The sequence below is a fragment of the Petromyzon marinus genome, unplaced genomic scaffold (assembly GCF_048934315.1).
Source record: "Petromyzon marinus isolate PM22_M1 ecotype Great Lakes invasive population unplaced genomic scaffold, UKy_Petmar_22M1.pri1.0 PM_G_Scaffold_13, whole genome shotgun sequence".
Taxonomy (NCBI): domain Eukaryota; kingdom Metazoa; phylum Chordata; class Hyperoartia; order Petromyzontiformes; family Petromyzontidae; genus Petromyzon; species Petromyzon marinus.
In genome coordinates this window covers 1188388-1332566 of record NW_027422684.1, presented here as the reverse complement: position 1 = coordinate 1332566, position 144179 = coordinate 1188388, and positions in this window count along the sequence as shown.

Here is a 144179-nt window from a genome sequence, read left to right as displayed (position 1 = left end):
ATGGCTGACTTGGAAGTCACCTATACAATACAACCAGCACAATGTCCCAAATGCAATATGGCTGACTTGGAAGTCACCTATAGAACATGGCCACCAGCACAATGTCCCCCATGCAATATGGCTGACTTGGAAGTCACCTATACAACATGGCAACCAGCACAATGTCCCCCATGCAATATGGCTGACTTGGAAGTCACCTATACAATACAACCAGCACAATGTCCCCCAAGCAATATGGCTGACTTGGAAGTCACCTATACAATACAACCAGCACAATGTCCCCCATGCAATATGGCTGATTTGGAAGTCACCTATACAATACAACCAGCACAATGTCCCCCATGCAATATGGCTGATTTGGAAGTCACCTATACAACACAACCAACACAATGTCCCCCATGCAATATGGCTGACTTGGAAGTCACCTATACAAGACAACCAGCACAATGTCCCAAATGCAATATGGCTGACTTGGAAGTCACCTATAGAACAATGCCACCAGCACAATGTCCCCCATGCAATATGGCTGACTTGGAAGTCACCTATACAACATGGCAACCAGCACAATGTCCTCCATGCAATATGGCTGACTTGGAAGTCACCTATACAATACAACCAGCACAATGTCCCCCAAGCAATATGGCTGACTTGGAAGTCACCTATACAAGACAACCAGCACAATGTCCCCCATGCAATATGGCTGACTTGGAAGTCACCTATAGGACATGGCCACCAGCACAATGTCCCCCATGCAATATGGCTGACTTGGAAGTCACCTATACAATACAACCAGCACAATGTCCCACATGCAATATGGCTGACTTGGAAGTCACCTATAGAACATGGTCACCAGCACAATGTCCCCCAAGCAATATGGCTGACTTGGAAGTCACCTATAGAACATGGCAACCAGCACAATGTCCCCCAAGCAATATGGCTGACTTGGAAGTCACCTATAGAACATGGCCACCAGCACAATGTCCCCCATGCAATATGGCTGACTTGGAAGTCACCTATACAACATGGCAACCAGCACAATGTCCCCCATGCAATATGGCTGACTTGGAAGTCACCTATACAATACAACCAGCACAATGTCCCCCAAGCAATATGGCTGACTTGGAAGTCACCTATACAATACAACCAGCACAATGTCCCCCATGCAATATGGCTGATTTGGAAGTCACCTATACAATACAACCAGCACAATGTCCCCCATGCAATATGGCTGATTTGGAAGTCACCTATACAACACAACCAGCACAATGTCCCCCATGCAATATGGCTGACTTGGAAGTCACCTATACAAGACAACCAGCACAATGTCCCAAATGCAATATGGCTGACTTGGAAGTCACCTATAGAACATGGCCACCAGCACAATGTCCCCCATGCAATATGGCTGACTTGGAAGTCACCTATACAACATGGCAACCAGCACAATGTCCTCCATGCATTATGGCTGACTTGGAAGTCACCTATACAATACAACCAGCACAATGTCCCCCAAGCAATATGGCTGACTTGGAAGTCACCTATACAAGACAACCAGCACAATGTCCCCCATGCAATATGGCTGACTTGGAAGTCACCTATAGGACATGGCCACCAGCACAATGTCCCCCATGCAATATGGCTGACTTGGAAGTCACCTATACAATACAACCAGCACAATGTCCCCCATGCAATATGGCTGACTTGGAAGTCACCTATACAATACAACCAGCACAATGTCCCCCAAGCAATATGGCTGACTTGGAAGTCACCTATAGAACATGGTCACCAGCACAATGTCCCCCAAGCAATATGGCTGACTTGGAAGTCACCTATAGAACATGGCAACCAGCACAATGTCCCCCAAGCAATATGGCTGACTTGGAAGTCACCTATATAAGACAACCAGCACAATGTCCCCCATGCAATATGGCTGACTTGGAAGTCACCTATAGGACATGGCAACCAGCACAATGTCCCCATGCAATATGGCTGACTTGGAAGTCACCTATAGAACATGGCCACCAGCACAATGTCCCCCAAGCAATATGGCTCACTTGGAAGTCACCTATACAATACAACCAGCACAATGTCCCCCATGTAATATGGCTGACTTGGAAGTCACCTATACAATACAACCAGCACAATGTCCCAAATGCAATATGGCTGACTTGGAAGTCACCTATAGAACATGGCCACCAGCACAATGTCCCCCATGCAATATGGCTGACTTGGACGTCACCTATACAACATGGCAACCAGCACAATGTCCCCCATGCAATATGGCTGACTTGGAAGTCACCTATACAATACAACCAGCACAATGTCCCCCAAGCAATATGGCTGACTTGGAAGTCACCTATACAAGACAACCAGCACAATGTCCCCCATGCAATATGGCTGACTTGGAAGTCACCTATAGGACATGGCCACCAGCACAATGTCCCCCATGCAATATGGCTGACTTGGAAGTCACCTATGCAATACAACCAGCACAATGTCCCCCATGCAATATGGCTGACTTGGAAGTCACCTATACAACACAACCAGCACAATGTCCCCCATGCAATATGGCTGACTTGGAAGTCACCTATACAACACAACCAGCACAATGTCCCCCATGCAATATGGCTGACTTGGAAGTCACCTATAGAACATGGCAACCAGCACAATGTCCCCCAAGCAATATGGTTGACTTGGAAGTCACCTATACAACATGGCCACCAGCACAATGTCCCCCAAGCAATATGGCTCACTTGGAAGTCACCTATACAATACAACCAGCACAATGTCCCCCATGTAATATGGCTGACTTGGAAGTCACCTATACAATACAACCAGCACAATGTCCCAAATGCAATATGGCTGACTTGGAAGTCACCTATAGAACATGGCCACCAGCACAATGTCCCCCATGCAATATGGCTGACTTGGACGTCACCTATACAACATGGCAACCAGCACAATGTCCCCCATGCAATATGGCTGACTTGGAAGTCACCTATACAATACAACCAGCACAATGTCCCCCAAGCAATATGGCTGACTTGGAAGTCACCTATACAAGACAACCAGCACAATGTCCCCCATGCAATATGGCTGACTTGGAAGTCACCTATAGGACATGGCCACCAGCACAATGTCCCCCATGCAATATGGCTGACTTGGAAGTCACCTATGCAATACAACCAGCACAATGTCCCCCATGCAATATGGCTGACTTGGAAGTCACCTATACAACACAACCAGCACAATGTCCCCCATGCAATATGGCTGACTTGGAAGTCACCTATACAACACAACCAGCACAATGTCCCCCATGCAATATGGCTGACTTGGAAGTCACCTATAGAACATGGCAACCAGCACAATGTCCCCCAAGCAATATGGCTGACTTGGAAGTCACCTATACAACATGGCCACCAGCACAATGTCCCCCAAGCAATATGGCTCACTTGGAAGTCACCTATACAATACAACCAGCACAATGTCCCCCATGCAATATGGCTGACTTGGAAGTCACCTATACAATACAACCAGCACAATGTCCCCCATGCAATATGGCTGACTTGGAAGTCACCTATACAACACAACCAGCACAATGTCCCCCATGCAATATGGCTGACTTGGAAGTCACCTATACAACATGGCAACCAGCACAATGTCCCCCATGCAATATGGCTGACTTGGAAGTCACCTATACAACATGGCAACCAGCACAATGTCCCCCATGCAATATGGCTGACTTGGAAGTCACCTATACAAGACAACCAGCACAATGTCCCCATGCAATATGGCTGACTTGGAAGTCACCTATAGAACATGGCCACCAGCACAATGTCCCCCATGCAATATGGCTGACTTGGAAGTCACCTATACAACATGGCAACCAGCACAATGTCCCCCAAGCAATATGGCTCACTTGGAAGTCACCTATACAACATGGCAACAAGCACAATGTCCCCCATGCAATATGGCTGACTTGGAAGTCACCTATAGAACATGGCCACCAGCACAATGTCCCCCATGCAACACGGCTGACTTGGAAGTCACCTATACAAGACAACCAGCACAATGTCCCCCATGCAATATGGCTGACTTGGAAGTCACCTATACAACACAACCAGCACAATGTCCCCCAAGCAATATGGCTGACTTGGAAGTCACCTATACAACATGGCAACCAGCACAATGTCCCCCAGGCAATATGGCTGACTTGGAAGTCACCTATACAACATGGCAACCAGCACAATGTCCCCCAAGCAATATGGCTGACTTGGAAGTCACCTATACAACATGGCAACCAGCACAATGTCCCAAATGCAATATGGCTGACTTGGAAGTCACCTATAGAACATGGCCACCAGCACAATGTCCCCCATGCAATATGGCTGACTTGGAAGTCACCTATACAACATGGCAACCAGCACAATGTCCCCCATGCAATATGGCTGACTTGGAAGTCACCTATACAATACAACCAGCACAATGTCCCCCAAGCAATATGGCTGACTTGGAAGTCACCTATACAAGACAACCAGCACAATGTCCCCCATGCAATATGGCTGACTTGGAAGTCACCTATACAATACAACCAGCACAATGTCCCCCATGCAATATGGTTGACTTGGAAGTCACCTATACAATACAACCAGCACAATGTCCCCCATGCAATATGGCTGATTTGGAAGTCACCTGTACAACACAACCAGCACAATGTCCCCCATGCAATATGGCTGACTTGGAAGTCACCTATACAAGACAACCAGCACAATGTCCGAAATGCAATATGGCTGACTTGGAAGTCACCTATAGAACATGGCCACCAGCACAATGTCCCCCATGCAATATGGCTGACTTTTAAGTCACCTATACAACATGGCAACCAGCACAATGTCCCCCATGCAATATGGCTGACTTGGAAGTCACCTATGCAATACAACCAGCACAATGTCCCCCATGCAATATGGCTGACTTGGAAGTCACCTATACAACACAACCAGCACAATGTCCCCCATGCAATATGGCTGACTTGGAAGTCCCCTATACAACACAACCAGCACAATGTCCCCCATGCAATATGGCTGACTTGGAAGTCACCTATAGAACATGGCAACCAGCACAATGTCCCCCAAGCAATATGGCTGACTTGGAAGTCACCTATACAACATGGCCACCAGCACAATGTCCCCCAAGCAATATGGCTCACTTGGAAGTCACCTATACAATACAACCAGCACAATGTCCCCCATGCAATATGGCTGACTTGGAAGTCACCTATACAATACAACCAGCACAATGTCCCCCATGCAATATGGCTGACTTGGAAGTCACCTATACAACACAACCAGCACAATGTCCCCCATGCAATATGGCTGACTTGGACGTCACCTATACAACATGGCAACCAGCACAATGTCCCCCATGCAATATGGCTGACTTGGAAGTCACCTATACAAGACAACCAGCACAATGTCCCCATGCAATATGGCTGACTTGGAAGTCACCTATACAACACAACCAGCACAATGTCCCCCATGCAATATGGCTGACTTGGAAGTCACCTATAGAACATGGCAACCAGCACAATGTCCCCCAAGCAATATGGCTGACTTGGAAGTCACCTATACAACATGGCAACAAGCACAATGTCCCCCATGCAATATGGCTGACTTGGAAGTCACCTATAGAACATGGCCACCAGCACAATGTCCCCCATGCAACACGGCTGACTTGGAAGTCACCTATACAAGACAACCAGCACAATGTCCCCCATGCAATATGGCTGACTTGGAAGTCACCTATACAACACAACCAGCACAATGTCCCCCAAGCAATATGGCTCACTTGGAAGTCACCTATACAACATGGCAACCAGCACAATGTCCCCCATGCAATATGGCTGACTTGGAAGTCACCTATACAATACAACCAGCACAATGTCCCCCAAGCAATATGGCTGACTTGGAAGTCACCTATACAAGACAACCAGCACAATGTCCCCCATGCAATATGGCTGACTTGGAAGTCACCTATAGGACATGGCCACCAGCACAATGTCCCCCATGCAATATGGCTGACTTGGAAGTCACCTATACAATACAACCAGCACAATGTCCCCCATGCAATATGGCTGACTTGGAAGTCACCTATACAATACAACCAGCACAATGTCCCCCAAGCAATATGGCTGACTTGGAAGTCACCTATAGAACATGGTCACCAGCACAATGTCCCCCAAGCAATATGGCTGACTTGGAAGTCACCTATAGAACATGGCAACCAGCACAATGTCCCCCAAGCAATATGGCTGACTTGGAAGTCACCTATACAAGACAACCAGCACAATGTCCCCCATGCAATATGGCTGACTTGGAAGTCACCTATAGGACATGGCAACCAGCACAATGTCCCCCATGCAATATGGCTGACTTGGAAGTCACCTATAGAACATGGCCACCAGCACAATGTCCCCCAAGCAATATGGCTCAATTGGAAGTCACCTATACAATACAACCAGCACAATGTCCCCCATGTAATATGGCTGACTTGGAAGTCACCTATACAATACAACCAGCACAATGTCCCAAATGCAATATGGCTGACTTGGAAGTCACCTATAGAACATGGCCACCAGCACAATGTCCCCCATGCAATATGGCTGACTTGGACGTCACCTATACAACATGGCAACCAGCACAATGTCCCCCATGCAATATGGCTGACTTGGAAGTCACATATACAATACAACCAGCACAATGTCCCCCAAGCAATATGGCTGACTTGGAAGTCACCTATACAAGACAACCAGCACAATGTCCCCCATGCAATTTGGCTGACTTGGAAGTCACCTATAGGACATGGCCACCAGCACAATGTCCCCCATGCAATATGGCTGACTTGGAAGTCACCTATACAATACAACCAGCACAATGTCCCCCATGCAATATGGCTGACTTGGAAGTCACCTATACAATACAACCAGCACAATGTCCCCCATGCAATATGGCTGATTTGGAAGTCACCTATACAACACAACCAGCACAATGTCCCCCATGCAATATGGCTGACTTGGAAGTCACCTATACAAGACAACCAGCACAATGTCCCAAATGCAATATGGCTGACTTGGAAGTCACCTATAGAACATGGCCACCAGCACAATGTCCCCCATGCAATATGGCTGACTTTTAAGTCACCTATACAACATGGCAACCAGCACAATGTCCCCCATGCAATATGGCTGACTTGGAAGTCACCTATGCAATACAACCAGCACAATGTCCCCCATGCAATATGGCTGACTTGGAAGTCACCTATACAACACAACCAGCACAATGTCCCCCATGCAATATGGCTGACTTGGAAGTCACCTATACAACACAACCAGCACAATGTCCCCCATGCAATATGGCTGACTTGGAAGTCACCTATAGAACATGGCAACCAGCACAATGTCCCCCAAGCAATATGGCTGACTTGGAAGTCACCTATACAACATGGCCACCAGCACAATGTCCCCCAAGCAATATGGCTCACTTGGAAGTCACCTATACAATACAACCAGCACAATGTCCCCCATGCAATATGGCTGACTTGGAAGTCACCTATACAATACAACCAGCACAATGTCCCCCATGCAATATGGCTGACTTGGAAGTCACCTATACAACACAACCAGCACAATGTCCCCCATGCAATATGGCTGACTTGGAAGTCACCTATACAACATGGCAACCAGCACAATGTCCCCCATGCAATATGGCTGACTTGGAAGTCACCTATACAACATGGCAACCAGCACAATGTCCCCCATGCAATATGGCTGACTTGGAAGTCACCTATACAAGACAACCAGCACAATGTCCCCATGCAATATGGCTGACTTGGAAGTCACCTATAGAACATGGCCACCAGCACAATGTCCCCCATGCAATATGGCTGACTTGGAAGTCACCTATACAACATGGCAACCAGCACAATGTCCCCCAAGCAATATGGCTCACTTGGAAGTCACCTATACAACATGGCAACAAGCACAATGTCCCCCATGCAATATGGCTGACTTGGAAGTCACCTATAGAACATGGACACCAGCACAATGTCCCCAATGCAACACGGCTGACTTGGAAGTCACCTATACAAGACAACCAGCACAATGTCCCCCATGCAATATGGCTGACTTGGAAGTCACCTATACAACACAACCAGCACAATGTCCCCCAAGCAATATGGCTGACTTGGAAGTCACCTATACAACATGGCAACCAGCACAATGTCCCCCAGGCAATATGGCTGACTTGGAAGTCACCTATACAACATGGCAACCAGCACAATGTCCCCCAAGCAATATGGCTGACTTGGAAGTCACCTATACAACATGGCAACCAGCACAATGTCCCAAATGCAATATGGCTGACTTGGAAGTCACCTATAGAACATGGCCACCAGCACAATGTCCCCCATGCAATATGGCTGACTTGGAAGTCACCTATACAACATGGCAACCAGCACAATGTCCCCCATGCAATATGGCTGACTTGGAAGTCACCTATACAATACCACCAGCACAATGTCCCCCAAGCAATATGGCTGACTTGGAAGTCACCTATACAAGACAACCAGCACAATGTCCCCCATGCAATATGGCTGACTTGGAAGTCACCTATAGGACATGGCCACCAGCACAATGTCCCCCATGCAATATGGCTGACTTGGAAGTCACCTATACAATACAACCAGCACAATGTCCCCCATGCAATATGGTTGACTTGGAAGTCACCAATACAATACAACCAGCACAATGTCCCCCATGCAATATGGCTGACTTGGAAGTCACCTATACAATACAACCAGCACAATGTCCCCCAAGCAATATGGCTGACTTGGAAGTCACCTATACAAGACAACCAGCACAATGTCCCCCATGCAATATGGCTGACTTGGAAGTCACCTATAGGACATGGCCACCAGCACAATGTCCCCCATGCAATATGGCTGACTTGGAAGTCACCTATACAATACAACCAGCACAATGTCCCCCATGCAATATGGCTGACTTGGAAGTCACCTATACAATACAACCAGCACAATGTCCCCCAAGCAATATGGCTGACTTGGAAGTCACCTATAGAACATGGTCACCAGCACAATGTCCCCCAAGCAATATGGCTGACTTGGAAGTCACCTATAGAACATGGCAACCAGCACAATGTCCCCCAAGCAATATGGCTGACTTGGAAGTCACCTATACCAGACAACCAGCACAATGTCCCCCATGCAATATGGCTGACTTGGAAGTCACCTATAGGACATGGCAACCAGCACAATGTCCCCCATGCAATATGGCTGACTTGGAAGTCACCTATACAAGACAACCAGCACAATGTCCCCATGCAATATGGCTGACTTGGAAGTCACCTATAGAACATGGCCACCAGCACAATGTCCCCCATGCAATATGGCTGACTTGGAAGTCACCTATACAACATGGCAACCAGCACAATGTCCACCAAGCAATATGGCTCACTTGGAAGTCACCTATACAACATGGCAACAAGCACAATGTCCCCCATGCAATATGGCTGACTTGGAAGTCACCTATAGAACATGGACACCAGCACAATGTCCCCCATGCAACACGGCTGACTTGGAAGTCACCTATACAAGACAACCAGCACAATGTCCCCCATGCAATATGGCTGACTTGGAAGTCACCTATACAACACAACCAGCACAATGTCCCCCAAGCAATATGGCTGACTTGGAAGTCACCTATACAACATGGCAACCAGCACAATGTCCCCCAGGCAATATGGCTGACTTGGAAGTCACCTATACAACATGGCAACCAGCACAATGTCCCCCAAGCAATATGGCTGACTTGGAAGTCACCTATACAACATGGCAACCAGCACAATGTCCCAAATGCAATATGGCTGACTTGGAAGTCACCTATAGAACATGGCCACCAGCACAATGTCCCCCATGCAATATGGCTGACTTGGAAGTCACCTATACAACATGGCAACCAGCACAATGTCCCCCATGCAATATGGCTGACTTGGAAGTCACCTATACAATACCACCAGCACAATGTCCCCCAAGCAATATGGCTGACTTGGAAGTCACCTATACAAGACAACCAGCACAATGTCCCCCATGCAATATGGCTGACTTGGAAGTCACCTATAGGACATGGCCACCAGCACAATGTCCCCCATGCAATATGGCTGACTTGGAAGTCACCTATACAATACAACCAGCACAATGTCCCCCATGCAATATGGTTGACTTGGAAGTCACCTATACAATACAACCAGCACAATGTCCCCCATGCAATATGGCTGACTTGGAAGTCACCTATACAATACAACCAGCACAATGTCCCCCAAGCAATATGGCTGACTTGGAAGTCACCTATACAAGACAACCAGCACAATGTCCCCCATGCAATATGGCTGACTTGGAAGTCACCTATAGGACATGGCCACCAGCACAATGTCCCCCATGCAATATGGCTGACTTGGAAGTCACCTATACAATACAACCAGCACAATGTCCCCCATGCAATATGGCTGACTTGGAAGTCACCTATACAATACAACCAGCACAATGTCCCCCAAGCAATATGGCTGACTTGGAAGTCACCTATAGAACATGGTCACCAGCACAATGTCCCCCAAGCAATATGGCTGACTTGGAAGTCACCTATAGAACATGGCAACCAGCACAATGTCCCCCAAGCAATATGGCTGACTTGGAAGTCACCTATACCAGACAACCAGCACAATGTCCCCCATGCAATATGGCTGACTTGGAAGTCACCTATAGGACATGGCAACCAGCACAATGTCCCCCATGCAATATGGCTGACTTGGAAGTCACCTATAGAACATGGCCACCAGCACAATGTCCCCCAAGCAATATGGCTGACTTGGAAGTCACCTATACAACATGGCCACCAGCACAATGTCCCCCAAGCAATATGGCTCACTTGGAAGTCACCTATACAATACAACCAGCACAATGTCCCCCATGCAATATGGCTGACTTGGAAGTCACCTATACAATACAACCAGCACAATGTCCCCCATGCAATATGGCTGACTTGGAAGTCACCTATACAACACAACCAGCACAATGTCCCCCATGCAATATGGCTGACTTGGACGTCACCTATACAACATGGCAACCAGCACAATGTCCCCCATGCAATATGGCTGACTTGGAAGTCACCTATACAAGACAACCAGCACAATGTCCCCATGCAATATGGCTGACTTGGAAGTCACCTATAGAACATGGCCACCAGCACAATGTCCCTCATGCAATATGGCTGACTTGGAAGTCACCTATACAACATGGCAACCAGCACAATGTCCCCCAAGCAATATGGCTCACTTGGAAGTCCCCTATACAACATGGCAACAAGCACAATGTCCCCCATGCAATATGGCTGACTTGGAAGTCACCTATAGAACATGGCCACCAGCACAATGTCCCCCATGCAACACGGCTGACTTGGAAGTCACCTATACAACATGGCAACCAGCACAATGTCCCCCATGCAATATGGCTGACTTGGAAGTCACCTATACAATACAACCAGCACAATGTCCCCCAAGCAATATGGCTGACTTGGAAGTCACCTATACAAGACAACCAGCACAATGTCCCCCATGCAATATGGCTGACTTGGAAGTCACCTATAGGACATGGCCACCAGCACAATGTCCCCCATGCAATATGGCTGACTTGGAAGTCACCTATACAATACAACCAGCACAATGTCCCCCATGCAATATGGCTGACTTGGAAGTCACCTATACAATACAACCAGCACAATGTCCCCCAAGCAATATGGCTGACTTGGAAGTCACCTATAGAACATGGTCACCAGCACAATGTCCCCCAAGCAATATGGCTGACTTGGAAGTCACCTATAGAACATGGCAACCAGCACAATGTCCCCCAAGCAATATGGCTGACTTGGAAGTCACCTATACAAGACAACCAGCACAATGTCCCCCTGGGGGACATTGTGCTGGATGCCATGTTGTATAGGTGACTTCCAAGTGAGCCATATTGCATGGGGGACATTGTGCTGGTTGTGTTGTATAGGTGACTTCCAAGTCAACCATATTGCATGGGGGACATTGTGCTGGTTGTCTTGTATAGGTGACTTCTAAGTCAGCCATATTGCTTGGGGGACATTGTGCTGGTTGTATTGTATAGGTGACTTCCAAGTCAGCCATATTGCATGGGGGACATTGTGCTGGTTGCCATTTTGTATAGGTGACTTCCAAGTCAGCCATATTGCATGGGGGACATTGTGCTGGTGGCCATGTTCTATAGGTGACTTCCAAGTCAGCCATATTGCATTTGGGACATTGTGCTGGTTGTCTTGTATAGGTGACTTCCAAGTCAGCCATATTGCATGGGGGACATTGTGCTGGTTGTGTTGTATAGGTGACTTCCAAATCAGCCATATTGCATGGGGGACATTGTGCTGGTTGTATTGTATAGGTGACTTCCAAGTCAGCCATATTGCATGGGGGACATTGTGCTGGTTGTATTGTATAGGTGACTTCCAAGTCAGCCATATTGCATGGGGGACATTGTGCTGGTGGCCATGTCGTATAGGTGACTTCCAAGTCAGCCATATTGCATGGGGGACATTGTGCTGGTTGTCTTGTATAGGTGACTTCCAAGTCAGCCATATTGCTTGGGGGACATTGTGCTGGTTGTATTTTATAGGTGACTTCCAAGTCAGCCATATTGCATGGGGGACATTGTGCTGGTTGCCATGTTGTATAGGTGACTTCCAAGTCAGCCATATTGCATGGGGGACATTGTGCTGGTGGCCATGTTCTATAGGTGACTTCCAAGTCAGCCATATTGCATTTGGGACATTGTGCTGGTTGTATTGTATAGGTGACTTCCAAGTCAGCCATATTGCATGGGGGACATTGTGCTGGTTGTATTGTATAGGTGACTTCCAAGTGAGCCATATTGCTTGGGGGACATTGTGCTGGTGGCCATGTTCTATAGGTGACTTCCAAGTCAGCCATATTGCATGGGGGACATTGTGCTGGTTGCATTGTCCTATAGGTGACTGCCAAGTCAGCCATATTGCATGGGGGACATTGTGCTGGTGGCCATGTTCTATAGGTGACTTCCAAGTCAGCCATATTGCATTGGGGACATGGTGCTGGTTGTCTTGTGTAGGTGACTTCCAAGTCAGCCATATTGCATGGGAGACATTGTGCTGGTGGCCATGTTCTATAGGTGACTTCCAAGTCAGCCATATTGCTTGGGGGACATTGTGCTGGTTGTATTGTATAGGTGACTTCCAAGTCAGCCATATTGCATGGGGGACATTGTGCTGGTTGCCATGTTGTATAGGTGACTTCCAAGTCAGCCATATTGCATGGGGGACATTGTGCTGGTTGTCTTGTATAGGTGACTTCCAACTCAGCCATATTGCATGGGGGACATTGTGCTGGTTGCCATGTTGTATAGGTGACTTCCAAGTCAGGCATATTGCATGGGGGACATTGTGCTGGTTGCCATGTTGTATAGGTGACTTCCAAGTGAGCCATATTGCTTGTGGGACATTGTGCTGGTTGTGTTGTATAGGTGACTTCCAAGTCAGCCATATTGCATGGGGGACATTGTGCTGGTTGCCATGTCCTATAGGTGACTTCCAAGTCAGCCATATTGCATGGGGGACATTGTGCTGGTTGCCATGTTGTATAGGTGACTTCCAAGTAAGCCATATTGCATGGGGGACATTGTGCTGGTTGCCATGTTGTATAGGTGACTTCCAAGTGAGCCATATTGCTTGGGGGACATTGTGCTGGTTGTGTTGTATAGGTGACTTCCAAGTCAGCCATATTGCATGGGGGACATTGTGCTGGTTGTCTTGTATAGGTGACTTCCAAGTCAGCCGTGTTGCATGGGGGACATTGTGCTGGTGGCCATGTTCTATAGGTGACTTCCAAGTCAGCCATATTGCATGGGGGACATTGTGCTGGTTGCCATGTTGTATAGGTGACTTCCAAGTCAGCCATATTGCTTGGGGGACATTGTGCCGGTTGCCACGTTCTATAGGTGACTTCCAAGTGAGCCATATTGCTTGGGGGACATTGTACTGGTTGCCATGTTGTATAGGTGACTTCCAGGTCAGCCATATTGCATGGGGGACATTGTGCTGGTGGCCATGTTCTATAGGTGACTTCCAAGTCAGCCACATTGCATGGGGGACGTTGTGCTGGTTTCTTGTATAGGTGACTTCCAAGTCAGCCATATTGCATGGGGGACATTGTGCTGGTTGCCATGTTGTATAGGTGACTTCCAAGTCAGCCATATTGCATGGGGGACATTGTGCTGGTTGCCATGTTGTATAGGTGACTTCAAAGTCAGCCATATTGCATGGGGGACATTGTGCTGGATGCCATGTTGTATAGGTGACTTCCAAGTGAGCCATATTGCATGGGGGACATTGTGCTGGTTGTGTTGTATAGGTGACTTCCAAGTCAACCATATTGCATGGGGGACATTGTGCTGGTTGTCTTGTATAGGTGACTTCTAAGTCAGCCATATTGCTTGGGGGACATTGTGCTGGTTGTATTGTATAGGTGACTTCCAAGTCAGCCATATTGCATGGGGGACATTGTGCTGGTTGTATTGTATAGGTGACTTCCAAGTCAGCCATATTGCATGGGGGACATTGTGCTGGTTGTATTGTATAGGTGACTTCCAAGTCAGCCATATTGCATGGGGGACATTGTGCTGGTTGCCATGTTGTATAGGTGACTTCCAAGTCAGCCATATTGCATGGGGGACATTGTGCTGGTTGTCTTGTATAGGTGACTTCCAAGTCAGCCATATTGCATGGGGGACATTGTGCTGGTTGCCATGTTGTATAGGTGACTTCCAAGTCAGGCATATTGAATGGGGGACATTGTCCTGGTTGCCATGTTGTATAGGTGACTTCCAAGTGAGCCATATTGCTTTGGGGACATTGTGCTGGTTGTGTTGTATAGGTGACTTTCAAGTCAGCCATATTGCATGGGGGACATTGTGCTGGTTGTCTTGTATAGGTGACTTCCAAGTCAGCCGTGTTGCATGGGGGACATTGTGCTGGTTGTCTTGTATAGGTGACTTCCAAGTCAGGCATATTGAATGGGGGACATTGTCCTGGTTGCCATGTTGTATAGGTGACTTCCAAGTGAGCCATATTGCTTTGGGGACATTGTGCTGGTTGTGTTGTATAGGTGACTTTCAAGTCAGCCATATTGCATGGGGGACATTGTGCTGGTTGTCTTGTATAGGTGACTTCCAAGTCAGCCGTGTTGCATGGGGGACATTGTGCTGGTTGTCTTGTATAGGTGACTTCCAAGTCAGCCATATTGCTTGGAGGACATTGTGCTGGTTGTCTTGTATAGGTGACTTCCAAGTCAGCCATATTGCATGGGGGACATTGTGCTGGTTGTCTTGTATAGGTGACTTCCAAGTCAGCCATATTGCTTGGAGGACATTGTGCTGGTTGTCTTGTATAGGTGACTTCCAAGTCAGCCATATTACATGGGGGAAATTGTGCTGGTTGCCATGTTGTATAGGTGACTTCCAAATCAGCCATATTTCATGGGGGACATTGTGCTGGTTGCCATGTTGTATAGGTGACTTCCAAGTCAGCCATATTGCATGGGGGACATTGTGCTGGTTGCCATGTTGTATAGGTGACTTTCAAGTGAGCCATATTGCATAGGGGACATTGTGCTGGTTGTGTTGTATAGGTGACTTCCAATTCAGCCATATTGCATGGGGGACATTGTGCTGGTTGTGTTGTATAGGTGACTTCCAAGTCAGCCATATTGCATGGGGGACATTGTGCTGGTTGTATTGTATAGGTGACTTCCAAGTCAGCCATATTGCATGGGGGACATTGTGCTGGTTGTCTTGTATAGGTGACTTCCAAGTGAGCCATAATGCATGGGGGACATTGTGCTGGTGGCCATGTTCTATAGGTGACTTCCAAGTCAGCCATATTGCATGGGGGACATTGTGCTGGTTGTGTTGTTTAGGTGACTTCCAAGTCAGCCATATTGCATGGGGGACATTGTGCTGGTTGTGTTGTATAGGTGACTTCCAAGTCAGCCATATTGCATGGGGGACATTGTGCTGGTTGTATTGTATAGGTGACTTCCAAGTCAGCCATATTGCATGGGGGACATTGTGCTGGTTGTATTGTATAGGTGACTTCCAAGTCAGCCATATTGCATGGGGGACATTGTGCTGGTTGTCTTGTATAGGTGACTTCCAAGTCAGCCATATTGCTTGGGGGACATTGTGCTGGTTGCCATTTTATTTAGGTGACTTCCAAGTCAGCCATATTGCATGGGGGACATTGTGCTGGTTGTATTGTATAGGTGACTTCCAAGTCAGCCATATTGCATGGGGGACATTGTGCTGGTTGTATGTATAGGTGACTTCCAAGTCAGCCATATTGCATGGGGGACATTGTGATGGTTGCCATGTCCTATAGGTGACTTCCAAGTCAGCCATATTGCATGGGGGACATTGTGCTGGTTGTCTTGTATAGGTGACGTCCAAGTCAGCCATATTGCTTGGGGGACATTGTGCTGGTTGCCATGTTCTATAGGTGACTTCCAAGTCAGCCATATTGCTTGGGGGACATTGTGCTGGTGGCCATGTTCTATAGGTGACTTCCAAGTCAGCCATATTGCTTGGGGGACATTGTGCTGGTTGCCATGTTGTATAGGTGACTTCCAAGTCAGCCATATTGCTTGGGGGACATTGTGCTGGTGGCCATGTTCTATAGGTGACTTCCAAGTCAGCCATTTTGCATGGGGGACATTGTGCTGGTTGCATTGTATAGGTGACTTCCAAGTCAGCCATATTGCATGGGGGACATTGTGCTGGTGGCCATGTCCTATAGGTGACTTCCAAGTCAGCCATATTGCATGGGGGACATTGTGCTGCTTGTCTTGTATAGGTGACTTCCAAGTCAGCCATATTGCTTGGGGGACATTGTGCTGGTTGTATTGTATAGGTGACTTCCAAGTCAGCCATATTGCATGGGGGAAATTGTGCTGGTTGCCATGTTGTATAGGTGACTTCCAAGTCAGCCATATTGCATGGTGGACATTGTGCTGGTGGCCATGTTCTATAGGTGACTTCCAAGTCAGCCATATTGCATTTGGGACATTGTGCTGGTTGTCTTATATAGGTGACTTCCAAGTCAGCCATATTGCATGGGGGACATTGTGCTGGTTGTGTTGTATAGGTGACTTCCAAATCAGCCATATTGCTTGGGGGACATTGTGCTGGTTGCCATGTTGTATAGGTGACTTCCAAGTCTGCCATGTTGCATGGGGGACATTGTGCTGGAGGCCATGTTCTATAGGTGACTTCCAAGTCAGCCATATTGCATTTGGGACATTGTGCTGGTTGTATTGTATAGGTGACTTCCAAGTCAGCCATATTGCATGGGGGACATTGTGCTGGTTGTATTGTATAGGTGACTTCCAAGTCAGCCATATTGCATGGGGGACATTGTGCTGGTTGCCATGTTGTATAGGTGACTTCCAAGTCAGCCATATTGCTTGGGGGACATTGTGCTGGTGGCCATGTTCTATAGGTGACTTCCAAGTCAGCCATATTGCATGGGGGACATTGTGCTGGTTGCCATGTCCTATAGGTGACTTCCAAGTCAGCCATATTGCATGGGGGACATTGTGCTGGTTGTCTTGTATAGGTGACTTCCAAGTCAGCCATATTGCTTGGGGGACATTGTGCTGGTTGCCATGTTCTATAGGTGACTTCCAAGTCAGCCATATTGCTTGGGGGACATTGTGCTGGTGGCCATGTTCTATAGGTGACTTCCAAGTCAGCCATATTGCTTGGGGGACATTGTGCTGGTTGCCATGTTGTATAGGTGACTTTCAAGTCAGCCATATTGCATGGGGGACATTGTGCTGGTGGCCATGTTCTATAGGTGACTTCCAAGTCAGCCATATTGCATGGGGGACATTGTGCTGGTTGCCATGTTGTATAGGTGACTTCCAAGTCAGCCATATTGCATGGGGGACATTGTGCTGCTTGTGTTGTATAGGTGACTTCCAAGTCAGCCATATTGCATGGAGGACATTGTGCTGGTTGCCATGTCCTATAGGTGACTTTCAAGTCAGCCATATTGCATGGGGGAAATTGTGCTGGTTGTCTTGTATAGGTGACTTCCAAGTCAGCCATATTGCTTGGCGGACATTGTGCTGGTTGCCATGTTCTATAGGTGACTTCCAAGTCAGCCATATTGCATGGGGGACATTGTGCTGGTGGCCATGTTCTATAGGTGACTTCCAAGTCAGCCATATTGCATTTGGGACATTGTGCTGGTTGTATTGTATAGGTGACTTCCAAGTCAGCCATATTGCTTGGGGGACATTGTGCTGGTTGTATTGTATAGGTGACTTCCAAGTCAGCCATATTGCATGGGGGACATTGTGCTGGTTGCCATGTTGTATAGGTGACTTCCAAGTCAGCCATATTGCATGGGGGACATTGTGCTGGTGGCCATGTTCTATAGGTGACTTCCAAGTCAGCCATATTGTATTTGGGACATTGTGCTGGTTGTATTGTATAGGTGACTTCCAAGTCAGCCATATTGCATGGGGGACATTGTGCTGGTTGTATTGTATAGGTGACTTCCAAGTGAGCGATATTGCTTGGGGGACATTGTGCTGGTGGCCATGTTCTATAGGTGACTTCCAAGTCAGCCATATTGCATGGGGGACATTGTGCTGGTTGCCATGTCGTATAGGTGACTTCCAAGTCAGCCATATTGCATGGGGGACATTGTGCTGGTTGCCATGTTCTATAGGTGACTTCCAAGTCAGCCATATTGCTTGGGGGACATTGTGCTGGTTGCCATGTTCTATAGGTGACTTCCAAGTCAGCCATATTGCTTGGGGGACATTGTGCTGGTGGCCAAGTTCTATAGGTGACTTCCAAGTCAGCCATATTGCTTGGGGGACATTGTGCTGGTTGTATTGTATAGGTGACTTCCAAGTCAGCCATATTGCATGGGGGACATTGTGCTGGTTGTATTGTATAGTTGACTTCCAAGTCAATCATATTGCATGGGGGACATTGTGCTGGTGGCCATGTCCTATAGGTGACTTCCAAGTCAGCCATATTGCATGGGGGACATTGTGCTGGTTGTCTTGTATAGGTGACTTCCAAGTCAGCCATATTGCTTGGGGGACATTGTGCTGGTTGTATTGTATAGGTGACTTCCAAGTCAGCCATATTGCATGGGGGAAATTGTGCTGGTTGCCATGTTGTATAGGTGACTTCCAAGTCAGCCATATTGCATGGTGGACATTGTGCTGGTGGCCATGTTCTATAGGTGACTTCCAAGTCAGCCATATTGCATTTGGGACATTGTGCTGGTTGTCTTGTATAGGTGACTTCCAAGTCAGCCATATTGCATGGGGGACATTGTGCTGGTTGTGTTGTATAGGTGACTTCCAAATCAGCCATATTGCATGGGGGACATTGTGCTGGTTGTATTGTATAGGTGACTTCCAAGTCAGCCATATTGCATGGGGGACATTTTGCTGGTTGTCTTGTATAGGTGACTTCCAAGTCAGCCATATTGCTTGGGGGACATTGTGCTGGTTGTATTGTATAGGTGACTTCCAAGTCAGCCATATTGCATGGGGGACATTGTGCTGGTTGCCATGTTGTATAGGTGACTTCCAAGTCAGCCATATTGCATGGGGGACATTGTGCTGGTGGCCATGTTCTATAGGTGACTTCCAAGTCAGCCATATTGCATTTGGGACATTGTGCTGGTTGTATTGTATAGGTGACTTCCAAGTCAGCCATATTGCATGGGGGACATTGTGCTAGTTGTATGGTATAGGTGACTTCCAAGTCAGCCATATTGCATGGGGGGCATTGTGCTGGTTGCCATGTTGTATAGGTGACTTCCAAGTCAGCCATATTGCTTGGGGGACATTGTGCTGGTGGCCATGTTCTATAGGTGACTTCCAAGTCAGCCATATTGCATGGGGGACATTGTGCTGGTTGCCATGTCCTATAGGTGACTTCCAAGTCAGCCATATTGCATGGGGGACATTGTGCTGGTTGTCTTGTATAGGTGACTTCCAAGTCAGCCATATTGCTTGGGGGACATTGTGCTGGTTGCCATGTTCTATAGGTAACTTCCAAGTCAGCCATATTGCTTGGGGGACATTGTGCTGGTTGCCATGTTGTATAGGTGACTTCCAAGTCAGCCATATTGCATTTGGGACATTGTGCTGGTTGTGTTGTATAGGTGACTTCCAAATCAGCCATATTGCATGGGGGACATTGTGCTGGTTGTATTGTATAGGTGACTTCCAAGTCAGCCATATTGCATGGGGGACATTGTGCTGGTTGTCTTGTATAGGTGACTTCCAAGTCAGCCATATTGCTTGGGGGACATTGTGCTGGTTGTATTGTATAGGCGACTTCCAAGTCAGCCATATTGCATGGGGGACATTGTGCTGGTTGCCATGTTGTATAGGTGACTTCCAAGTCAGCCATATTGCATGGGGGACATTGTGCTGTTGGCCATGTTCTATAGGTGACTTCCAAGTCAGCCATATTGCATTTGGGACATTGTGCTGGTTGTATTGTATAGGTGACTTCCAAGTCAGCCATATTGCATGGGGGACATTGTGCTGGTTGTCTTGTATAGGTGACTTCCAAGTCAGCCATATTGCTTGGGGGACATTGTGCTGGTTGCCATGTTCTATAGGTGACTTCCAAGTCAGCCATATTGCTTGGGGGACATTGTGCTGGTGGCCATGTTCTATAGGTGACTTCCAAGTCAGCCATATTGCTTGGGGGACATTGTGCTGGTTGCCATGTTGTATAGGTGACTTCCAAGTCAGCCATATTGCATGGGGGACATTGTGCTAGTGGCCATGTTCTATAGGTGACTTCCAAGTCAGCCATATTGCATGGGGGACATTGTGCTGGTTGCCATGTTGTATAGGTGACTTACAAGTCAGCCATATTGCATGGGGGACATTGTGCTGGTTGTATTGTATAGGTGACTTCCAAGTCAGCCATATTGCATGGGGGACATTGTGCTGGTTGCCATGTCCTATAGGTGACTTCCAAGTCAGCCATATTGCATTTGGGACATTGTGCTGGTTGTATTGTATAGGTGACTTCCAAGTCAGCCATATTGCATGGGGGACATTGTGTTGGTTGTATTGTATAGGTGACTTCCAAGTAAGCCATATTACATGGGGGACATTGTGCTGGTTGCCATGTTGTATAGGTGACTTCCAAGTCAGCCATATTGCTTGGGGGACATTGTGCTGGTGGCCATGTTCTATAGGTTACTTCCAAGTCAGCCATATTGCTTGGGGGACATTGTGCTAGTTGCCATGTTGTATAGGTGACTTCCAAGTCAGCCATATTGCATTTGGGACATTGTGCTGGTTGTCTTGTATAGGTGACTTCCAAGTCAGCCATATTGCATGGGGGACATTGTGCGGGTTGTGTTGTATAGGTGACTTCCAAATCAGCCATATTGCATGGGGGACATTGTGCTGGTTGTATTGTATAGGTGACTTCCAAGTCAGCCATATTGCATGGGGGACATTGTGCTGGTTGTCTTGTATAGGTGACTTCCAAGTCAGCCATATTGCTTGGGGGACATTGTGCTGGTTGTATTGTATAGGTGACTTCCAAGTCAGCCATATTGCATGGGGGACATTGTGCTGGTTGCCATGTTGTATAGGTGACTTCCAAGTCAGCCATATTGCATGGGGGACATTGTGCTGGTGGCCATGTTCTATAGGTGACTTCCAAGTCAGCCATATTGCATTTGGGACATTGTGCTGGTTGTATTGTATAGGTGACTTCCAAGTCAGCCATATTGCATGGGGGACATTGTGCTGGTTGTATGGTATAGGTGACTTCCAAGTCAGCCATATTGCATGGGGGGCATTGTGCTGGTTGCCATGTTGTATAGGTGACTTCCAAGTCAGCCATATTGCTTGGGGGACATTGTGCTGGTGGCCATGTTCTATAGGTGACTTCCAAGTCAGCCATATTGCATGGGGGACATTGTGCTGGTTGCCATGTCCTATAGGTGACTTCCAAGTCAGCCATATTGCATGGGGGACATTGTGCTGGTTGTCTTGTATAGGTGACTTCCAAGTCAGCCATATTGCTTGGGGGACATTGTGCTGGTTGCCATGTTCTATAGGTAACTTCCAAGTCAGCCATATTGCTTGGGGGACATTGTGCTGGTTGCCATGTTGTATAGGTGACTTCCAAGTCAGCCATATTGCATTTGGGACATTGTGCTGGTTGTGTTGTATAGGTGACTTCCAAATCAGCCATATTGCATGGGGGACATTGTGCTGGTTGTATTGTATAGGTGACTTCCAAGTCAGCCATATTGCATGGGGGACATTGTGCTGGTTGTCTTGTATAGGTGACTTCCAAGTCAGCCATATTGCTTGGGGGACATTGTGCTGGTTGTATTGTATAGGCGACTTCCAAGTCAGCCATATTGCATGGGGGACATTGTGCTGGTTGCCATGTTGTATAGGTGACTTCCAAGTCAGCCATATTGCATGGGGGACATTGTGCTGGTGGCCATGTTCTATAGGTGACTTCCAAGTCAGCCATATTGCATTTGGGACATTGTGCTGGTTGTATTGTATAGGTGACTTCCAAGTCAGCCATATTGCATGGGGGACATTGTGCTGGTTGTCTTGTATAGGTGACTTCCAAGTCAGCCATATTGCTTGGGGGACATTGTGCTGGTTGCCATGTTCTATAGGTGACTTCCAAGTCAGCCATATTGCTTGGGGGACATTGTGCTGGTGGCCATGTTCTATAGGTGACTTCCAAGTCAGCCATATTGCTTGGGGGACATTGTGCTGGTTGCCATGTTGTATAGGTGACTTCCAAGTCAGCCATATTGCATGGGGGACATTGTGCTGGTGGCCATGTTCTATAGGTGACTTCCAAGTCAGCCATATTGCATGGGGGACATTGTGCTGGTTGCCATGTTGTATAGGTGACTTACAAGTCAGCCATATTGCATGGGGGACATTGTGCTGGTTGTATTGTATAGGTGACTTCCAAGTCAGCCATATTGCATGGGGGACATTGTGCTGGTTGCCATGTCCTATAGGTGACTTCCAAGTCAGCCATATTGCATTTGGGACATTGTGCTGGTTGTATTGTATAGGTGACTTCCAAGTCAGCCATATTGCATGGGGGACATTGTGTTGGTTGTATTGTATAGGTGACTTCCAAGTCAGCCATATTACATGGGGGACATTGTGCTGGTTGCCATGTTGTATAGGTGACTTCCAAGTCAGCCATATTGCTTGGGGGACATTGTGCTGGTGGCCATGTTCTATAGGTTACTTCCAAGTCAGCCATATTGCTTGGGGGACATTGTGCTAGTTGCCATGTTGTATAGGTGACTTCCAAGTCAGCCATATTGCATGGGGGACATTGTGCTGGTGGCCATGTTCTATAGGTGACTTCCAAGTCAGCCATATTGCATGGGGGACATTGTGCTGGTTGCCATGTTGTAGAGGTGACTTCCAAGTCAGCCATATTGCATGGGGGACATTGTGCTGGTTGTATTGTATAGGTGACTTCCAAGTCAGCCATATTGCATGGGGGACATTGTGCTGGTTGCCATGTCCTATAGGTGACTTCAATGTCAGCCATATTGCATGGGGGAAATTGTGCTGGTTGTCTTGTATAGGTGACTTCCAAGTCAGCCATATTGCATGGGGGACATTGTGCTGGTTGCCATGTTGTAGAGGTGACTTCCAAGTCAGCCATATTGCATGGGGGACATTGTGCTGGTTGTATTGTATAGGTGACTTCCAAGTCAGCCATATTGCTTGGGGGACATTGTGCTGGTTGCCATGTTCTATAGGTGACTTCCAAGTCAGCCATATTGCATGGGGGACATTGTGCTGGTGGCCATGTTCTATAGGTGACTTCCAAGTCAGCCATATTGCATTTGGGACATTGTGCTGGTTGTATTGTATAGGTGACTTCCAAGTCAGCCATATTGCATGGGGGACATTGTGCTGGTTGTATTGTATAGGTGACTTCCAAGTGAGCCATATTGCTTGGGGGACATTGTGCTGGTGGCCATGTTCTATAGGTGACTTCCAAGTCAGCCATATTGCATGGGGGACATTGTGCTGGTTGCCATGTCCTATAGGTGACTTCCAAGTCAGCCATATTGCATGGGGGACATTGTGCTGGTTGCCATGTTGTATAGGTGACTTCCAAGTGAGCCATATTGCTTGGGGGATATTGTTCTGGTTGTGTTGTATAGGTGACTTCCAAGTCAGCCATATTGCATGGGGGACATTGTGCTGGTTGTCTTGTATAGGTGACTTCCAAGTCAGCCGTGTTGCATGGGGGACATTGTGCTGGTGGCCATGTTCTATAGGTGACTTCCAAGTCAGCCATATTGCATGGGGGACATTGTGCTGGTTGCCATGTTGTATAGGTGACTTCCAAGTCAGCCATATTGCTTGGGGGACATTGTGCCGGTTGCCACGTTCTATAGGTGACTTCCAAGTGAGCCATATTGCTTGGGGGACATTGTGCTGGTTGCCATGTTGTATAGGTGACTTCCAAGTCAGCCATATTGCATGGGGGACATTGTGCTGGTGGCCATGTTCTATAGGTGACTTCCAAGTCAGCCACATTGCATGGGGGACATTGTGCTGGTTTCTTGTATAGATGACTTCCAAGTCAGCCATATTGCATGGGGGACATTGTGCTGGTTGCCATGTTGTATAGGTGACTTCCAAGTCAGCCATATTGCATGGGGGACATTGTGCTGGTTGCCATGTTGTATAGGTGACTTCAAAGTCAGCCATATTGCATGGGGGACATTGTGCTGGATGCCATGTTGTATAGGTGACTTCCAAGTGAGCCATATTGCATGGGGGACATTGTGCTGGTTGTGTTGTATAGGTGACTTCCAAGTCAGCCATATTGCATGGGGGACATTGTGCTGGTTGTGTTGTATAGGTGACTTCCAAGTCAGCCATATTTCATGGGGGACATTGTGCTGGTTGTATTGTATAGGTGACTTCCAAGTCAGCCATATTGCATGGGGGACATTGTGCTGGTTGTCTTGTATAGGTGACTTCCAAGTCAGCCATATTGCATGGGGGACATTGTGCTGGTTGCCATGTTGTATAGGTGACTTCCAAGTCAGCCATATTGCATGGGGGACATTGTGCTGGTTGCCATGTTGTATAGGTGACTTCAAAGTCAGCCATATTGCATGGGGGACATTGTGCTGGTTGTGTTGTATAGGTGACTTCCAAGTCAGCCATATTGCATGGGGGACATTGTGCTGGTTGTATTGTATAGGTGACTTCCAAGTCAGCCAATTGCTTGGGGGACATTGTGCTGGTTGTATTGTATAGGTGACTTCCAAGTCAGCCATATTGCATGGGGGAAATTGTGCTGGTTGCCATGTTGTATAGGTGACTTCCAAGTCAGCCATATTGCATGGTGGACATTGTGCTGGTGGCCATGTTCTATAGGTGACTTCCAAGTCAGCCATATTGCATTTGGGACATTGTGCTGGTTGTCTTGTATATGTGTCTTCCAAGTCAGCCATATTGCATGGGGGACATTGTGCTGGTTGTGTTGTATAGGTGACTTCCAAATCAGCCATATTGCATGGGGGGCATTGTGCTGGTTGTATTGTATAGGTGACTTCTAAGTCAGCCATATTGCATGGGGGACACTGTGCTGGTTGTCTTGTATAGGTGACTTCCAAGTCAGCCATATTGCTTGGGGGACATTGTGCTGGTTGTATTGTATAGGTGACTTCCAAGTCAGCCATATTGCATGGGGGACATTGTGCTGGTTGCCATGTTGTATAGGTGACTTCCAAGTCAGCCATATTGCATGGGGGACATTGTGCTGGTGGCCATGTTCTATAGGTGACTTCCAAGTCAGCCATATTGCATTTGGGACATTGTGCTGGTTGCCGTGTTGTATAGGTGACTTCCAAGTCAGCCATATTGCTTGGGGGACATTGTGCTGGTGGCCATGTTCTATAGGTGACTTCCAAGTCAGCCATATTGCATGGGGGACATTGTGCTGGTTGTCATGTCCTATAGGTGACTTCCAAGTCAGCCATATTGCATGGGGGACATTGTGCTGGTTGTCTTGTATAGGTGACTTCCAAGTCAGCCATATTGCTTGGGGGACATTGTGCTGGTTGCCATGTTCTATAGGTGACTTCCAAGTCAGCCATATTGCTTGGGGGACATTGTGCTGGTGGCCATGTTCTATAGGTGACTTCCAAGTCAGCCATATTGCTTGGGGGACATTGTGCTGGTTGCCATGTTGTATAGGTAACTTCCAAGTCAGCCATATTGCATGGGGGACATTGTGCTGGTGGCCATGTTCTATAGGTGACTTCCAAGTCAGCCATATTGCATGGGGGACATTGTGCTGGTTGCCATGTTATATAGGTGACTTCCAAGTCAGCCATATTGCATGGGGGACATTGTGCTGGTTGTATTGTATAGGTGACTTCCAAGTCAGCCATATTGCATGGGGGACATTGTGCTGGTTGCCATGTCCTATAGGTGACTTTCAAGTCAGCCATATTGCATGGGGGAAATTGTGCTGGTTGTCTTGTATAGGTGACTTCCAAGTCAGCCATATTGCTTGGCGGACATTGTGCTGGTTGCCATGTTCTATAGGTGACTTCCAAGTCAGCCATATTGCATGGGGGACATTGTGCTGGTGGCCATGTTCTATAGGTGACTTCCAAGTCAGCCATATTGCATTTGGGACATTGTGCTGGTTGTATTGTATAGGTGACTTCCAAGTCAGCCATATTGCTTGGGGGACATTGTGCTGGTTGTATTGTATAGGTGACTTCCAAGTCAGCCATTTTGCATGGGGGACATTGTGCTGGTTGCCATGTTGTATAGGTGTCTTCCAAGTCAGCCATATTGCATGGGGGACATTGTGCTGGTGGCCATGTTCTATAGGTGACTTCCAAGTCAGCCATATTGCATTTGGGACATTGTGCTGGTTGTATTGTATAGGTGACTTCCAAGTCAGCCATATTGCATGGGGGACATTGTGCTGGTTCTATTGTATAGGTGACTTCCAAGTGAGCCATATTGCTTGGGGGACATTGTGCTGGTGGCCATGTTCTATAGGTGACTTCCAAGTCAGCCATATTGCATGGGGGACATTGTGCTGGTTGCCATGTCCTATAGGTGACTTCCAAGTCAGCCATATTGCATGGGGGACATTGTGCTGGTTGTCTTGTATAGGTGACTTCCAAGTCAGCCATGTTGCTTGGGGGACATTGTGCTGGTTGCCATGTTCTATAGGTGACTTCCAAGTCAGCCATATTGCTTGGGGGACATTGTGCTGGTGGCCATGTTCTATAGGTGACTTCCAAGTCAGCCATATTGCTTGGGGGACATTGTGCAGGTTGTGTTGTATAAGTGACATCCAAATCAGCCATATTGCATGGGGGACATTGTGCTGGTTGTATTGTATAGGTGACTTCCAAGTCAGCCATATTGCATGGGGGACATTGTGCTGGTTGTCTTGTATAGGTGACTTCCAAGTCAGCCATATTGCTTGGGGGACATTGTGCTGGTTGTATTGTATAGGTGACTTCCAAGTCAGCCATATTGCATGGGGGACATTGTGCTGGTTGCCATGTTGTATAGGTGACTTCCAAGTCAGCCATATTGCATGGGGGACATTGTGCTGGTGGCCATGTTCTATAGGTGACTTCCAAGTCAGCCATATTGCATTTGGGACATTGTGCTGGTTGTATTGTATAGGTGACTTCCAAGTCAGCCATATTGCATGGGGGACATTGTGCTGGTTGTATTGTATAGGTGACTTCCAAGTCAGCCATATTGCATGGGGGACATTGTGCTGGTTGCCATGTTGTATAGGTGACTTCAAAGTCAGCCATATTGCTTGGGGGACATTGTGCTGGTGGCCATGTTCTATAGGTGACTTCCAAGTCAGCCATATTGCATGGGGGACATTGTGCTGGTTGTCATGTCCTATAGGTGACTTCCAAGTCAGCCATATTGCATGGGGGACATTGTGCTGGTTGTCTTGTATAGGTGACTTCCAAGTCAGCCATATTGCTTGGGGGACATTGTGCTGGTTGCCATGTTCTATAGGTGACTTCCAAGTCAGCCATATTGCTTGGGGGACATTGTGCTGGTGGCCATGTTCTATAGGTGACTTCCAAGTCAGCCATATTGCTTGGGGGACATTGTGCTGGTTGCCATGTTGTATAGGTGACTTCCAAGTCAGCCATATTGCATGGGGGACATTGTGCTGGTGGCCATGTTCTATAGGTGACTTCCAAGTCAGCCATATTGCATGGGGGACGTTGTGCTGGTTGCCATGTTATATAGGTGACTTCCAAGTCAGCCATATTACATGGGGGACATTGTGCTGGTTGTATTGTATAGGTGACTTCCAAGTCAGCCATATTGCATGGGGGACATTGTGCTGGTTGCCATGTCCTATAAGTGACTTTCAAGTCAGCCATATTGCATGGGGGAAATTGTGCTGGTTGTCTTGTATAGGTGACTTCCAAGTCAGCCATATTGCATTGGGGACATTGTGCTGGTGGCCATGTTCTATAGGTGACTTCCAAGTCAGCCATATTGCATTTGGGACATTGTGCTGGTTGTATTGTATAGGTGACTTCCAAGTCAGCCATATTGCTTGGGGGACATTGTGCTGGTTGTATTGTATAGGTGACTTCCAAGTCAGCCATATTGCATGGGGGACATTGTGCTGGTTGCCATGTTGTATAGGTGATTTTCAAGTCAGCCATATTGCATGGGGGACATTGTGCTGGTGGCCATGTTCTATAGGTGACTTCCAAGTCAGCCATATTGCATGGGGGACATTGTGCTGGTTGCCATGTCCTATAGGTGACTTCTAAGTCAGCCATATTGCATGGGGGACATTGTGCTGGTTGTCTTGTATAGGTGACTTCCAAGTCAGCCATGTTGCTTGGGGGACATTGTGCTGGTTGCCATGTTCTATAGGTGACTTCCAAGTCAGCCATATTGCTTGGGGGACATTGTGCTGGTGGCCATGTTCTATAGGTGACTTCCAAGTCAGCCATATTGCTTGGGGGACATTGTGCTGGTTGTGTTGTATAGGTGACATCCAAATCAGCCATATTGCATGGGGGACATTGTGCTGGTTGTATTGTATAGGTGACTTCCAAGTCAGCCATATTGCATGGGGGACATTGTGCTGGTTGTCTTGTATAGGTGACTTCCAAGTCAGCCATATTGCTTGGGGGACATTGTGCTGGTTGCCATGTTCTATAGGTGACTTCCAAGTCAGCCATATTGCTTGGGGGACATTGTGCTGGTGGCCATGTTCTATAGGTGACTTCCAAGTCAGCCATATTGCTTGGGGGACATTGTGCTGGTTGCCATGTTGTATAGGTGACTTCCAAGTCAGCCATATTGCATGGGGGACATTGTGCTGGTGGCCATGTTCTATAGGTGACTTCCAAGTCAGCCATATTGCATGGGGGACGTTGTGCTGGTTGCCATGTTATATAGGTGACTTCCAAGTCAGCCATATTACATGGGGGACATTGTGCTGGTTGTATTGTATAGGTGACTTCCAAGTCAGCCATATTGCATGGGGGACATTGTGCTGGTTGCCATGTCCTATAAGTGACTTTCAAGTCAGCCATATTGCATGGGGGAAATTGTGCTGGTTGTCTTGTATAGGTGACTTCCAAGTCAGCCATATTGCATTGGGGACATTGTGCTGGTGGCCATGTTCTATAGGTGACTTCCAAGTCAGCCATATTGCATTTGGGACATTGTGCTGGTTGTATTGTATAGGTGACTTCCAAGTCAGCCATATTGCTTGGGGGACATTGTGCTGGTTGTATTGTATAGGTGACTTCCAAGTCAGCCATATTGCATGGGGGACATTGTGCTGGTTGCCATGTTGTATAGGTGATTTCCAAGTCAGCCATATTGCATGGGGGACATTGTGCTGGTGGCCATGTTCTATAGGTGACTTCCAAGTCAGCCATATTGCATGGGGGACATTGTGCTGGTTGCCATGTCCTATAGGTGACTTCTAAGTCAGCCATATTGCATGGGGGACATTGTGCTGGTTGTCTTGTATAGGTGACTTCCAAGTCAGCCATGTTGCTTGGGGGACATTGTGCTGGTTGCCATGTTCTATAGGTGACTTCCAAGTCAGCCATATTGCTTGGGGGACATTGTGCTGGTGGCCATGTTCTATAGGTGACTTCCAAGTCAGCCATATTGCTTGGGGGACATTGTGCTGGTTGTGTTGTATAGGTGACATCCAAATCAGCCATATTGCATGGGGGACATTGTGCTGGTTGTATTGTATAGGTGACTTCCAAGTCAGCCATATTGCATGGGGGACATTGTGCTGGTTGTCTTGTATAGGTGACTTCCAAGTCAGCCATATTGCTTGGGGGACATTGTGCTGGTTGTATTGTATAGGTGACTTCCAAGTCAGCCATATTGCATGGGGGACATTGTGCTGGTTGCCATGTTGTATAGGTGACTTCCAAGTCAGCCATATTGCATGGGGGACATTGTGCTGGTGGCCATGTTCTATAGGTGACTTCCAAGTCAGCCATATTGCATTTGGGACATTGTGCTGGTTGTATTGTATAGGTGACTTCCAAGTCAGCCATATTGCATGGGGGACATTGTGCTGGTTGTATTGTATAGGTGACTTCCAAGTCAGCCATATTGCATGGGGGACATTGTGCTGGTTGCCATGTTGTATAGGTGACTTCAAAGTCAGCCATATTGCTTGGGGGACATTGTGCTGGTGGCCATGTTCTATAGGTGACTTCCAAGTCAGCCATATTGCATGGGGGACATTGTGCTGGTTGTCATGTCCTATAGGTGACTTCCAAGTCAGCCATATTGCATGGGGGACATTGTGCTGGTTGTCTTGTATAGGTGACTTCCAAGTCAGCCATATTGCTTGGGGGACATTGTGCTGGTTGCCATGTTCTATAGGTGACTTCCAAGTCAGCCATATTGCTTGGGGGACATTGTGCTGGTGGCCATGTTCTATAGGTGACTTCCAAGTCAGCCATATTGCTTGGGGGACATTGTGCTGGTTGCCATGTTGTATAGGTGACTTCCAAGTCAGCCATATTGCATGGGGGACATTGTGCTGGTGGCCATGTTCTATAGGTGACTTCCAAGTCAGCCATATTGCATGGGGGACGTTGTGCTGGTTGCCATGTTATATAGGTGACTTCCAAGTCAGCCATATTACATGGGGGACATTGTGCTGGTGGCCATGTTCTATAGGTGACTTCCAAGTCAGCCATATTGCATTTGGGACATTGTGCTGGTTGTATTGTATAGGTGACTTCCAAGTCAGCCATATTGCATGGGGGACATTGTGCTGGTTGTATTGTATAGGTGACTTCCAAGTCAGCCATATTGCATGGGGGACATTGTGCTGGTTGCCATGTTGTATAGGTGACTTCCAAGTCAGCCATATTGCTTGGGGGACATTGTGCTGGTGGCCATGTTCTATAGGTGACTTCCAAGTCAGCCATATTGCATGGGGGACATTGTGCTGGTTGTCATGTCCTATAGGTGACTTCCAAGTCAGCCATATTGCATGGGGGACATTGTGCTGGTTGTCTTGTATAGGTGACTTCCAAGTCAGCCATATTGCTTGGGGGACATTGTGCTGGTTGCCATGTTCTATAGGTGACTTCCAAGTCAGCCATATTGCTTGGGGGACATTGTGCTGGTGGCCATGTTCTATAGGTGACTTCCAAGTCAGCCATATTGCTTGGGGGACATTGTGCTGGTTGCCATGTTCTATAGGTGACTTCCAAGTCAGCCATATTGCATTTGGGACATTGTGCTGGTTGTATTGTATAGGTGACTTCCAAGTCAGCCATATTGCATGGGGGACATTGTGCTGGTTGTATTGTATAGGTGACTTCCAAGTCAGCCATATTGCATGGGGGACATTGTGCTGGTTGCCATGTTGTATAGGTGACTTCCAAGTCAGCCATATTGCTTGGGGGACATTGTGCTGGTGGCCATGTTCTATAGGTGACTTCCAAGTCAGCCATATTGCATGGGGGACATTGTGCTGGTTGTCATGTCCTATAGGTGACTTCCAAGTCAGCCATATTGCATGGGGGACATTGTGCTGGTTGTCTTGTATAGGTGACTTCCAAGTCAGCCATATTGCTTGGGGGACATTGTGCTGGTTGCCATGTTCTATAGGTGACTTCCAAGTCAGCCATATTGCTTGGGGGACATTGTGCTGGTGGCCATGTTCTATAGGTGACTTCCAAGTCAGCCATATTGCTTGGGGGACATTGTGCTGGTTGCCATGTTGTATAGGTGACTTCCAAGTCAGCCATATTGCATGGGGGACATTGTGCTGGTGGCCATGTTCTATAGGTGACTTCCAAGTCAGCCATATTGCATGGGGACGTTGTGCTGGTTGCCATGTTATATAGGTGACTTCCAAGTCAGCCATATTGCATGGGGGACATTGTGCTGGTTGTCTTGTATAGGTGACTTCCAAGTCAGCCATGTTGCTTGGGGGACATTGTGCTGGTTGCCATGTTCTATAGGTGACTTCCAAGTCAGCCATATTGCTTGGGGGACATTGTGCTGCTGGCCATGTTCTATAGGTGACTTCCAAGTCAGCCATATTGCTTGGGGGACATTGTGCTGGTTGTATTGTATAGGTGACTTCCAAGTCAGCCATATTGCTTGGGGGACATTGTGCTGGTGGCCATGTTCTATAGGTGACTTCCAAGTCAGCCATATTGCTTGGGGGACATTGTGCTGGTTGTGTTGTATAGGTGACATTCAAATCAGCCATATTGCATGGGGGACATTGTGCTGGTTGTATTGTATAGGTGACTTCCAAGTCAGCCATATTGCATGGGGGACATTGTGCTGGTTGTCTTGTATAGGTGACTTCCAAGTCAGCCATATTGCTTGGGGGACATTGTGCTGGTTGTATTGTATAGGTGACTTCCAAGTCAGCCATATTGCATGGGGGACATTGTGCTGGATGCCATGTTGTATAGGTGACTTCCAAGTCAGCCATATTGCATGGGGGACATTGTGCTGGTGGCCATGTTCTATAGGTGACTTCCAAGTCAGCCATATTGCATTTGGGACATTGTGCTGGTTGTATTGTATAGGTGACTTCCAAGTCAGCCATATTGCATGGGGGACATTGTGCTGGTTGTATTGTATAGGTGACTTCCAAGTCAGCCATATTGCATGGGGGACATTGTGCTGGTTGCCATGTTGTATAGGTGACTTCCAAGTCAGCCATATTGCTTGGGGGACATTGTGCTGGTGGCCATGTTCTATAGGTGACTTCCAAGTCAGCCATATTGCATGGGGGACATTGTGCTGGTTGTCATGTCCTATAGGTGACTTCCAAGTCAGCCATATTGCATGGGGGACATTGTGCTGGTTGTCTTGTATAGGTGACTTCCAAGTCAGCCATATTGCTTGGGGGACATTGTGCTGGTTGCCATGTTCTATAGGTGACTTCCAAGTCAGCCATATTGCTTGGGGGACATTGTGCTGGTGGCCATGTTCTATAGGTGACTTCCAAGTCAGCCATATTGCTTGGGGGACATTGTGCTGGTTGCCATGTTGTATAGGTGACTTCCAAGTCAGCCATATTGCATGGGGGACATTGTGCTGGTGGCCATGTTCTATAGGTGACTTCCAAGTCAGCCATATTGCATGGGGACGTTGTGCTGGTTGCCATGTTATATAGGTGACTTCCAAGTCAGCCATATTACATGGGGGACATTGTGCTGGTTGTATTGTATAGGTGACTTCCAAGTCAGCCATATTGCATGGGGGACATTGTGCTGGTTGCCATGTCCTATAAGTGACTTTCAAGTCAGCCATATTGCATGGGGGACATTGTGCTGGTGGCCATGTTCTATAGGTGACTTCCAAGTCAGCCATATTGCATTTGGGACATTGTGCTGGTTGTATTGTATAGGTGACTTCCAAGTCAGCCATATTGCATGGGGGACATTGTGCTGGTTCTATTGTATAGGTGACTTCCAAGTGAGCCATATTGCTTGGGGGACATTGTGCTGGTGGCCATGTTCTATAGGTGACTTCCAAGTCAGCCATATTGCATGGGGGACATTGTGCTGGTTGCCATGTCCTATAGGTGACTTCCAAGTCAGCCATATTGCATGGGGGACATTGTGCTGGTTGTCTTGTATAGGTGACTTCCAAGTCAGCCATGTTGCTTGGGGGACATTGTGCTGGTTGTATTGTATAGGTGACTTCCAAGTCAGCCATATTGCATGGGGGACATTGTGCTCGTTGTGTTGTATAGGTGACTTCCAAGTCAGCCATATTGCATGGGGGACATTGTGCTGGTTGTCTTGTATAGGTGACTTCCAAGTCAGCCATATTGCTTGGGGGACATTGTGCTGGTTGTATTGTATAGGTGACTTCCAAGTCAGCCATATTGCATGGGGGACATTGTGCTGGATGCCATGTTGTATAGGTGACTTCCAAGTCAGCCATATTGCATGGGGGACATTGTGCTGGTGGCCATGTTCTATAGGTGACTTCCAAGTCAGCCATATTGCATTTGGGACATTGTGCTGGTTGTATTGTATAGGTGACTTCCAAGTCAGCCATATTGCATGGGGGACATTGTGCTGGTTGTATTGTATAGGTGACTTCCAAGTCAGCCATATTGCATGGGGGACATTGTGCTGGTTGCCATGTTGTATAGGTGACTTCCAAGTCAGCCATATTGCTTGGGGGACATTGTGCTGGTGGCCATGTTCTATAGGTGACTTCCAAGTCAGCCATATTGCATGGGGGACATTGTGCTGGTTGTCATGTCCTATAGGTGACTTCCAAGTCAGCCATATTGCATGGGGGACATTGTGCTGGTTGTCTTGTATAGGTGACTTCCAAGTCAGCCATATTGCTTGGGGGACATTGTGCTGGTTGCCATGTTCTATAGGTGACTTCCAAGTCAGCCATATTGTTTGGGGGACATTGTGCTGGTGGCCATGTTCTATAGGTGACTTCCAAGTCAGCCATATTGCTTGGGGGACATTGTGCTGGTTGCCATGTTGTATAGGTGACTTCCAAGTCAGCCATATTGCATGGGGGACATTGTGCTGGTGGCCATGTTCTATAGGTGACTTCCAAGTCAGCCATATTGCATGGGGGACGTTGTGCTGGTTGCCATGTTATATAGGTGACTTCCAAGTCAGCCATATTACATGGGGGACATTGTGCTGGTTGTATTGTATAGGTGACTTCCAAGTCAGCCATATTGCATGGGGGACATTGTGCTGGTTGCCATGTCCTATAAGTGACTTTCAAGTCAGCCATATTGCATGGGGGAAATTGTGCTGGTTGTCTTGTATAGGTGACTTCCAAGTCAGCCATATTGCATTGGGGACATTGTGCTGGTGGCCATGTTCTATAGGTGACTTCCAAGTCAGCCATATTGCATTTGGGACATTGTGCTGGTTGTATTGTATAGGTGACTTCCAAGTCAGCCATATTGCTTGGGGGACATTGTGCTGGTTGTATTGTATAGGTGACTTCCAAGTCAGCCATATTGCATGGGGGACATTGTGCTGGTTGCCATGTTGTATAGGTGATTTCCAAGTCAGCCATATTGCATGGGGGACATTGTGCTGGTGGCCATGTTCTATAGGTGACTTCCAAGTCAGCCATATTGCATTTGGGACATTGTGCTGGTTGTATTGTATAGGTGACTTCCAAGTCAGCCATATTGCATGGGGGACATTGTGCTGGTTCTATTGTATAGGTGACTTCCAAGTGAGCCATATTGCTTGGGGGACATTGTGCTGGTGGCCATGTTCTATAGGTGACTTCCAAGTCAGCCATATTGCATGGGGGACATTGTGCTGGTTGCCATGTCCTATAGGTGACTTCCAAGTCAGCCATATTGCATGGGGGACATTGTGCTGGTTGTCTTGTATAGGTGACTTCCAAGTCAGCCATGTTGCTTGGGGGACATTGTGCTGGTTGCCATGTTCTATAGGTGACTTCCAAGTCAGCCATATTGCTTGGGGGACATTGTGCTGGTGGCCATGTTCTATAGGTGACTTCCAAGTCAGCCATATTGCTTGGGGGACATTGTGCTGGTTGTATTGTATAGGTGACTTCCAAGTCAGCCATATTGCATGGGGGACATTGTGCTGGTTGTATTGTATAGGTGACTTCCAAGTAAGCCATATTGCTTGGGGGACATTGTGCTGGTTGCCATGTTCTATAGGTGACTTCCAAGTCAGCCATATTGCTTGGGGGACATTGTGCTGGTGGCCATGTTCTATAGGTGACTTCCAAGTCAGCCATATTGCTTGGGGGACATTGTGCTGGTTGCCATGTTGTATAGGTGACTTCCAAGTCAGCCATATTGCATGGGGGACATTGTGCTGGTGGCCATGTTCTATAGGTGACTTCCAAGTCAGCCATATTGCATGGGGGACGTTGTGCTGGTTGCCATGTTATATAGGTGACTTCCAATTCAGCCATATTACATGGGGGACATTGTGCTGGTTGTATTGTATAGGTGACTTCCAAGTCAGCCATATTGCATGGGGGACATTGTGCTGGTTGCCATGTCCTATAAGTGACTTTCAAGTCAGCCATATTGCATGGGGGAAATTGTGATGGTTGTCTTGTATAGGTGACTTCCAAGTCAGCCATATTGCATTGGGGACATTGTGCTGGTGGCCATGTTCTATAGGTGACTTCCAAGTCAGCCATATTGCATTTGGGACATTGTGCTGGTTGTATTGTATAGGTGACTTCCAAGTCAGCCATATTGCTTGGGGGACATTGTGCTGGTTGTATTGTATAGGTGACTTCCAAGTCAGCCATATTGCATGGGGGACATTGTGCTGGTTGCCATGTTGTATAGGTGATTTCCAAGTCAGCCATATTGCATGGGGGACATTGTGCTGGTGGCCATGTTCTATAGGTGACTTCCAAGTCAGCCATATTGCATTTGGGACATTGTGCTGGTTGTATTGTATAGGTGACTTCCAAGTCAGCCATATTGCATGGGGGACATTGTGCTGGTTCTATTGTATAGGTGACTTCCAAGTGAGCCATATTGCTTGGGGGACATTGTGCTGGTTGTATTGTATAGGTGACTTCCAAGTCAGCCATATTGCATGGGGGACATTGTGCTGGTTGCCATGTTGTATAGGTGATTTCCAAGTCAGCCATATTGCATTGGGGACATTGTGCTGGTGGCCATGTTCTATAGGTGACTTCCAAGTCAGCCATATTGCATTTGGGACATTGTGCTGGTTGTATTGTATAGGTGACTTCCAAGTCAGCCATATTGCTTGGGGGACATTGTGCTGGTTGTATTGTATAGGTGACTTCCAAGTCAGCCATATTGCATGGGGGACATTGTGCTGGTTGCCATGTTGTATAGGTGATTTCCAAGTCAGCCATATTGCATGGGGGACATTGTGCTGGTGGCCATGTTCTATAGGTGACTTCCAAGTCAGCCATATTGCATTTGGGACATTGTGCTGGTTGTATTGTATAGGTGACTTCCAAGTCAGCCATATTGCTTGGGGGACATTGTGCTGGTGGCCATGTTCTATAGGTGACTTCCAAGTCAGCCATATTGCTTGGGGGACATTGTGCTGGTTGTATTGTATAGGTGACTTCCAAGTCAGCCATATTGCATGGGGGACATTGTGCTGGTTGTATTGTATAGGTGACTTCCAAGTAAGCCATATTGCTTGGGGGACATTGTGCTGGTTGCCATGTTCTATAGGTGACTTCCAAGTCAGCCATATTGCTTGGGGGACATTGTGCTGGTGGCCATGTTCTATAGGTGACTTCCAAGTCAGCCATATTGCTTGGGGGACATTGTGCTGGTTGCCATGTTGTATAGGTGACTTCCAAGTCAGCCATATTGCATGGGGGACATTGTGCTGGTGGCCATGTTCTATAGGTGACTTCCAAGTCAGCCATATTGCATGGGGGACGTTGTGCTGGTTGCCATGTTATATAGGTGACTTCCAAGTCAGCCATATTACATGGGGGACATTGTGCTGGTTGTATTGTATAGGTGACTTCCAAGTCAGCCATATTGCATGGGGGACATTGTGCTGGTTGCCATGTCCTATAAGTGACTTTCAAGTCAGCCATATTGCATGGGGGAAATTGTGCTGGTTGTCTTGTATAGGTGACTTCCAAGTCAGCCATATTGCATTGGGGACATTGTGCTGGTGGCCATGTTCTATAGGTGACTTCCAAGTCAGCCATATTGCATTTGGGACATTGTGCTGGTTGTATTGTATAGGTGACTTCCAAGTCAGCCATATTGCTTGGGGGACATTGTGCTGGTTGTATTGTATAGGTGACTTCCAAGTCAGCCATATTGCATGGGGGACATTGTGCTGGTTGCCATGTTGTATAGGTGATTTCCAAGTCAGCCATATTGCATGGGGGACATTGTGCTGGTGGCCATGTTCTATAGGTGACTTCCAAGTCAGCCATATTGCATTTGGGACATTGTGCTGGTTGTATTGTATAGGTGACTTCCAAGTCAGCCATATTGCATGGGGGACATTGTGCTGGTTCTATTGTATATGTGACTTCCAAGTGAGCCATATTGCTTGGGGGACATTGTGCTGGTGGCCATGTTCTATAGGTGACTTCCAAGTCAGCCATATTGCATGGGGGACATTGTGCTGGTTGCCATGTCCTATAGGTGACTTCCAAGTCAGCCATATTGCATGGGGGACATTGTGCTGGTTGTCTTGTATAGGTGACTTCCAAGTCAGCCATGTTGCTTGGGGGACATTGTGCTGGTTGCCATGTTCTATAGGTGACTTCCAAGTCAGCCATATTGCTTGGGGGACATTGTGCTGGTGGCCATGTTCTATAGGTGACTTCCAAGTCAGCCATATTGCTTGGGGGACATTGTGCTGGTTGTATTGTATAGGTGACTTCCAAGTCAGCCATATTGCATGGGGGACATTGTGCTGGTTGTATTGTATAGGTGACTTCCAAGTAAGCCATATTGCTTGGGGGACATTGTGCTGGTTGCCATGTTCTATAGGTGACTTCCAAGTCAGCCATATTGCTTGGGGGACATTGTGCTGGTGGCCATGTTCTATAGGTGACTTCCAAGTCAGCCATATTGCTTGGGGGACATTGTGCTGGTTGCCATGTTGTATAGGTGACTTCCAAGTCAGCCATATTGCATGGGGGACATTGTGCTGGTGGCCATGTTCTATAGGTGACTTCCAAGTCAGCCATATTGCATGGGGGACGTTGTGCTGGTTGCCATGTTATATAGGTGACTTCCAAGTCAGCCATATTACATGGGGTACATTGTGCTGGTTGTATTGTATAGGTGACTTCCAAGTCAGCCATATTGCATGGGGGACATTGTGCTGGTTGCCATGTCCTATAAGTGACTTTCAAGTCAGCCATATTGCATGGGGGAAATTGTGCTGGTTGTCTTGTATAGGTGACTTCCAAGTCAGCCATATTGCATTGGGGACATTGTGCTGGTGGCCATGTTCTATAGGTGACTTCCAAGTCAGCCATATTGCATTTGGGACATTGTGCTGGTTGTATTGTATAGGTGACTTCCAAGTCAGCCATATTGCTTGGGGGACATTGTGCTGGTTGTATTGTATAGGTGACTTCCAAGTCAGCCATATTGCATGGGGGACATTGTGCTGGTTGCCATGTTGTATAGGTGATTTCCAAGTCAGCCATATTGCATGGGGGACATTGTGCTGGTGGCCATGTTCTATAGGTGACTTCCAAGTCAGCCATATTGCATTTGGGACATTGTGCTGGTTGTATTGTATAGGTGACTTCCAAGTCAGCCATATTGCATGGGGGACATTGTGCTGGTTCTATTGTATAGGTGACTTCCAAGTGAGCCATATTGCTTGGGGGACATTGTGCTGGTGGCCATGTTCTATAGGTGACTTCCAAGTCAGCCATATTGCATGGGGGACATTGTGCTGGTTGCCATGTCCTATAGGTGACTTCCAAGTCAGCCATATTGCATGGGGGACATTGTGCTGGTTGTCTTGTATAGGTGACTTCCAAGTCAGCCATGTTGCTTGGGGGACATTGTGCTGGTTGCCATGTTCTATAGGTGACTTCCAAGTCAGCCATATTGCTTGGGGGACATTGTGCTGGTGGCCATGTTCTATAGGTGACTTCCAAGTCAGCCATATTGCTTGGGGGACATTGTGCTGGTTGTATTGTATAGGTGACTTCCAAGTCAGCCATATTGCATGGGGGACATTGTGCTGGTTGTATTGTATAGGTGACTTCCAAGTAAGCCATATTGCATGGGGGACATTGTGCTGGTGGCCATGTCCTATAGGTGACTTCCAAGTCAGCCATATTGCATGGGGGACATTGTGCTGGTTGTCTTGTATAGGTGACTTCCAAGTCAGCCATATTGCTTGGGGGACATTGTGCTGGTTGTATTGTATAGGTGACTTCCAAGTCAGCCATATTTCATGGGGGAAATTGTGCTGGTTGCCATGTTGTATAGGTGACTTCCAAGTCAGCCATATTGCATGGTGGACATTGTGCTGGTGGCCATGTTCTATAGGTGACTTCCAAGTCAGCCATATTGCATTTGGGACATTGTGCTGGTTGTCTTGTATAGGTGACTTCCAAATCAGCCATATTGCATGGGGGACATTGTGCTGGTTGTCTTGTATAGGTGACTTCCAAGTCAGCCATATTGCTTGGGGGACATTGTGCTGGTTGTATTGTATAGGTGACTTCCAAGTCAGCCATATTGCATGGGGGACATTGTGCTGGTTGCCATGTTGTATAGGTGACTTCCAAGTCAGCCATATTGCATGGGGGACATTGTGCTGGTTGTATTGTATATGTGACTTCCAAGTCAGCCATATTGCATGGGGGACATTGTGCTGGTTGTATTGTATAGGTGACTTCCAAGTCAGCCATATTGCATGGGGGACATTGTGCTGGTTGTATTGTATAGGTGACTTCCAAGTCAGCCATATTGCATGGGGGACATTGTGCTGGTTGCCATGTTGTATAGGTGACTTCCAAGTCAGCCATATTGCTTGGGGGACATTGTGCTGGTGGCCATGTTCTATAGGTGACTTCCAAGTCAGCCATATTGCATGGGGAACATTGTGCTGGTTGCCATGTCCTATAGGTGACTTCCAAGTCAGCCATATTGCATGGGGGACATTGTGCTGGTTGTCTTGTATAGGTGACTTCCAAGTCAGCCATATTGCTTGGGGGACATTGTGCTGGTTGCCATGTTCTATAGGTGACTTCCAAGTCAGCCATATTGCTTGGGGGACATTGTGCTAGTGGCCATGTTCTATAGGTGACTTCCAAGTCAGCCATATTGCTTGGGGGACATTGTGCTGGTTGCCATGTTGTATAGGTGACTTCCAAGTCATCCATATTGCATGGGGGACATTGTGCTGGTGGCCATGTTCTATAGGTGACTTCCAAGTCAGCCATATTGCATGGGGGACATTGTGCTGGTTGCCATGTTGTATAGGTGACTTCCAAGTCAGCCATATTGCATGGGGGACATTGTGCTGGTTGCCATGTCCTATAGGTGACTTCCAAGTCAGCCATATTGCATGGGGGAAATTGTGCTGGTTGTCTTGTATAGGTGACTTCCAAGTCAGCCATATTGCTTGGGGGACATTGTGCTGGTTGCCATGTTCTATAGGTGACTTCCAAGTCAGCCATATTGCATTTGGGACATTGTGCTGGTTGTATTGTATAGGTGACTTCCAAGTCAGCCATATTGCATGGGGGACATTGTGCTGGTTGTATTGTATAGGTGACTTCCAAGTGAGCCATATTGCTTGGGGGACATTGTGCTGGTGGCCATGTTCTATAGGTGACTTCCAAGTCAGCCATATTGCATGGGGGACATTGTGCTGGTTGCCATGTCCTATAGGTGACTTCCAAGTCAGCCATATTGCATGGGGGACATTGTGCTGGTTGCCATGTTGTATAGGTGACTTCCAAGTGAGCCATATTGCATGGGGGACATTGTGCTGGTTGCCATGCTGTATAGGTGACTTCCAAGTGAGCCATATTGCTTGGGGGACATTGTGCTGGTTGTGTTGTATAGGTGACTTCCAAGTCAGCCATATTGCATGGGGGACATTGTGCTGGTTGTCTTGTATAGGTGACTTCCAAGTCAGCCATATTGCTTGGGGGACATTGTGCTGGTTGTATTGTATAGGTGACTTCCAAGTCAGCCATATTGCATGGGGGAAATTGTGCTGGTTGCCATGTTGTATAGGTGACTTCCAAGTCAGCCATATTGCATGGTGGACATTGTGCTGGTGGCCATGTTCTATAGGTGACTTCCAAGTCAGCCATATTGCATTTGGGACATTGTGCTGGTTGTCTTGTATAGGTGACTTCCAAATCAGCCATATTGCATGGGGGACATTGTGCTGGTTGTCTTGTATAGGTGACTTCCAAGTCAGCCATATTGCTTGGGGGACATTGTGCTGGTTGTATTGTATAGGTGACTTCCAAGTCAGCCATATTGCATGGGGGACATTGTGCTGGTTGCCATGTTGTATAGGTGACTTCCAAGTCAGCCATATTGCATGGGGGACATTGTGCTGGTTGTATTGTATATGTGACTTCCAAGTCAGCCATATTGCATGGGGGACATTGTGCTGGTTGTATTGTATAGGTGACTTCCAAGTCAGCCATATTGCATGGGGGACATTGTGCTGGTTGTATTGTATAGGTGACTTCCAAGTCAGCCATATTGCATGGGGGACATTGTGCTGGTTGCCATGTTGTATAGGTGACTTCCAAGTCAGCCATATTGCTTGGGGGACATTGTGCTGGTGGCCATGTTCTATAGGTGACTTCCAAGTCAGCCATATTGCATGGGGGACATTGTGCTGGTTGCCATGTCCTATAGGTGACTTCCAAGCCAGCCATATTGCATGGGGGACATTGTGCTGGTTGTCTTGTATAGGTGACTTCCAAGTCAGCCATATTGCTTGGGGGACATTGTGCTGGTTGCCATGTTCTATAGGTGACTTCCAAGTCAGCCATATTGCTTGGGGGACATTGTGCTAGTGGCCATGTTCTATAGGTGACTTCCAAGTCAGCCATATTGCTTGGGGGACATTGTGCTGGTTGCCATGTTGTATAGGTGACTTCCAAGTCATCCATATTGCATGGGGGACATTGTGCTGGTGGCCATGTTCTATAGGTGACTTCCAAGTCAGCCATATTGCATGGGGGACATTGTGTTGGTTGCCATGTTGTATAGGTGACTTCCAAGTCAGCCATATTGCATGGGGGACATTGTGCTGGTTGCCATGTCCTATAGGTGACTTCCAAGTCAGCCATATTGCATGGGGGAAATTGTGCTGGTTGTCTTGTATAGGTGACTTCCAAGTCAGCCATATTGCTTGGGGGACATTGTGCTGGTTGCCCTGTTCTATAGGTGACTTCCAAGTCAGCCATATTGCATTTGGGACATTGTGCTGGTTGTATTGTATAGGTGACTTCAAAGTCAGCCATATTGCATGGGGGACATTGTGCTGGTTGTATTGTATAGGTGACTTCCAAGTGAGCCATATTGCTTGGGGGACATTGTGCTGGTGGCCATGTTCTATAGGTGACTTCCAAGTCAGCCATATTGCATGGGGGACATTGTGCTGGTTGTATTGTATAGGTGACTTCCAAGTCAGCCATATTGCATGGGGGACATTGTGCTGGTTGCCATGTTGTATAGGTGACTTCCAAGTCAGCCATATTGCTTGGGGGACATTGTGCTGGTGGCCATGTTCTATAGGTGACTTCCAAGTCAGCCATATTGCATGGGGAACATTGTGCTGGTTGCCATGTCCTATAGGTGACTTCCAAGTCAGCCATATTGCATGGGGGACATTGTGCTGGTTGTCTTGTATAGGTGACTTCCAAGTCAGCCATATTGCTTGGGGGACATTGTGCTGGTTGCCATGTTCTATAGGTGACTTCCAAGTCAGCCATATTGCTTGGGGGACATTGTGCTAGTGGCCATGTTCTATAGGTGACTTCCAAGTCAGCCATATTGCTTGGGGGACATTGTGCTGGTTGCCATGTTGTATAGGTGACTTCCAAGTCATCCATATTGCATGGGGGACATTGTGCTGGTGGCCATGTTCTATAGGTGACTTCCAAGTCAGCCATATTGCATGGGGGACATTGTGCTGGTTGCCATGTGTGTATAGGTGACTTCCAAGTCAGCCATATTGCATGGGGGACATTGTGCTGGTTGCCATGTCCTATAGGTGACTTCCAAGTCAGCCATATTGCATGGGGGAAATTGTGCTGGTTGTCTTGTATAGGTGACTTCCAAGTCAGCCATATTGCTTGGGGGACATTGAGCTGGTTGCCATGTTCTATAGGTGACTTCCAAGTCAGCCATATTGCATTTGGGACATTGTGCTGGTTGTATTGTATAGGTGACTTCCAAGTCAGCCATATTGCTTGGGGGACATTGTGCTGGTTGCCATGTTCTATAGGTGACTTCCAAGTCAGCCATATTGCTTGGGGGACATTGTGCTAGTGGCCATGTTCTATAGGTGACTTCCAAGTCAGCCATATTGCTTGGGGGACATTGTGCTGGTTGCCATGTTGTATAGGTGACTTCCAAGTCATCCATATTGCATGAGGGGACATTGTGCTGGTGGCCATGTTCTATAGGTGACTTCCAAGTCAGCCATATTGCATGGGGGACATTGTGCTGGTTGCCATGTGTGTATAGGTGACTTCCAAGTCAGCCATATTGCATGGGGGACATTGTGCTGGTTGCCATGTCCTATAGGTGATTTCCAAGTCAGCCATATTGCATGGGGGAAATTGTGCTGGTTGTCTTGTATAGGTGACTTCCAAGTCAGCCATATTGCTTGGGGGACATTGAGCTGGTTGCCATGTTCTATAGGTGACTTCCAAGTCAGCCATATTGCATTTGGGACATTGTGCTGGTTGTATTGTATAGGTGACTTCCAAGTCAGCCATATTGCATGGGGGACATTGTGCTGGTTGTATTGTATAGGTGACTTCCAAGTGAGCCATATTGCTTGGGGGACATTGTGCTGGTGGCCATGTTCTATAGGTGACTTCCAAGTCAGCCATATTGCATGGGGGACATTGTGCTGGTTGCCATGTCCTATAGGTGACTTCCAAGTCAGCCATATTGCATGGGGGACATTGTGCTGGTTGCCATGTTGTATAGGTGACTTCCAAGTGAGCCATATTGCATGGGGGACATTGTGCTGGTTGCCATGCTGTATAGGTGACTTCCAAGTGAGCCATATTGCTTGGGGGACATTGTGCTGGTTGTGTTGTATAGGTGACTTCCAAGTCAGCCATATTGCATGGGGGACATTGTGCTGGTTGTCTTGTATAGGTGACTTCCAAGTCAGCCATATTGCTTGGGGGACATTGTGCTGGTTGTATTGTATAGGTGACTTCCAAGTCAGCCATATTGCATGGGGAAAATTGTGCTGGTTGCCATGTTGTATAGGTGACTTCCAAGTCAGCCATATTGCATGGTGGACATTGTGCTGGTGGCCATGTTCTATAGGTGACTTCCAAGTCAGCCATATTGCATTTGGGACATTGTGCTGGTTGTCTTGTATAGGTGACTTCCAAATCAGCCATATTGCATGGGGGACATTGTGCTGGTTGTCTTGTATAGGTGACTTCCAAGTCAGCCATATTGCTTGGGGGACATTGTGCTGGTTGTATTGTATAGGTGACTTCCAAGTCAGCCATATTGCATGGGGGACATTGTGCTGGTTGCCATGTTGTATAGGTGACTTCCAAGTCAGCCATATTGCATGGGGGACATTGTGCTGGTTGTATTGTATATGTGACTTCCAAGTCAGCCATATTGCATGGGGGACATTGTGCTGGTTGTATTGTATAGGTGACTTCCAAGTCAGCCATATTGCATGGGGGACATTGTGCTGGTTGTATTGTATAGGTGACTTCCAAGTCAGCCATATTGCATGGGGGACATTGTGCTGGTTGCCATGTTGTATAGGTGACTTCCAAGTCAGCCATATTGCTTGGGGGACATTGTGCTGGTGGCCATGTTCTATAGGTGACTTCCAAGTCAGCCATATTGCATGGGGGACATTGTGCTGGTTGCCATGTCCTATAGGTGACTTCCAAGTCAGCCATATTGCATGGGGGACATTGTGCTGGTTGTCTTGTATAGGTGACTTCCAAGTCAGCCATATTGCTTGGGGGACATTGTGCTGGTTGCCATGTTCTATAGGTGACTTCCAAGTCAGCCATATTGCTTGGGGGACATTGTGCTAGTGGCCATGTTCTATAGGTGACTTCCAAGTCAGCCATATTGCTTGGGGGACATTGTGCTGGTTGCCATGTTGTATAGGTGACTTCCAAGTCATCCATATTGCATGGGGGACATTGTGCTGGTGGCCATGTTCTATAGGTGACTTCCAAGTCAGCCATATTGCATGGGGGACATTGTGCTGGTTGCCATGTCCTATAGGTGACTTCCAAGTCAGCCATATTGCATGGGGGACATTGTGCTGGTTGCCATGTTGTATAGGTGACTTCCAAGTGAGCCATATTGCATGGGGGACATTGTGCTGGTTGCCATGCTGTATAGGTGACTTCCAAGTGAGCCATATTGCTTGGGGGACATTGTGCTGGTTGTGTTGTATAGGTGACTTCCAAGTCAGCCATATTGCATGGGGGACATTGTGCTGGTTGTCTTGTATAGGTGACTTCCAAGTCAGCCATATTGCATGGTGGACATTGTGCTGGTGGCCATGTTCTATAGGTGACTTCCAAGTCAGCCATATTGCATTTGGGACATTGTGCTGGTTGTCTTGTATAGGTGACTTCCAAATCAGCCATATTGCATGGGGGACATTGTGCTGGTTGTCTTGTATAGGTGACTTCCAAGTCAGCCATATTGCTTGGGGGACATTGTGCTGGTTGTATTGTATAGGTGACTTCCAAGTCAGCCATATTGCATGGGGGACATTGTGCTGGTTGTCTTGTATAGGTGACTTCCAAGTCAGCCATATTGCTTGGGGGACATTGTGCTGGTTGCCATGTTCTATAGGTGACTTCCAAGTCAGCCATATTGCTTGGGGGACATTGTGCTAGTGGCCATGTTCTATAGGTGACTTCCAAGTCAGCCATATTGCTTGGGGGACATTGTGCTGGTTGCCATGTTGTATAGGTGACTTCCAAGTCATCCATATTGCATGGGGGACATTGTGCTGGTGGCCATGTTCTATAGGTGACTTCCAAGTCAGCCATATTGCATGGGGGACATTGTGCTGGTTGCCATGTGTGTATAGGTGACTTCCAAGTCAGCCATATTGCATGGGGGACATTGTGCTGGTTGCCATGTCCTATAGGTGACTTCCAAGTCAGCCATATTGCATGGGGGAAATTGTGCTGGTTGTCTTGTATAGGTGACTTCCAAGTCAGCCATATTGCTTGGGGGACATTGAGCTGGTTGCCATGTTCTATAGGTGACTTCCAAGTCAGCCATATTGCATTTGGGACATTGTGCTGGTTGTATTGTATAGGTGACTTCCAAGTCAGCCATATTGCTTGGGGGACATTGTGCTGGTTGCCATGTTCTATAGGTGACTTCCAAGTCAGCCATATTGCTTGGGGGACATTGTGCTAGTGGCCATGTTCTATAGGTGACTTCCAAGTCAGCCATATTGCTTGGGGGACATTGTGCTGGTTGCCATGTTGTATAGGTGACTTCCAAGTCATCCATATTGCATGGGGGACATTGTGCTGGTGGCCATGTTCTATAGGTGACTTCCAAGTCAGCCATATTGCATGGGGGACATTGTGCTGGTTGCCATGTGTGTATAGGTGACTTCCAAGTCAGCCATATTGCATGGGGACATTGTGCTGGTTGCCATGTCCTATAGGTGATTTCCAAGTCAGCCATATTGCATGGGGGAAATTGTGCTGGTTGTCTTGTATAGGTGACTTCCAAGTCAGCCATATTGCTTGGGGGACATTGAGCTGGTTGCCATGTTCTATAGGTGACTTCCAAGTCAGCCATATTGCATTTGGGACATTGTGCTGGTTGTATTGTATAGGTGACTTCCAAGTCAGCCATATTGCATGGGGGACATTGTGCTGGTTGTATTGTATAGGTGACTTCCAAGTGAGCCATATTGCTTGGGGGACATTGTGCTGGTGGCCATGTTCTATAGGTGACTTCCAAGTCAGCCATATTGCATGGGGGACATTGTGCTGGTTGCCATGTCCTATAGGTGACTTCCAAGTCAGCCATATTGCATGGGGGACATTGTGCTGGTTGCCATGTTGTATAGGTGACTTCCAAGTGAGCCATATTGCATGGGGGACATTGTGCTGGTTGCCATGCTGTATAGGTGACTTCCAAGTGAGCCATATTGCTTGGGGGACATTGTGCTGGTTGTGTTGTATAGGTGACTTCCAAGTCAGCCATATTGCATGGGGGACATTGTGCTGGTTGTCTTGTATAGGTGACTTCCAAGTCAGCCATATTGCTTGGGGGACATTGTGCTGGTTGTATTGTATAGGTGACTTCCAAGTCAGCCATATTGCATGGGGAAAATTGTGCTGGTTGCCATGTTGTATAGGTGACTTCCAAGTCAGCCATATTGCATGGTGGACATTGTGCTGGTGGCCATGTTCTATAGGTGACTTCCAAGTCAGCCATATTGCATTTGGGACATTGTGCTGGTTGTCTTGTATAGGTGACTTCCAAATCAGCCATATTGCATGGGGGACATTGTGCTGGTTGTCTTGTATAGGTGACTTCCAAGTCAGCCATATTGCTTGGGGGACATTGTGCTGGTTGTATTGTATAGGTGACTTCCAAGTCAGCCATATTGCATGGGGGACATTGTGCTGGTTGCCATGTTGTATAGGTGACTTCCAAGTCAGCCATATTGCATGGGGGACATTGTGCTGGTTGTATTGTATATGTGACTTCCAAGTCAGCCATATTGCATGGGGGACATTGTGCTGGTTGTATTGTATAGGTGACTTCCAAGTCAGCCATATTGCATGGGGGACATTGTGCTGGTTGTATTGTATAGGTGACTTCCAAGTCAGCCATATTGCATGGGGGACATTGTGCTGGTTGCCATGTTGTATAGGTGACTTCCAAGTCAGCCATATTGCTTGGGGGACATTGTGCTGGTGGCCATGTTCTATAGGTGACTTCCAAGTCAGCCATATTGCATGGGGGACATTGTGCTGGTTGCCATGTCCTATAGGTGACTTCCAAGTCAGCCATATTGCATGGGGGACATTGTGCTGGTTGTCTTGTATAGGTGACTTCCAAGTCAGCCATATTGCTTGGGGGACATTGTGCTGGTTGCCATGTTCTATAGGTGACTTCCAAGTCAGCCATATTGCTTGGGGGACATTGTGCTAGTGGCCATGTTCTATAGGTGACTTCCAAGTCAGCCATATTGCTTGGGGGACATTGTGCTGGTTGCCATGTTGTATAGGTGACTTCCAAGTCATCCATATTGCATGGGGGACATTGTGCTGGTGGCCATGTTCTATAGGTGACTTCCAAGTCAGCCATATTGCATGGGGGACATTGTGCTGGTTGCCATGTCCTATAGGTGACTTCCAAGTCAGCCATATTGCATGGGGGACATTGTGCTGGTTGCCATGTTGTATAGGTGACTTCCAAGTGAGCCATATTGCATGGGGGACATTGTGCTGGTTGCCATGCTGTATAGGTGACTTCCAAGTGAGCCATATTGCTTGGGGGACATTGTGCTGGTTGTGTTGTATAGGTGACTTCCAAGTCAGCCATATTGCATGGGGGACATTGTGCTGGTTGTCTTGTATAGGTGACTTCCAAGTCAGCCATATTGCATGGTGGACATTGTGCTGGTGGCCATGTTCTATAGGTGACTTCCAAGTCAGCCATATTGCATTTGGGACATTGTGCTGGTTGTCTTGTATAGGTGACTTCCAAATCAGCCATATTGCATGGGGGACATTGTGCTGGTTGTCTTGTATAGGTGACTTCCAAGTCAGCCATATTGCTTGGGGGACATTGTGCTGGTTGTATTGTATAGGTGACTTCCAAGTCAGCCATATTGCATGGGGGACATTGTGCTGGTTGCCATGTTGTATAGGTGACTTCCAAGTCAGCCATATTGCATGGGGGACATTGTGCTGGTTGTATTGTATATGTGACTTCCAAGTCAGCCATATTGCATGGGGGACATTGTGCTGGTTGTATTGTATAGGTGACTTCCAAGTCAGCCATATTGCATGGGGGACATTGTGCTGGTTGTATTGTATAGGTGACTTCCAAGTCAGCCATATTGCATGGGGGACATTGTGCTGGTTGCCATGTTGTATAGGTGACTTCCAAGTCAGCCATATTGCTTGGGGGACATTGTGCTGGTGGCCATGTTCTATAGGTGACTTCCAAGTCAGCCATATTGCATGGGGGACATTGTGCTGGTTGCCATGTCCTATAGGTGACTTCCAAGTCAGCCATATTGCATGGGGGACATTGTGCTGGTTGTCTTGTATAGGTGACTTCCAAGTCAGCCATATTGCTTGGGGGACATTGTGCTGGTTGCCATGTTCTATAGGTGACTTCCAAGTCAGCCATATTGCTTGGGGGACATTGTGCTAGTGGCCATGTTCTATAGGTGACTTCCAAGTCAGCCATATTGCATGGGGGACATTGGGCTTGTTGTCTTGTATAGGTGACTTCCAAGTCAGCCGTGTTGCATGGGGGACATTGTGCTGGTGGCCATGTTCTATAGGTGACTTCCAAGTCAGCCATATTGCATGGGGGACATTGTGCTGGTTGCCATGTTGTATAGGTGACTTCCAAGTCAGCCATATTGCTTGGGGGACATTGTGCCGGTTGCCACGTTCTATAGGTGACTTCCAAGTGAGCCATATTGCTTGGGGGACATTGTACTGGTTGCCATGTTGTATAGGTGACTTCCAAGTCAGCCATATTGCATGGGGGACATTTTGCTGGTGGCCATGTTCTATAGGTGACTTCCAAGTCAGCCACATTGCATGGGGGACATTGTGCTGGTTTCTTGTATAGGTGACTTCCAAGTCAGCCATATTGCATGGGGGACATTGTGCTGGTTGCCATGTTGTATAGGTGACTTCCAAGTCAGCCATATTGCATGGGGGACATTGTGCTGGTTGCCATGTTGTATAGGTGACTTCAAAGTCAGCCATATTGCATGGGGGACATTGTGCTGGATGCCATGTTGTATAGGTGACTTCCAAGTGAGCCAAATTGCATGGGGGACATTGTGCTGGTTGTGTTGTATAGGTGACTTCCAAGTCAGCCATATTGCATGGGGGACATTGTGCTGGTTGTCTTGTATAGGTGACTTCCAAGTCAGCCATATTGCTTGGGGGACATTGTGCTGGTTGTATTGTATAGGTGACTTCCAAGTCAGCCATATTGCATGGGGGACATTGTGCTGGTTGCCATTTTGTATAGGTGACTTCCAAGTCAGCCATATTGCATGGGGGACATTGTGCTGGTGGCCATGTTCTATAGGTGACTTCCAAGTCAGCCATATTGCATTTCGGACATTGTGCTGGTTGTCTTGTATAGGTGACTTCCAAGTCAGCCATATTGCATGGGGGACATTGTGCTGGTTGTATTGTATAGGTGACTTCCAAGTCAGCCATATTGCATGGGGGACATTGTGCTGGTTGTATTGTATAGGTGACTTCCAAGTCAGCCATATTGCATGGGGGACATTGTGCTGGTGGCCATGTCGCATAGGTGACTTCCAAGTCAGCCATATTGCATGGGGGACATTGTGCTGGTTGTATTTTATAGGTGACTTCCAAGTCAGCCATATTGCATGGGGGACATTGTGCTGGTTGCCATGTTGTATAGGTGACTTCCAAGTCAGCCATATTGCATTTGGGACATTGTGCTGGTTGTATTGTATAGGTGACTTCCAAGTCAGCCATATTGCATGGGGGACATTGTGCTGGTTGTATTGTATAGGTGACTTCCAAGTGAGCCATATTGCTTGGGGGACATTGTGCTGGTGGCCATGTTCTATAGGTGACTTCCAAGTCAGCCATATTGCATGGAGGACATTGTGCTGGTTGCATTGTCCTATAGGTCACTTCCAAGTCAGCCATATTGCATGGCGGACATTGTGCTGGTGGCCATGTTCTATAGGTGACTTCCAAGTCAGCCATATTGCATTGGGGACATTGTGCTGGTTGTCTTGTATAGGTGACTTCCAAGTCAGCCATATTGCATGGGAGACATTGTGCTGGTGGCCATGTTCTATAGGTGACTTCCAAGTCAGCCATATTGCTTGGGGGACATTGTGCTGGTTGTATTGTATAGGTGACTTCCAAGTCAGCCATTTTGCATGGGGGACATTGTGCTGGTTGCCATGTTGTATAGGTGACTTCCAAGTCAGCCATATTGCATGGGGGACATTGTGCTGGTTGTCTTGTATAGGTGACTTCCAAGTCAGCCATATTGCATGGGGGACATTGTGCTGGTTGCCATGTTGTATAGGTGACTTCCAAGTCAGGCATATTGCATGGGGGACATTGTGCTGGTTGCCATGTTGTATAGGTGACTTCCAAGTGAGCCATATTGCTTGGGGGACATTGTGCTGGTTGTGTTGTATAGGTGACTTCCAAGTCAGCCATATTGCATGGGGGACATTGTGCTGGTTGCCATGTCCTATAGGTGCCTTCCAAGTCAGCCATATTGCATGGGGGACATTGTGCTGGTTGCCATGTTGTATAGGTGACTTCCAAGTCAGCCATATTGCATGGGGGACATTGTGCTGGTTGCCATGTTGTATAGGTGACTTCCAAGTGAGCCATATTGCTTGGGGGACATTGTGCTGGTTGTGTTGTATAGGTGACTTCCAAGTCAGCCATATTGCATGGGGGACATTGTGCTGGTTGTCTTGTATAGGTGACTTCCAAGTCAGCCGTGTTGCATGGGGGACATTGTGCTGGTGGCCATGTTCTATAGGTGACTTCCAAGTCAGCCATATTGCATGGGGGACATTGTACTGGTTGCCATGTTGTATAGGTGACTTCCAAGTCAGCCATATTGCATGGGGGACATTGTGCTGGTGGCCATGTTCTATAGGTGACTTCCAAGTCAGCCACATTGCATGGGGGACATTGTGCTGGTTTCTTGTATAGGTGACTTCCAAGTCAGCCATATTGCATGGGGGACATTGTGCTGGTTGCCATGTTGTATAGGTGACTTCCAAGTCAGCCATATTGCATTGGGGACATTGTGCTGGTTGCCATGTTGTATAGGTGACTTCAAAGTCAGCCATATTGCATGGCGGACATTGTGCTGGATGCCATGTTGTATAGGTGACTTCCAAGTGAGCCATATTGCATGGGGGACATTGTGCTGGTGGCCATGTTCTATAGGTGACTTCCAAGTCAGCCATATTGCATTTGGGACATTGTGCTGGTTGTCTTGTATAGGTGACTTCCAAGTCAGCCATATTGCATGGGGGACATTGTGCTGGTTGTGTTGTATAGGTGACTTCCAAATCAGCCATATTGCATGGGGGACATTGTGCTGGTTGTATTGTATAGGTGACTTCCAAGTCAGCCATATTGCATGGGGGACATTGTGCTGGTTGTATTGTATAGGTGACTTCCAAGTCAGCCATATTGCATGGGGGACATTGTGCTGGTGGCCATGTCGTATAGGTGACTTCCAAGTCAGCCATATTGCATGGGGGACATTGTGCTGGTTGTCTTGTATAGGTGACTTCCAAGTCAGCCATATTGCTTGGGGGACATTGTGCTGGTTGTATTTTATAGGTGACTTCCAAGTCAGCCATATTGCATGGGGGACATTGTGCTGGTTGCCATGTTGTATAGGTGACTTCCAAGTCAGCCATATTGCATGGGGGACATTGTGCTGGTGGCCATGTTCTATAGGTGACTTCCAAGTCAGCCATATTGCATTTGGGACATTGTGCTGGTTGTATTGTATAGGTGACTTCCAAGTCAGCCATATTGCTTGGGGGACATTGTGCCGGTTGCCACGTTCTATAGGTGACTTCCAAGTGAGCCATATTGCTTGGGGGACATTGTACTGGTTGCCATGTTGTATAGGTGACTTCCAAGTCAGCCATATTGCATGGGGGACATTGTGCTGGTGGCCATGTTCTATAGGTGACTTCCAAGTCAGCCACATTGCATGGGGGACATTGTGCTGGTTTCTTGTATAGGTGAATTCCAAGTCAGCCATATTGCATGGGGGACATTGTGCTGGTTGGCATGTTGTATAGGTGACTTCCAAGTCAGCCATATTGCATGGGGGACATTGTGCTGGTTGCCATGTTGTATAGGTGACTTCAAAGTCAGCCATATTGCATGGGGGACATTGTGCTGGATGCCATGTTGTATAGGTGACTTCCAAGTGAGCCATATTGCATGGGGGACATTGTGCTCGTTGTGTTGTATAGGTGACTTCCAAGTCAGCCATATTGCATGGGGGACATTGTGCTGGTTGTCTTGTATAGGTGACTTCCAAGTCAGCCATATTGCTTGGGGGACATTGTGCTGGTTGTATTGTATAGGTGACTTCCAAGTCAGCCATATTGCATGGGGGACATTGTGCTGGTTGCAATTTTGTATAGGTGACTTCCAAGTCAGCCATATTGCATGGGGGACATTGTGCTGGTGGCCATGTTCTATAGGTGACTTCCAAGTCAGCCATATTGCTTGGGGGACATTGTGCTGGTGGCCATGTTCTATAGGTGACTTCCAAGTCAGCCATATTGCATTTGGGACATTGTGCTGGTTGTATTGTATAGGTGACTTCCAAGTCAGCCATATTGCTTGGGGGACATTGTGCCGGTTGCCACGTTCTATAGGTGACTTCCAAGTGAGCCATATTGCTTGGGGGACATTGTACTGGTTGCCATGTTGTATAGGTGACTTCCAAGTCAGCCATATTGCATGGGGGACATTGTGCTGGTGGCCATGTTCTATAGGTGACTTCCAAGTCAGCCACATTGCATGGGGGACATTGTGCTGGTTTCTTGTATAGGTGACTTCCAAGTCAGCCATATTGCATGGGGGACATTGTGCTGGTTGCCATGTTGTATAGGTGACTTCCAAGTCAGCCATATTGCATGGGGGACATTGTGCTGGTTGCCATGTTGTATAGGTGACTTCAAAGTCAGCCATATTGCATGGGGGACATTGTGCTGGATGCCATGTTGTATAGGTGACTTCCAAGTGAGCCATATTGCATGGGGGACATTGTGCTCGTTGTGTTGTATAGGTGACTTCCAAGTCAGCCATATTGCATGGGGGACATTGTGCTGGTTGTCTTGTATAGGTGACTTCCAAGTCAGCCATATTGCTTGGGGGACATTGTGCTGGTTGTATTGTATAGGTGACTTCCAAGTCAGCCATATTGCATGGGGGACATTGTGCTGGTTGCCATTTTGTATAGGTGACTTCCAAGTCAGCCATATTGCATGGGGGACATTGTGCTGGTTGCCATGTTGTATAGGTGACTTCCAAGTCAGCCATATTGCATTTGGGACATTGTGCTGGTTGTCTTGTATAGGTGACTTCCAAGTCAGCCATATTGCATGGGGGACATTGTGCTGGTTGTGTTGTATAGGTGACTTCCAAATCAGCCATATTGCATGGGGGACATTGTGCTGGTTGTATTGTATAGGTGACTTCCAAGTCAGCCATATTGCTTGGGGGACATTGTGCTGGTTGTATTTTATAGGTGACTTCCAAGTCAGCCATATTGCATGGGGGACATTGTGCTGGTTGCCATGTTGTATAGGTGACTTCCAAGTCAGCCATATTGCATGGGGGACATTGTGCTGGTGGCCATGTTCTATAGGTGACTTCCAAGTCAGCCATATTGCATTTGGGACATTGTGCTGGTTGTCTTGTATAGGTGACTTCCAAGTCAGCCATATTGCATGGGGGACATTGTGCTGGTTGTGTTGTATAGGTGACTTCCAAATCAGCCATATTGCATGGGGGACATTGTGCTGGTTGTATTGTATAGGTGACTTCCAAGTCAGCCATATTGCATGGGGGACATTGTGCTGGTTGTATTGTATAGGTGACTTCCAAGTCAGCCATATTGCATGGGGGACATTGTGCTGGTGGCCATGTCGTATAGGTGACTTCCAAGTCAGCCATATTGCATGGGGGACATTGTGCTGGTTGTCTTGTATAGGTGACTTCCAAGTCAGCCATATTGCTTGGGGGACATTGTGCTGGTTGTATTTTATAGGTGACTTCCAAGTCAGCCATATTGCATGGGGGACATTGTGCTGGTTGCCATGTTGTATAGGTGACTTCCAAGTCAGCCATATTGCATGGGGGACATTGTGCTGGTGGCCATGTTCTATAGGTGACTTCCAAGTCAGCCATATTGCATTTGGGACATTGTGCTGGTTGTATTGTATAGGTGACTTCCAAGTCAGCCATATTGCTTGGGGGACATTGTGCCGGTTGCCACGTTCTATAGGTGACTTCCAAGTGAGCCATATTGCTTGGGGGACATTGTACTGGTTGCCATGTTGTATAGGTGACTTCCAAGTCAGCCATATTGCATGGGGGACATTGTGCTGGTGGCCATGTTCTATAGGTGACTTCCAAGTCAGCCACATTGCATGGGGGACATTGTGCTGGTTTCTTGTATAGGTGACTTCCAAGGCAGCCATATTGCATGGGGGACATTGTGCTGGTTGGCATGTTGTATAGGTGACTTCCAAGTCAGCCATATTGCATGGGGGACATTGTGCTGGTTGCCATGTTGTATAGGTGACTTCAAAGTCAGCCATATTGCATGGGGGACATTGTGCTGGATGCCATGTTGTATAGGTGACTTCCAAGTGAGCCATATTGCATGGGGGACATTGTGCTCGTTGTGTTGTATAGGTGACTTCCAAGTCAGCCATATTGCATGGGGGACATTGTGCTGGTTGTCTTGTATAGGTGACTTCCAAGTCAGCCATATTGCTTGGGGGACATTGTGCTGGTTGTATTGTATAGGTGACTTCCAAGTCAGCCATATTGCATGGGGGACATTGTGCTGGTTGCCATTTTGTATAGGTGACTTCCAAGTCAGCCATATTGCATGGGGGACATTGTGCTGGTGGCCATGTTCTATAGGTGACTTCCAAGTCAGCCATATTGCATTTGGGACATTGTGCTGGTTGTCTTGTATAGGTGACTTCCAAGTCAGCCATATTGCATGGGGGACATTGTGCTGGTTGTGTTGTATAGGTGACTTCCAAATCAGCCATATTGCATGGGGGACATTGTGCTGGTTGTATTGTATAGGTGACTTCCAAGTCAGCCATATTGCTTGGGGGACATTGTGCTGGTTGTATTTTATAGGTGACTTCCAAGTCAGCCATATTGCATGGGGGACATTGTGCTGGTTGCCATGTTGTATAGGTGACTTCCAAGTCAGCCATATTGCATGGGGGACATTGTGCTGGTGGCCATGTTCTATAGGTGACTTCCAAGTCAGCCATATTGCATTTGGGACATTGTGCTGGTTGTATTGTATAGGTGACTTCCAAGTCAGCCATATTGCTTGGGGGACATTGTGCCGGTTGCCACGTTCTATAGGTGACTTCCAAGTGAGCCATATTGCTTGGGGGACATTGTACTGGTTGCCATGTTGTATAGGTGACTTCCAAGTCAGCCATATTGCATGGGGGACATTGTGCTGGTGGCCATGTTCTATAGGTGACTTCCAAGTCAGCCACATTGCATGGGGGACATTGTGCTGGTTTCTTGTATAGGTGACTTCCAAGTCAGCCATATTGCATGGGGGACATTGTGCTGGTTGTCTTGTATAGGTGACTTCCAAGTCAGCCATATTGCTTGGGGGACATTGTGCTGGTTGTATTTTATAGGTGACTTCCAAGTCAGCCATATTGCATGGGGGACATTGTGCTGGTTGCCATGTTGTATAGGTGACTTCCAAGTCAGCCATATTGCATGGGGGACATTGTGCTGGTGGCCATGTTCTATAGGTGACTTCCAAGTCAGCCATATTGCATTTGGGACATTGTGCTGGTTGTATTGTATAGGTGACTTCCAAGTCAGCCATATTGCTTGGGGGACATTGTGCTGGTGGCCATGTTCTATAGGTGACTTCCAAGTCAGCCACATTGCATGGGGGACATTGTGCTGGTTTCTTGTATAGGTGACTTCCAAGGCAGCCATATTGCATGGGGGACATTGTGCTGGTTGGCATGTTGTATAGGTGACTTCCAAGTCAGCCATATTGCATGGGGGACATTGTGCTGGTTGCCATGTTGTATAGGTGACTTCAAAGTCAGCCATATTGCATGGGGGACATTGTGCTGGATGCCATGTTGTATAGGTGACTTCCAAGTGAGCCATATTGCATGGGGGACATTGTGCTCGTTGTGTTGTATAGGTGACTTCCAAGTCAGCCATATTGCATGGGGGACATTGTGCTGGTTGTCTTGTATAGGTGACTTCCAAGTCAGCCATATTGCTTGGGGGACATTGTGCTGGTTGTATTGTATAGGTGACTTCCAAGTCAGCCATATTGCATGGGGGACATTGTGCTGGTTGCCATTTTGTATAGGTGACTTCCAAGTCAGCCATATTGCATGGGGGACATTGTGCTGGTGGCCATGTTCTATAGGTGACTTCCAAGTCAGCCATATTGCATTTGGGACATTGTGCTGGTTGTCTTGTATAGGTGACTTCCAAGTCAGCCATATTGCATGGGGGACATTGTGCTGGTTGTGTTGTATAGGTGACTTCCAAATCAGCCATATTGCATGGGGGACATTGTGCTGGTTGTATTGTATAGGTGACTTCCAAGTCAGCCATATTGCTTGGGGGACATTGTGCTGGTTGTATTTTATAGGTGACTTCCAAGTCAGCCATATTGCATGGGGGACATTGTGCTGGTTGCCATGTTGTATAGGTGACTTCCAAGTCAGCCATATTGCATGGGGGACATTGTGCTGGTGGCCATGTTCTATAGGTGACTTCCAAGTCAGCCTTATTGCATTTGGGACATTGTGCTGGTTGTATTGTATAGGTGACTTCCAAGTCAGCCATATTGCTTGGGGGACATTGTGCCGGTTGCCACGTTCTATAGGTGACTTCCAAGTGAGCCATATTGCTTGGGGGACATTGTACTGGTTGCCATGTTGTATAGGTGACTTCCAAGTCAGCCATATTGCATGGGGGACATTGTGCTGGTGGCCATGTTCTATAGGTGACTTCCAAGTCAGCCACATTGCATGGGGGACATTGTGCTGGTTTCTTGTATAGGTGACTTCCAAGTCAGCCATATTGCATGGGGGACATTGTGCTGGTTGTCTTGTATAGGTGACTTCCAAGTCAGCCATATTGCTTGGGGGACATTGTGCTGGTTGTATTTTATAGGTGACTTCCAAGTCAGCCATATTGCATGGGGGACATTGTGCTGGTTGCCATGTTGTATAGGTGACTTCCAAGTCAGCCATATTGCATGGGGGACATTGTGCTGGTGGCCATGTTCTATAGGTGACTTCCAAGTCAGCCATATTGCATTTGGGACATTGTGCTGGTTGTATTGTATAGGTGACTTCCAAGTCAGCCATATTGCTTGGGGGACATTGTGCCGGTTGCCACGTTCTATAGGTGACTTCCAAGTGAGCCAAATTGCTTGGGGGACATTGTACTGGTTGCCATGTTGTATAGGTGACTTCCAAGTCAGCCATATTGCATGGGGGACATTGTGCTGGTGGCCATGTTCTATAGGTGACTTCCAAGTCAGCCACATTGCATGGGGGACATTGTGCTGGTTTCTTGTATAGGTGACTTCCAAGTCAGCCATATTGCATGGGGGACATTGTGCTGGTTGGCATGTTGTATAGGTGACTTCCAAGTCAGCCATATTGCATGGGGGACATTGTGCTGGTTGCCATGTTGTATAGGTGACTTCAAAGTCAGCCATATTGCATGGGGGACATTGTGCTGGATGCCATGTTGTATAGGTGACTTCCAAGTGAGCCATATTGCATGGGGGACATTGTGCTCGTTGTGTTGTATAGGTGACTTCCAAGTCAGCCATATTGCATGGGGGACATTGTGCTGGTTGTCTTGTATAGGTGACTTCCAAGTCAGCCATATTGCTTGGGGGACATTGTGCTGGTTGTATTGTATAGGTGACTTCCAAGTCAGCCATATTGCATGGGGGACATTGTGCTGGTTGCCATTTTGTATAGGTGACTTCCAAGTCAGCCATATTGCATGGGGGACATTGTGCTGGTGGCCATGTTCTATAGGTGACTTCCAAGTCAGCCATATTGCATTTGGGACATTGTGCTGGTTGTCTTGTATAGGTGACTTCCAAGTCAGCCATATTGCATGGGGGACATTGTGCTGGTTGTGTTGTATAGGTGACTTCCAAATCAGCCATATTGCATGGGGGACATTGTGCTGGTTGTATTGTATAGGTGACTTCCAAGTCAGCCATATTGCTTGGGGGACATTGTGCTGGTTGTATTTTATAGGTGACTTCCAAGTCAGCCATATTGCATGGGGGACATTGTGCTGGTTGCCATGTTGTATAGGTGACTTCCAAGTCAGCCATATTGCATGGGGGACATTGTGCTGGTGGCCATGTTCTATAGGTGACTTCCAAGTCAGCCATATTGCATTTGGGACATTGTGCTGGTTGTATTGTATAGGTGACTTCCAAGTCAGCCATATTGCTTGGGGGACATTGTGCCGGTTGCCACGTTCTATAGGTGACTTCCAAGTGAGCCATATTGCTTGGGGGACATTGTACTGGTTGCCATGTTGTATAGGTGACTTCCAAGTCAGCCATATTGCATGGGGGACATTGTGCTGGTGGCCATGTTCTATAGGTGACTTCCAAGTCAGCCACATTGCATGGGGGACATTGTGCTGGTTTCTTGTATAGGTGACTTCCAAGTCAGCCATATTGCATGGGGGACATTGTGCTGGTTGCCATGTTGTATAGGTGACTTCCAAGTCAGCCATATTGCATGGGGGACATTGTGCTGGTTGCCATGTTGTATAGGTGACTTCAAAGTCAGCCATATTGCATGGGGGACATTGTGCTGGATGCCATGTTGTATAGGTGACTTCCAAGTGAGCCATATTGCATGGGGAACATTGTGCTCGTTGTGTTGTATAGGTGACTTCCAAGTCAGCCATATTGCATGGGGGACATTGTGCTGGTTGTCTTGTATAGGTGACTTCCAAGTCAGCCATATTGCTTGGGGGACATTGTGCTGGTTGTATTGTATAGGTGACTTCCAAGTCAGCCATATTGCATGGGGGACATTGTGCTGGTTGCCATTTTGTATAGGTGACTTCCAAGTCAGCCATATTGCATGGGGGACATTGTGCTGGTTGCCATGTTGTATAGGTGACTTCCAAGTCAGCCATATTGCATTTGGGACATTGTGCTGGTTGTCTTGTATAGGTGACTTCCAAGTCAGCCATATTGCATGGGGGACATTGTGCTGGTTGTGTTGTATAGGTGACTTCCAAATCAGCCATATTGCATGGGGGACATTGTGCTGGTTGTATTGTATAGGTGACTTCCAAGTCAGCCATATTGCATGGGGGACATTGTGCTGGTTGTATTGTATAGGTGACTTCCAAGTCAGCCATATTGCATGGGGGACATTGTGCTGGTGGCCATGTCGTATAGGTGACTTCCAAGTCAGCCATTTTGCATGGGGGACATTGTGCTGGTTGTCTTGTATAGGTGACTTCCAAGTCAGCCATATTGCTTGGGGGACATTGTGCTGGTTGTATTTTATAGGTGACTTCCAAGTCAGCCATATTGCATGGGGGACATTGTGCTGGTTGCCATGTTGTATAGGTGACTTCCAAGTCAGCCATATTGCATTTGGGACATTGTGCTGGTTGTATTGTATAGGTGACTTCCAAGTCAGCCATATTGCATGGGGGACATTGTGCTGGTTGTATTGTATAGGTGACTTCCAAGTGAGCCATATTGCTTGGGGGACATTGTGCTGGTGGCCATGTTCTATAGGTGACTTCCAAGTCAGCCATATTGCATGGGGGACATTGTGCTGGTTGCATTGTCCTATAGGTGACTTCCAAGTCAGCCATATTGCATGGGGGACATTGTGCTTGTGGCCATGTTCTATAGGTGACTTCCAAGTCAGCCATATTGCATGGGGGACATTGTGCTGGTTGTCTTGTATAGGTGACTTCCAAGTCAGCCATATTGCATGGGAGACATTGTGCTGGTGGCCATGTTCTATAGGTGACTTCCAAGTCAGCCATATTGCTTGGGGGACATTGTGCTGGTTGTATTGTATAGGTGACTTCCAAGTCAGCCATATTGCATGGGGGACATTGTGCTGGTTGCCATGTTGTATAGGTGACTTCCAAGTCAGCCATATTGCATGGGGACATTGTGCTGGTTGTCTTGTATAGGTGACTTCCAAGTCAGCCATATTGCATGGGGGACATTGTGCTGGTTGCCATGTTGTATAGGTGACTTCCAAGTCAGGCATATTGCATGGGGGACATTGTGCTGGTTGCCATGTTGTATAGGTGACTTCCAAGTGAGCCATATTGCTTGGGGGACATTGTGCTGGTTGTGTTGTATAGGTGACTTCCAAGTCAGCCATATTGCATGGGGGACATTGTGCTGGTTGCCATGTCCTATAGGTGCCTTCCAAGTCAGCCATATTGCATGGGGGACATTATGCTGGTTGCCATGTTGTATAGGTGACTTCCAAGTCAGCCATATTGCATGGGGGACATTGTGCTGGTTGCCAAGTTGTATAGGTGACTTCCAAGTGAGCCATATTGCTTGGGGGACATTGTGCTGGTTGTGTTGTATAGGTGACTTCCAAGTCAGCCATATTGCATGGGGGACATTGTGCTGGTTGTCTTGTATAGGTGACTTCCAAGTCAGCCGTGTTGCATGGGGGACATTGTGCTGGTGGCCATGTTCTATAGGTGACTTCCAAGTCAGCCATATTGCATGGGGGACATTGTGCTGGTTGCCATGTTGTATAGGTGACTTCCAAGTCAGCCATATTGCTTGGGGGACATTGTGCCGGTTGCCACGTTCTATAGGTGACTTCCAAGTGAGCCATATTGCTTGGGGGACATTGTACTGGTTGCCATGTTGTATAGGTGACTTCCAAGTCAGCCATATTGCATGGGGGACATTGTGCTGGTGGCCATGTTCTATAGGTGACTTCCAAGTCACCCACATTGCATGGGGGACATTGTGCTGGTTTCTTGTATAGGTGACTTCCAAGTCAGCCATATTGCATGGGGGACATTGTGCTGGTTGCCATGTTGTATAGGTGACTTCCAAGTCAGCCATATTGCATGGGGGACATTGTGCTGGTTGCCATGTTGTATAGGTGACTTCCAAGTGAGCCATATTGCATGGGGGACATTGTGCTCGTTGTGTTGTATAGGTGACTTCCAAGTCAGCCATATTGCATGGGGGACATTGTGCTGGTTGTCTTGTATAGGTGACTTCCAAGTCAGCCATATTGCTTGGGGGACATTGTGCTGGTTGTATTGTATAGGTGACTTCCAAGTCAGCCATATTGCATGGGGGACATTGTGCTGGTTGCAATTTTGTATAGGTGACTTCCAAGTCAGCCATATTGCATGGGGGACATTGTGCTGGTGGCCATGTTCTATAGGTGACTTCCAAGTCAGCCATATTGCTTGGGGGACATTGTGCTGGTGGCCATGTTCTATAGGTGACTTCCAAGTCAGCCATATTGCATTTGGGACATTGTGCTGGTTGTATTGTATAGGTGACTTCCAAGTCAGCCATATTGCTTGGGGGACATTGTGCCGGTTGCCACGTTCTATAGGTGACTTCCAAGTGAGCCATATTGCTTGGGGGACATTGTACTGGTTGCCATGTTGTATAGGTGACTTCCAAGTCAGCCATATTGCATGGGGGACATTGTGCTGGTGGCCATGTTCTATAGGTGACTTCCAAGTCAGCCACATTGCATGGGGGACATTGTGCTGGTTTCTTGTATAGGTGACTTCCAAGTCAGCCATATTGCATGGGGGACATTGTGCTGGTTGCCATGTTGTATAGGTGACTTCCAAGTCAGCCATATTGCATGGGGGACATTGTGCTGGTTGCCATGTTGTATAGGTGACTTCAAAGTCAGCCATATTGCATGGGGGACATTGTGCTGGATGCCATGTTGTATAGGTGACTTCCAAGTGAGCCATATTGCATGGGGGACATTGTGCTCGTTGTGTTGTATAGGTGACTTCCAAGTCAGCCATATTGCATGGGGGACATTGTGCTGGTTGTCTTGTATAGGTGACTTCCAAGTCAGCCATATTGCTTGGGGGACATTGTGCTGGTTGTATTGTATAGGTGACTTCCAAGTCAGCCATATTGCATGGGGGACATTGTGCTGGTTGCCATTTTGTATAGGTGACTTCCAATTCAGCCATATTGCATGGGGGACATTGTGCTGGTTGCCATGTTGTATAGGTGACTTCCAAGTCAGCCATATTGCATTTGGGACATTGTGCTGGTTGTCTTGTATAGGTGACTTCCAAGTCAGCCATATTGCATGGGGGACATTGTGCTGGTTGTGTTGTATAGGTGACTTCCAAATCAGCCATATTGCATGGGGGACATTGTGCTGGTTGTATTGTATAGGTGACTTCCAAGTCAGCCATATTGCTTGGGGGACATTGTGCTGGTTGTATTTTATAGGTGACTTCCAAGTCAGCCATATTGCATGGGGGACATTGTGCTGGTTGCCATGTTGTATAGGTGACTTCCAAGTCAGCCATATTGCATGGGGGACATTGTGCTGGTGGCCATGTTCTATAGGTGACTTCCAAGTCAGCCATATTGCATTTGGGACATTGTGCTGGTTGTCTTGTATAGGTGACTTCCAAGTCAGCCATATTGCATGGGGGACATTGTGCTGGTTGTGTTGTATAGGTGACTTCCAAATCAGCCATATTGCATGGGGGACATTGTGCTGGTTGTATTGTATAGGTGACTTCCAAGTCAGCCATATTGCATGGGGGACATTGTGCTGGTTGTATTGTATAGGTGACTTCCAAGTCAGCCATATTGCATGGGGGACATTGTGCTGGTGGCCATGTCGTATAGGTGACTTCCAAGTCAGCCATATTGCATGGGGGACATTGTGCTGGTTGTCTTGTATAGGTGACTTCCAAGTCAGCCATATTGCTTGGGGGACATTGTGCTGGTTGTATTTTATAGGTGACTTCCAAGTCAGCCATATTGCATGGGGGACATTGTGCTGGTTGCCATGTTGTATAGGTGACTTCCAAGTCAGCCATATTGCATGGGGGACATTGTGCTGGTGGCCATGTTCTATAGGTGACTTCCAAGTCAGCCATATTGCATTTGGGACATTGTGCTGGTTGTATTGTATAGGTGACTTCCAAGTCAGCCATATTGCTTGGGGGACATTGTGCCGGTTGCCACGTTCTATAGGTGACTTCCAAGTGAGCCATATTGCTTGGGGGACATTGTACTGGTTGCCATGTTGTATAGGTGACTTCCAAGTCAGCCATATTGCATGGGGGACATTGTGCTGGTGGCCATGTTCTATAGGTGACTTCCAAGTCAGCCACATTGCATGGGGGACATTGTGCTGGTTTCTTGTATAGGTGACTTCCAAGGCAGCCATATTGCATGGGGGACATTGTGCTGGTTGGCATGTTGTATAGGTGACTTCCAAGTCAGCCATATTGCATGGGGGACATTGTGCTGGTTGCCATGTTGTATAGGTGACTTCAAAGTCAGCCATATTGCATGGGGGACATTGTGCTGGATGCCATGTTGTATAGGTGACTTCCAAGTGAGCCATATTGCATGGGGGACATTGTGCTCGTTGTGTTGTATAGGTGACTTCCAAGTCAGCCATATTGCATGGGGGACATTGTGCTGGTTGTCTTGTATAGGTGACTTCCAAGTCAGCCATATTGCTTGGGGGACATTGTGCTGGTTGTATTGTATAGGTGACTTCCAAGTCAGCCATATTGCATGGGGGACATTGTGCTGGTTGCCATTTTGTATAGGTGACTTCCAAGTCAGCCATATTGCATGTGGGACATTGTACATGTGGCCATGTTCTATAGGTGACTTCCAAGTCAGCCATATTGCATTTGGGACATTGTGCTGGTTGTCTTGTATAGGTGACTTCCAAGTCAGCCATATTGCATGGGGGACATTGTGCTGGTTGTGTTGTATAGGTGACTTCCAAATCAGCCATATTGCATGGGGGACATTGTGCTGGTTGTATTGTATAGGTGACTTCCAAGTCAGCCATATTGCTTGGGGGACATTGTGCTGGTTGTATTTTATAGGTGACTTCCAAGTCAGCCATATTGCATGGGGGACATTGTGCTGGTTGCCATGTTGTATAGGTGACTTCCAAGTCAGCCATATTGCATGGGGGACATTGTGCTGGTGGCCATGTTCTATAGGTGACTTCCAAGTCAGCCATATTGCATTTGGGACATTGTGCTGGTTGTATTGTATAGGTGACTTCCAAGTCAGCCATATTGCTTGGGGGACATTGTGCCGGTTGCCACGTTCTATAGGTGACTTCCAAGTGAGCCATATTGCTTGGGGGACATTGTACTGGTTGCCATGTTGTATAGGTGACTTCCAAGTCAGCCATATTGCATGGGGGACATTGTGCTGGTGGCCATGTTCTATAGGTGACTTCCAAGTCAGCCACATTGCATGGGGGACATTGTGCTGGTTTCTTGTATAGGTGACTTCCAAGTCAGCCATATTGCATGGGGGACATTGTGCTGGTTGTCTTGTATAGGTGACTTCCAAGTCAGCCATATTGCTTGGGGGACATTGTGCTGGTTGTATTTTATAGGTGACTTCCAAGTCAGCCATATTGCATGGGGGACATTGTGCTGGTTGCCATGTTGTATAGGTGACTTCCAAGTCAGCCATATTGCATGGGGGACATTGTGCTGGTGGCCATGTTCTATAGGTGACTTCCAAGTCAGCCATATTGCATTTGGGACATTGTGCTGGTTGTATTGTATAGGTGACTTCCAAGTCAGCCATATTGCTTGGGGGACATTGTGCCGGTTGCCACGTTCTATAGGTGACTTCCAAGTGAGCCAAATTGCTTGGGGGACATTGTACTGGTTGCCATGTTGTATAGGTGACTTCCAAGTCAGCCATATTGCATGGGGGACATTGTGCTGGTGGCCATGTTCTATAGGTGACTTCCAAGTCAGCCACATTGCATGGGGGACATTGTGCTGGTTTCTTGTATAGGTGACTTCCAAGTCAGCCATATTGCATGGGGGACATTGTGCTGGTTGGCATGTTGTATAGGTGACTTCCAAGTCAGCCATATTGCATGGGGGACATTGTGCTGGTTGCCATGTTGTATAGGTGACTTCAAAGTCAGCCATATTGCATGGGGGACATTGTGCTGGATGCCATGTTGTATAGGTGACTTCCAAGTGAGCCATATTGCATGGGGGACATTGTGCTCGTTGTGTTGTATAGGTGACTTCCAAGTCAGCCATATTGCATGGGGGACATTGTGCTGGTTGTCTTGTATAGGTGACTTCCAAGTCAGCCATATTGCTTGGGGGACATTGTGCTGGTTGTATTGTATAGGTGACTTCCAAGTCAGCCATATTGCATGGGGGACATTGTGCTGGTTGCCATTTTGTATAGGTGACTTCCAAGTCAGCCATATTGCATGGGGGACATTGTGCTGGTGGCCATGTTCTATAGGTGACTTCCAAGTCAGCCATATTGCATTTGGGACATTGTGCTGGTTGTCTTGTATAGGTGACTTCCAAGTCAGCCATATTGCATGGGGGACATTGTGCTGGTTGTGTTGTATAGGTGACTTCCAAATCAGCCATATTGCATGGGGGACATTGTGCTGGTTGTATTGTATAGGTGACTTCCAAGTCAGCCATATTGCTTGGGGGACATTGTGCTGGTTGTATTTTATAGGTGACTTCCAAGTCAGCCATATTGCATGGGGGACATTGTGCTGGTTGCCATGTTGTATAGGTGACTTCCAAGTCAGCCATATTGCATGGGGGACATTGTGCTGGTGGCCATGTTCTATAGGTGACTTCCAAGTCAGCCATATTGCATTTGGGACATTGTGCTGGTTGTATTGTATAGGTGACTTCCAAGTCAGCCATATTGCTTGGGGGACATTGTGCCGGTTGCCACGTTCTATAGGTGACTTCCAAGTGAGCCATATTGCTTGGGGGACATTGTACTGGTTGCCATGTTGTATAGGTGACTTCCAAGTCAGCCATATTGCATGGGGGACATTGTGCTGGTGGCCATGTTCTATAGGTGACTTCCAAGTCAGCCACATTGCATGGGGGACATTGTGCTGGTTTCTTGTATAGGTGACTTCCAAGTCAGCCATATTGCATGGGGGACATTGTGCTGGTTGCCATGTTGTATAGGTGACTTCCAAGTCAGCCATATTGCATGGGGGACATTGTGCTGGTTGCCATGTTGTATAGGTGACTTCAAAGTCAGCCATATTGCATGGGGGACATTGTGCTGGATGCCATGTTGTATAGGTGACTTCCAAGTGAGCCATATTGCATGGGGAACATTGTGCTCGTTGTGTTGTATAGGTGACTTCCAAGTCAGCCATATTGCATGGGGGACATTGTGCTGGTTGTCTTGTATAGGTGACTTCCAAGTCAGCCATATTGCTTGGGGGACATTGTGCTGGTTGTATTGTATAGGTGACTTCCAAGTCAGCCATATTGCATGGGGGACATTGTGCTGGTTGCCATTTTGTATAGGTGACTTCCAAGTCAGCCATATTGCATGGGGGACATTGTGCTGGTTGCCATGTTGTATAGGTGACTTCCAAGTCAGCCATATTGCATTTGGGACATTGTGCTGGTTGTCTTGTATAGGTGACTTCCAAGTCAGCCATATTGCATGGGGGACATTGTGCTGGTTGTGTTGTATAGGTGACTTCCAAATCAGCCATATTGCATGGGGGACATTGTGCTGGTTGTATTGTATAGGTGACTTCCAAGTCAGCCATATTGCATGGGGGACATTGTGCTGGTTGTATTGTATAGGTGACTTCCAAGTCAGCCATATTGCATGGGGGACATTGTGCTGGTGGCCATGTCGTATAGGTGACTTCCAAGTCAGCCATTTTGCATGGGGGACATTGTGCTGGTTGTCTTGTATAGGTGACTTCCAAGTCAGCCATATTGCTTGGGGGACATTGTGCTGGTTGTATTTTATAGGTGACTTCCAAGTCAGCCATATTGCATGGGGGACATTGTGCTGGTTGCCATGTTGTATAGGTGACTTCCAAGTCAGCCATATTGCATTTGGGACATTGTGCTGGTTGTATTGTATAGGTGACTTCCAAGTCAGCCATATTGCATGGGGGACATTGTGCTGGTTGTATTGTATAGGTGACTTCCAAGTGAGCCATATTGCTTGGGGGACATTGTGCTGGTGGCCATGTTCTATAGGTGACTTCCAAGTCAGCCATATTGCATGGGGGACATTGTGCTGGTTGCATTGTCCTATAGGTGACTTCCAAGTCAGCCATATTGCATGGGGGACATTGTGCTTGTGGCCATGTTCTATAGGTGACTTCCAAGTCAGCCATATTGCATGGGGGACATTGTGCTGGTTGTCTTGTATAGGTGACTTCCAAGTCAGCCATATTGCATGGGAGACATTGTGCTGGTGGCCATGTTCTATAGGTGACTTCCAAGTCAGCCATATTGCTTGGGGGACATTGTGCTGGTTGTATTGTATAGGTGATTTCCAAGTCAGCCATATTGCATGGGGGACATTGTGCTGGTTGCCATGTTGTATAGGTGACTTCCAAGTCAGCCATATTGCATGGGGACATTGTGCTGGTTGTCTTGTATAGGTGACTTCCAAGTCAGCCATATTGCATGGGGGACATTGTGCTGGTTGCCATGTTGTATAGGTGACTTCCAAGTCAGGCATATTGCATGGGGGACATTGTGCTGGTTGCCATGTTGTATAGGTGACTTCCAAGTGAGCCATATTGCTTGGGGGACATTGTGCTGGTTGTGTTGTATAGGTGACTTCCAAGTCAGCCATATTGCATGGGGGACATTGTGCTGGTTGCCATGTCCTATAGGTGCCTTCCAAGTCAGCCATATTGCATGGGGGACATTATGCTGGTTGCCATGTTGTATAGGTGACTTCCAAGTCAGCCATATTGCATGGGGGACATTGTGCTGGTTGCCAAGTTGTATAGGTGACTTCCAAGTGAGCCATATTGCTTGGGGGACATTGTGCTGGTTGTGTTGTATAGGTGACTTCCAAGTCAGCCATATTGCATGGGGGACATTGTGCTGGTTGTCTTGTATAGGTGACTTCCAAGTCAGCCGTGTTGCATGGGGGACATTGTGCTGGTGGCCATGTTCTATAGGTGACTTCCAAGTCAGCCATATTGCATGGGGGACATTGTGCTGGTTGCCATGTTGTATAGGTGACTTCCAAGTCAGCCATATTGCTTGGGGGACATTGTGCCGGTTGCCACGTTCTATAGGTGACTTCCAAGTGAGCCATATTGCTTGGGGGACATTGTACTGGTTGCCATGTTGTATAGGTGACTTCCAAGTCAGCCATATTGCATGGGGGACATTGTGCTGGTGGCCATGTTCTATAGGTGACTTCCAAGTCACCCACATTGCATGGGGGACATTGTGCTGGTTTCTTGTATAGGTGACTTCCAAGTCAGCCATATTGCATGGGGGACATTGTGCTGGTTGCCATGTTGTATAGGTGACTTCCAAGTCAGCCATATTGCATGGGGGACATTGTGCTGGTTGCCATGTTGTATAGGTGACTTCCAAGTCAGCCATATTGCATGGGGGACATTGTGCTGGTTGTCTTGTATAGGTGACTTCTAAGTCAGCCATATTGCTTGGGGGACATTGTGCTGGTTGTATTGTATAGGTGACTTCCAAGTCAGCCATATTGCATGGGGGACATTGTGCTGGTTGCCATTTTGTATAGGTGACTTCCAAGTCAGCCATATTGCATGGGGGACATTGTGTTGGTGGCCATGTTCTATAGGTGACTTCCAAGTCAGCCATATTGCATTTGGGACATTGTGCTGGTTGTCTTGTATAGGTGACTTCCAAGTCAGCCATATTGAATGGGGGACATTGTGCTGGTTGTGTTGTATAGGTGACTTCCAAATCAGCCATATTGCATGGGGGACATTGTGCTGGTTGTATTGTATAGGTGTCTTCCAAGTCAGCCATATTGCATGGGGGACATTGTGTTGGTTGTATTGTATAGGTGACTTCCAAGTCAGCCATATTGCATGGGGGACATTTGCTGGTGGCCATGTCGTATAGGTGACTTCCAAGTCAGCCATATTGCATGGGGGACATTGTGCTGGTTGTCTTGTATAGGTGACTTCCAAGTCAGCCATATTGAATGGGGGACATTGTGCTGGTTGTGTTGTATAGGTGACTTCCAAATCAGCCATATTGCATGGGGGACATTGTGCTGGTTGTATTGTATAGGTGACTTCCAAGTCAGCCATATTGCATGGGGGACATTGTGCTGGTTGTATTGTATAGGTGACTTCCAAGTCAGCCATATTGCATGGGGGACATTGTGCTGGTGGCCATGTCGTATAGGTGACTTCCAAGTCAGCCATATTGCATGGGGGACATTGTGCTGGTTGTCTTGTATAGGTGACTTCCAAGTCAGCCATATTGCTTGGGGGACATTGTGCTGGTTGTATTTTATAGGTGACTTCCAAGTCAGCCATATTGCATGGGGGACATTGTGCTGGTTGCCATGTTGTATAGGTGACTTCCAAGTCAGCCATATTGCATGGGGGACATTGTGCTGGTGGCCATGTTCTATAGGTGACTTCCAAGTCAGCCATATTGCATTTGGGACATTGTGCTGGTTGTATTGTATAGGTGACTTCCAAGTCAGCCATATTGCATGGGGGACATTGTGCTGGTTGTATTGTATAGGTGACTTCCAAGTGAGCCATATTGCTTGGGGGACATTGTGCTGGTGGCCATGTTCTATAGGTGACTTCCAAGTCAGCCATATTGCATGGGGGACATTGTGCTGGTTGCATTGTCCTATAGGTGACTTCCAAGTCAGCCATATTGCATGGGGGACATTGTGCTGGTGGCCATGTTCTATAGGTGACTTCCAAGTCAGCCATATTGCATGGGGGACATTGTGCTGGTTGTCTTGTATAGGTGACTTCCAAGTCAGCCATATTGCATGGGAGACATTGTGCTGGTGGCCATGTTCTATAGGTGACTTCCAAGTCAGCCATATTGCTTGGGGGACATTGTGCTGGTTGTATTGTATAGGTGACTTCCAAGTCAGCCATATTGCATGGGGGACATTGTGCTGGTTGCCATGTTGTATAGGTGACTTCCAAGTCAGCCATATTGCATGGGGGACATTGTGCTGGTTGTCTTGTATAGGTGACTTCCAAGTCAGCCATATTGCATGGGGGACATTGTGCTGGTTGCCATGTTGTATAGGTGACTTCCAAGTCAGGCATATTGCATGGGGGACATTGTGCTGGTTGCCATGTTGTATAGGTGACTTCCAAGTGAGCCATATTGCTTGGGGGACATTGTGCTGGTTGTGTTGTATAGGTGACTTCCAAGTCAGCCGTGTTGCATGGGGGACATTGTGCTGGTGGCCATGTTCTATAGGTGACTTCCAAGTCAGCCATATTGCATTTGGGACATTGTGCTGGTTGTCTTGTATAGGTGACTTCCAAGTCAGCCATATTGCATGGGGGACATTGTGCTGGTTGTGTTGTATAGGTGACTTCCAAATCAGCCATATTGCATGGGGGACATTGTGCTGGTTGTATTGTATAGGTGACTTCCAAGTCAGCCATATTGCATGGGGGACATTGTGCTGGTTGTATTGTATAGGTGACTTCCAAGTCAGCCATATTGCATGGGGGACATTGTGCTGGTGGCCATGTCGTATAGGTGACTTCCAAGTCAGCCATATTGCATGGGGGACATTGTGCTGGTTGTCTTGTATAGGTGACATCCAAGTCAGCCATATTGCTTGGGGGACATTGTGCTGGTTGTATGGTATAGGTGACTTCCAAGTCAGCCATATTGCATGCATGGGGGACATTGTGCTGGTTGCCATGTTGTATAGGTGACGTCCAAGTCAGCCATATTGCATGGGGGACATTGTGCTGGTGGCCATGTTCTATAGGTGACTTCCAAGTCAGCCATATTGCATGGGGGACATTGTGCTGGTTGCATTGTCCTATAGGTGACTTCCAAGTCAGCCATATTGCATGTGGGACATTGTGCTGGTGGCCATGTTCTATAGGTGACTTCCAAGTCAGCCATATTGCATGGGGGACATTGTGCTGGTGGCCATGTTCTATAGGTGACTTCCAAGTCAGCCATATTGCTTGGGGGACATTGTGCTGGTTGTATTGTATAGGTGACTTCCAAGTCAGCCATATTGCATGGGGGACATTGTGCTGGTTGCCATGTTGTATAGGTGACTTCTAAGTCAGCCATATTGCTTGGGGGACATTGTGCTGGTTGTATTGTATAGGTGACTTCCAAGTCAGCCATATTGCATGGGGGACATTGTGCTGGTTGCCATTTTGTATAGGTGACTTCCAAGTCAGCCATATTGCATGGGGGACATTGTGCTGGTGGCCATGTTCTATAGGTGACTTCCAAGTCAGCCATATTGCATTTGGGACATTGTGCTGGTTGTCTTGTATAGGTGACTTCCAAGTCAGCCATATTGAATGGGGGACATTGTGCTGGTTGTGTTGTATAGGTGACTTCCAAATCAGCCATATTGCATGGGGGACATTGTGCTGGTTGTATTGTATAGGTGACTTCCAAGTCAGCCATATTGCATGGGGGACATTGTGCTGGTTGTATTGTATAGGTGACTTCCAAGTCAGCCATATTGCATGGGGGACATTGTGCTGGTTGCCATGTTGTATAGGTGACTTCCAAGTGAGCCATATTGCTTGGGGGACATTGTGCTGGTTGTGTTGTATAGGTGACTTCCAAGTCAGCCATATTGCATGGGGGACATTGTGCTGGTTGCCATGTCCTATAGGTGCCTTCCAAGTCAGCCATATTGCATGGGGGACATTATGCTGGTTGCCATGTTGTATAGGTGACTTCCAAGTCAGCCATATTGCATGGGGGACATTGTGCTGGTTGCCAAGTTGTATAGGTGACTTCCAAGTGAGCCATATTGCTTGGGGGACATTGTGCTGGTTGTGTTGTATAGGTGACTTCCAAGTCAGCCATATTGCATGGGGGACATTGTGCTGGTTGTCTTGTATAGGTGACTTCCAAGTCAGCCGTGTTGCATGGGGGACATTGTGCTGGTGGCCATGTTCTATAGGTGACTTCCAAGTCAGCCATATTGCATGGGGGACATTGTGCTGGTTGCCATGTTGTATAGGTGACTTCCAAGTCAGCCATATTGCTTGGGGGACATTGTGCCGGTTGCCACGTTCTATAGGTGACTTCCAAGTGAGCCATATTGCTTGGGGGACATTGTACTGGTTGCCATGTTGTATAGGTGACTTCCAAGTCAGCCATATTGCATGGGGGACATTGTGCTGGTGGCCATGTTCTATAGGTGACTTCCAAGTCACCCACATTGCATGGGGGACATTGTGCTGGTTTCTTGTATAGGTGACTTCCAAGTCAGCCATATTGCATGGGGGACATTGTGCTGGTTGCCATGTTGTATAGGTGACTTCCAAGTCAGCCATATTGCATGGGGGACATTGTGCTGGTTGCCATGTTGTATAGGTGACTTCAAAGTCAGCCATATTGCATGGGGGACATTGTGCTGGATGCCATGTTGTATAGGTGACTTCCAAGTGAGCCATATTGCATGGGGGACATTGTGCTGGTTGTGTTGTATAGGTGACTTCCAAGTCAGCCATATTGCATGGGGGACATTGTGCTGGTTGTCTTGTATAGGTGACTTCTAAGTCAGCCATATTGCTTGGGGGACATTGTGCTGGTTGTATTGTATAGGTGACTTCCAAGTCAGCCATATTGCATGGGGGACATTGTGCTGGTTGCCATTTTGTATAGGTGACTTCCAAGTCAGCCATATTGCATGGGGGACATTGTGCTGGTGGCCATGTTCTATAGGTGACTTCCAAGTCAGCCATATTGCATTTGGGACATTGTGCTGGTTGTCTTGTATAGGTGACTTCCAAGTCAGCCATATTGAATGGGGGACATTGTGCTGGTTGTGTTGTATAGGTGACTTCCAAATCAGCCATATTGCATGGGGGACATTGTGCTGGTTGTATTGTATAGGTGACTTCCAAGTCAGCCATATTGCATGGGGGACATTGTGCTGGTTGTATTGTATAGGTGACTTCCAAGTCAGCCATATTGCATGGGGGACATTTGCTGGTGGCCATGTCGTATAGGTGACTTCCAAGTCAGCCATATTGCATGGGGGACATTGTGCTGGTTGTCTTGTATAGGTGACTTCCAAGTCAGCCATATTGAATGGGGGACATTGTGCTGGTTGTGTTGTATAGGTGACTTCCAAATCAGCCATATTGCATGGGGGACATTGTGCTGGTTGTATTGTATAGGTGACTTCCAAGTCAGCCATATTGCATGGGGGACATTGTGCTGGTTGTATTGTATAGGTGACTTCCAAGTCAGCCATATTGCATGGGGGACATTGTGCTGGTGGCCATGTCGTATAGGTGACTTCCAAGTCAGCCATATTGCATGGGGGACATTGTGCTGGTTGTCTTGTATAGGTGACTTCCAAGTCAGCCATATTGCTTGGGGGACATTGTGCTGGTTGTATTTTATAGGTGACTTCCAAGTCAGCCATATTGCATGGGGGACATTGTGCTGGTTGCCATGTTGTATAGGTGACTTCCAAGTCAGCCATATTGCATGGGGGACATTGTGCTGGTGGCCATGTTCTATAGGTGACTTCCAAGTCAGCCATATTGCATTTGGGACATTGTGCTGGTTGTATTGTATAGGTGACTTCCAAGTCAGCCATATTGCATGGGGGACATTGTGCTGGTTGTATTGTATAGGTGACTTCCAAGTGAGCCATATTGCTTGGGGGACATTGTGCTGGTGGCCATGTTCTATAGGTGACTTCCAAGTCAGCCATATTGCATGGGGGACATTGTGCTGGTTGCATTGTCCTATAGGTGACTTCCAAGTCAGCCATATTGCATGGGGGACATTGTGCTGGTGGCCATGTTCTATAGGTGACTTCCAAGTCAGCCATATTGCATGGGGGACATTGTGCTGGTTGTCTTGTATAGGTGACTTCCAAGTCAGCCATATTGCATGGGAGACATTGTGCTGGTGGCCATGTTCTATAGGTGACTTCCAAGTCAGCCATATTGCTTGGGGGACATTGTGTGGTTGTATTGTATAGGTGACTTCCAAGTCAGCCATATTGCATGGGGGACATTGTGCTGGTTGCCATGTTGTATAGGTGACTTCCAAGTCAGCCATATTGCATGGGGGACATTGTGCTGGTTGCCATGTTGTATAGGTGACTTCCAAGTGAGCCATATTGCTTGGGGGACATTGTGCTGGTTGCCATGTTGTATAGGTGACTTCCAAGTGAGCCATATTGCTTGGGGGACATTGTGCTGGTTGTGTTGTATAGGTGACTTCCAAGTCAGCCATATTGCATGGGGGACATTGTGCTGGTTGTCTTGTATAGGTGACTTCCAAGTCAGCCGTGTTGCATGGGGGACATTGTGCTGGTGGCCATGTTCTATAGGTGACTTCCAAGTCAGCCATATTGCATTTGGGACATTGTGCTGGTTGTCTTGTATAGGTGACTTCCAAGTCAGCCATATTGCATGGGGGACATTGTGCTGGTTGTGTTGTATAGGTGACTTCCAAATCAGCCATATTGCATGGGGGACATTGTGCTGGTTGTATTGTATAGGTGACTTCCAAGTCAGCCATATTGCATGGGGGACATTGTGCTGGTTGTATTGTATAGGTGACTTCCAAGTCAGCCATATTGCATGGGGGACATTGTGCTGGTGGCCATGTCGTATAGGTGACTTCCAAGTCAGCCATATTGCATGGGGGACATTGTGCTGGTTGTCTTGTATAGGTGACATCCAAGTCAGCCATATTGCTTGGGGGACATTGTGCTGGTTGTATGGCATAGGTGACTTCCAAGTCAGCCATATTGCATGCATGGGGGACATTGTGCTGGTTGCCATGTTGTATAGGTGACGTCCAAGTCAGCCATATTGCATGGGGGACATTGTGCTGGTGGCCATGTTCTATAGGTGACTTCCAAGTCAGCCATATTGCATGGGGGACATTGTGCTGGTTGCATTGTCCTATAGGTGACTTCCAATTCAGCCATATTGCATGTGGGACATTGTGCTGGTGGCCATGTTCTATAGGTGACTTCCAAGTCAGCCATATTGCATGGGGGACATTGTGCTGGTGGCCATGTTCTATAGGTGACTTCCAAGTCAGCCATATTGCTTGGGGGACATTGTGCTGGTTGTATTGTATAGGTGACTTCCAAGTCAGCCATATTGCATGGGGGACATTGTGCTGGTTGCCATGTTGTATAGGTGACTTCTAAGTCAGCCATATTGCTTGGGGGACATTGTGCTGGTTGTATTGTATAGGTGACTTCCAAGTCAGCCATATTGCATGGGGGACATTGTGCTGGTTGCCATTTTGTATAGGTGACTTCCAAGTCAGCCATATTGCATGGGGGACATTGTGCTGGTGGCCATGTTCTATAGGTGACTTCCAAGTCAGCCATATTGCATTTGGGACATTGTGCTGGTTGTCTTGTATAGGTGACTTCCAAGTCAGCCATATTGAATGGGGGACATTGTGCTGGTTGTGTTGTATAGGTGACTTCCAAATCAGCCATATTGCATGGGGGACATTGTGCTGGTTGTATTGTATAGGTGACTTCCAAGTCAGCCATATTGCATGGGGGACATTGTGCTGGTTGTATTGTATAGGTGACTTCCAAGTCAGCCATATTGCATGGGGGACATTGTGCTGGTGGCCATGTCGTATAGGTGACTTCCAAGTCAGCCATATTGCATGGGGGACATTGTGCTGGTTGTCTTGTATAGGTGACTTCCAAGTCAGCCATATTGCTTGGGGGACATTGTGCTGGTTGTATTTTATAGGTGACTTCCAAGTCAGCCATATTGCATGGGGGACATTGTGCTGGTTGCCATGTTGTATAGGTGACTTCCAAGTCAGCCATATTGCATGGCAGACATTGTGCTGGTGGCCATGTTCTATAGGTGACTTCCAAGTCAGCCATATTGCATTTGGGACATTGTGCTGGTTGTATTGTATAGGTGACTTCCAAGTCAGCCATATTGCATGGGGGACATTGTGCTGGTTGTATTGTATAGGTGACTTCCAAGTGAGCCATATTGCTTGGGGGACATTGTGCTGGTGGCCATGTTCTATAGGTGACTTCCAAGTCAGCCATATTGCATGGGGGACATTGTGCTGGTTGCATTGTCCTATAGGTGACTTCCAAGTCAGCCATATTGCATGGGGGACATTGTGCTGGTGGCCATGTTCTATAGGTGACTTCCAAGTCAGCCATATTGCATGGGGGACATTGTGCTGGTTGTCTTGTATAGGTGACTTCCAAGTCAGCCATATTGCATGGGAGACATTGTGCTGGTGGCCATGTTCTATAGGTGACTTCCAAGTCAGCCATATTGCTTGGGGGACATTGTGCTGGTTGTATTGTATAGGTGACTTCCAAGTCAGCCATATTGCATGGGGGACATTGTGCTGGTTGCCATGTTGTATAGGTGACTTCCAAGTCAGCCATATTGCATGGGGGACATTGTGCTGGTTGTCTTGTATAGGTGACTTCCAAGTCAGCCATATTGCATGGGGGACATTGTGCTGGTTGCCATGTTGTATAGGTGACTTCCAAGTCAGGCATATTGCATGGGGGACATTGTGCTGGTTGCCATGTTGTATAGGTGACTTCCAAGTGAGCCATATTGCTTGGGGGACATTGTGCTGGTTGTGTTGTATAGGTGACTTCCAAGTCAGCCATATTGCATGGGGGACATTGTGCTGGTTGTCTTGTATAGGTGACTTCCAAGTCAGCCGTGTTGCATGGGGGACATTGTGCTGGTGGCCATGTTCTATAGGTGACTTCCAAGTCAGCCATATTGCATTTGGGACATTGTGCTGGTTGTCTTGTATAGGTGACTTCCAAGTCAGCCATATTGCATGGGGGACATTGTGCTGGTTGTGTTGTATAGGTGACTTCCAAATCAGCCATATTGCATTTGGGACATTATGCTGGTTGTCTTGTATAGGTGACTTCCAAGTCAGCCATATTGCATGGGGGACATTGTGCTGGTTGTATTGTATAGGTGACTTCCAAGTCAGCCATATTGCATGGGGGACATTGTGCTGGTGGCCATGTCGTATAGGTGACTTCCAAGTCAGCCATATTGCATGGGGGACATTGTGCTGGTTGTCTTGTATAGGTGACTTCCAAGTCAGCCATATTGCTTGGGGGACATTGTGCTGGTTGTATGGTATAGGTGACTTCCAAGTCAGCCATATTGCATGCATGGGGGACATTGTGCTGGTTGCCATGTTGTATAGGTGACGTCCAAGTCAGCCATATTGCATGGGGGACATTGTGCTGGTGGCCATGTTCTATAGGTGACTTCCAAGTCAGCCATATTGCATGGGGGACATTGTGCTGGTTGCATTGTCCTATAGGTGACTTCCAAGTCAGCCATATTGCATGTGGGACATTGTGCTGGTGGCCATGTTCTATAGGTGACTTCCAAGTCAGCCATATTGCATGGGGGACATTGTGCTGATTGTATTGTATAGGTGACTTCCAAGTCAGCCATATTGCATGGGGGACATTGTGCTGGTGGCCATGTCGTATAGGTGACTTCCAAGTCAGCCATATTGCATGGGGGACATTGTGCTGGTTGTATTTTATAGGTGACTTCCAAGTCAGCCATATTGCATGGGGGACATTGTGCTGGTTGCCATGTTGTATAGGTGACTTCCAAGTCAGCCATATTGCATGGGGGACATTGTGCTGGTGGCCATGTTCTATAGGTGACTTCCAAGTCAGCCATATTGCATTTGGGACATTGTGCTGGTTGTATTGTATAGGTGACTTCCAAGTCAGCCATATTGCATGGGGGACATTGTGCTGGTTGTATTGTATAGGTGACTTCCAAGTGAGCCATATTGCTTGGGGGACATTGTGCTGGTGGCCATGTTCTATAGGTGACTTCCAAGTCAGCCATATTGCATGGGGGACATTGTGCTGGTTGCATTGTCCTATAGGTGACTTCCAAGTCAGCCATATTGCATGGGGGGCATTGTGCTGGTGGCCATGTTCTATAGGTGACTTCCAAGTCAGCCATATTGCATGGGGGACATTGTGCTGGTTGTCTTGTATAGGTGACTTCCAAGTCAGCCATATTGCATGGGAGACATTGTGCTGGTGGCCATGTTCTATAGGTGACTTCCAAGTCAGCCATATTGCTTGGGGGACATTGTGCTGGTTGTATTGTATAGGTGACTTCCAAGTCAGCCATATTGCATGGGGGACATTGTGCTGGTTGCCATGTTGTATAGGTGACTTCCAAGTCAGCCATATTGCATGGGGGACATTGTGCTGGTTGTCTTGTATAGGTGACTTCCAAGTCAGCCATATTGCATGGGGGACATTGTGCTGGTTGCCATGTTGTATAGGTGACTTCCAAGTCAGGCATATTGCATGGGGGACATTGTGCTGGTTGCCATGTTGTATAGGTGACTTCCAAGTGAGCCATATTGCTTGGGGGACATTGTGCTGGTTGTGTTATATAGGTGACTTCCAAGTCAGCCATATTGCATGGGGGACATTGTGCTGGTTGTCTTGTATAGGTGACTTCCAAGTCAGCCGTGTTGCATGGGGGACATTGTGCTGGTGGCCATGTTCTATAGGTGACTTCCAAGTCAGCCATATTGCATTTGGGACATTGTGCTGGTTGTCTTGTATAGGTGACTTCCAAGTCAGCCATATTGCATGGGGGACATTGTGCTGGTTGCCATTTTGTATAGGTGACTTCCAAGTCAGCCATATTGCATGGGGGACATTGTGCTGGTGGCCATGTTCTATAGGTGACTTCCAAGTCAGCCATATTGCATTTGGGACATTGTGCTGGTTGTCTTGTATAGGTGACTTCCAAGTCAGCCATATTGAATGGGGGACATTGTGCTGGTTGTGTTGTATAGGTGACTTCCAAATCAGCCATATTGCATGGGGGACATTGTGCTGGTTGTATTGTATAGGTGACTTCCAAGTCAGCCATATTGCATGGGGGACATTGTGCTGGTTGTATTGTATAGGTGACTTCCAAGTCAGCCATATTGCATGGGGGACATTGTGCTGGTGGCCATGTCGTATAGGTGACTTCCAAGTCAGCCATATTGCATGGGGGACATTGTGCTGGTTGTCTTGTATAGGTGACTTCCAAGTCAGCCATATTGCTTGGGGGACATTGTGCTGGTTGTATTTTATAGGTGACTTCCAAGTCAGCCATATTGCATGGGGGACATTGTGCTGGTTGCCATGTTGTATAGGTGACTTCCAAGTCAGCCATATTGCATGGCGGACATTGTGCTGGTGGCCATGTTCTATAGGTGACTTCCAAGTCAGCCATATTGCATTTGGGACATTGTGCTGGTTGTATTGTATAGGTGACTTCCAAGTCAGCCATATTGCATGGGGGACATTGTGCTGGTTGTATTGTATAGGTGACTTCCAAGTGAGCCATATTGCTTGGGGGACATTCTGCTGGTGGCCATGTTCTATAGGTGACTTCCAAGTCAGCCATATTGCATGGGGGACATTGTGCTGGTTGCATTGTCCTATAGGTGACTTCCAAGTCAGCCATATTGCATGGGGGACATTGTGCTGGTGGCCATGTTCTATAGGTGACTTCCAAGTCAGCCATATTGCATGGGGGACATTGTGCTGGTTGTCTTGTATAGGTGACTTCCAAGTCAGCCATATTGCATGGGAGACATTGTGCTGGTGGCCATGTTCTATAGGTGACTTCCAAGTCAGCCATATTGCTTGGGGGACATTGTGCTGGTTGTATTGTATAGGTGACTTCCAAGTCAGCCATATTGCATGGGGGACATTGTGCTGGTTGCCATGTTGTATAGGTGACTTCCAAGTCAGCCATATTGCATGGGGGACATTGTGCTGGTTGTCTTGTATAGGTGACTTCCAAGTCAGCCATATTGCATGGGGGACATTGTGCTGGTTGCCATGTTGTATAGGTGACTTCCAAGTCAGGCATATTGCATGGGGGACATTGTGCTGGTTGCCATGTTGTATAGGTGACTTCCAAGTGAGCCATATTGCTTTGGGGACATTGTGCTGGTTGTGTTGTATAGGTGACTTCCAAGTCAGCCATATTGCATGGGGGACATTGTGCTGGTTGTCTTGTATAGGTGACTTCCAAGTCAGCCGTGTTGCATGGGGGACATTGTGCTGGTGGCCATGTTCTATAGGTGACTTCCAAGTCAGCCATATTGCATTTGGGACATTGTGCTGGTTGTCTTGTATAGGTGACTTCCAAGTCAGCCATATTGCATGGGGGACATTGTGCTGGTTGTGTTGTATAGGTGACTTCCAAATCAGCCATATTGCATTTGGGACATTGTGCTGGTTGTCTTGTATAGGTGACTTCCAAGTCAGCCATATTGCATGGGGGACATTGTGCTGGTTGTATTGTATAGGTGACTTCCAAGTCAGCCATATTGCATGGGGGACATTGTGCTGGTGGCCATGTCGTATAGGTGACTTCCAAGTCAGCCATATTGCATGGGGGACATTGTGCTGGTTGTCTTGTATAGGTGACTTCCAAGTCAGCCATATTGCTTGGGGGACATTGTGCTGGTTGTATGGTATAGGTGACTTCCAAGTCAGCCATATTGCATGCATGGGGGACATTGTGCTGGTTGCCATGTTGTATAGGTGACGTCCAAGTCAGCCATATTGCATGGGGGACATTGTGCTGGTGGCCATGTTCTATAGGTGACTTCCAAGTCAGCCATATTGCATGGGGGACATTGTGCTGGTTGCATTGTCCTATAGGTGACTTCCAAGTCAGCCATATTGCATGTGGGACATTGTGCTGGTGGCCATGTTCTATAGGTGACTTCCAAGTCAGCCATATTGCATGGGGGACATTGTGCTGGTTGTATTGTATAGGTGACTTCCAAGTCAGCCATATTGCATGGGGGACATTGTGCTGGTGGCCATGTCGTATAGGTGACTTCCAAGTCAGCCATATTGCATGGGGGACATTGTGCTGGTTGTATTTTATAGGTGACTTCCAAGTCAGCCATATTGCATGGGGGACATTGTGCTGGTTGCCATGTTGTATAGGTGACTTCCAAGTCAGCCATATTGCATGGGGGACATTGTGCTGGTGGCCATGTTCTATAGGTGACTTCCAAGTCAGCCATATTGCATTTGGGACATTGTGCTGGTTGTATTGTATAGGTGACTTCCAAGTCAGCCATATTGCATGGGGGACATTGTGCTGGTTGTATTGTATAGGTGACTTCCAAGTGAGCCATATTGCTTGGGGGACATTGTGCTGGTGGCCATGTTCTATAGGTGACTTCCAAGTCAGCCATATTGCATGGGGGACATTGTGCTGGTTGTCTTGTATAGGTGACTTCCAAGTCAGCCATATTGCATGGGAGACATTGTGCTGGTGGCCATGTTCTATAGGTGACTTCCAAGTCAGCCATATTGCTTGGGGGACATTGTGCTGGTTGTATTGTATAGGTGACTTCCAAGTCAGCCATATTGCATGGGGGACATTGTGCTGGTTGCCATGTTGTATAGGTGACTTCCAAGTCAGCCATATTGCATGGGGGACATTGTGCTGGTTGTCTTGTATAGGTGACTTCCAAGTCAGCCATATTGCATGGGGGACATTGTGCTGGTTGCCATGTTGTATAGGTGACTTCCAAGTCAGGCATATTGCATGGGGGACATTGTGCTGGTTGCCATGTTGTATAGGTGACTTCCAAGTGAGCCATATTGCTTGGGGGACATTGTGCTGGTTGTGTTAAATAGGTGACTTCCAAGTCAGCCATATTGCATGGGGGACATTGTGCTGGTTGTCTTGTATAGGTGACTTCCAAGTCAGCCGTGTTGCATGGGGGACATTGTGCTGGTGGCCATGTTCTATAGGTGACTTCCAAGTCAGCCATATTGCATTTGGGACATTGTGCTGGTTGTCTTGTATAGGTGACTTCCAAGTCAGCCATATTGCATGGGGGACATTGTGCTGGTTGTGTTGCATAGGTGACTTCCAAATCAGCCATATTGTATGGGGGACATTGTGCTGGTTGTATTGTATAGGTGACTTCCAAGTCAGCCATATTGCATGGGGGACATTGTGCTGGTTGTATTGTATAGGTGACTTCCAAGTCAGCCATATTGCATGGGGGACATTGTGCTGGTGGCCATGTCGTATAGGTGACTTCCAAGTCAGCCATATTGCATGGGGGACATTGTGCTGGTTGTCTTGTATAGGTGACTTCCAAGTCAGCCATATTGCTTGGGGGACATTGTGCTGGTTGTATGGTATAGGTGACTTCCAAGTCAGCCATTATGCATGCATGGGGGACATTGTGCTGGTTGCCATGTTGTATAGGTGACGTCCAAGTCAGCCATATTGCATGGGGGACATTGTGCTGGTGGCCATGTTCTATAGGTGACTTCCAAGTCAGCCATATTGCATGGGGGACATTGTGCTGGTTGCATTGTCCTATAGGTGACTTCCAAGTCAGCCATATTGCATGTGGGACATTGTGCTGGTGGCCATGTTCTATAGGTGACTTCCAAGTCAGCCATATTGCATGGGGGACATTGTGCTGGTTGTATTTTATAGGTGACTTCCAAGTCAGCCATATTGCATGGGGGACATTGTGCTGGTTGCCATGTTGTATAGGTGACTTCCAAGTCAGCCATATTGCATGGGGGACATTGTGCTGGTGGCCATGTTCTATAGGTGACTTCCAAGTCAGCCATATTGCATTTGGGACATTGTGCTGGTTGTATTGTATAGGTGACTTCCAAGTCAGCCATATTGCATGGGGGACATTGTGCTGGTTGTATTGTATAGGTGACTTCCAAGTGAGCCATATTGCTTGGGGGACATTGTGCTGGTGGCCATGTTCTATAGGTGACTTCCAAGTCAGCCATATTGCATGGGGGACATTGTGCTGGTTGCATTGTCCTATAGGTGACTTCCAAGTCAGCCATATTGCATGGGGGACATTGTGCTGGTGGCCATGTTCTATAGGTGACTTCCAAGTCAGCCATATTGCATGGGGGACATTGTGCTGGTTGTCTTGTATAGGTGACTTCCAAGTCAGCCATATTGCATGGGAGACATTGTGCTGGTGGCCATGTTCTATAGGTGACTTCCAAGTCAGCCATATTGCTTGGGGGACATTGTGCTGGTTGTATTGTATAGGTGACTTCCAAGTCAGCCATATTGCATGGGGGACATTGTGCTGGTTGCCATGTTGTATAGGTGACTTCCAAGTCAGCCATATTGCATGGGGGACATTGTGCTGGTTGTCTTGTATAGGTGACTTCCAAGTCAGCCATATTGCATGGGGGACATTGTGCTGGTTGCCATGTTGTATAGGTGACTTCCAAGTCAGGCATATTGCATGGGGGACATTGTGCTGGTTGCCATGTTGTATAGGTGACTTCCAAGTGAGCCATATTGCTTGGGGGACATTGTGCTGGTTGTGTTATATAGGTGACTTCCAAGTCAGCCATATTGCATGGGGGACATTGTGCTGGTTGTCTTGTATAGGTGACTTCCAAGTCAGCCATATTGCATGGGGGACATTGTGCTGGTTGTGTTGTATAGGTGACTTCCAAATCAGCCATATTGTATGGGGGACATTGTGCTGGTTGTATGGTATAGGTGACTTCCAAGTCAGCCATATTGCATGGGGGACATTGTGCTGGTTGTATTGTATAGGTGACTTCCAAGTCAGCCATATTGCATGGGGGACATTGTGCTGGTGGCCATGTCGTATAGGTGACTTCCAAGTCAGCCATATTGCATGGGGGACATTGTGCTGGTTGTCTTGTATAGGTGACTTCCAAGTCAGCCATATTGCTTGGGGGACATTGTGCTGGTTGTATGGTATAGGTGACTTCCAAGTCAGCCATTATGCATGCATGGGGGACATTGTGCTGGTTGCCATGTTCTATAGGTGACTTCCAAGTCAGCCATATTGCATGGGGGACATTGTGCTGGTTGCATTGTCCTATAGGTGACTTCCAAGTCAGCCATATTGCATGTGGGACATTGTGCTGGTGGCCATGTTCTATAGGTGACTTCCAAGTCAGCCATATTGCATGGGGGACATTGTGCTGGTGGCCATGTTCTATAGGTGACTTCCAAGTCAGCCATATTGCTTGGGGGACATTGTGCTGGTTGTATTGTATAGGTGACTTCCAAGTCAGCCATATTGCATGGGGGACATTGTGCTGGTTGCCATGTTGTATAGGTGACTTCCAAGTCAGCCATATTGCATGGGGGACATTGTGCTGGTTGTCTTGTATAGGTGACTTCCAAGTCAGCCATATTGCATGGGGGACATTGTGCTGGTTGTGTTGTATAGGTGACTTCCAAATCAGCCATATTGTATGGGGGACATTGTGCTGGTTGTATTGTATAGGTGACTTCCAAGTCAGCCATATTGCATGGGGGACATTGTGCTGGTTGTATTGTATAGGTGACTTCCAAGTCAGCCATATTGCATGGGGGACATTGTGCTGGTGGCCATGTCGTATAGGTGACTTCCAAGTCAGCCATATTGCATGGGGGACATTGTGCTGGTTGTCTTGTATAGGTGACTTCCAAGTCAGCCATATTGCTTGGGGGACATTGTGCTGGTTGTATGGTATAGGTGACTTCCAAGTCAGCCATATTGCATGCATGGGGGACATTGTGCTGGTTGCCATGTTGTATAGGTGACGTCCAAGTCAGCCATATTGCATGGGGGATATTGTGCTGGTGGACATGTTCTATAGGTGACTTCCAAGTCAGCCATATTGCATGGGGGACATTGTGCTGGTTGCATTGTCCTATAGGTGACTTCCAAGTCAGCCATATTGCATGTGGGACATTGTGCTGGTGGCCATGTTCTATAGGTGACTTCCAAGTCAGCCATATTGCATGGGGGACATTGTGCTGGTGGCCATGTTCTATAGGTGACTTCCAAGTCAGCCATATTGCTTGGGGGACATTGTGCTGGTTGTATTGTATAGGTGAATTCCAAGTCAGCCATATTGCATGGGGGACATTGTGCTGGTTGCCATGTTGTATAGGTGACTTCCAAGTCAGCCATATTGCATGGGGGACATTGTGCTGGTTGTCTTGTATAGGTGACTTCCAAGTCAGCCATATTGCATGGGGGACATTGTGCTGGTTGCCATGTTGTATAGGTGACTTCCAAGTCAGGCATATTGAATGGGGGACATTGTGCTGGTTTCCATGTTGTATAGGTGACTTCCAAGTGAGCCATATTGCTTGGGGGACATTGTGCTGGTTGTGTTGTATAGGTGACTTTCAAGTCAGCCATATTGCATGGGGGACATTGTGCTGGTTGTCTTGTATTGGTGACTTCCAAGTCAGCCGTGTTGCATGGGGGACATTGTGCTGGTTGTCTTGTATAGGTGACTTCCAAGTCAGTCTTATTGCTTGGAGGACATTGTGCTGGTTGTCTTCTATAGGTGACTTCCAAGTCAGCCATATTGCATGGGGGACATTGTGCTGGTTGTCTTGTATAGGTGACTTCCAAGTCAGCCATATTGCTTGGAGGACATTGTGCTGGTTGTCTTGTATAGGTGACTTCCAAGTCAGCCATATTACATGGGGGAAATTGTGCTGGTTGCCATGTTGTATAGGTGACTTCCAAGTCAGCCATATTTCATGGGGGACATTGTGCTGGTTGCCATGTTGTATAGGTGACTTCCAAGTCAGCCATATTGCATGGGGGACATTGTGCTGGTTGTATTGTATAGGTGACTTCCAAGTCAGCCATATTGCATGGGGGACATTGTGCTGGTTGTATTGTATAGGTGACTTCCAAGTCAACCATATTGCATGGGGGACATTGTGCTGGTGGCCATGTTGTATAGGTGACTTTCAAGTGAGCCATATTGCATGGGGGACATTGTGCTGGTTGTGTTGTATAGGTGACTTCCAAGTCAGCCATATTGCATGGGGGACATTGTGCTGGTTGTGTTGTATAGGTGACTTCCAAGTCAGCCATATTGCATGGGGGAAATTGTGCTGGTTGTATTGTAAAGGTGACTTCCAAGTCAGCCATATTGCATAGGGGACATTGTGCTGGTTGTATTGTATAGGTGACTTCCAAGTGAGCCATATTGCATGGGGGACATTGTGCTGGTGGCCATGTTCTATAGGTGACTTCCAAGTCAGCCATATTGCATGGGGGACATTGTGCTGGTTGTGTTGTTTAGGTGACTTCCAAGTCAGCCATATTGCATGGGGGACATTGTGCTGGTTGTGTTGTATAGGTGACTTCCAAGTCAGCCATATTGCATGGGGGACATTGTGCTGGTTGTATTGTATAGGTGACTTCCAAGTCAGCCATATTGCATGGGGGACATTGTGCTGGTTGTATTGTATAGGTGACTTCCAAGTCAGCCATATTGCATGGGGGACATTGTGCTGGTTGTCTTGTATAGGTGACTTCCAAGTCAGCCATATTGCTTGGGGGACATTGTGCTGGTTGCCATTTTATTTAGGTGACTTCCAAGTCAGCCATATTGCATGGGGGACATTGTGCTGGTTGTATTGTATAGGTGACTTCCAAGTCAGCCATATTGCATGGGGGACATTGTGCTGGTTGTATGTATAGGTGACTTCCAAGTCAGCCATATTGCATGGGGGACATTGTGCTGGTTGCCATGTACTATAGGTGACTTCCAAGTCAGCCATATTGCATGGGGGACATTGTGCTGGTTGTCTTGTATAGGTGACTTCCAAGTCAGCCATATTGCTTGGGGGACATTGTGCTGGTTGCCATGTTCTATAGGTGACTTCCAAGTCAGCCATATTGCTTGGGGGACATTGTGCTGGTGGCCATGTTCTATAGGTGACTTCCAAGTCAGCCATATTGCTTGGGGGACATTGTGCTGGTTGCCATGTTGTATAGGTGACTTCCAAGTCAGCCATATTGCTTGGGGGACATTGTGCTGGTGGCCATGTTCTATAGGTGACTTCCAAGTCAGCCATATTGCATGGGGGACATTGTGCTGGTTGTCTTGTATAGGTGACTTCCAAGTCAGCCATATTGCATGGGGGACATTGTGCTGGTGGCCATGTTCTATAGGTGACTTCCAAGTCAGCCATATTGCTTGGGGGACATTGTGCTGGTTGCCATGTTGTATAGGTGACTTCCAAGTCAGCCATATTGCATGGGGGACATTGTGCTGGTTGCCATGTTGTATAGGTGACTTCCAAGTGAGCCATATTGCTTGGAGGACATTGTGCTGGTTGTGTTGTATAGGTGACTTCCAAGTCAGCCATATTGCATGGGGGACATTGTGCTGGTGGCCATGTTCTATAGGTGACTTCCAAGTCAGCCATATTGCTTGGGGGACATTGTGCTGGTTGCCATGTTGTATAGGTGACTTCCAAGTCAGCCATATTGCTTGGGGGACATTGTGCTGGTGGCCATGTTCTATAGGTGACTTCCAAGTCAGCCATATTGCATGGGGGACATTGTGCTGGTTGTCTTGTATAGGTGACTTCCAAGTCAGCCATATTGCATGGGGGACATTGTGCTGGTGGCCATGTTCTATAGGTGACTTCCAAGTCAGCCATATTGCTTGGGGGACATTGTGCTGGTTGCCATGTTGTATAGGTGACTTCCAAGTCAGCCATATTGCATGGGGGACATTGTGCTGGTTGCCATGTTGTATAGGTGACTTCCAAGTGAGCCATATTGCTTGGGGGACATTGTGCTGGTTGTGTTGTATAGGTGACTTCCAAGTCAGCCATATTGCATGGGGGACATTGTGCTGGTTGTCTTGTATAGGTGACTTCCAAGTCAGCCATGTTGCATGGGGGACATTGTGCTGGTGGCCATGTTGTATAGGTGACTTCCAAGTCAGCCATATTGCTTGGGGGACATTGTGCTGGTGGCCATGTTCTATAGGTGACTTCCAAGTCAGCCATATTGCATGGGGGACATTGTGCTGGTTGCCATGTTGTATAGGTGACTTACAAGTCAGCCATATTGCATGGGGGACGTTGTGCTGGTTGCCATGTCCTATAGGTGACTTCCAAGTCAGCCATATTGCATGGGGGAAATTGTGCTGGTTGTCTTGTATAGGTGACTTTTAAGTCAGCCATATTGCTTGGGGGACATTGTGCTGGTTGCCATGTTCTATAGGTGACTTCCAAGTCAGCCATATTGCTTGGGGGACATTGTGCTGGTTGCCATGTTGTATAGGTGACTTCCAAGTCAGCCATATTGCTTGGGGGACATTGTGCTGGTTGCCATGTTGTATAGGTGACTTCCAAGTCAGCCATATTGCATGGGGGACATTGTGCTGGTTGTATTGTATAGGTGACTTCCAAGTCAGCCATATTGCATGGGGGACATTGTGCTGGTTGTGTTGTATAGGTGACTTCCAAATCAGCCATATTGCATGGGGGACATTGTGCTGGTTGTATTGTATAGGTGACTTCCAAGTCAGCCATATTGCATGGGGGACATTGTGCTGGTGGCCATGTCCTATAGGTGACTTCCAAGTGAGCCATATTGCATGGGGGACATTGTGCTGGTTGTCTTGTATAGGTGACTTCCAAGTCAGCCATATTGCTTGGGGGACATTGTGCTGTTTGTATTGTATAGGTGACTTCCAAGTCAGCCATATTGCATGGGGGACATTGTGCTGGTTGCCATGTTGTATAGGTGACTTCCAAGTCAGCCATATTGCATGGGGGACATTGTGCTGGTGGCCATGTTCTATAGGTGACTTCCAAGTCAGCCATATTGCATGGGGGACATTGTGCTGGTTGTGTTGTATAGGTGACTTCCAAATCAGCCATATTGCATGGGGGACATTGTGCTGGTTGTATTGTATAGGTAACTTCCAAGTCAGCCATATTGCATGGGGGACATTGTGCTGGTTGTATTGTATAGGTGACTTCCAAGTCAGCCATATTGCATGGGGACATTGTGCTGGTGGCCATGTCCTATAGGTGACTTCCAAGTCAGCCATATTGCATGGGGGACATTGTGCTGGTTGTCTTGTATAGGTGACTTCCAAGTCAGCCATATTGCTTGGGGGACATTGTGCTGGTTGTATTGTATAGGTGACTTCCAAGTCAGCCATATTGCATGGGGGACATTGTGCTGGTTGCCATGTTGTATAGGTGACTTCCAAGTCAGCCATATTGCATGGGGGACATTGTGCTGGTGGCCATGTTCTATAGGTGACTTCCAAGTCAGCCATATTGCATTTGGGACATTGTGCTGGTTGTCTTGTATAGGTGACTTCCAAGTCAACCATATTGCATGGGGGACATTGTGCTTGTTGTGTTGTATAGGTGACTTCCAAATCAGCCATATTGCATGGGGGACATTGTGCTGGTTGTATTGTATAGGTGACTTCCAAGTCAGCCATATTGCATGGGGGACATTGTGCTGGTTGTATTGTATAGGTGACTTCCAAGTCAGCCATATTGCATGGGGACATTGTGCTGGTGGCCATGTCCTATAGGTGACTTCCAAGTCAGCCATATTGCATGGGGGACATTGTGCTGGTTGTCTTGTATAGGTGACTTCCAAGTCAGCCATATTGCTTGGGGGACATTGTGCTGGTTGTATTGTATAGGTGACTTCCAAGTCAGCCATATTGCATGGGGGACATTGTGCTGGTTGCCATGTTGTATAGGTGACTTCCAAGTCAGCCATATTGCATGGGGGACATTGTGCTGGTGGCCATGTTCTATAGGTGACTTCCAAGTCAGCCATATTGCTTGGGGGACATTGTGCTGGTTGTATTGTATAGGTGACTTCCAAGTCAGCCATATTGCATGGGGGACATTGTGCTGGTTGCCATGTTGTATAGGTGACTTCCAAGTCAGCCATATTGCATGGGGGACGTTGTGCTGGTTGTCTTGTATAGGTGACTTCCAAGTCAGCCATATTGCATGGGGGACATTGTGCTGGTTGCCATGTTGTATAGGTGACTTCCAAGTCAGGCATATTGCATGGGGGACATTGTGCTGGTTGCCATGTTGTATAGGTGACTTCCAAGTGAGCCATATTGCTTGGGGGACATTGTGCTGGTTGTGTTATATAGGTGACTTCCAAGTCAGCCATATTGCATGGGGGACATTGTGCTGGTTGTCTTGTATAGGTGACTTCCAAGTCAGCCGTGTTGCATGGGGGACATTGTGCTGGTGGCCATGTTCTATAGGTGACTTCCAAGTCAGCCATATTGCATTTGGGACATTGTGCTGGTTGTCTTGTATAGGTGACTTCCAAGTCAGCCATATTGCATGGGGGACATTGTGCTGGTTGTGTTGTATAGGTGACTTCCAAATCAGCCATATTGTATGGGGGACATTGTGCTGGTTGTATTGTATAGGTGACTTCCAAGTCAGCCATATTGCATGGGGGACATTGTGCTGGTTGTATTGTATAGGTGACTTCCAAGTCAACCATATTGCATGGGGGACATTGTGCTGGTGGCCATGTCGTATAGGTGACTTCCAAGTCAGCCATATTGCATGGGGAACATTGTGCTGGTTGTGTTGCATAGGTGACTTCCAAATCAGCCATATTGTATGGGGGACATTGTGCTGGTTGTATTGTATAGGTGACTTCCAAGTCAGCCATATTGCATGGGGGACATTGTGCTGGTTGTATTGTATAGGTGACTTCCAAGTGAGCCATATTGCTTGGGGGACATTGTGCTGGTGGCCATGTTCTATAGGTGACTTCCAAGTCAGCCATATTGCATGGGGGACATTGTGCTGGTTGCATTGTCCTATAGGTGACTTCCAAGTCAGCCATATTGCATGGGGGACATTGTGCTGGTGGCCATGTTCTATAGGTGACTTCCAAGTCAGCCATATTGCATGGGGGACATTGTGCTGGTTGTCTTGTATAGGTGACTTCCAAGTCAGCCATATTGCATGGGAGACATTGTGCTGGTGGCCATGTTCTATAGGTGACTTCCAAGTCAGCCATATTGCTTGGGGGACATTGTGCTGGTTGTATTGTATAGGTGACTTCCAAGTCAGCCATATTGCATGGGGGACATTGTGCTGGTTGCCATGTTGTATAGGTGACTTCCAAGTCAGCCATATTGCATGGGGGACATTGTGCTGGTTGTCTTGTATAGGTGACTTCCAAGTCAGCCATATTGCATGGGGGACATTGTGCTGGTTGCCATGTTGTATAGGTGACTTCCAAGTCAGGCATATTGCATGGGGGACATTGTGCTGGTTGCCATGTTGTATAGGTGACTTCCAAGTGAGCCATATTGCTTGGGGGACATTGTGCTGGTTGTGTTAAATAGGTGACTTCCAAGTCAGCCATATTGCATGGGGGACATTGTGCTGGTTGTCTTGTATAGGTGACTTCCAAGTCAGCCGTGTTGCATGGGGGACATTGTGCTGGTGGCCATGTTCTATAGGTGACTTCCAAGTCAGCCATATTGCATTTGGGACATTGTGCTGGTTGTCTTGTATAGGTGACTTCCAAGTCAGCCATATTGCATGGGGGACATTGTGCTGGTTGTGTTGCATAGGTGACTTCCAAATCAGCCATATTGTATGGGGGACATTGTGCTGGTTGTATTGTATAGGTGACTTCCAAGTCAGCCATATTGCATGGGGGACATTGTGCTGGTTGTATTGTATAGGTGACTTCCAAGTCAGCCATATTGCATGGGGGACATTGTGCTGGTGGCCATGTCGTATAGGTGACTTCCAAGTCAGCCATATTGCATGGGGGACATTGTGCTGGTTGTCTTGTATAGGTGACTTCCAAGTCAGCCATATTGCTTGGGGGACATTGTGCTGGTTGTATGGTATAGGTGACTTCCAAGTCAGCCATTATGCATGCATGGGGGACATTGTGCTGGTTGCCATGTTGTATAGGTGACGTCCAAGTCAGCCATATTGCATGGGGGACATTGTGCTGGTGGCCATGTTCTATAGGTGACTTCCAAGTCAGCCATATTGCATGGGGGACATTGTGCTGGTTGCATTGTCCTATAGGTGACTTCCAAGTCAGCCATATTGCATGTGGGACATTGTGCTGGTGGCCATGTTCTATAGGTGACTTCCAAGTCAGCCATATTGCATGGGGGACATTGTGCTGGTTGTATTTTATAGGTGACTTCCAAGTCAGCCATATTGCATGGGGGACATTGTGCTGGTTGCCATGTTGTATAGGTGACTTCCAAGTCAGCCATATTGCATGGGGGACATTGTGCTGGTGGCCATGTTCTATAGGTGACTTCCAAGTCAGCCATATTGCATTTGGGACATTGTGCTGGTTGTATTGTATAGGTGACTTCCAAGTCAGCCATATTGCATGGGGGACATTGTGCTGGTTGTATTGTATAGGTGACTTCCAAGTGAGCCATATTGCTTGGGGGACATTGTGCTGGTGGCCATGTTCTATAGGTGACTTCCAAGTCAGCCATATTGCATGGGGGACATTGTGCTGGTTGCATTGTCCTATAGGTGACTTCCAAGTCAGCCATATTGCATGGGGGACATTGTGCTGGTGGCCATGTTCTATAGGTGACTTCCAAGTCAGCCATATTGCATGGGGGACATTGTGCTGGTTGTCTTGTATAGGTGACTTCCAAGTCAGCCATATTGCATGGGAGACATTGTGCTGGTGGCCATGTTCTATAGGTGACTTCCAAGTCAGCCATATTGCTTGGGGGACATTGTGCTGGTTGTATTGTATAGGTGACTTCCAAGTCAGCCATATTGCATGGGGGACATTGTGCTGGTTGCCATGTTGTATAGGTGACTTCCAAGTCAGCCATATTGCATGGGGGACATTGTGCTGGTTGTCTTGTATAGGTGACTTCCAAGTCAGCCATATTGCATGGGGGACATTGTGCTGGTTGCCATGTTGTATAGGTGACTTCCAAGTCAGGCATATTGCATGGGGGACATTGTGCTGGTTGCCATGTTGTATAGGTGACTTCCAAGTGAGCCATATTGCTTGGGGGACATTGTGCTGGTTGTGTTATATAGGTGACTTCCAAGTCAGCCATATTGCATGGGGGACATTGTGCTGGTTGTCTTGTATAGGTGACTTCCAAGTCAGCCATATTGCATGGGGGACATTGTGCTGGTTGTGTTGTATAGGTGACTTCCAAATCAGCCATATTGTATGGGGGACATTGTGCTGGTTGTATTGTATAGGTGACTTCCAAGTCAGCCATATTGCATGGGGGACATTGTGCTGGTTGTATTGTATAGGTGACTTCCAAGTCAGCCATATTGCATGGGGGACATTGTGCTGGTGGCCATGTCGTATAGGTGACTTCCAAGTCAGCCATATTGCATGGGGGACATTGTGCTGGTTGTCTTGTATAGGTGACTTCCAAGTCAGCCATATTGCTTGGGGGACATTGTGCTGGTTGTATGGTATAGGTGACTTCCAAGTCAGCCATTATGCATGCATGGGGGACATTGTGCTGGTTGCCATGTTCTATAGGTGACTTCCAAGTCAGCCATATTGCATGGGGGACATTGTGCTGGTTGCATTGTCCTATAGGTGACTTCCAAGTCAGCCATATTGCATGTGGGACATTGTGCTGGTGGCCATGTTCTATAGGTGACTTCCAAGTCAGCCATATTGCATGGGGGACATTGTGCTGGTGGCCATGTTCTATAGGTGACTTCCAAGTCAGCCATATTGCTTGGGGGACATTGTGCTGGTTGTATTGTATAGGTGACTTCCAAGTCAGCCATATTGCATGGGGGACATTGTGCTGGTTGCCATGTTGTATAGGTGACTTCCAAGTCAGCCATATTGCATGGGGGACATTGTGCTGGTTGTCTTGTATAGGTGACTTCCAAGTCAGCCATATTGCATGGGGGACATTGTGCTGGTTGTGTTGTATAGGTGACTTCCAAATCAGCCATATTGTATGGGGGACATTGTGCTGGTTGTATTGTATAGGTGACTTCCAAGTCAGCCATATTGCATGGGGGACATTGTGCTGGTTGTATTGTATAGGTGACTTCCAAGTCAGCCATATTGCATGGGGGACATTGTGCTGGTGGCCATGTCGTATAGGTGACTTCCAAGTCAGCCATATTGCATGGGGGACATTGTGCTGGTTGTCTTGTATAGGTGACTTCCAAGTCAGCCATATTGCTTGGGGGACATTGTGCTGGTTGTATGGTATAGGTGACTTCCAAGTCAGCCATATTGCATGCATGGGGGACATTGTGCTGGTTGCCATGTTGTATAGGTGACGTCCAAGTCAGCCATATTGCATGGGGGATATTGTGCTGGTGGACATGTTCTATAGGTGACTTCCAAGTCAGCCATATTGCATGGGGGACATTGTGCTGGTTGCATTGTCCTATAGGTGACTTCCAAGTCAGCCATATTGCATGTGGGACATTGTGCTGGTGGCCATGTTCTATAGGTGACTTCCAAGTCAGCCATATTGCATGGGGGACATTGTGCTGGTGGCCATGTTCTATAGGTGACTTCCAAGTCAGCCATATTGCTTGGGGGACATTGTGCTGGTTGTATTGTATAGGTGAATTCCAAGTCAGCCATATTGCATGGGGGACATTGTGCTGGTTGCCATGTTGTATAGGTGACTTCCAAGTCAGCCATATTGCATGGGGGACATTGTGCTGGTTGTCTTGTATAGGTGACTTCCAAGTCAGCCATATTGCATGGGGGACATTGTGCTGGTTGCCATGTTGTATAGGTGACTTCCAAGTCAGGCATATTGAATGGGGGACATTGTGCTGGTTTCCATGTTGTATAGGTGACTTCCAAGTGAGCCATATTGCTTGGGGGACATTGTGCTGGTTGTGTTGTATAGGTGACTTTCAAGTCAGCCATATTGCATGGGGGACATTGTGCTGGTTGTCTTGTATAGGTGACTTCCAAGTCAGCCGTGTTGCATGGGGGACATTGTGCTGGTTGTCTTGTATAGGTGACTTCCAAGTCAGTCTTATTGCTTGGAGGACATTGTGCTGGTTGTCTTCTATAGGTGACTTCCAAGTCAGCCATATTGCATGGGGGACATTGTGCTGGTTGTCTTGTATAGGTGACTTCCAAGTCAGCCATATTGCTTGGAGGACATTGTGCTGGTTGTCTTGTATAGGTGACTTCCAAGTCAGCCATATTACATGGGGGAAATTGTGCTGGTTGCCATGTTGTATAGGTGACTTCCAAGTCAGCCATATTTCATGGGGGACATTGTGCTGGTTGCCATGTTGTATAGGTGACTTCCAAGTCAGCCATATTGCATGGGGGACATTGTGCTGGTTGCCATGTTGTATAGGTGACTTTCAAGTGAGCCATATTGCATGGGGGACATTGTGCTGGTTGTGTTGTATAGGTGACTTCCAAGTCAGCCATATTGCATGGGGGACATTGTGCTGGTTGTGTTGTATAGGTGACTTCCAAGTCAGCCATATTGCATGGGGGAAATTGTGCTGGTTGTATTGTAAAGGTGACTTCCAAGTCAGCCATATTGCATAGGGGACATTGTGCTGGTTGTATTGTATAGGTGACTTCCAAGTGAGCCATATTGCATGGGGGACATTGTGCTGGTGGCCATGTTCTATAGGTGACTTCCAAGTCAGCCATATTGCATGGGGGACATTGTGCTGGTTGTGTTGTTTAGGTGACTTCCAAGTCAGCCATATTGCATGGGGGACATTGTGCTGGTTGTGTTGTATAGGTGACTTCCAAGTCAGCCATATTGCATGGGGGACATTGTGCTGGTTGTATTGTATAGGTGACTTCCAAGTCAGCCATATTGCATGGGGGACATTGTGCTGGTTGTATTGTATAGGTGACTTCCAAGTCAGCCATATTGCATGGGGGACATTGTGCTGGTTGTCTTGTATAGGTGACTTCCAAGTCAGCCATATTGCTTGGGGGACATTGTGCTGGTTGCCATTTTATTTAGGTGACTTCCAAGTCAGCCATATTGCATGGGGGACATTGTGCTGGTTGTATTGTATAGGTGACTTCCAAGTCAGCCATATTGCATGGGGGACATTGTGCTGGTTGTATGTATAGGTGACTTCCAAGTCAGCCATATTGCATGGGGGACATTGTGCTGGTTGCCATGTACTATAGGTGACTTCCAAGTCAGCCATATTGCATGGGGGACATTGTGCTGGTTGTCTTGTATAGGTGACATCCAAGTCAGCCATATTGCTTGGGGGACATTGTGCTGGTTGCCATGTTCTATAGGTGACTTCCAAGTCAGCCATATTGCTTGGGGGACATTGTGCTGGTGGCCATGTTCTATAGGTGACTTCCAAGTCAGCCATATTGCTTGGGGGACATTGTGCTGGTTGCCATGTTGTATAGGTGACTTCCAAGTCAGCCATATTGCTTGGGGGACATTGTGCTGGTGGCCATGTTCTATAGGTGACTTCCAAGTCAGCCATATTGCATGGGGGACATTGTGCTGGTTGTCTTGTATAGGTGACTTCCAAGTCAGCCATATTGCATGGGGGACATTGTGCTGGTGGCCATGTTCTATAGGTGACTTCCAAGTCAGCCATATTGCTTGGGGGACATTGTGCTGGTTGCCATGTTGTATAGGTGACTTCCAAGTCAGCCATATTGCATGGGGGACATTGTGCTGGTTGCCATGTTGTATAGGTGACTTCCAAGTGAGCCATATTGCTTGGGGGACATTGTGCTGGTTGTGTTGTATAGGTGACTTCCAAATCAGCCATATTGCATGGGGGACATTGTGCTGGTGGCCATGTTCTATAGGTGACTTCCAAGTCAGCCATATTGCTTGGGGGACATTGTGCTGGTTGCCATGTTGTATAGGTGACTTCCAAGTCAGCCATATTGCTTGGGGGACATTGTGCTGGTGGCCATGTTCTATAGGTGACTTCCAAGTCAGCCATATTGCATGGGGGACATTGTGCTGGTTGTCTTGTATAGGTGACTTCCAAGTCAGCCATATTGCATGGGGGACATTGTGCTGGTGGCCATGTTCTATAGGTGACTTCCAAGTCAGCCATATTGCTTGGGGGACATTGTGCTGGTTGCCATGTTGTATAGGTGACTTCCAAGTCAGCCATATTGCATGGGGGACATTGTGCTGGTTGCCATGTTGTATAGGTGACTTCCAAGTGAGCCATATTGCTTGGGGGACATTGTGCTGGTTGTGTTGTATAGGTGACTTCCAAGTCAGCCATATTGCATGGGGGACATTGTGCTGGTTGTCTTGTATAGGTGACTTCCAAGTCAGCCGTGTTGCATGGGGGACATTGTGCTGGTGGCCATGTTGTATAGGTGACTTCCAAGTCAGCCATATTGCTTGGGGGACATTGTGCTGGTGGCCATGTTCTATAGGTGACTTCCAAGTCAGCCATATTGCATGGGGGACATTGTGCTGGTTGCCATGTTGTATAGGTGACTTACAAGTCAGCCATATTGCATGGGGGACGTTGTGCTGGTTGCCATGTCCTATAGGTGACTTCCAAGTCAGCCATATTGCATGGGGGAAATTGTGCTGGTTGTCTTGTATAGGTGACTTTTAAGTCAGCCATATTGCTTGGGGGACATTGTGCTGGTTGCCATGTTCTATAGGTGACTTCCAAGTCAGCCATATTGCTTGGGGGACATTGTGCTGGTTGCCATGTTGTATAGGTGACTTCCAAGTCAGCCATATTGCTTGGGGGACATTGTGCTGGTTGCCATGTTGTATAGGTGACTTCCAAGTCAGCCATATTGCATGGGGGACATTGTGCTGGTTGTATTGTATAGGTGACTTCCAAGTCAGCCATATTGCATGGGGGACATTGTGCTGGTTGTGTTGTATAGGTGACTTCCAAATCAGCCATATTGCATGGGGGACATTGTGCTGGTTGTATTGTATAGGTGACTTCCAAGTCAGCCATATTGCATGGGGGACATTGTGCTGGTGGCCATGTCCTATAGGTGACTTCCAAGTGAGCCATATTGCATGGGGGACATTGTGCTGGTTGTCTTGTATAGGTGACTTCCAAGTCAGCCATATTGCTTGGGGGACATTGTGCTGTTTGTATTGTATAGGTGACTTCCAAGTCAGCCATATTGCATGGGGGACATTGTGCTGGTTGCCATGTTGTATAGGTGACTTCCAAGTCAGCCATATTGCATGGGGGACATTGTGCTGGTGGCCATGTTCTATAGGTGACTTCCAAGTCAGCCATATTGCATGGGGGACATTGTGCTGGTTGTGTTGTATAGGTGACTTCCAAATCAGCCATATTGCATGGGGGACATTGTGCTGGTTGTATTGTATAGGTAACTTCCAAGTCAGCCATATTGCATGGGGGACATTGTGCTGGTTGTATTGTATAGGTGACTTCCAAGTCAGCCATATTGCATGGGGACATTGTGCTGGTGGCCATGTCCTATAGGTGACTTCCAAGTCAGCCATATTGCATGGGGGACATTGTGCTGGTTGTCTTGTATAGGTGACTTCCAAGTCAGCCATATTGCTTGGGGGACATTGTGCTGGTTGTATTGTATAGGTGACTTCCAAGTCAGCCATATTGCATGGGGGACATTGTGCTGGTTGCCATGTTGTATAGGTGACTTCCAAGTCAGCCATATTGCATGGGGGACATTGTGCTGGTGGCCATGTTCTATAGGTGACTTCCAAGTCAGCCATATTGCATTTGGGACATTGTGCTGGTTGTCTTGTATAGGTGACTTCCAAGTCAACCATATTGCATGGGGGACATTGTGCTTGTTGTGTTGTATAGGTGACTTCCAAATCAGCCATATTGCATGGGGGACATTGTGCTGGTTGTATTGTATAGGTGACTTCCAAGTCAGCCATATTGCATGGGGGACATTGTGCTGGTTGTATTGTATAGGTGACTTCCAAGTCAGCCATATTGCATGGGGACATTGTGCTGGTGGCCATGTCCTATAGGTGACTTCCAAGTCAGCCATATTGCATGGGGGACATTGTGCTGGTTGTCTTGTATAGGTGACTTCCAAGTCAGCCATATTGCTTGGGGGACATTGTGCTGGTTGTATTGTATAGGTGACTTCCAAGTCAGCCATATTGCATGGGGGACATTGTGCTGGTTGCCATGTTGTATAGGTGACTTCCAAGTCAGCCATATTGCATGGGGGACATTGTGCTGGTGGCCATGTTCTATAGGTGACTTCCAAGTCAGCCATATTGCTTGGGGGACATTGTGCTGGTTGTATTGTATAGGTGACTTCCAAGTCAGCCATATTGCATGGGGGACATTGTGCTGGTTGCCATGTTGTATAGGTGACTTCCAAGTCAGCCATATTGCATGGGGGACGTTGTGCTGGTTGTCTTGTATAGGTGACTTCCAAGTCAGCCATATTGCATGGGGGACATTGTGCTGGTTGCCATGTTGTATAGGTGACTTCCAAGTCAGGCATATTGCATGGGGGACATTGTGCTGGTTGCCATGTTGTATAGGTGACTTCCAAGTGAGCCATATTGCTTGGGGGACATTGTGCTGGTTGTGTTATATAGGTGACTTCCAAGTCAGCCATATTGCATGGGGGACATTGTGCTGGTTGTCTTGTATAGGTGACTTCCAAGTCAGCCGTGTTGCATGGGGGACATTGTGCTGGTGGCCATGTTCTATAGGTGACTTCCAAGTCAGCCATATTGCATTTGGGACATTGTGCTGGTTGTCTTGTATAGGTGACTTCCAAGTCAGCCATATTGCATGGGGGACATTGTGCTGGTTGTGTTGTATAGGTGACTTCCAAATCAGCCATATTGTAAGGGGGACATTGTGCTGGTTGTATTGTATAGGTGACTTCCAAGTCAGCCATATTGCATGGGGGACATTGTGCTGGTTGTATTGTATAGGTGACTTCCAAGTCAACCATATTGCATGGGGGACATTGTGCTGGTGGCCATGTCGTATAGGTGACTTCCAAGTCAGCCATATTGCATGGGGAACATTGTGCTGGTTGTCTTGTATAGGTGACTTCCAAGTCAGCCATATTGGTTGGGGGACATTGTGCTGGTTGTATGGTATAGGTGACTTCCAAGTCAGCCATTATGCATGCATGGGGGACATTGTGCTGGTTGCCATGTTGTATAGGTGACGTCCAAGTCAGCCATATTGCATGGGGGACATTGTGCTGGTGGCCATGTTCTATAGGTGACTTCCAAGTCATCCATATTGCATGGGGGACATTGTGCTGGTTGCATTGTCCTATAGGTGACTTCCAAGTCAGCCATATTGCATGTGGGACATTGTGCTGGTGGCCATGTTCTATAGGTGACTTCCAAGTCAGCCATATTGCATGGGGGACATTGTGCTGGTGGCCATGTTCTATAGGTGACTTCCAAGTCAGCCATATTGCTTGGGGGACATTGTGCTGGTTGTATTGTATAGGTGACTTCCAAGTCAGCCATATTGCATGGGGGACATTGTGCTGGTTGCCATGTTGTATAGGTGACTTCCAAGTCAGCCATATTGCATGGGGGACATTGTGCTGGTTGTCTTGTATAGGTGACTTCCAAGTCAGCCATATTGCATGGGGGACATTGTGCTGGTTGCCATGTTGTATAGGTGACTTCCAAGTCAGCCATATTGCATGGGGGACATTGTGCTGGTTGTCTTGTATAGGTGACTTCCAAGTCAGCCATATTGCATGGGGGACATTGTGCTGGTTGTGTTGTATAGGTGACTTCCAAATCAGCCATATTGTATGGGGGACATTGTGCTGGTTGTATTGTATAGGTGACTTCCAAGTCAGCCATATTGCATGGGGGACATTGTGCTGGTTGTATTGTATAGGTGACTTCCAAGTCAACCATATTGCATGGGGGACATTGTGCTGGTGGCCATGTCGTATAGGTGACTTCCAAGTCAGCCATATTGCATAGGGGACATTGTGCTGGTTGTCTTGTATAGGTGACTTCCAAGTCAGCCATATTGCTTGGGGGACATTGTGCTGGTTGTATGGTATAGGTGACTTCCAAGTCAGCCATTATGCATGCATGGGGGACATTGTGCTGGTTGCCATGTTGTATAGGTGACGTCCAAGTCAGCCATATTGCATGGGGGACATTGTGCTGGTGGCCATGTTCTATAGGTGACTTCCAAGTCATCCATATTGCATGGGGGACATTGTGCTGGTTGCATTGTCCTATAGGTGACTTCCAAGTCAGCCATATTGCATGTGGGACATTGTGCTGGTGGCCATGTTCTATAGGTGACTTCCAAGTCAGCCATATTGCATGGGGGACATTGTGCTGGTGGCCATGTTCTATAGGTGACTTCCAAGTCAGCCATATTGCTTGGGGGACATTGTGCTGATTGTATTGTATAGGTGACTTCCAAGTCAGCCATATTGCATGGGGGACATTGTGCTGGTTGCCATGTTGTATAGGTGACTTCCAAGTCAGCCATATTGCATGGGGGAATTGTGCTGGTTGTCTTGTATAGGTGACTTCCAAGTCAGCCATATTGCATGGGGGACATTGTGCTGGTTGTGTTGTATAGGTGACTTCCAAATCAGCCATATTGTATGGGGGACATTGTGCTGGTTGTATTGTATAGGTGACTTCCAAGTCAGCCATATTGCATGGGGGACATTGTGCTGGTGGCCATGTCGTATAGGTGACTTCCAAGTCAGCCATATTGCATGGGGGACATTGTGCTGGTTGTCTTGTATAGGTGACTTCCAAGTCAGCCATATTGCTTGGGGGACATTGTGCTGGTTGTATGGTATAGGTGACTTCCAAGTCAGCCATATTGCATGCATGGGGGACATTGTGCTGGTTGCCATGTTGTATAGGTGACGTCCAAGTCAGCCATATTGCATGGGGGACATTGTGCTGGTGGCCATGTTCTATAGGTGACTTCCAAGTCAGCCATATTGCATGGGGGACATTGTGCTGGTTGCATTGTCCTATAGGTGACTTCCAAGTCAGCCATATTGCATGTGGGACATTGTGCTGGTGGCCATGTTCTATAGGTGACTTCCAAGTCAGCCATATTGCATGGGGGACATTGTGCTGGTGGCCATGTTCTATAGGTGACTTCCAAGTCAGCCATATTGCATGGGGGACATTGTGCTGGTTGTCTTGTATAGGTGACTTCCAAGTCAGCCATATTGCATGGGGGACATTGTGCTGGTTGCCATGTTGTATAGGTGACTTCCAAGTCAGGCATATTGAATGGGGGACATTGTGCTGGTTGCCATGTTGTATAGGTGACTTCCAAGTGAGCCATATTGCTTGGGGGACATTGTGCTGGTTGTGTTGTATAGGTGACTTTCAAGTCAGCCATATTGCATGGGGGACATTGTGCTGGTTGTCTTGTATAGGTGACTTCCAAGTCAGCCGTGTTGCATGGGGGACATTGTGCTGGTTGTCTTGTATAGGTGACTTCCAAGTCAGTCTTATTGCTTGGAGGACATTGTGCTGGTTGTCTTCTATAGGTGACTTCCAAGTCAGCCATATTGCATGGGGGACATTGTGCTGGTTGTCTTGTATAGGTGACTTCCAAGTCAGCCATATTGCTTGGAGGACATTGTGCTGGTTGTCTTGTATAGGTGACTTCCAAGTCAGCCATATTACATGGGGGAAATTGTGCTGGTTGCCATGTTGTATAGGTGACTTCCAAGTCAGCCATATTTCATGGGGGACATTGTGCTGGTTGCCATGTTGTATAGGTGACTTCCAAGTCAGCCATATTGCATGGGGGACATTGTGCTGGTTGCCATGTTGTATAGGTGACTTTCAAGTGAGCCATATTGCATGGGGGACATTGTGCTGGTTGTGTTGTATAGGTGACTTCCAAGTCAGCCATATTGCATGGGGGACATTGTGCTGGTTGTCTTGTATAGGTGACTTCCAAGTCAGCCATATTGCTTGGGGGACATTGTGCTGGTTGTATGGTATAGGTGACTTCCAAGTCAGCCATTATGCATGCATGGGGGACATTGTGCTGGTTGCCATGTTGTATAGGTGACTTTCAAGTGAGCCATATTGCATGGGGGACATTGTGCTGGTTGTGTTGTATAGGTGACTTCCAAGTCAGCCATATTGCATGGGGGACATTGTGCTGGTTGTCTTGTATAGGTGACGTCCAAGTCAGCCATATTGCATGGGGGACATTGTGCTGGTGGCCATGTTCTATAGGTGACTTCCAAGTCATCCATATTGCATGGGGGACATTGTGCTGGTTGCATTGTCCTATAGGTGACTTCCAAGTCAGCCATATTGCATGTGGGACATTGTGCTGGTGGCCATGTTCTATAGGTGACTTCCAAGTCAGCCATATTGCATGGGGGACATTGTGCTGGTGGCCATGTTCTATAGGTGACTTCCAAGTCAGCCATATTGCTTGGGGGACATTGTGCTGGTTGTATTGTATAGGTGACTTCCAAGTCAGCCATATTGCATGGGGGACATTGTGCTGGTTGCCATGTTGTATAGGTGACTTCCAAGTCAGCCATATTGCATGGGGGAATTGTGCTGGTTGTCTTGTATAGGTGACTTCCAAGTCAGCCATATTGCATGGGGGACATTGTGCTGGTTGTGTTGTATAGGTGACTTCCAAATCAGCCATATTGTATGGGGGACATTGTGCTGGTTGTATTGTATAGGTGACTTCCAAGTCAGCCATATTGCATGGGGGACATTGTGCTGGTTGTATTGTATAGGTGACTTCCAAGTCAGCCATATTGCATGGGGGACATTGTGCTGGTTGCATTGTCCTATAGGTGACTTCCAAGTCAGCCATATTGCATGTGGGACATTGTGCTGGTGGCCATGTTCTATAGGTGACTTCCATGTCAGCCATATTGCATGGGGGACATTGTGCTGGTGGCCATGTTCTATAGGTGACTTCCAAGTCAGCCATATTGCTTGGGGGACATTGTGCTGGTTGTATTGTATAGGTGACTTCCAAGTCAGCCATATTGCATGGGGGCATTGTGCTGGTTGTCTTGTATAGGTGACTTCCAAGTCAGCCATATTGCTTGGAGGACATTGTGCTGGTTGTCTTGTATAGGTGACTTCCAAGTCAGCCATATTACATGGGGGAAATTGTGCTGCTTGCCATGTTGTATAGGTGACTTCCAAGTCAGCCATATTTCATGGGGGACATTGTGCTGGTTGCCATGTTGTATAGGTGACTTCCAAGTCAGCCATATTGCATGGGGGACATTGTGCTGGTTGCCATGTTGTATAGGTGACTTTCAAGTCAGCCATATTGCATGGGGGACATTGTGCTGGTTGTGTTGTATAGGTGACTTCCAAGTCAGCCATATTGCATGGGGGACATTGTGCTGGTTGTATTGTAAAGGTGACTTCCAAGTCAGCCATATTGCATGGGGGACATTGTGCTGGTTGTATTGTATAGGTGACTTCCAAGTGAGCCATATTGCATGGGGGACATTGTGCTGGTGGCCATGTTCTATAGGTGACTTCCAAGTCAGCCATATTGCATGGGGGACATTGTGCTGGTTGTGTTGTTTAGGTGACTTCCAAGTCAGCCATATTGCATGGGGGACATTGTGCTGGTTGTGTTGTATAGGTGACTTCCAAGTCAGCCATATTGCATGGGGGACATTGTGCTGGTTGTATTGTATAGGTGACTTCCAAGTCAGCCATATTGCATGGGGGACATTGTGCTGGTTGTATTGTATAGGTGACTTCCAAGTCAGCCATATTGCATGGGGGACATTGTGCTGGTTGTCTTGTATAGGTGACTTCCAAGTCAGCCATATTGCTTGGGGGACATTGTGCTGGTTGCCATTTTATTTAGGTGACTTCCAAGTCAGCCATATTGCATGGCGGACATTGTGCTGGTTGTATTGTATAGGTGACTTCCAAGTCAGCCATATTGCATGGGGGACATTGTGCTGGTTGTATGTATAGGTGACTTCCAAGTCAGCCATATTGCATGGGGGACATTGTGCTGGTTGCCATGTCCTATAGGTGACTTCCAAGTCAGCCATATTGCATGGGGGACATTGTGCTGGTTGTCTTGTATAGGTGACTTCCAAGTCAGCCATATTGCTTGGGGGACATTGTGCTGGTTGCCATGTTCTATAGGTGACTTCCAAGTCATCCATATTGCTTGGGGGACATTGTGCTGGTGGCCATGTTCTATAGGTAACTTCCAAGTCAGCCATATTGCTTGGGGGACATTGTGCTGGTTGCCATGTTGTATAGGTGACTTCCAAGTCAGCCATATTGCTTGGGGGACATTGTGCTGGTGGCCATGTTCTATAGGTGACTTCCAAGTCAGCCATATTGCATGGGGGACATTGTGCTGGTTGTCTTGTATAGGTGACTTCCAAGTCAGCCATATTGCATGGGGGACATTGTGCTGGTGGCCATGTTCTATAGGTGACTTCCAAGTCAGCCATATTGCTTGGGGGACATTGTGCTGGTTGCCATGTTGTATAGGTGACTTCCAAGTCAGCCATATTGCATGGGGGACATTGTGCTGGTTGCCATGTTGTATAGGTGACTTCCAAGTGAGCCATATTGCTTGGGGGACATTGTGCTGGTTGTGTTGTATAGGTGACTTCCAAGTCAGCCATATTGCATGGGGGACATTGTGCTGGTTGTCTTGTATAGGTGACTTCCAAGTCAGCCGTGTTGCATGGGGGACATTGTGCTGGTGGCCATGTTGTATAGGTGACTTCCAAGTCAGCCATATTGCTTGGGGGACATTGTGCTGGTGGCCATGTTCTATAGGTGACTTCCAAGTCAGCCATATTGCATGGGGGACATTGTGCTGGTTGCCATGTTGTATAGGTGACTTACAAGTCAGCCATATTGCATGGGGGACATTGTGCTGGTTGCCATGTCCTATAGGTGACTTCCAAGTCAGCCATATTGCATGGGGGAAATTGTGCTGGTTGTCTTGTATAGGTGACTTCCAAGTCAGCCATATTGCTTGGAGGACATTGTGCTGGTTGTCTTGTATAGGTGACTTCCAAGTCAGCCATATTACATGGGGGAAATTGTGCTGGTTGCCATGTTGTATAGGTGACTTCCAAGTCAGCCATATTTCATGGGGGACATTGTGCTGGTTGCCATGTTGTATAGGTGACTTCCAAGTCAGCCATATTGCATGGGGGACATTGTGCTGGTTGCCATGTTGTATAGGTGACTTTCAAGTCAGCCATATTGCATGGGGGACATTGTGCTGGTTGTGTTGTATAGGTGACTTCCAAGTCAGCCATATTGCATGGGGGACATTGTGCTGGTTGTATTGTAAAGGTGACTTCCAAGTCAGCCATATTGCATGGGGGACATTGTGCTGGTTGTATTGTATAGGTGACTTCCAAGTGAGCCATATTGCATGGGGGACATTGTGCTGGTGGCCATGTTCTATAGGTGACTTCCAAGTCAGCCATATTGCATGGGGGACATTGTGCTGGTTGTGTTGTTTAGGTGACTTCCAAGTCAGCCATATTGCATGGGGGACATTGTGCTGGTTGTGTTGTATAGGTGACTTCCAAGTCAGCCATATTGCATGGGGGACATTGTGCTGGTTGTATTGTATAGGTGACTTCCAAGTCAGCCATATTGCATGGGGGACATTGTGCTGGTTGTATTGTATAGGTGACTTCCAAGTCAGCCATATTGCATGGGGGACATTGTGCTGGTTGTCTTGTATAGGTGACTTCCAAGTCAGCCATATTGCTTGGGGGACATTGTGCTGGTTGCCATTTTATTTAGGTGACTTCCAAGTCAGCCATATTGCATGGGGGACATTGTGCTGGTTGTATTGTATAGGTGACTTCCAAGTCAGCCATATTGCATGGGGGACATTGTGCTGGTTGTATGTATAGGTGACTTCCAAGTCAGCCATATTGCATGGGGGACATTGTGCTGGTTGCCATGTCCTATAGGTGACTTCCAAGTCAGCCATATTGCATGGGGGACATTGTGCTGGTTGTCTTGTATAGGTGACTTCCAAGTCAGCCATATTGCTTGGGGGACATTGTGCTGGTTGCCATGTTCTATAGGTGACTTCCAAGTCATCCATATTGCTTGGGGGACATTGTGCTGGTGGCCATGTTCTATAGGTAACTTCCAAGTCAGCCATATTGCTTGGGGGACATTGTGCTGGTTGCCATGTTGTATAGGTGACTTCCAAGTCAGCCATATTGCTTGGGGGACATTGTGCTGGTGGCCATGTTCTATAGGTGACTTCCAAGTCAGCCATATTGCATGGGGGACATTGTGCTGGTTGTCTTGTATAGGTGACTTCCAAGTCAGCCATATTGCATGGGGGACATTGTGCTGGTGGCCATGTTCTATAGGTGACTTCCAAGTCAGCCATATTGCTTGGGGGACATTGTGCTGGTTGCCATGTTGTATAGGTGACTTCCAAGTCAGCCATATTGCATGGGGGACATTGTGCTGGTTGCCATGTTGTATAGGTGACTTCCAAGTGAGCCATATTGCTTGGGGGACATTGTGCTGGTTGTGTTGTATAGGTGACTTCCAAGTCAGCCATATTGCATGGGGGACATTGTGCTGGTTGTCTTGTATAGGTGACTTCCAAGTCAGCCGTGTTGCATGGGGGACATTGTGCTGGTGGCCATGTTGTATAGGTGACTTCCAAGTCAGCCATATTGCTTGGGGGACATTGTGCTGGTGGCCATGTTCTATAGGTGACTTCCAAGTCAGCCATATTGCATGGGGGACATTGTGCTGGTTGCCATGTTGTATAGGTGACTTACAAGTCAGCCATATTGCATGGGGGACATTGTGCTGGTTGCCATGTCCTATAGGTGACTTCCAAGTCAGCCATATTGCATGGGGGAAATTGTGCTGGTTGTCTTGTATAGGTGACTTTTAAGTCAGCCATATTGCTTGGGGGACATTGTGCTGGTTGCCATGTTCTATAGGTGACTTCCAAGTCAGCCATATTGCTTGGGGGACATTGTGCTGGTTGCCATGTTGTATAGGTGACTTCCAAGTCAGCCATATTGCTTGGGGGACATTGTGCTGGTTGCCATGTTGTATAGGTGACTTCCAAGTCAGCCATATTGCTTGGGGGACATTGTGCTGGTTGCCATGTTCTATAGGTGACTTCCAAGTCAGCATATTGCTTGGGGGACATTGTGCTGGTTGCCATGTTGTATAGGTGACTTCCAAGTCAGCCATATTGCTTGGGGGACATTGTGCTGGTTGCCATGTTGTATAGGTGACTTCCAAGTCAGCCATATTGCATGGGGGACATTGTGCTGTTTGTATTGTATAGGTGACTTCCAAGTCAGCCATATTGCATGGGGGACATTGTGCTGGTTGCCATGTTGTATAGGTGACTTCCAAGTCAGCCATATTGCATGGGGGACATTGTGCTGGTTGTGTTGTATAGGTGACTTCCAAATCAGCCATATTGTATGGGGGACATTGTGCTGGTTGTATTGTATAGGTGACTTCCAAGTCAGCCATATTGCATGGGGGACATTGTGCTGGTTGTATTGTATAGGTGACTTCCAAGTCAGCCATATTGCATGGGGGACATTGTGCTGGTGGCCATGTCGTATAGGTGACTTCCAAGTCAGCCATATTGCATGGGGGACATTGTGCTGGTTGTCTTGTATAGGTGACTTCCAAGTCAGCCATATTGCTTGGGGGACATTGTGCTGGTTGTATGGTATAGGTGACTTCCAAGTCAGCCATATTGCATGCATGGGGGACATTGTGCTGGTTGCCATGTTGTATAGGTGACGTCCAAGTCAGCCATATTGCATGGGGGACATTGTGCTGGTGGCCATGTTCTATAGGTGACTTCCAAGTCAGCCATATTGCATGGGGGACATTGTGCTGGTTGCATTGTCCTATAGGTGACTTACAAGTCAGCCATATTGCATGTGGGACATTGTGCTGGTGGCCATGTTCTATAGGTGACTTCCAAGTCAGCCATATTGCATGGGGGACATTGTGCTGGTGGCCATGTTCTATAGTTGACTTCCAAGTCAGCCATATTGCTTGGGGGACATTGTGCTGGTTGTATTGTATAGGTGACTTCCAAGTCAGCCATATTGCATGGGGGACATTGTGCTGGTTGCCATGTTGTATAGGTGACTTCCAAGTCAGCCATATTGCATGGGGGACATTGTGCTGGTTGTCTTGTATAGGTGACTTCCAAGTCAGCCATATTGCATGGGGGACATTGTGCTGGTTGCCATGTTGTATAGGTGACTTCCAAGTCAGGCATATTGAATGGGGGACATTGTGCTGGTTGCCATGTTGTATAGGTGACTTCCAAGTGAGCCATATTGCTTGGGGGACATTGTGCTGGTTGTGTTGTATAGGTGACTTTCAAGTCAGCCATATTGCATGGGGGACATTGTGCTGGTTGTCTTGTATAGGTGACTTCCAAGTCAGCCGTGTTGCATGGGGGACATTGTGCTGGTTGTCTTGTATAGGTGACTTCCAAGTCAGTCTTATTGCTTGGAGGACATTGTGCTGGTTGTCTTCTATAGGTGACTTCCAAGTCAGCCATATTGCATGGGGGACATTGTGCTGGTTGTCTTGTATAGGTGACTTCCAAGTCAGCCATATTGCTTGGAGGACATTGTGCTGGTTGTCTTGTATAGGTGACTTCCAAGTCAGCCATATTACATGGGGGAAATTGTGCTGGTTGCCATGTTGTATAGGTGACTTCCAAGTCAGCCATATTTCATGGGGGACATTGTGCTGGTTGCCATGTTGTATAGGTGACTTCCAAGTCAGCCATATTGCATGGGGGACATTGTGCTGGTTGCCATGTTGTATAGGTGACTTTCAAGTGAGCCATATTGCATGGGGGACATTGTGCTGGTTGTGTTGTATAGGTGACTTCCAAGTCAGCCATATTGCATGGGGGACATTGTGCTGGTTGTATTGTATAGGTGACTTCCAAGTCAGCCATATTGCATGGGGGACATTGTGCTGGTTGTATTGTATAGGTGACTTCCAAGTCAGCCATATTGCATGGGGGACATTGTGCTGGTGGTCTTGTATAGGTGACTTCCAAGTCAGCCATATTGCTTGGGGGACATTGTGCTGGTTGTATTGTATAGGTGACTTCCAAGTCAGCCATATTGCATGGGGGACATTGTGCTGGTTGTCTTGTATAGGTGACTTCCAAGTCAGCCATATTGCTTGGGGGACATTGTGCTGGTTGCCATTTTATTTAGGTGACTTCCAAGTCAGCCATATTGCATGGGGGACATTGTGCTGGTTGTATTGTATAGGTGACTTCCAAGTCAGCCATATTGCATGGGGGACATTGTGCTGGTTGTATGTATAGGTGACTTCCAAGTCAGCCATATTGCATGGGGGACATTGTGCTGGTTGCCATGTCCTATAGGTGACTTCCAAGTCAGCCATATTGCATGGGGGACATTGTGCTGGTTGTCTTGTATAGGTGACTTCCAAGTCAGCCATATTGCTTGGGGGACATTGTGCTGGTTGCCATGTTCTATAGGTGACTTCCAAGTCAGCCATATTGCTTGGGGGACATTGTGCTGGTGGCCATGTTCTATAGGTGACTTCCAAGTCAGCCATATTGCTTGGGGGACATTGTGCTGGTTGCCATGTTGTATAGGTGACTTCCAAGTCAGCCATATTGCTTGGGGGACATTGTGCTGGTGGCCATGTTCTATAGGTGACTTCCAAGTCAGCCATATTGCATGGGGGACATTGTGCTGGTTGTCTTGTATAGGTGACTTCCAAGTCAGCCATATTGCATGGGGGACATTGTGCTGGTGGCCATGTTCTATAGGTGACTTCCAAGTCAGCCATATTGCTTGGGGGACATTGTGCTGGTTGCCATGTTGTATAGGTGACTTCCAAGTCAGCCATATTGCATGGGGGACATTGTGCTGGTTGCCATGTTGTATAGGTGACTTCCAAGTGAGCCATATTGCTTGGGGGACATTGTGCTGGTTGTGTTGTATAGGTGACTTCCAAGTCAGCCATATTGCATGGGGGACATTGTGCTGGTTGTCTTGTATAGGTGACTTCCAAGTCAGCCGTGTTGCATGGGGGACATTGTGCTGGTGGCCATGTTGTATAGGTGACTTCCAAGTCAGCCATATTGCTTGGGAGACATTGTGCTGGTGGCCATGTTCTATAGGTGACTTCCAAGTCAGCCATATTGCATGGGGGACATTGTGCTGGTTGCCATGTTGTATAGGTGACTTACAAGTCAGCCATATTGCATGGGGGACATTGTGCTGGTTGCCATGTCCTATAGGTGACTTCCAAGTCAGCCATATTGCATGGGGGAAATTGTGCTGGTTGTCTTGTATAGGTGACTTTTAAGTCAGCCATATTGCTTGGGGGACATTGTGCTGGTTGCCATGTTCTATAGGTGACTTCCAAGTCAGCCATATTGCTTGGGGGACATTGTGCTGGTTGCCATGTTGTATAGGTGACTTCCAAGTCAGCCATATTGCTTGGGGGACATTGTGCTGGTTGCCATGTTGTATAGGTGACTTCCAAGTCAGCCATATTGCTTGGGGGACATTGTGCTGGTTGCCATGTTCTATAGGTGACTTCCAAGTCAGCCATATTGCTTGGGGGACATTGTGCTGGTTGCCATGTTGTATAGGTGACTTCCAAGTCAGCCATATTGCTTGGGGGACATTGTGCTGGTTGCCATGTTGTATAGGTGACTTCCAAGTCAGCCATATTGCATGGGGGACATTGTGCTGTTTGTATTGTATAGGTGACTTCCAAGTCAGCCATATTGCATGGGGGACATTGTGCTGGTTGCCATGTTGTATAGGTGACTTCCAAGTCAGCCATATTGCATGGGGGACATTGTGCTGGTGGCCATGTTCTATAGGTGACTTCCAAGTCAGCCATATTGCATGGGGGACATTGTGCTGGTTGTGTTGTATAGGTGACTTCCAAATCAGCCATATTGCATGGGGGACATTGTGCTGGTTGTATTGTATAGGTGACTTCCAAGTCAGCCATATTGCATGGGGGACATTGTGCTGGTTGTATTGTATAGGTGACTTCCAAGTCAGCCATATTGCATGGGGACATTGTGCTGGTGGCCATGTCCTATAGGTGACTTCCAAGTCAGCCATATTGCATGGGGGACATTGTGCTGGTTGTCTTGTATAGGTGACTTCCAAGTCAGCCATATTGCTTGGGGGACATTGTGCTGGTTGTATTGTATAGGTGACTTCCAAGTCAGCCATATTGCATGGGGGACATTGTGCTGGTTGCCATGTTGTATAGGTGACTTCCAAGTCAGCCATATTGCATGGGGGACATTGTGCTGGTGGCCATGTTCTATAGGTGACTTCCAAGTCAGCCATATTGCATTTGGGACATTGTGCTGGTTGTCTTGTATAGGTGACTTCCAAGTCAGCCATATTGCATGGGGGACATTGTGCTGGTTGTGTTGTATAGGTGACTTCCAAATCAGCCATATTGCATGGGGGACATTGTGCTGGTTGTATTGTATAGGTGACTTCCAAGTCAGCCATATTGCATGGGGGACATTGTGCTGGTTGTATTGTATAGGTGACTTCCAAGTCAGCCATATTGCATGGGGACATTGTGCTGGTGGCCATGTCCTATAGGTGACTTCCAAGTCAGCCATATTGCATGGGGGACATTGTGCTGGTTGTCTTGTATAGGTGACTTCCAAGTCAGCCATATTGCTTGGGGGACATTGTGCTGGTTGTATTGTATAGGTGACTTCCAAGTCAGCCATATTGCATGGGGGACATTGTGCTGGTTGCCATGTTGTATAGGTGACTTCCAAGTCAGCCATATTGCATGGGGGACATTGTGCTGGTGGCCATGTTCTATAGGTGACTTCCAAGTCAGCCATATTGCATTTGGGACATTGTGCTGGTTGTCTTGTATAGATGACTTCCAAGTCAGCCATATTGCATGGGGGACATTGTGCTGGTTGCCATGTCCTATAGGTGACTTCCAAGTCAGCCATATTGCATGGGGGACATTGTGCTGGTTGTCTTGTATAGGTGACTTCCAAGTCAGCCATATTGCATCGGGGACATTGTGCCGGTTGCCATGTTGTATAGGTGACTTCCAAGTCAGCCATATTGCATGGGGGACATTGTGCTGGTGGCCATGTCGTATAGGTGACTTCCAAGTCAGCCATATTGCATGGGGGACATTGTGCTGGTTGTCTTGTATAGGTGACTTCCAAGTCACCCATATTGCTTGGGGGACATTGTGCTGGTTGTATGGTATAGGTGACTTCCAAGTCAGCCATATTGCATGCATGGGGGACATTGTGCTGGTTGCCATGTTGTATAGGTGACGTCCAAGTCAGCCATATTGCATGGGGGACATTGTGCTGGTGGCCATGTTCTATAGGTGACTTCCAAGTCAGCCATATTGCATGGGGGACATTGTGCTGGTTGCATTGTCCTATATTTGACTTCCAAGTCAGCCATATTGCATGTGGGACATTGTGCTGGTGGCCATGTTCTATAGGTGACTTCCAAGTCAGCCATATTGCATGGGGGACATTGTGCTGGTGGCCATGTTCTATAGGTGACTTCCAAGTCAGCCATATTGCTTGGGGGACATTGTGCTGGTTGTATTGTATAGGTGACTTCCAAGTCAGCCATATTGCATGGGGGACATTGTGCTGGTTGCCATGTTGTATAGGTGACTTCCAAGTCAGCCATATTGCATGGGGGACATTGTGCTGGTTGTCTTGTATAGGTGACTTCCAAGTCAGCCATATTGCATGGGGGACATTGTGCTGGTTGCCATGTTGTATAGGTGACTTCCAAGTCAGGCATATTGAATGGGGGACATTGTGCTGGTTGCCATGTTGTATAGGTGACTTCCAAGTGAGCCATATTGCTTGGGGGACATTGTGCTGGTTGTGTTGTATAGGTGACTTTCAAGTCAGCCATATTGCATGGGGGACATTGTGCTGGTTGTCTTGTATAGGTGACTTCCAAGTCAGCCGTGTTGCATGGGGGACATTGTGCTGGTTGTCTTGTATAGGTGACTTCCAAGTCAGTCTTATTGCTTTGAGGACATTGTGCTGGTTGTCTTCTATAGGTGACTTCCAAGTCAGCCATATTGCATGGGGGACATTGTGCTGGTTGTCTTGTATAGGTGACTTCCAAGTCAGCCATATTGCTTGGAGGACATTGTGCTGGTTGTCTTGTATAGGTGACTTCCAAGTCAGCCATATTACATGGGGGAAATTGTGCTGGTTGCCATGTTGTATAGGTGACTTCCAAGTCAGCCATATTTCATGGGGGACATTGTGCTGGTTGCCATGTTGTATAGGTGACTTCCAAGTCAGCCATATTGCATGGGGGACATTGTGCTGGTTGCCATGTTGTATAGGTGACTTTCAAGTGAGCCATATTGCATGGGGGACATTGTGCTGGTTGTGTTGTATAGGTGACTTCCAAGTCAGCCATATTGCATGGAGGACATTGTGCTGGTTGTGTTGTATAGGTGACTTCCAAGTCAGCCATATTGCATGGGGGACATTGTGCTGGTTGTATTGTAAAGGTGACTTCCAAGTCAGCCATATTGCATGGGGGACATTGTGCTGGTTGTATTGTATAGGTGACTTCCAAGTGAGCCATATTGCATGGGGGACATTTGCTGGTGGCCATGTTCTATAGGTGACTTCCAAGTCAGCCATATTGCATGGGGGACATTGTGCTGGTTGTGTTGTTTAGGTGACTTCCAAGTCAGCCATATTGCATGGGGGACATTGTGCTGGTTGTGTTGTATAGGTGACTTCCATGTCAGCCATATTGCATGGGGGACATTGTGCTGGTTGTATTGTATAGGTGACTTCCAAGTCAGCCATATTGCATGGGGGACATTGTGCTGGTTGTATTGTATAGGTGACTTCCAAGTCAGCCATATTGCATGGGGGACATTGTGCTGGTTGTCTTGTATAGGTGACTTCCAAGTCAGCCATATTGCTTGGGGGACATTGTGCTGGTTGCCATTTTATTTAGGTGACTTCCAAGTCAGCCATATTGCATGGGGGACATTGTGCTGGTTGTATTGTATAGGTGACTTCCAAGTCAGCCATATTGCATGGGGGACATTGTGCTGGTTGTATGTATAGGTGACTTCCAAGTCAGCCATATTGCATGGGGGACATTGTGCTGGTTGCCATGTCCTATAGGTGACTTCCAAGTCAGCCATATTGCATGGGGGACATTGTGATGGTTGTCTTGTATAGGTGACTTCCAAGTCAGCCATATTGCTTGGGGGACATTGTGCTGGTTGCCATGTTCTATAGGTGACTTCCAAGTCAGCCATATTGCTTGGGGGACATTGTGCTGGTGGCCATGTTCTATAGGTGACTTCCAAGTCAGCCATATTGCTTGGGGGACATTGTGCTGGTTGCCATGTTGTATAGGTGACTTCCAAGTCAGCCATATTGCTTGGGGGACATTGTGCTGGTGGCCATGTTCTATAGGTGACTTCCAAGTCAGCCATATTGCATGGGGGACATTGTGCTGGTTGTCTTGTATAGGTGACTTCCAAGTCAGCCATATTGCATGGGGGACATTGTGCTGGTGGCCATGTTCTATAGGTGACTTCCAAGTCAGCCATATTGCTTGGGGGACATTGTGCTGGTTGCCATGTTGTATAGGTGACTTCCAAGTCAGCCATATTGCATGGGGGACATTGTGCTGGTTGCCATGTTGTATAGGTGACTTCCAAGTGAGCCATATTGCTTGGGGGACATTGTGCTGGTTGTGTTGTATAGGTGACTTCCAAGTCAGCCATATTGCATGGGGGACATTGTGCTGGTTGTCTTGTATAGGTGACTTCCAAGTCAGCCGTGTTGCATGGGGGAAATTGTGCTGGTGGCCATGTTGTATAGGTGACTTCCAAGTCAGCCATATTGCTTGGGGGACATTGTGCTGGTGGCCATGTTCTATAGGTGACTTCCAAGTCAGCCATATTGCATGGGGGACATTGTGCTGGTTGCCATGTTGTATAGGTGACTTACAAGTCAGCCATATTGCATGGGGGACATTGTGCTGGTTGCCATGTCCTATAGGTGACTTCCAAGTCAGCCATATTGCATGGGGGAAATTGTGCTGGTTGTCTTGTATAGGTGACTTTTAAGTCAGCCATATTGCTTGGGGGACATTGTGCTGGTTGCCATGTTCTATAGGTGACTTCCAAGTCTGCCATATTGCTTGGGGGACATTGTGCTGGTTGCCATGTTGTATAGGTGACTTCCAAGTCAGCCATATTGCATGGGGGACATTGTGCTGGTGGCCATTTTCTATAGGTGACTTCCAAGTCAGCCATATTGCATGGGGGACATTGTGCTGGTTGTCTTGTATAGGTGACTTCCAAGTCAGCCATATTGCATGGGGGACATTGTGCTGGTTGTGTTGTATAGGTGACTTCCAAATCAGCCATATTGCATGGGGGACATTGTGCTGGTTGTATTGTATAGGTGACTTCCAAGTCAGCCATATTGCATGGGGGACATTGTGCTGGTGGCCATGTCCTATAGGTGACTTCCAAGTGAGCCATATTGCATGGGGGACATTGTGCTGGTTGTCTTGTATAGGTGACTTCCAAGTCAGCCATATTGCTTGGGGGACATTGTGCTGTTTGTATTGTATAGGTGACTTCCAAGTCAGCCATATTGCATGGGGGACATTGTGCTGGTTGCCATGTTGTATAGGTGACTTCCAAGTCAGCCATATTGCATGGGGGACATTGTGCTGGTGGCCATGTTCTATAGGTGACTTCCAAGTCAGCCATATTGCATGGGGGACATTGTGCTGGTTGTGTTGTATAGGTGACTTCCAAATCAGCCATATTGCATGGGGGACATTGTGCTGGTTGTATTGTATAGGTAACTTCCAAGTCAGCCATATTGCATGGGGGACATTGTGCTGGTTGTATTGTATAGGTGACTTCCAAGTCAGCCATATTGCATGGGGACATTGTGCTGGTGGCCATGTCCTATAGGTGACTTCCAAGTCAGCCATATTGCATGGGGGACATTGTGCTGGTTGTCTTGTATAGGTGACTTCCAAGTCAGCCATATTGCATGGGGGACATTGTGCTGGTTGCCATGTTGTATAGGTGACTTCCAAGTCAGCCATATTGCATGGGGGACATTGTGCTGGTGGCCATGTTCTATAGGTGACTTCCAAGTGAGCCATATTGCATTTGGGACATTGTGCTGGTTGTCTTGTATAGGTGACTTCCAAGTCAGCCATATTGCATGGGGGACATTGTGCTTGTTGTGTTGTATAGGTGACTTCCAAATCAGCCATATTGCATGAGGGACATTGTGCTGGTTGTATTGTATAGGTGACTTCCAAGTCAGCCATATTGCATGGGGGACATTGTGCTGGTTGTATTGTATAGGTGACTTCCAAGTCAGCCATATTGCATGGGTGACATTGTGCTGGTGGCCATGTCCTATAGGTGACTTCCAAGTCAGCCATATTGCATGGGGGACATTGTGCTGGTTGTCTTGTATAGGTGACTTCCAAGTCAGCCATATTTCTTGGGGGACATTGTGCTGGTTGTATTGTATAGGTGACTTCCAAGTCAGCCATATTGCATGGGGGACATTGTGCTGGTTGCCATGTTGTATAGGTGACTTCCAAGTCAGCCATATTGCATGGGGGACATTGTGCTGGTGGCCATGTTCTATAGGTGACTTCCAAGTCAGCCATATTGCTTGGGGGACATTGTGCTGGTTGTATTGTATAGGTGACTTCCAAGTCAGCCATATTGCATGGGGGACATTGTGCTGGTTGCCATGTTGTATAGGTGACTTCCAAGTCAGCCATATTGCATGGGGGACATTGTGCTGGTTGTCTTGTATAGGTGACTTCCAAGTCAGCCATATTGCATGGGGGACATTGTGCTGGTTGCCATGTTGTATAGGTGACTTCCAAGTCAGGCATATTGCATGGGGGACATTGTGCTGGTTGTCTTGTATAGGTGACTTCCAAGTCAGCCATATTGCATGGGGGACATTGTGCTTGTTGTGTTGTATAGGTGACTTCCAAATCAGCCATATTGCATGAGGGACATTGTGCTGGTTGTATTGTATAGGTGACTTCCAAGTCAGCCATATTGCATGGGGGACATTGTGCTGGTTGTATTGTATAGGTGACTTCCAAGTCAGCCATATTGCATGGGTGACATTGTGCTGGTGGCCATGTCCTATAGGTGACTTCCAAGTCAGCCATATTGCATGGGGGACATTGTGCTGGTTGTCTTGTATAGGTGACTTCCAAGTCAGCCATATTGCTTGGGGGACATTGTGCTGGTTGTATTGTATAGGTGACTTCCAAGTCAGCCATATTGCATGGGGGACATTGTGCTGGTTGCCATGTTGTATAGGTGACTTCCAAGTCAGCCATATTGCATGGGGGACATTGTGCTGGTGGCCATGTTCTATAGGTGACTTCCAAGTCAGCCATATTGCTTGGGGGACATTGTGCTGGTTGTATTGTATAGGTGACTTCCAAGTCAGCCATATTGCATGGGGGACATTGTGCTGGTTGCCATGTTGTATAGGTGACTTCCAAGTCAGCCATATTGCATGGGGGACATTGTGCTGGTTGTCTTGTATAGGTGACTTCCAAGTCAGCCATATTGCATGGGGGACATTGTGCTGGTTGCCATGTTGTATAGGTGACTTCCAAGTCAGGCATATTGCATGGGGGACATTGTGCTGGTTGCCATGTTGTATAGGTGACTTCCAAGTGAGCCATATTGCTTGGGGGACATTGTGCTGGTTGTGTTATATAGGTGACTTCCAAGTCAGCCATATTGCATGGGGGACATTGTGCTGGTTGTCTTGTATAGGTGACTTCCAAGTCAGCCGTGTTGCATGTTGGACATTGTGCTGGTGGCCATGTTCTATAGGTGACTTCCAAGTCAGCCATATTGCATTTGGGACATTGTGCTGGTTGTCTTGTATAGGTGACTTCCAAGTCAGCCATATTGCATGGGGGACATTGTGCTGGTTGTATTGTATAGGTGACTTCCAAGTCAACCATATTGCATGGGGGACATTGTGCTGGTGGCCATGTTGTATAGGTGACTTCCAAGTCAGCCATATTGCATGGGGGACATTGTGCTGGTTGTCTTGTATAGGTGACTTCCAAGTCAGCCATATTGCATGGGGGACATTGTGCTGGTTGCCATGTTGTATAGGTGACTTCCAAGTCAGGCATATTGCATGGGGGACATTGTGCTGGTTGCCATGTTGTATAGGTGACTTCCAAGTGAGCCATATTGCTTGGGGGACATTGTGCTGGTTGTGTTATATAGGTGACTTCCAAGTCAGCCATATTGCATGGGGGACATTGTGCTGGTTGTCTTGTATAGGTGACTTCCAAGTCAGCCGTGTTGCATGTTGGACATTGTGCTGGTGGCCATGTTCTATAGGTGACTTCCAAGTCAGCCATATTGCATTTGGGACATTGTGCTGGTTTTCTTGTATAGGTGACTTCCAAGTCAGCCATATTGCATGGGGGACATTGTGCTGGTTGTGTTGTATAGGTGACTTCCAAATCAGCCATATTGTATGGGGGACATTGTGCTGGTTGTATTGTATAGGTGACTTCCAAGTCAGCCATATTGCATGGGGGACATTGTGCTGGTTGTATTGTATAGGTGACTTCCAAGTCAACCATATTGCATGGGGGACATTGTGCTGGTGGCCATGTCGTATAGGTGACTTCCAAGTCAGCCATATTGCATGGGGGACATTGTGCTGGTTGTCTTGTATAGGTGACTTCCAAGTCAGCCATATTGCTTGGGGGACATTGTGCTGGTTGTATGGTATAGGTGACTTCCAAGTCAGCCATTATGCATGCATGGCGGACATTGTGCTGGTTGCCATGTTGTATAGGTGACGTCCAAGTCAGCCATATTGCATGGGGGACATTGTGCTGGTGGCCATGTTCTATAGGTGACTTCCAAGTCATCCATATTGCATGGGGGACATTGTGCTGGTTGCATTGTCCTATAGGTGACTTCCAAGTCAGCCATATTGCATGTGGGACATTGTGCTGGTGGCCATGTTCTATAGGTGACTTCCAAGTCAGCCATATTGCATGGGGGACATTGTGCTGGTGGCCATGTTCTATAGGAGACTTCCAAGTCAGCCATATTGCTTGGGGGACATTGTGCTGGTTGTATTGTATAGGTGACTTCCAAGTCAGCCATATTGCATGGGGGACATTGTGCTGGTTGCCATGTTGTATAGGTGACTTCCAAGTCAGCCATATTGCATGGGGGAATTGTGCTGGTTGTCTTGTATAGGTGACTTCCAAGTCAGCCATATTGCATGGGGGACATTGTGCTGGTTGTGTTGTATAGGTGACTTCCAAATCAGCCATATTGTATGGGGGACATTGTGCTGGTTGTATTGTATAGGTGACTTCCAAGTCAGCCATATTGCATGGGGGACATTGTGCTGGTTGTATTGTATAGGTGACTTCCAAGTCAGCCATATTGCATGGGGGACATTGTGCTGGTGGCCATGTCGTATAGGTGACTTCCAAGTCAGCCATATTGCATGGGGGACATTGTGCTGGTTGTCTTGTATAGGTGACTTCCAAGTCAGCCATATTGCTTGGGGGACATTGTGCTGGTTGTATGGTATAGGTGACTTCCAAGTCAGCCATATTGCATGCATGGGGGACATTGTGCTGGTTGCCATGTTGTATAGGTGACGTCCAAGTCAGCCATATTGCATGGGGGACATTGTGCTGGTGGCCATGTTCTATAGGTGACTTCCAAGTCAGCCATATTGCATGGGGGACATTGTGCTGGTTGCATTGTCCTATAGGTGACTTCCAAGTCAGCCATATTGCATGTGGGACATTGTGCTGGTGGCCATGTTCTATAGGTGACTTCCAAGTCAGCCATATTGCATGGGGGACATTGTGCTGGTGGCCATGTTCTATAGGTGACTTCCAAGTCAGCCATATTGCTTGGGGGACATTGTGCTGGTTGTATTGTATAGGTGACTTCCAAGTCAGCCATATTGCATGGGGGACATTGTGCTGGTTGCCATGTTGTATAGGTGACTTCCAAGTCAGCCATATTGCATGGGGGACATTGTGCTGGTTGTCTTGTATAGGTGACTTCCAAGTCAGCCATATTGCATGGGGGACATTGTGCTAGTTGCCATGTTGTATAGGTGACTTCCAAGTCAGGCATATTGCATGGGGGACATTTTGCTGGTGCCATGTTGTATAGGTGACTTCCAAGTGAGCCATATTGCTTGGGGGACATTGTGCTGGTTGTGTTATATAGGTGACTTCCAAGTCAGCCATATTGCATGGGGGACATTGTGCTGGTTGTCTTGTATAGGTGACTTCCAAGTCAGCCGTGTTGCATGTTGGACATTGTGCTGGTGGCCATGTTCTATAGGTGACTTCCAAGTCAGCCATATTGCATTTGGGACATTGTGCTGGTTGTCTTGTATAGGTGACTTCCAAGTCAGCCATATTGCATGGGGGAATTGTGCTGGTTGTCTTGTATAGGTGACTTCCAAGTCAGCCATATTGCATGGGGGACATTGTGCTGGTTGTGTTGTATAGGTGACTTCCAAATCAGCCATATTGTATGGGGGACATTGTGCTGGTTGTATTGTATAGGTGACTTCCAAGTCAGCCATATTGCATGGGGGACATTGTGCTGGTTGTATTGTATAGGTGACTTCCAAGTCAGCCATATTGCATGGGGGACATTGTGCTGGTGGCCATGTCGTATAGGTGACTTCCAAGTCAGCCATATTGCATGGGGGACATTGTGCTGGTTGTCTTGTATAGGTGACTTCCAAGTCAGCCATATTGCTTGGGGGACATTGTGCTGGTTGTATGGTATAGGTGACTTCCAAGTCAGCCATATTGCATGCATGGGGGACATTGTGCTGGTTGCTATGTTGTATAGGTGACGTCCAAGTCAGCCATATTGCATGGGGGACATTGTGCTGGTGGCCATGTTCTATAGGTGACTTCCAAGTCAGCCATATTGCATGGGGGACATTGTGCTGGTTGCATTGTCCTATAGGTGACTTCCAAGTCAGCCATATTGCATGTGGGACATTGTGCTGGTGGCCATGTTCTATAGGTGACTTCCAAGTCAGCCATATTGCATGGGGGACATTGTGCTGGTGGCCATGTTCTATAGGTGACTTCCAAGTCAGCCATATTGCTTGGGGGACATTGTGCTGGTTGTATTGTATAGGTGACTTCCAAGTCAGCCATATTGCATGGGGGACATTGTGCTGGTTGCCATGTTGTATAGGTGACTTCCAAGTCAGCCATATTGCATGGGGGACATTGTGCTGGTTGTCTTGTATAGGCGACTTCCAAGTCAGCCATATTGCATGGGGGACATTGTGCTGGTTGCCATGTTGTATAGGTGACTTCCAAGTCAGGCATATTGCATGGGGGACATTTTGCTGGTTGCCATGTTGTATAGGTGACTTCCAAGTGAGCCATATTGCTTGGGGGACATTGTGCTGGTTGTGTTATATAGGTGACTTCCAAGTCAGCCATATTGCATGGGGGACATTGTGCTGGTTGTCTTGTATAGGTGACTTCCAAGTCAGCCGTGTTGCATGTTGGACATTGTGCTGGTGGCCATGTTCTATAGGTGACTTCCAAGTCAGCCATATTGCATTTGGGACATTGTGCTGGTTGTCTTGTATAGGTGACTTCCAAGTCAGCCATATTGCATGGGGGACATTGTGCTGGTTGTGTTGTATAGGTGACTTCCAAATCAGCCATATTGTATGGGGGACATTGTGCTGGTTGTATTGTATAGGTGACTTCCAAGTCAGCCATATTGCATGGGGGACATTGTGCTGGTTGTATTGTATAGGTGACTTCCAAGTCAACCATATTGCATGGGGGACATTGTGCTGGTGGCCATGTCGTATAGGTGACTTCCAAGTCAGCCATATTGCATGGGGGACATTGTGCTGGTTGTCTTGTATAGGTGACTTCCAAGTCAGCCATATTGCTTGGGGGACATTGTGCTGGTTGTATGGTATAGGTGACTTCCAAGTCAGCCATTATGCATGCATGGGGGACATTGTGCTGGTTGCCATGTTGTATAGGTGACGTCCAAGTCAGCCATATTGCATGGGGGACATTGTGCTGGTGGCCATGTTCTATAGGTGACTTCCAAGTCATCCATATTGCATGGGGGACATTGTGCTGGTTGCATTGTCCTATAGGTGACTTCCAAGTCAGCCATATTGCATGTGGGACATTGTGCTGGTGGCCATGTTCTATAGGTGACTTCCAAGTCAGCCATATTGCATGGGGGACATTGTGCTGGTGGCCATGTTCTATAGGAGACTTCCAAGTCAGCCATATTGCTTGGGGGACATTGTGCTGGTTGTATTGTATAGGTGACTTCCAAGTCAGCCATATTGCATGGGGGACATTGTGCTGGTTGCCATGTTGTATAGGTGACTTCCAAGTCAGCCATATTGCATGGGGGAATTGTGCTGGTTGTCTTGTATAGGTGACTTCCAAGTCAGCCATATTGCATGGGGGACATTGTGCTGGTTGTGTTGTATAGGTGACTTCCAAATCAGCCATATTGTATGGGGGACATTGTGCTGGTTGTATTGTATAGGTGACTTCCAAGTCAGCCATATTGCATGGGGGACATTGTGCTGGTTGTATTGTATAGGTGACTTCCAAGTCAGCCATATTGCATGGGGGACATTGTGCTGGTGGCCATGTCGTATAGGTGACTTCCAAGTCAGCCATATTGCATGGGGGACATTGTGCTGGTTGTCTTGTATAGGTGACTTCCAAGTCAGCCATATTGCTTGGGGGACATTGTGCTGGTTGTATGGTATAGGTGACTTCCAAGTCAGCCATATTGCATGCATGGGGGACATTGTGCTGGTTGCCATGTTGTATAGGTGACGTCCAAGTCAGCCATATTGCATGGGGGACATTGTGCTGGTGGCCATGTTCTATAGGTGACTTCCAAGTCAGCCATATTGCATGGGGGACATTGTGCTGGTTGCATTGTCCTATAGGTGACTTCCAAGTCAGCCATATTGCATGTGGGACATTGTGCTGGTGGCCATGTTCTATAGGTGACTTCCAAGTCAGCCATATTGCATGGGGGACATTGTGCTGGTGGCCATGTTCTATAGGTGACTTCCAAGTCAGCCATATTGCTTGGGGGACATTGTGCTGGTTGTATTGTATAGGTGACTTCCAAGTCAGCGATATTGCATGGGGGACATTGTGCTGGTTGCCATGTTGTATAGGTGACTTCCAAGTCAGCCATATTGCATGGGGGACATTGTGCTGGTTGTCTTGTATAGGTGACTTCCAAGTCAGCCATATTGCATGGGGGACATTGTGCTGGTTGCCATGTTGTATAGGTGACTTCCAAGTCAGGCATATTGAATGGGGGACATTGTGCTGGTTGCCATGTTGTATAGGTGACTTCCAAGTGAGCCATATTGCTTGGGGGACATTGTGCTGGTTGTGTTGTATAGTTGACTTTCAAGTCAGCCATATTGCATGGGGACATTGTGCTGGTTGTCTTGTATAGGTGACTTCCAAGTCAGCCGTGTTGCATGGGGGACATTGTGCTGGTTGTCTTGTATAGGTGACTTCCAAGTCAGTCTTATTGCTTGGAGGACATTGTGCTGGTTGTCTTCTATAGGTGACTTCCAAGTCAGCCATATTGCATGGGGGACATTGTGCTGGTTGTCTTGTATAGGTGACTTCCAAGTCAGCCATATTGCTTGGAGGACATTGTGCTGGTTGTCTTGTATAGGTGACTTCCAAGTCAGCCATATTACATGGGGGAAATTGTGCTGGTTGCCATGTTGTATAGGTGACTTCCAAGTCAGCCATTTTTCATGGGGGACATTGTGCTGGTTGCCATGTTGTATAGGTGACTTTCAAGTGAGCCATATTGCATGGGGGACATTGTGCTGGTTGCCATGTTGTATAGGTGACTTTCAAGTGAGCCATATTGCATGGGGGACATTGTGCTGGTTGTGTTGTATAGGTGACTTCCAAGTCAGCCATATTGCTTGGGGGACATTGTGCTGGTTGTATGGTATAGGTGACTTCCAAGTCAGCCATTATGCATGCATGGGGGACATTGTGCTGGTTGCCATGTTGTATAGGTGACGTCCAAGTCAGCCATATTGCATGGGGGACATTGTGCTGGTGGCCATGTTCTATAGGTGACTTCCAAGTCATCCATATTGCATGGGGGACATTGTGCTGGTTGCATTGTCCTATAGGTGACTTCCAAGTCAGCCATATTGCATGTGGGACATTGTGCTGGTGGCCATGTTCTATAGGTGACTTCCAAGTCAGCCATATTGCATGGGGGACATTGTGCTGGTGGCCATGTTCTATAGGTGACTTCCAAGTCAGCCATATTGCTTGGGGGACATTGTGCTGGTTGTATTGTATAGGTGACTTCCAAGTCAGCCATATTGCATGGGGGACATTGTGCTGGTTGCCATGTTGTATAGGTGACTTCCAAGTCAGCCATATTGCATGGGGGAATTGTGCTGGTTGTCTTGTATAGGTGACTTCCAAGTCAGCCATATTGCATGGGGGACATTGTGCTGGTTGTGTTGTATAGGTGACTTCCAAATCAGCCATATTGTATGGGGGACATTGTGCTGGTTGTATTGTATAGGTGACTTCCAAGTCAGCCATATTGCATGGGGGACATTGTGCTGGTTGTATTGTATAGGTGACTTCCAAGTCAGCCATATTGCATGGGGGACATTGTGCTGGTGGCCATGTCGTATAGGTGACTTCCAAGTCAGCCATATTGCATGGGGGACATTGTGCTGGTTGTCTTGTATAGGTGACTTCCAAGTCAGCCATATTGCTTGGGGGACATTGTGCTGGTTGTATGGTATAGGTGACTTCCAAGTCAGCCATATTGCATGCATGGGGGACATTGTGCTGGTTGCCATGTTGTATAGGTGACGTCCAAGTCAGCCATATTGCATTGGGGACATTGTGCTGGTGGCCATGTTCTATAGGTGACTTCCAAGTCAGCCATATTGCATGGGGGACATTGTGCTGGTTGCATTGTCCTATAGGTGACTTCCAAGTCAGCCATATTGCATGTGGGACATTGTGCTGGTGGCCATGTTCTATAGGTGACTTCCAAGTCAGCCATATTGCATGGGGGACATTGTGCTGGTGGCCATGTTCTATAGGTGACTTCCAAGTCAGCCATATTGCTTGGGGGACATTGTGCTGGTTGTATTGTATAGGTGACTTCCAAGTCAGCCATATTGCATGGGGGACATTGTGCTGGTTGCCATGTTGTATAGGTGACTTCCAAGTCAGCCATATTGCATGGGGGACATTGTGCTGGTTGTCTTGTATAGGTGACTTCCAAGTCAGCCATATTGCATGGGGGACATTGTGCTGGTTGCCATGTTGTATAGGTGACTTCCAAGTCAGGCATATTGAATGGGGGACATTGTGCTGGTTGCCATGTTGTATAGGTGACTTCCAAGTGAGCCATATTGCTTGGGGGACATTGTGCTGGTTGTGTTGTATAGGTGACTTTCAAGTCAGCCATATTGCATGGGGGACATTGTGCTGGTTGTCTTGTATAGGTGACTTCCAAGTCAGCCGTGTTGCATGGGGGACATTGTGCTGGTTGTCTTTTATAGGTGACTTCCAAGTCAGTCTTATTGCTTGGAGGACATTGTGCTGGTTGTCTTCTATAGGTGACTTCCAAGTCAGCCATATTGCATGGGGGACATTGTGCTGGTTGTCTTGTATAGATGACTTCCAAGTCAGCCATATTGCTTGGAGGACATTGTGCTGGTTGTCTTGTATAGGTGACTTCCAAGTCAGCCATATTACATGGGGGAAATTGTGCTGGTTGCCATGTTGTATAGGTGACTTCCAAGTCAGCCATTTTTCATGGGGGACATTGTGCTGGTTGCCATGTTGTATAGGTGACTTCCAAGTCAGCCATATTGCATGGGGGACATTGTGCTGGTTGCCATGTTGTATAGGTGACTTTCAAGTGAGCCATATTGCATGGGGGACATTGTGCTGGTTGTGTTGTATAGGTGACTTCCAAGTCAGCCATATTGCATGGGGGACATTGTGCTGGTTGTCTTGTATAGGTGACTTCCAAGTCAGCCATATTGCTTGGGGGACATTGTGCTGGTTGTATGGTATAGGTGACTTCCAAGTCAGCCATTATGCATGCATGGGGGACATTGTGCTGGTTGCCATGTTGTATAGGTGACGTCCAAGTCAGCCATATTGCATGGGGGACATTGTGCTGGTGGCCATGTTCTATAGGTGACTTCCAAGTCATCCATATTGCATGGGGAACATTGTGCTGGTTGCATTGTCCTATAGGTGACTTCCAAGTCAGCCATATTGCATGTGGGACATTGTGCTGGTGGCCATGTTCTATAGGTGACTTCCAAGTCAGCCATATTGCATGGGGGACATTGTGCTGGTGGCCATGTTCTATAGGTGACTTCCAAGTCAGCCATATTGCTTGGGGGACATTGTGCTGGTTGTATTGTATAGGTGACTTCCAAGTCAGCCATATTGCATGGGGGACATTGTGCTGGTTGCCATGTTGTATAGGTGACTTCCAAGTCAGCCATATTGCATGGGGGAATTGTGCTGGTTGTCTTGTATAGGTGACTTCCAAGTCAGCCATATTGCATGGGGGGCATTGTGCTGGTTGTGTTGTATAGGTGACTTCCAAGTCAGCCATATTGCATGTGGGACATTGTGCTGGTGGCCATGTTCTATAGGTGACTTCCAAGTCAGCCATATTGCATGGGGGACATTGTGCTGGTGGCCATGTTCTATAGGTGACTTCCAAGTCAGCCATATTGCTTGGGGGACATTGTGCTGGTTGTATTGTATAGGTGACTTCCAAGTCAGCCATATTGCATGGGGGACATTGTGCTGGTTGCCATGTTGTATAGGTGACTTCCAAGTCAGCCATATTGCATGGGGGACATTGTGCTGGTTGTCTTGTATAGGTGACTTCCAAGTCAGCCATATTGCATGGGGGACATTGTGCTGGTTGCCATGTTGTATAGGTGACTTCCAAGTCAGGCATATTGAATGGGGGACATTGTGCTGGTTGCCATGTTGTATAGGTGACTTCCAAGTGAGCCATATTGCTTGGGGGACATTGTGCTGGTTGTGTTGTATAGGTGACTTTCAAGTCAGCCATATTGCATGGGGGACATTGTGCTGGTTGTCTTGTATAGGTGACTTCCAAGTCAGCCGTGTTGCATGGGGGACATTGTGCTGGTTGTCTTGTATAGGTGACTTCCAAGTCAGTCTTATTGCTTGGAGGACATTGTGCTGGTTGTCTTCTATAGGTGACTTCCAAGTCAGCCATATTGCATGGGGGACATTGTGCTGGTTGTCTTGTATAGGTGACTTCCAAGTCAGCCATATTGCTTGGAGGACATTGTGCTGGTTGTCTTGTATAGGTGACTTCCAAGTCAGCCATATTACATGGGGGAAATTGTGCTGGTTGCCATGTTGTATAGGTGACTTCCAAGTCAGCCATATTTCATGGGGGACATTGTGCTGGTTGCCATGTTGTATAGGTGACTTCCAAGTCAGCCATATTGCATGGGGGACATTGTGCTGGTTGCCATGTTGTATAGGTGACTTTCAAGTGAGCCATATTGCATGGGGGACATTGTGCTGGTTGTGTTGTATAGGTGACTTCCAAGTCAGCCATATTGCATGGGGGACATTGTGCTGGTTGTGTTGTATAGGTGACTTCCAAGTCAGCCATATTGCATGGGGGACATTGTGCTGGTTCTATTGTAAAGGTGACTTCCAAGTCAGCCATATTGCATGGGGGACATTGTGCTGGTTGTATTGTATAGGTGACTTCCAAGTGAGCCATATTGCATGGGGGACATTGTGCTGGTGGCCATGTTCTATAGGTGACTTCCAAGTCAGCCATATTGCATGGGGGACATTGTGCTGGTTGTGTTGTTTAGGTGACTTCCAAGTCAGCCATATTGCATGGGGGACATTGTGCTGGTTGTGTTGTATAGGTGACTTCCAAGTCAGCCATATTGCATGGGGGACATTGTGCTGGTTGTATTGTATAGGTGACTTCCAAGTCAGCCATATTGCATGGGGGACATTGTGCTGGTTGTATTGTATAGGTGACTTCCAAGTCAGCCATATTGCATGGGGGACATTGTGCTGGTTGTCTTGTATAGGTGACTTCCAAGTCAGCCATATTGCTTGGGGGACATTGTGCTGGTTGCCATGTCCTATAGGTGACTTCCAAGTCAGCCATATTGCATGGGGGACATTGTGCTGGTTGTCTTGTATAGGTGACTTCCAAGTCAGCCATATTGCTTGGGGGACATTGTGCTGGTTGCCATGTTCTATAGGTGACTTCCAAGTCAGCCATATTGCTTGGGGGACATTGTGCTGGTGGCCATGTTCTATAGGTGACTTCCAAGTCAGCCATATTGCTTGGGGGACATTGTGCTGGTTGCCATGTTGTATAGGTGACTTCCAAGTCAGCCATATTGCTTGGGGGACATTGTGCTGGTGGCCATGTTCTATAGGTGACTTCCAAGTCAGCCATATTGCATGGGGGACATTGTGCTGGTTGTCTTGTATAGGTGACTTCCAAGTCAGCCATATTGCATGGGGGACATTGTGCTGGTGGCCATGTTCTATAGGTGACTTCCAAGTCAGCCATATTGCTTGGGGGACATTGTGCTGGTTGCCATGTTGTATAGGTGACTTCCAAGTCAGCCATATTGCATGGGGGACATTGTGCTGGTTGCCATGTTGTATAGGTGACTTCCAAGTGAGCCATATTGCTTGGGGGACATTGTGCTGGTTGTGTTGTATAGGTGACTTCCAAGTCAGCCATATTGCATGGGGGACATTGTGCTGGTTGTCTTGTATAGGTGACTTCCAAGTCAGCCGTGTTGCATGGGGGACATTGTGCTGGTGGCCATGTTGTATAGGTGACTTCCAAGTCAGCCATATTGCTTGGGGGACATTGTGCTGGTGGCCATGTTCTATAGGTGACTTCCAAGTCAGCCATATTGCATGGGGGACATTGTGCTGGTTGCCATGTTGTATAGGTGACTTACAAGTCAGCCATATTGCATGGGGGACATTGTGCTGGTTGCCATGTCCTATAGGTGACTTCCAAGTCAGCCATATTGCATGGGGGAAATTGTGCTGGTTGTCTTGTATAGGTGACTTTTAAGTCAGCCATATTGCTTGGGGGACATTGTGCTGGTTGCCATGTTCTATAGGTGACTTCCAAGTCAGCCATATTGCTTGGGGGACATTGTGCTGGTTGCCATGTTGTATAGGTGACTTCCAAGTCAGCCATATTGCTTGGGGGACATTGTGCTGGTTGCCATGTTGTATAGGTGACTTCCAAGTCAGCCATATTGCATGGGGGACATTGTGCTGGTGGCCATTTTCTATAGGTGACTTCCAAGTCAGCCATATTGCATGGGGGACATTGTGCTGGTTGTCTTGTATAGGTGACTTCCAAGTCAGCCATATTGCATGGGGGACATTGTGCTGGTTGTGTTGTATAGGTGACTTCCAAATCAGCCATATTGCATGGGGGACATTGTGCTGGTTGTATTGTATAGGTGACTTCCAAGTCAGCCATATTGCATGGGGGACATTGTGCTGGTGGCCATGTCCTATAGGTGACTTCCAAGTGAGCCATATTGCATGGGGGACATTGTGCTGGTTGTCTTGTATAGGTGACTTCCAAGTCAGCCATATTGCTTGGGGGACATTGTGCTGTTTGTATTGTATAGGTGACTTCCAAGTCAGCCATATTGCATGGGGGACATTGTGCTGGTTGCCATGTTGTATAGGTGACTTCCAAGTCAGCCATATTGCATGGGGGACATTGTGCTGGTGGCCATGTTCTATAGGTGACTTCCAAGTCAGCCATATTGCATGGGGGACATTGTGCTGGTTGTGTTGTATAGGTGACTTCCAAATCAGCCATATTGCATGGGGGACATTGTGCTGGTTGTATTGTATAGGTGACTTCCAAGTCAGCCATATTGCATGGGGGACATTGTGCTGGTTGTTTTGTATAGGTGACTTCCAAGTCAGCCATATTGCATGGGGACATTGTGCTGGTGGCCATTTCCTATAGGTGACTTCCAAGTCAGACATATTGCATGGGGGACATTGTGCTGGTTGTCTTGTATAGGTGACTTCCAAGTCAGCCATATTGCTTGGGGAACATTGTGCTGGTTGTATTGTATAGGTGACTTCCAAGTCAGCCATATTGCATGGGGGACATTGTGCTGGTTGCCATGTTGTATAGGTGACTTCCAAGTCAGCCATATTGCATGGGGGACATTGTGCTGGTGGCCATGTTCTATAGGTGACTTCCAAGTCAGCCATATTGCATTTGGGACATTGTGCTGGTTGTCTTGTATAGGTGACTTCCAAGTCAGCCATATTGCATGGGGGACATTGTGCTGGTTGTGTTGTATAGGTGACTTCCAAATCAGCCATATTGCATGGGGGACATTGTGCTGGTTGTATTGTATAGGTGACTTCCAAGTCAGCCATATTGCATGGGGGACATTGTGCTGGTTGTATTGTATAGGTGACTTCCAAGTCAGCCATATTGCATGGGGACATTGTGCTGGTGGCCATGTCCTATAGGTGACTTCCAAGTCAGCCATATTGCATGGGGGACATTGTGCTGGTTGTCTTGTATAGGTGACTTCCAAGTCAGCCAAATTGCTTGGGGGACATTGTGCTGGTTGTATTGTATAGGTGACTTCCAAGTCAGCCATATTGCATGGGGGACATTGTGCTGGTTGCCATGTTGTATAGGTGACTTCCAAGTCAGCCATATTGCATGGGGGACATTGTGCTGGTGGCCATGTTCTATAGGTGACTTCCAAGTCAGCCATATTGCATTTGGGACATTGTGCTGGTTGTCTTGTATAGGTGACTTCCAAGTCAGCCATATTGCATGGGGGACATTGTGCTGGTTGCCATGTCCTATAGGTGACTTCCAAGTCAGCCATATTGCATGGGGGACATTGTGCTGGTTGTCTTGTATAGGTGACTTCCAAGTCAGCCATATTGCATGGGGGACATTGTGCCGGTTGCCATGTTGTATAGGTGACTTCCAAGTCAGCCATATTGCATGGGGGACATTGTGCTGGTTGCCATGTTGTATAGGTGACTTCCAAGTCAGCCATATTGCTTGGGGGACATTGTGCTGGTTGCCATGTTCTATAGGTGACTTCCAAGTGAGCCATATTGCTTGGGGGACATTGTGCTGGTTGCCATGTTGTATAGGTGACTTCCAAGTCAGCCATATTGCTTGGGGGACATTGTGCTGGTTGCCATGTTGTATAGGTGACTTCCAAGTCAGCCATATTGCATGGGGGACATTGTGCTGGTGGCCATGTCCTATAGGTGACTTCCAAGTGAGCCATATTGCATGGGGGACATTGTGCTGGTTGTCTTGTATAGGTGACTTCCAAGTCAGCCATATTGCTTAGGGGACATTGTGCTGGTTGTATTGTATAGGTGACTTCCAAGTCAGCCATATTGCATGGGGGACATTGTGCTGGTTGCCATGTTGTATAGGTGACTTCCAAGTCAGCCATATTGCATGGGGGACATTGTGCTGGTGGCCATGTTCTATAGGTGACTTCCAAGTCAGCCATATTGCATTTGGGACATTGTGCTGGTTGTCTTGTATAGGTGACTTCCAAGTCAGCCATATTGCATGGGAGACATTGTGCTGGTTGTGTTGTATAGGTGACTTCCAAATCAGCCATATTGCATGGGGGACATTGTGCTGGTTGTATTGTATAGGTGACTTCCAAGTCAGCCATATTGCATGGGGGACATTGTGCTGGTTGTATTGTATAGGTGACTTCCAAGTCAGCCATATTGCATGGGGGACATTGTGCTGGTGGCCATGTCCTATAGGTGACTTCCAAGTCAGCCATATTGCATGGGGGACATTGTGCTGGTTGTCTTGTATAGGTGACTTCCAAGTCAGCCATATTGCTTGGGGGACATTGTGCTGGTTGTATTGTATAGGTGACTTCCAAGTCAGCCATATTGCATGGGGGACATTGTGCTGGTTGCCATGTTGTATACATGACTTCCAAGTGAGCCATATTGCTTGGGGGACATTGTGTTGGTTGTGTTGTATAGGTGACTTCCGAGTCAGCCATATTGCATGGGGGACATTGTGCTGGTTGTCTTGTATAGGTGACTTCCAAGTCAGCCGTGTGGCATGGGGGACATTGTGCTGGTTGCCATGTTCTATAGGTGACTTCCAAGTCAGCCATATTGCATGGGGGACATTGTGCTGGTTGTGTTGTATAGGTGACTTCCAAATCAGCCATATTGCATGGGGGACATTGTGCTGGTTGTATTGTATAGGTGACTTCCAAGTCAGCCATATTGCATGGGGGACATTGTGCTGGTTGTATTGTATAGGTGACTTCCAAGTCAGCCATATTGCATGGGGACATTGTGCTGGTGGCCATGTCCTATAGGTGACTTCCAAGTCAGCCATATTGCATGGGGGACATTGTGCTGGTTGTCTTGTATAGGTGACTTCCAAGTCAGCCAAATTGCTTGGGGGACATTGTGCTGGTTGTATTGTATAGGTGACTTCCAAGTCAGCCATATTGCATGGGGGACATTGTGCTGGTTGCCATGTTGTATAGGTGACTTCCAAGTCAGCCATATTGCATGGGGGACATTGTGCTGGTGGCCATGTTCTATAGGTGACTTCCAAGTCAGCCATATTGCATTTGGGACATTGTGCTGGTTGTCTTGTATAGGTGACTTCCAAGTCAGCCATATTGCATGGGGGACATTGTGCTGGTTGCCATGTCCTATAGGTGACTTCCAAGTCAGCCATATTGCATGGGGGACATTGTGCTGGTTGTCTTGTATAGGTGACTTCCAAGTCAGCCATATTGCATGGGGGACATTGTGCCGGTTGCCATGTTGTATAGGTGACTTCCAAGTCAGCCATATTGCATGGGGGACATTGTGCTGGTTGCCATGTTGTATAGGTGACTTCCAAGTCAGCCATATTGCTTGGGGGACATTGTGCTGGTTGCCATGTTCTATAGGTGACTTCCAAGTGAGCCATATTGCTTGGGGGACATTGTGCTGGTTGCCATGTTGTATAGGTGACTTCCAAGTCAGCCATATTGCTTGGGGGACATTGTGCTGGTTGCCATGTTGTATAGGTGACTTCCAAGTCAGCCATATTGCATGGGGGACATTGTGCTGGTGGCCATGTCCTATAGGTGACTTCCAAGTGAGCCATATTGCATGGGGGACATTGTGCTGGTTGTCTTGTATAGGTGACTTCCAAGTCAGCCATATTGCTTAGGGGACATTGTGCTGGTTGTATTGTATAGGTGACTTCCAAGTCAGCCATATTGCATGGGGGACATTGTGCTGGTTGCCATGTTGTATAGGTGACTTCCAAGTCAGCCATATTGCATGGGGGACATTGTGCTGGTGGCCATGTTCTATAGGTGACTTCCAAGTCAGCCATATTGCATTTGGGACATTGTGCTGGTTGTCTTGTATAGGTGACTTCCAAGTCAGCCATATTGCATGGGAGACATTGTGCTGGTTGTGTTGTATAGGTGACTTCCAAATCAGCCATATTGCATGGGGGACATTGTGCTGGTTGTATTGTATAGGTGACTTCCAAGTCAGCCATATTGCATGGGGGACATTGTGCTGGTTGTATTGTATAGGTGACTTCCAAGTCAGCCATATTGCATGGGGGACATTGTGCTGGTGGCCATGTCCTATAGGTGACTTCCAAGTCAGCCATATTGCATGGGGGACATTGTGCTGGTTGTCTTGTATAGGTGACTTCCAAGTCAGCCATATTGCTTGGGGGACATTGTGCTGGTTGTATTGTATAGGTGACTTCCAAGTCAGCCATATTGCATGGGGGACATTGTGCTGGTTGCCATGTTGTATACATGACTTCCAAGTGAGCCATATTGCTTGGGGGACATTGTGTTGGTTGTGTTGTATAGGTGACTTCCGAGTCAGCCATATTGCATGGGGGACATTGTGCTGGTTGTCTTGTATAGGTGACTTCCAAGTCAGCCGTGTGGCATGGGGGACATTGTGCTGGTTGCCATGTTCTATAGGTGACTTCCAAGTCAGCCATATTGCATGGGGGACATTGAGCTGGTTGTGTTGTATAGGTGACTTCCAAATCAGCCATATTGCATGGGGGACATTGTGCTGGTTGTATTGTATAGGTGACTTCCAAGTCAGCCATATTGCATGGGGGACATTGTGCTGGTGGCCATGTCCTATAGGTGACTTCCAAGTGAGCCATATTGCATGGGGGACATTGTGCTGGTTGTCTTGTATAGGTGACTTCCAAGTCAGCCATATTGCTTAGGGGACATTGTGCTGGTTGTATTGTATAGGTGACTTCCAAGTCAGCCATATTGCATGGGGGACATTGTGCTGGTTGCCATGTTGTATAGGTGACTTCCAAGTCAGCCATATTGCATGGGGGACATTGTGCTGGTGGCCATGTTCTATAGGTGACTTCCAAGTCAGCCATATTGCATTTGGGACATTGTGCTGGTTGTCTTGTATAGGTGACTTCCAAGTCAGCCATATTGCATGGGAGACATTGTGCTGGTTGTGTTGTATAGGTGACTTCCAAATCAGCCATATTGCATGGGGGACATTGTGCTGGTTGTATTGTATAGGTGACTTCCAAGTCAGCCATATTGCATGGGGGACATTGTGCTGGTTGTATTGTATAGGTGACTTCCAAGTCAGCCATATTGCATGGGGGACATTGTGCTGGTGGCCATGTCCTATAGGTGACTTCCAAGTGAGCCATATTGCATGGGGGACATTGTGCTGGTTGTCTTGTATAGGTGACTTCCAAGTCAGCCATATTGCATGGGGGACATTGTGCTGGTTGTCTTGTATAGGTGACTTCCAAGTCAGCCATATTGCATGGGGGACATTGTGCTGGTTGCCATGTTGTATAGGTGACTTCCAAGTCAGCCATATTGCATGGGGGACATTGTGCTGGTGGCCATGTTCTATGGGTGACTTCCAAGTCAGCCATATTGCATTTGGGACATTGTGCTGGTTGTCTTGTATAGGTGACTTCCAAGTCAGCCATATTGCATGGGAGACATTGTGCTGGTTGTGTTGTATAGGTGACTTCCAAATCAGCCATATTGCATGGGGGACATTGTGCTGGTTGTATTGTATAGGTGACTTCCAAGTCAGCCATATTGCATGGGGGACATTGTGCTGGTTGTATTGTATAGGTGACTTCCAAGTCAGCCATATTGCATGGGGGACATTGTGCTGGTTGTATTGTATATGTGACTTCCAAGTCAGCCATATTGCATGGGGGACATTGTGCTGGTGGCCATGTCCTATAGGTGACTTCCAAGTCAGCCATATTGCATGGGGGACATTGTGCTGGTTGTCTTGTATAGGTGACTTCCAAGTCAGCCATATTGTTTGGGGGACATTGTGCTGGTTGTATTGTATAGGTGACTTCCAAGTCAGCCATATTGCATGGGGGACATTGTGCTGGTTGCCATGTTGTATAGGTGACTTCCAAGTCAGCCATATTGCATGGGGGACATTGTGCTGGTGGCCATGTTCTATAGGTGATTTCCAAGTCAGCCATATTGCATTTGGGACAATGTGCTGGTTGTCTTGTATAGGTGACTTCCAAGTCAGCCATATTGCTTGGGGGACATTGTGCTGGTTGCCATGTCCTATAGGTGACTTCCAAGTCAGCCATATTGCATGGGGGACATTGTGCTGGTTGTCTTGTATAGGTGACTTCCAAGTCAGCCATATTGCATGGGGGACATTGTGCTGGTTGCCATGTTGTATAGGTGACTTCCAAGTCAGCCATATTGCATGGGGGACATTGTGCTGGTTGCCATGTTGTATACGTGACTTCCAAGTGAGCCATATTGCTTGGGGGACATTGTGCTGGCTGTGTTGTATAGGTGACTTCCGAGTCAGCCATATTGCATGGGGGACATTGTGCTGGTTGTCTTGTATAGGTGACTTCCAAGTCAGCCGTGTGGCATGGGGGACATTGTGCTGGTGGCCATGTTCTATAGGTGACTTCCAAGTCAGCCATATTGCATGGGGGACATTGAGCTGGTTGTGTTGTATAGGTGACTTCCAAATCAGCCATATTGCATGGGGGACATTGTGCTGGTTGTATTGTATAGGTGACTTCCAAGTCAGCCATATTGCATGGGGGACATTGTGCTGGTGGCCATGTCCTATAGGTGACTTCCAAGTGAGCCATATTGCATGGAGGACATTGTGCTGGTTGTCTTGTATAGGTGACTTCCAAGTCAGCCATATTGCTTAGGGGACATTGTGCTGGTTGTATTGTATAGGTGACTTCCAAGTCAGCCATATTGCATGGGGGACATTGTGCTGGTTGCCATGTTGTATAGGTGACTTCCAAGTCAGCCATATTGCATGTGGGACATTGTGCTGGTGGCCATGTTCTATAGGTGACTTCCAAGTCAGCCATATTGCATTTGGGACATTGTGCTGGTTGTCTTGTATAGGTGACTTCCAAGTCAGCCATATTGCATGGGAGACATTGTGCTGGTTATGTTGTATAGGTGACTTCCAAATCAGCCATATTGCATGGGGGACATTGTGCTGGTTGTATTGTATAGGTGACTTCCAAGTCAGCCATATTGCATGGGGGACATTGTGCTGGTTGTATTGTATAGGTGACTTCCAAGTCAGCCATATTGCATGGGGGACATTGTGCTGGTGGCCATGTCCTATAGGTGACTTCCAAGTCAGCCATATTGCATGGGGGACATTGTGCTGGTTGTCTTGTATAGGTGACTTCCAAGTCAGCCATATTGCTTGGGGGACATTGTGCTGGTTGTATTGTATAGGTGACTTCCAAGTCAGCCATATTGCATGGGGGACATTGTGCTGGTTGCCATGTTGTATAGGTGACTTCCAAGTCAGCCATATTCCATGGGGGACATTGTGCTGGTGGCCATGTTCTATAGGTGACTTCCAAGTCAGCCATATTGCATTTGGGACAATGTGCTGGTTGTCTTGTATAGGTGACTTCCAAGTCAGCCATATTGCTTGGGGGACATTGTGCTGGTTGCCATGTCCTATAGGTGACTTCCAAGTCAGCCATATTGCATGGGGGACATTGTGCTGGTTGTCTTGTATAGGTGACTTCCAAGTCAGCCATATTGCATGGGGGACATTGTGCTGGTTGCCATGTTGTATAGGTGACTTCCAAGTCAGCCATATTGCATGGGGGACATTGTGCTGGTTGCCATGTTGTATACGTGACTTCAAAGTGAGCCATATTGCTTGGGGGACATTGTGCTGGTTGTGTTGTATAGGTGACTTCCGAGTCAGCCATATTGCATGGGGGACATTGTGCTGGTTGTCTTGTATAGGTGACTTCCAAGTCAGCCGTGTGGCATGGGGGACATTGTGCTGGTGGCCATGTTCTATAGGTGACTTCCAAGTCAGCCATATTGCATTTGGGACATTGTGCTGGTTGTCTTGTATAGGTGACTTCCAAGTCAGCCATATTGCATGGGGGACATTGTGCTGGTTGCCATGTCCTATAGGTGACTTCCAAGTCAGCCATATTGCATGGGGGACATTGTGCTGGTTGTATTGTATAGGTGACTTCCAAGTCAGCCATATTGCATGGGGGACATTATGCCGGTTGCCATGTTGTATAGGTGACTTCCAAGTCAGCCATATTGCATGGGGGACATTGTGCTGGTTGTATTGTATAGGTGACTTCCAAGTCAGCCATATTGCATGGGGGACATTGTGCTGGTTGTATTGTATAGGTGACTTCCAAGTCAGCCATATTGCATGGGGGACATTGTGCTGGTGGCCATGTCCTATAGGTGACTTCCAAGTCAGCCATATTGCATGGGGGACATTGTGCTGGTTGTCTTGTATAGGTGACTTCCAAGTCAGCCATATTGTTTGGGGGACATTGTGCTGGTTGTATTGTATAGGTGACTTCCAAGTCAGCCATATTGCATGGGGGACATTGTGCTGGTTGCCATGTTGTATAGGTGACTTCCAAGTCAGCCATATTGCATGGGGGACATTGTGCTGGTGGCCATGTTCTATAGGTGATTTCCAAGTCAGCCATATTGCATTTGGGACAATGTGCTGGTTGTCTTGTATAGGTGACTTCCAAGTCAGCCATATTGCTTGGGGGACATTGTGCTGGTTGCCATGTCCTATAGGTGACTTCCAAGTCAGCCATATTGCATGGGGGACATTGTGCTGGTTGTCTTGTATAGGTGACTTCCAAGTCAGCCATATTGCATGGGGGACATTGTGCTGGTTGCCATGTTGTATAGGTGACTTCCAAGTCAGCCATATTGCATGGGGGACATTGTGCTGGTTGCCATGTTGTATACGTGACTTCCAAGTGAGCCATATTGCTTGGGGGACATTGTGCTGGCTGTGTTGTATAGGTGACTTCCGAGTCAGCCATATTGCATGGGGGACATTGTGCTGGTTGTCTTGTATAGGTGACTTCCAAGTCAGCCGTGTGGCATGGGGGACATTGTGCTGGTGGCCATGTTCTATAGGTGACTTCCAAGTCAGCCATATTGCATGGGGGACATTGAGCTGGTTGTGTTGTATAGGTGACTTCCAAATCAGCCATATTGCATGGGGGACATTGTGCTGGTTGTATTGTATAGGTGACTTCCAAGTCAGCCATATTGCATGGGGGACATTGTGCTGGTGGCCATGTCCTATAGGTGACTTCCAAGTGAGCCATATTGCATGGAGGACATTGTGCTGGTTGTCTTGTATAGGTGACTTCCAAGTCAGCCATATTGCTTAGGGGACATTGTGCTGGTTGTATTGTATAGGTGACTTCCAAGTCAGCCATATTGCATGGGGGACATTGTGCTGGTTGCCATGTTGTATAGGTGACTTCCAAGTCAGCCATATTGCATGTGGGACATTGTGCTGGTGGCCATGTTCTATAGGTGACTTCCAAGTCAGCCATATTGCATTTGGGACATTGTGCTGGTTGTCTTGTATAGGTGACTTCCAAGTCAGCCATATTGCATGGGAGACATTGTGCTGGTTATGTTGTATAGGTGACTTCCAAATCAGCCATATTGCATGGGGGACATTGTGCTGGTTGTATTGTATAGGTGACTTCCAAGTCAGCCATATTGCATGGGGGACATTGTGCTGGTTGTATTGTATAGGTGACTTCCAAGTCAGCCATATTGCATGGGGGACATTGTGCTGGTGGCCATGTCCTATAGGTGACTTCCAAGTCAGCCATATTGCATGGGGGACATTGTGCTGGTTGTCTTGTATAGGTGACTTCCAAGTCAGCCATATTGCTTGGGGGACATTGTGCTGGTTGTATTGTATAGGTGACTTCCAAGTCAGCCATATTGCATGGGGGACATTGTGCTGGTTGCCATGTTGTATAGGTGACTTCCAAGTCAGCCATATTCCATGGGGGACATTGTGCTGGTGGCCATGTTCTATAGGTGACTTCCAAGTCAGCCATATTGCATTTGGGACAATGTGCTGGTTGTCTTGTATAGGTGACTTCCAAGTCAGCCATATTGCTTGGGGGACATTGTGCTGGTTGCCATGTCCTATAGGTGACTTCCAAGTCAGCCATATTGCATGGGGGACATTGTGCTGGTTGTCTTGTATAGGTGACTTCCAAGTCAGCCATATTGCATGGGGGACATTGTGCTGGTTGCCATGTTGTATAGGTGACTTCCAAGTCAGCCATATTGCATGGGGGACATTGTGCTGGTTGCCATGTTGTATACGTGACTTCAAAGTGAGCCATATTGCTTGGGGGACATTGTGCTGGTTGTGTTGTATAGGTGACTTCCGAGTCAGCCATATTGCATGGGGGACATTGTGCTGGTTGTCTTGTATAGGTGACTTCCAAGTCAGCCGTGTGGCATGGGGGACATTGTGCTGGTGGCCATGTTCTATAGGTGACTTCCAAGTCAGCCATATTGCATTTGGGACATTGTGCTGGTTGTCTTGTATAGGTGACTTCCAAGTCAGCCATATTGCATGGGGGACATTGTGCTGGTTGCCATGTCCTATAGGTGACTTCCAAGTCAGCCATATTGCATGGGGGACATTGTGCTGGTTGTATTGTATAGGTGACTTCCAAGTCAGCCATATTGCATGGGGGACATTGTGCCGGTTGCCATGTTGTATAGGTGACTTCCAAGTCAGCCATATTGCATGGGGGACATTGTGCTGGTTGCCATGTTGTATAGGTGACTTCCAAGTGAGCCATATTGCTTGGGGGACATTGTGCTGGTTGTGTTGTATAGG